Raw genomic sequence first — 130,935 nt, forward strand, 5'->3', positions numbered from 1 at the left:
AATAAATTTGACCACACCCATTTCATCATTAATTCATATGTCTGTACATGTTTATACAGTATATGATAAGTACATTTTATTTAGTTATTTTGAGGTGCTGTGGATTGAACTGAGGGCCTTCTACATACCAGGCCAATACTACTGCCTCAGTTCCAAAAGAACGATTAAAAGAACATTATTGAGTATTTACTATATGATCTATATAGTGTAGACAGATTTAGGTATGTTGTCTTATTTAATTCTAATGATTACTTTATTAGATATGTACAATTATCATGTTAATCTCACACAGATATGAGGTTAAGCAAGTTTCCCTAAATCACAGAAATCTGTGACAGTTCTAGCAGGCTTCAAGTTCCTGCCTCAGCCTGTCCTCAGCATCTTGATTTATATTTCACCACACATCTCTGCTCCACTGCACCCCACATCTGTACTCCACCCACTTTGAGGTCTCACTGGCCTCCTTTCTTTTTCTAGAAAGGAGCCAGACACTTTTTCCACCTCAAACCCCCATTCAGAAAGTTTTCTGTGGTGTTGCATGAGGCCTTTTCCCATCTCGGTTGCCTGTTCTAAATTAATTCTTCCCATCTTACTCTATAATATCACTGTATTTTATTTTCATCTTAGTACTTGTTACATTCCAAAAACTTTAGTATTTTCTGGTCATCCCATCAGATCCTAAGCACATCTGTCGTTACCCCAGTCATCCAATGATGAATGAAAGTGCCAACTCCTTTTGCACCTGCAGTTTAAAGTGGTGGGCCATTGGACCAATGTTGAAATGTTACACATTCTTATTCAGTTGCCTCCGCAGTTTATTAGATAGAGTCTTTCTCAGTTCCAGGAAAGCAGTGACTTAATACTGTGGCCTCTAGGTAACCTCGTCCTGCCTGCTTTACACAATCGGGCCAGCAGGGGCCAGTGTAAGCGGAGGCCTCCCTCTGGGCATGCTGGCGCTCTGGGGTGAACCTAGCCACAGAGATGGGAGCAGTGGAGCAGAGCGTCAGGAACAACCGGAAGGGGCGTGTCCATCCATAAACCCGCCCCTCTAAGCTGGCTCTCCACCCTCGCCCCGCCCCTTTCCCCCGCCCGTGCGGCCATGGCCATTCCCGGCATCCCCTATGAGCGACGGCTTCTCATCATGGCGGACCCTAGAGATAAGGCGCTTCAGGACTACCGCAAGAAGCTGCTGGAACACAAGGAAATCGATGGCCGTCTCAAGGAGTGTGAGTGCACCTTTCTTTCTACACCATCTTCTGCCTGGACTCATTCTGATTCCGAAAAGACGGAGGCCTTCGGCGGAGCCCGTAGCCGAGCCGGGGATGGGACAGGCCTCGGTCGGTGGACAAGGCGCTTTGTCATCCGGCCTGAGCCTGGGGCGCTTGCACCCCGCGGGCGTGGACGTGGCCGGTGCGGGGGGCGCAGGGACCCGGCGGGCGCGGACCTAAGCCCCGTCGGGATGACAGAAAGTTCGCTTCTGAGGTGGAGGTGGAAAAGGACGAGGGGACAAGTGGGGAAGGGGTGGGCTAGTAGGTGTCCCGGATTGGCGTGCAAGGGCGGGGGGCGGTGCGGGGGGGGGGGGGGGGAGGCAGCGTTGGAATCCCGGGACCCGGGAGGGCCAGGCACTGGAGTCCGAGGAGGCTCCAGCCCGAGATGGGACTCGGGGGACGCGGCTTGGTCTGGGCGGTGAAAGCAGGATGGGGAGCTTTGAATGGAGGATCCGGTGATTGTTACCACCTTTCAAGTTTGCCTCACACTCTACGTTCTTTTTCACGGTGCACCTCCATTGAAAAGCCAAGAGTGTTTTATCAAATGAGAACATACCATGTGATTCTGTTGCCTTTATTCAGGACGGACCACCGGAGAGTGGTCCAGGAGGTTAGGAAAAAAACGATGACGAAGGGTCATTATTTGGATTTGTAATTGCAAGGGAAATGTCAGGTGTCAATAGCTTACAAAATGTAACTTGAAGATGTGCTTAAGGAAGTATTGCCAATCCGATAGATAAAAGAGGGTACTTTGTAACATTTCTTTAAAAAAAGAAATATCCCCCATTCATTACAAATGACAAAATTTCTTGGCTTGTTACAGTCGATATGAAACTTACACAAAATGAGTTTAATTTTAATGTACTAAAATTATTGCGTAATTTAAAATGTTCAAATTATATTATTTCAGTAAGGGAACAGTTAAAAGAACTTACCAAGCAGTATGAAAAGTCTGAAAATGATCTGAAGGCCCTACAAAGTGTCGGGCAGGTAGGTGATGAAATCTGGGATGTGGGTGATGGTTAACTTGTGTCATATTTCCATTGTTGGTAAAAAAAATAATACTTTATTTCTTTTTTTAGATTGTAGGTGAAGTGCTTAAGCAGTTAACTGAAGAAAAATGTAAGTGAACTTACTAGTAGAGGGGAAAAAAAGATCCCCAGATTTTAAAATACTTGTTATTTTAATGACAATAATTCAAGGACATGATATTTTTGCATATATTTGAGGTTTTCTTTTTAACTTTTCTGGAAACAAAAACAAAACTAAACCCTCCATCATTGTGGATATATGTTTTCTAAATTTCTTAGTTTTTTTCTTTATGTTTTTCAATTGTTCTTTTTGTTTGTTTTCCTAGTCATTGTTAAAGCTACAAATGGACCAAGATATGTTGTGGGTTGTCGTCGACAGGTAATAATTTATATTTGTGTAATACTTTATAATTAACAAATATGCTTTCTTATAATTATTGAGGTAAGCAAGTTAGACATTGTGTTACTAGCTATCAAGAACAGTTTATTTAGGCAGAAAATCATGACCAACCTGAATACAAATCATGGTGTATGACTCCTGGTATTCCCTACTTCCTACCGAGAAATCAAAGGAAATCTTTTTTATCAGTACAAGCATTTGAACTCAGGACTCATTTGGTTTGCTTGCTTTACCACTCAAAGCTAGTGCTCTAGCACTTGAACCATCATGCTTCCAGTTCTTTTTTTGTTGGTGGTTATTTTGGAGAATGAGTCTCAAGGATTTTTCTTGCCCAGACTACCTTAGAGTCTGGGTCTCTCAGGAGTCAGATTATAGGCATGAGACACCAGACACTGGCACAATTTTTAGTATATTTTTTCTTACCTTTGGCTTATTTCTTGGTACAGAGTTTGAACTCAGAGCTTCAAGTTTGTTCAGCTAGCTGTCTACCATGCATCCAGTCCCATTTGTAAAATGACTTTTTTAATACCCTGTCAGTTGCCTATGTTTTGCATTTAAGCATTAAAAAGTGTTTCTGATAAACTGTACTGTACCTAACTTAATTTTGTATGAAGTCCTTAGAATAGGATAATTGAAATTACAAGAAAAATGCCCTCAAATACCTTATTTTTTAAAAAAATTTTTGGAGGGGGGGAGAGCGCACTTTTATTTTATTTTATTTTATTTATTTATTTATTTTTGCCAGTTCTGGGCTTTAATTCAGGGCCTGAGCACTGTCCCTGGCTTCTTTTTTTTTTTTTTGCTCAAGGCTAGCACTCTGCCACTTGAGCCACAGCGCCACTTCTGGCCTTTTCTATATATGTGGTACTGAAGAATCGAACCCAGGGCTTCATGTATAGGAGGTGATCACTCTTGCCACTAGGCCATATTCCCAGCCACCTTATTTATTTTTAAATTAATGTTAGCAAAAATCTCTTAATAAGAGCCAATACGTTGACTGCCTATGATAATTCATGTACATTCTTTTAAAAATAAATGTATTCTTTTTAAAGTAAATGTAATGGGGCTGGGAATATGGCCTAGTGGTAGAATGCTCGCCTCATATACATGAAGCCCTGGGTTCGATTCCTTAGCACCACATATATAGATAAAAGCCAGAAGTGGTGCTGTGGCTCAAGTGGTAGAGTGCTACCCTTGAGCAAAAAGAAGCCAGGGACAGTGCTCAGGCCCTGAGTCCACACCCCAGGACTGGCAACAAAAACAAAAAACAAATAAGTAAATATAATGGGCATACCTTTAGATTGCCTCTCTTTTATTTCCCCCAAAATATTCACAAAGGAATATTTCTGTTAATGCTTCTGAAAGTTCCAAAGTTACTTTTCTAAGTCAAAACACTGGACAGAATGATATCAAGTAGTAAGCCTTTGAAAGAAAAAATTTCCAAGATCACTCCTTCTTCAAAAACAAGGCCATTTCTAGTTCAGATTTGGTGTATCTGATTTTACATTTTCCCTGGGGTGTTGTTGTTTGTGGTGTGTGCTGGACCTGGGTTTGAATTCAGGGCCTGAGCACTACCCCTGGGCTTTTTTCTTTCTTTTTCTTTTTCCCCTCAAGGCTAGTGTTCTACCACTTGAGCCATAGCTTCACTTTCTGGTTTTTAGGGTTTAATTGGATATAATAATTTCACCTGATTGGGCTAGCTTTGAATCAGGATCCTCAGATCTCAGCCTCCTGAGTAAGGTTATAGGAATGAGCCACCAGCACCCATTCTTTAAGAGGCAAATGGAAAAAATCTTTAGATTATTAGTCCTATTGGCTTGGAGTTTATAATTTGGTGTTTGTGTTGCCTCTTGAAGGGTGAAAGTCTGTATTTCCTTAAGAGTATTATTTCCCTTTTAAACCATTTGAGTAATACTTTTTGTTTTACAAAACCAGCTTGACAAAAGTAAGCTGAAGCCAGGAACAAGAGTTGCTTTGGATATGACTACATTAACTATCATGAGGTGAGTTTCTTAGTCTGCTTAGTTTACCTTTTATTATCACACAAAGTTTATTCACAATACATACTTCTTGAAATCAACGAATATTTTTGCCACTTAATACTTATTACAAATACTACTAATTAAATGTCCTTAAAAGTCTTTTGCATGTGCTTGCATGGACAAGTCATTTATACTCTTATCTACAAACTAAGAGAAAATACATCTTTGGGGAAAAAAAATGCATTCTTACATTCTAGATATTTGCCAAGAGAGGTGGATCCATTGGTTTACAACATGTCTCATGAAGATCCTGGAAATGTTTCTTATTCTGAGATTGGAGGGCTCTCAGAACAGATTCGGGAATTAAGAGAGGTTAGTATCATATACATTGATCTCTGGTGTACTAATAAATAGTACTGGTTTTAGGATGCCTGGAGGGAGAATTGGTTGAAAAGTTACTCTGTGTCCAAGTGCAGTTACTGATTATTATGCAGTACACTGGCTGAGAAAAGAATAGCACTGAGTTTTTTAGGCCATATGCTTTAGTTAATTTGGGGTTATTTGATGTTAGAAAAATACTGTTCTTTTGTGACAAAGAAAGTGGAGGATGAGTGAAGGGCAAGCAAAGGCAGTCATTATATTCAATGTAAATCATATAAAAATTGAACCGTGTAACTTGAGGGTAGAGAGGGGAAGGGGAAAATAGGGGAGACTAATGGAAGGGGTGATATTGATCAAGAAGCATTGATTGTATTCATAACCCGACTTAGGGAATTGTAACCTGCCTTATGAAATTATAATCTTTTTGTACAACTACTTAATAATAGTGAAGAATAGAACAAAGTTAAGAATACTTAATGTAACCTGATGCCCTTGCCATCTATGGTCGCAGTTTTATTAACAGTGTTTCTGGGTCCAAGTGCTATGGATAAAATGTGTTTTGTTGTTTTTCTGTAAACTAATGGTAACTTCTCACTTAAGGTACAAAGTTACCTTTGCTTTAAATGTATTATTTTTGTTATTTTTTATGCCATTTAAGAAAAATACAAGGTGCAATGGTGGCTTAATTTCTTAGTGAAGAATCAAGTTAGGATTGCTAGTGTTGAGGCACAGATGGCTTCTTATCTGTAAAACAAATTATCCTGTTGATTTTGTTCTAATATAAGTGTATATTTAGGGGTAAATGAGAATGATTGGAACATCTTACGTCAGCTCAGCCTCAAATGCAATGCCAGTAGTTCTTAACCTTCAGCACACTAAATTTCCTGAAATAACATATTAAAAACACAGGCTCTTTGAGTAGATCTGGTTCAGTAGACTGGAGGTGTGGGAATTAACCTTTTAAACAAGCATTCCAGGTTATTGTGAAAACAAATTTTTCTTTGACAGTGCATGAGGAAGCCTGTCATCTTTCATCTAATGAAAGGACAACAGGGAAGAGCAGGCATTGGTGGCTGTGAAAGTTTACCTTCTGCAGTGATTTGCTGCATCAGTTATGCACAGAAGCAGAAGGAATCATCTAGTTTCCATCTGTAGACACTTCACTGTTTTTTACCTTGCCCTAATCATAGCTTATATCATAGATAGCTACTCCATAATAGTTCATCTTTTTGTTTGTGTGCTGGTTCTGGTGCTTGAACTCAGGATTTTTTTTTTTTTTTTTTTTTTTGCCAGTCCTGGGTCTTGGACTCAGGGCCTGAGCACTGTCCCTGGCTTCTTTTTGCTCAAGGCTAGCACTCTGCCACTTGAGCCACAGCGTCATTTCTGGCTGTTTTCTGTATATGTGGTGCTGGGGAATTGAACGTAGGGCCTCGTGTATATGAGGCAAGCACTCTTGCCACCAGGCCATATTCCCAGCCCCCGAACTCAGGATTTTTTGCTCAAGGTTAGTGCTCTACCGCTTGAGACACAACTCCACTACCAGTTTGGTGGTTAGTTGGAGATAAGAGTCTCATAGATTTTCCTGCCTGCCCAGGCTGGGTTCAAACCTTGAATAACAAGTGGGAGCCATTGGTGCACAGCTAGTTTATCTTTAAGTAATTCTGAGTAATGTAAGTTAGTCAAATATTCAGTTTTTCTGTTGTCAATTTTATCTTTCTGTGAGACAGTCTTGGGCATTGAGAATAGAACCTATTCTTTTGAAGATGTTATGACACAGAGGCAGGTGAAAATTTTATGTACCTTGTCTCTTAGTGGTAACTACACATCAAATCCATTTCTTACTCATAATTATTTTGTGTTTTCTCACAAGCAAACTGCAACAGAGCTTTTTCTTCAGTTTTTTTTTAGTGTAATTTATCATTGAGGTACAGTTTGCATCTCATAACTGCATAGATTATCAGTGTACATTACAAGCATGTTTTGACAATTTATACATCTGTGTATAATCAAGTGTGTGTTTTGCTCAAATAGCCACTATATAACTTTTTTTTACATTTAAGAGATCTTATATTCATCTGAAGAAAAAATCATAGCATGGAAGTTTAAATATCTTATCAATTATGATACATACAACTAATGTTAATATTAGACTAAAATATTTAGAAAATGTGTTAAAGTCTTTGCTAACTTCTTAAACCTGTAACCTCTTTTCTAGGTTATAGAATTACCTCTTACAAACCCAGAATTATTCCAGCGTGTAGGCATAATACCTCCAAAAGGCTGTTTGTTATATGGACCACCAGGTTGGTATCAAGTTAATTCTAGTTCACAAAGAAGTGAATGGATTAAGGAATGAAAATAGGGCATTTGGTGTGGTCAGTTCCAGCCTCCACTCTGTTCAGAGTAAGAATAGGATAAGAGATGTATGTCTGCTGTTCCATCAGGCATGCTCAGTCCACTTGTGCCTGTGATGTACACATCATTACAGGCCATGTGATTTGAATGCCTTGTGACTCACAGGTACTGGTGTCCCTGAGCTTTTATGGGATCTGCAAGGTCAAAACTACTTTCATGAAAAAGTAGTTGTTGGGGTCTCTAATCATTGACAGCTGTGCTGATGGTACAGAAGCTTAGCGTGAGAATCAGTTGTCAGCGACGTAGGGCAGTGCCAGTAGCTTTGTATTCTGTACCGGCACAGACTGGCAGTGTAAAAATATGCCAGTTTCACTAAAATGAAGAAGTAGAAAAATGTATTAATATTAAATCTTCACCCTTAAATACTGTTTTGTGTTTGTCTGATGAAATGGAAAAATTGTATAAAATGCTCCTCTATGTTGAAAAGTATAGTTGTCTTAGTAAAGCACTCATGTAGTTTGAGTTGCTAGCTAAATGAGATACTTTTTATAGAATACCATTTTTACTTAAATGGACAGTTTAACAGACAGTATATGGTCATGGAGACTGCTTTGCTGCTTAACTAGGGATGAGCTCTTTGTTATTCAGACTTGTTATTTGTTTTTAGCACACATTTTTTTCCAAAATGAGCAAAGTGAACCTATTGTGTTTAAACAAATGACAAACTGGTTGCTTGCTTTGTTTTACTTTGTTTTATGTGGGTACTGGGTTTAAACTCAGGTCTTGGAGTTGTCAGTGCCTGTAATTCTCATTCAGCTTTTTCTACTAGCTGGCACTCTACCATTTGACTCACATCTCCAGATCTAGCTTTTAGCTGGTTACTTATAGATAAGAGTCTCACAGATTTGTCTACCTTAGAGATGACTTTACCTTGACCCCCAGATCTCAGCCACCAGAGCTAGGAGTATAGGTATAAGCCACTGACTCCTGGATAACAATTGAAATTTTGAAAAACTTAAGCCTAGCAGTGTGAACTTAACAGTTTCTCTAATATGTTAATTCTTTTTTTTGCCAGTCCTGGGGCTTGAACTCAGGGCCTGAGCACTGTCCCTGGCTTCTTTTTGCTCAAGGCTAGACTCTGCCACTTGAGCCACAGCGCCTCTTCTGGCCTTTTCTATATATGTGGTGCTGAGGATTCGAACCCAGGGCTTCATGTAGACGAGGCAAGCACTCTTGCCACTAGGCCATATTACCAGCCCCTAATATGTTAATTATTAAACATTGAAATGGAGAGTAATAGCAACACATTTGCTTGTTTAATATCACATAATGAAAAATATTGACATTTGGAAGATTTGCTTAACTCAGTAGGCCAATAATATACATATCCACAATATGCATATATATCAGTGTCATAGTTTTGAAGATACAATTATATGTCAATTAAAAAATAAATTTCAAAAGTATTCTGAGTAAAACTTAAAATTTTAATATTGAGGTAAAAGTGCTTTGGAATTTTAAATTGAAATTTTATTTTGAACTTAGGATCAAGTTTGAAAATTCATTTGCTAACCAATTACATTCTGAAAGGGCTTTTGAAAATGTCTTGTATTTTCCATCTACATAAGACTTTTGTTATTCCTAGGCACAGGAAAAACACTCTTGGCACGAGCTGTTGCCAGCCAGTTGGACTGCAATTTCCTAAAGGTAAAGGAGAGGGTCTTTTGTAGTTGTTTAGAGTTAAATTTTACTTGAATTGTCTTTTATTTACCTTCATGTTTTTCCTTTAATTAGGTTGTATCTAGTTCTATTGTAGACAAGTACATTGGTGAAAGTGCTCGTTTGATTAGAGAAATGTTCAATTATGCCAGAGACCATCAGCCATGCATCATTTTTATGGATGAAATTGATGCTATTGGTAAGAATAACACCTTTTGAATTGAAAAAAGTTTTTTGTTAGAGGAAGTTTTTAAAAATTCTAAAAGAATTTCTTTCTCTTGGGCTGGGAATATGGCCTAGTGGCAAGAGTGCTTGCACGGTATACATGAAGCCCTGTGTTCAATTCTTCAGTACCACATATATAGAAAAGGCCAGAAGTGGCGCTGTGGCTCAAGTGGCAGAGTGCTAGCCTTGAACAAAAAGAAGCCAGGGATAGTGCTCAGGCTCTGAGCCCATGACCCAGGACTGGCCAAAAAAAAAAAAAAAAAAAAAAAAGAATTTCTTTCTCTCTTAACCTGTAATTTTTGACTTGGATGAAATATAGCACAGTAACTTGGATATTATTACAGAAAGTTTAAACAAGTTTAATAAACAATCTTTCACCTTAACAGAATGATAAGTATACAAAAATCATTTCTAACTTGATCAGTATAATTCTTATTTAATTTTTATCTTAATATTTTCCACTCCAGAAACTGTTATGTATCGTATTCTTAAATGATGGATATAGAAAAAAGAAGTAATATTGATCCATTGCCAAATCTGTTATTTTTTTAGGTGGTCGTCGGTTTTCTGAGGGTACTTCAGCTGACAGAGAGATTCAGAGAACTTTAATGGAGGTAAAGATTATGATAAACTTAGTTTAGTAAAGATAATATTTGGTAAAACTAACACTATTAAGTTGAGCACTCAACATTGCATATTTGAAAGTAACTACATAAACACAGTAGTTCAGAAGGGGAATTAAATGTGAGCTTTGAAAATATTCATAGGAATGAATGTTTTCTGTCATAATCCGTAATAAGAAAATGACAGGTAAAAAGGAATAGAGAGAAATGGGAAAAGCTTAAGCAGTGTTCTAAGTTTCAGTTAGATCCAAGCATGTTTTGTTGTGCTATTGCACAGTAAGGTGTTGAGATAATGGTTATGACTGTGTATTTCAAAAAGGTTGAAAAAAGAGCCAGGCGTCCGTGGCTTACACCTGTATTCCTCGCTACTCTGGACCTGAGATCTGAAGATTTAGGGTTCGAAGTCAGTCTGGGCAGGAAAGTCCACGAGATTCTCATCTCCAATAAACTCAAAAACAGTGGGAAGGGGCACTGTGGCTCAAGTGATAGAGCACTAGCCTTGAGCAGAAGAGGCTCAGGGACAGTGCCTAACCCCTGAGTTCAGCCCTAGGACTGGCCAAAAAAGAAAGAAGTAGAAAAAAGAATTCTGTATGGTTTGAGTAAAATAAGAGTGCTTAAATTGTCTGTTGAGCTTCTTATATTTTGAATATGATCTTGTACAAGCTTTTTTTTGAGACGTTTTATAAGTAAATGGATATATAGTGAGGCTGTTGTCAATAAATGAATTATAACTATGTTTGTAGCTGCTCTAAATATTACTCTTTCACTTTATTGCTAAGACTGGGAGGCATTTAAAATAGTTGTGAGAGTTGAAGAAGATAGAATGAGAGAATATAAAATGTTCTTCACATTTCTTTTCCCCCATTCCAAATTCTGTGGAAGTATTAGCAAGATTCCAAATACATTTTTTCCCTTGTGCAAATAGAAACTTATTGCATAGGTAATGCGATGTCACATTCTTTCCCATTGTATTTGGAAATCACTTTTTACAGATTATAGGTATATACAGGTATATATTTTTAAATTATGAAGTATATATTTTTAAATTATGAAGTCTCTTTGGAAAACTTAAATCAAGGTATTTCAGAGTAATATAAATATTGATGTCATCAGCTCTCAGACATTGAGATAGGTATGTTTTGTTTTGTTTGAGGCAGAATCTTGCTATGTAGAACAAGCTGGCCTCAAACTTGCAATCCTGATTTAGCCCCTCAAGTGTTTGGATTGCAGTTGCATACCAGCATTCCTGACCAGGCTACCTATATTTAAAATTTCTAGTTATGACTGGAGTTGTAGTTCAGTAATAGAATGCTTGCCTACTATCTCTAAGCTTCTGGATTTGAGCCCAGTACCATGTGTACATAAAAATAGAGTTTGTTAAATACAGAAAGGTTTTCAGCATTTAGTCAAGAAAGCTTTAGGACTTAAATATTAATGCCTTGCAGTATGTCTATGTACAATAAGTTGTGTGAATACATAATATTAACAGATTTATTACCAACTTTTAAAAAATTGTGTGTGTGTATTGGTCCTGGGGCTGGAACCCAGGGCCTAGGTGCTGTGTTCCTGATCTTTTGTACTCAAGGATAGTAATCTGCTACTTGAGCTCCATTTCCAGCTTTTGGCTCATGAATTGGAAGTAAGATCCTCATGGACTTTTCCTGTTTAGGCTGGCTTCAAACAATGATCCCCAGATGTCTGCCTCCTGAGTACAATTGTAGGCATGAGCCACTGGTGCCTGGCTTATCAAATTGTAGAAAGATCTATGTATGTTAATGTAAATGCTACGTATGACTTACCATAAACAGTTGATAATGTGTGTGTGTATGTGTTGTGTGTGTATGCGTGTGTATGCGTGTGTATGCCTATTGCCTGCTGCCTGCTGGTGCTGAGGCTTGAACTTAGGGCCTGGACACTGGCTTTTTTGCTCAAGGAAGACACTCTTATGACTTGAGCCACAGTTCAATGTCTGGCTTTTTGGTGGTTAATTGACGTTAAGAGTGTCAACAGACTTTCATGCCCAGGCTGGCTTTGAAGTGGGATCCTCAGATCTTGGTCTCTTGAGTAGGTAGGTAGGACTGTAGGTAGATATAAGCCACCAGCACCTGATACGTTTGATTTTTAGTTTCTAGTCTAAGAAAATAAATATTTTTAAAAATGCACATAGGAAATCATATCCATGTGGTTTAGTTCATAATTCTCCCCTGGTTTGAAACTTGAGATTCATTTAAACTTCTTTTTTTTGCCAGTCCTGGGGCTTGGACTCAGGGCCTGAGCACTGTCCCTGGCTTCTCCCCGCTCAAGGCTAGCACTCTGCCACTTGAGCCATAGCGCCGCTTCTGGCCGTTTTCTGTATATGTGGTGCCGGGGAATCGAACCTAGGGCCTCGTGTATCCGAGGCAGGCACTCTTGCCACTAGGCTATATCCCCAGCCCCTCATTTAAACTTCTTGATAGCAATAAAAAGGTGCATAATCTCTCTTGGAAACTTGTGGGAAGCATGTCCTAAGAGGGCCGGGGTATAGCTTAGTGGTAAGGTGCTTGCCTAGCATATGAGAGTCCTGAGTTTGATCCCCAGCACCACACACAAACACAAAAAGGTCACACATTGGCCAATAAGAGTACATGATGCTGTATTAGTTATATAAAGGGTTAATGTATGTGCTTCTAAGTGTAGGATTTTTGATAAAAAAAATCTTTAAAATTTTTAATATTCTTAGTTACTGAATCAAATGGATGGATTTGATACTCTGCATAGAGTTAAAATGATCATGGCTACAAACAGACCAGATACACTGGATCCTGCTTTGCTGCGTCCAGGACGATTAGATAGAAAAATACGTGAGTTGTGGCTCTTTACCTACTGTCCAATTCCTTTATCTGTGTCAATTTTCTTTTTATACCTCCCTTCACTCCTATGTCATTTGTTTATTAAATGCAGTATTAAAGTAATTTCTCATAATTTCTTATTTCAGATATTGATTTACCAAACGAACAAGCAAGATTAGATATATTGAAAATCCATGCAGGTCCTATTACAAAGCATGGTGAAATAGGTAAGAAAGTAGCTTATTTTATAAGTATTTTACATAAGGTAAATAAAGCAAAATACTTGGGTATTACTGACAGCATACTACATCTAGTTTTAAATTTGGCCAACATTTTTAAAAATTTATTAAATATTTATAGAGTTTATGTTTTATGCTGCAAATTAAGTGTTGGGGATGATAAAGCAATGAATGAGACCATTTCTTGCCTTTAGAGAACTGTACATTCTTGTTAGGAAAGACTGTAAGTACACAACATATTAGCTGATGATATATACTAAGAAAAGTGAGATAGGGGATACCATGAGCAAGCCTGGGAATGTACATAAGGGGGCGGCGGTGGTGTGGAAGGGTTAGCCTAACCAAGATAATCTTTTTTTTGCCTGTCCTGGGGCTTGGACTCAGGGCCTGAGCACTGTCCCTGGCTTCTTTTTGCTCAAGGCTAGCACTCTACCACTTGAGCTGCAGTGCCACTTCTGGCTTTTTCTATAATGTAGTGTTGAGGAATCGAATCCAGGGCTTCATGTATGTGAGGCAAGCACTCTACCACTAGGCCATATTCCCAGCCCATAACCAAGATAATCTTAAGCAATATCCTGCATAGATGAAGGAACTAGATTGTGGGTATTGGAGAAGGACCATTTCATTCAGAAAGAGCACCGGGCTAGAACTCCCTGAGGAGGGTGCTGGCATTCAAAGAGAGCTGACAAAGGTCAGGCGTTTGTGGCACAGTGAAGAAAAACCGGAGATAGTAGCTGGTAAAGTCCTACAAATGTTGATAGCAGGTTGTGCAAGTGTGTGATAGAGGTCATAATTTAGGAACTTTGGCTTTTACTTTTTTTTTTTTAAACTTTATTTTGGCTTTTTTAGTAATGTGAATAGTTTTTGCTTATTTTAACTGAAATAAAATTAGAAATAGAAAAAGGTAAACATGAAAATATAATGAACTCCTAGCTCCACTTTATATATTTATGTTAGTTTTTAAAAAATCAAGTAGCCAGAGTGCTATGTTCAGGAGTTATATCATTTTTTCCTTTCTGTTAACAATAAGATATAAACTTAAAGGTTGTATTTTTTTCTGCCTAGCCAATTATGTTCTAATTTTGAATATGTACTTTTTAGAACAAAAATCAGAACAATGTGTGAAATACTCTTATCTGTGATCCACTTCAAATTATTCCTGACCAGTCTGTTTCCTCCTTTGGCCTTCCCTTTGGATTTGATTTTTTTCAAAGTAAATCCTAATTATTCTGTCATTTTATCTGACTGTTTCAGAAGTCATGGAAGATTATTTGGACAAAATGTTGAGCATAACTGTAGAAGGACAGGGATAGAAAGGCAAGGTTCAGTTAGGAGGTTAGTTCAGCAACCCAGGTGGCTTGCCCAAAGGTGGCAGCAAAGTTTTTTCCTCCAGCTTCATTGAAGTGTAATTAACCAGATTTTTGGAAATGATGAAACTGGATGTAGTTTGACAGTAAAATCAACAAGAGTTGCTAATGAATTGGATGTGGTGTATGAGCAAAAGAGTAGAATAAACAAAAATTAGATTTTGGACTAAGCAGCTAGAAATTGGAGATATCATCAGTTAAAATTGAGAACACTGAAAAGGTTAGGTTTTGTTTTTGACAGTACTGGAATTTCAACTCAGGGCCTTCATGCTTAATGGGCAAGGCGCTCTATAGCTTGAGCCTTACACCCAACAAAAAAAAACCTAGATTTTAATGACAGAAAAAGGAATTTGATTCTGATTACAATAAATTTTAGGTACCAATTGGATACATGAATAAATATTTTGAGTTTTGTTTGTTTGTTTTGGGGTTTGGGTTTTTGGTTTTTTTTTTTTTCTGGTCAATCATGGAGCTTGAACTTGGGACCTAGGCGCTGTCCCTGAGTTCTTTCGCTCAAGGCTAGCACTCTACCACTTTTAGCCACAGTGCCACTTCTGGTCTTCTGGTAGAAAGAGATAAGAGTCTCACGGACTTCCTGATCTAGCTAGCTTTGAACTGCAACCTTCAGATCTCAGCCTCCTGAGTAGGTAGGATAACAGGTGTGAGCCACCAGTACCCAGATTTGAGTGTTTTTGTTTTGAATTTAGGGCCTCCCACTCTTGTGTGGATGTTTTTGATCAATGTAGGTACTCTATCGTTTGAGCTACACCTCTAGCCCAGTGTTTTCCTGGTTAATTGGATATGAAGTCTTACGGACTTTGCTATGTAGTCTGGCTTCAAATCTTGACATTCTAAGTCTCCACCTCCTGAGTAGCTGGGATTATGGGTGTGAGCACCTGGCACCTGCTTAATAGTATTAAATGAACAATAGCATAAAAATGACTCTTAAAGTGTCAGTAGTGTGGAGACACAGGCACAGATGTTAAGAGTAAAAAGGATCACTAAGTGATGTTCTGCAAGGTAAATGAAGAAAATGTTTAAGGAGGGCCTAGTCCCCTGTAAAATGCTGACAGTGGATCAGATAGGTACTAAGTCTGAGAGTAGACTTCAGAACTTAACTATGTGGAGGGCAACCCTTTTAAGATGTTCTGCATAAGGGACATTAGAAATAATAGAACTGGAAGAGAAATGGAGATGAGAAACTTTTGCAGTTTTCTTTTAAACTGAAGAATTTACAACAGATGTTTTAAATTCTGCTAGGAATGATCTGTGAGAGAAAGAAACAGATAGTGTACTTTGCTTCAAGAGTTGTTCCTATGTATGACCATACTTTTCATTTTTGAGATAATATATAGAGACAGGTTCTGAGATTAGTAGGGCCGTGTGGGACTTTTCTTTTGAATTCTTCTGTTTTCTGAGAGAAGTGGAATACAAGTTCAGAGGGAAAGTGGGAGCAGATTGTTAGAAATTGGAAGAGAAGAAAAAAATATCAGTTATCTGTTTAAGTTAGGAGGTTGAAAGTAATAAGCTGCGGCTTATAAGCAAATTCTGTCTACTTTGTTTTCTTGAAAATAAACTTTGTCATTGCACAACTGTGTCATTATATATTGTCTATGGCTGTGTTTCCCTGACCACAGCAGGTTAAGTAGCTTTGACATAGATCACACAGCCTGCAAAGCAAAAATACTCATTGTCTGGCCCTTTCCATAAAATGTTTCCTGACCTCTGGACTTGGTACTGTAGTGTAATTGGGAGACAGCTTAAAAAATCCTTTAGAACTTCATGATGGAAAATAACTACAAGTAATTTGGGGTTTTTCCCATCATTTTTCATTGTTCTTATGAGAGATTTGAGCAGGAAAGACTGGTTTGAATAAAAGATGTCAGTTTTTAGGTTTCTTCTGCAAATAATGAGTTCTTGATAGGTGCTAGGTTCTGTGGCACCTTTGAGAATCCTTGCTGTCAGAAATCCTTAAGGTGATTGGAACCTGACTAATGCTTATGTGTGTGATTTCAAATAGAGATTGGTATTGCCCGGCAATTAGCAACTCATCCAAGTTACTCATAGTCTGTATTAATTTCTGTTATTCATCAAATCCACCTCAAACCTACAGTTTTTTGTTTTAAATTGTCATTATAAAAGTAGTATGCAGAGAGGTTAAAGTTATATGTCAGGTAAAGAGTACATTTCTGTGTCACCCTTTCCCTTGTTCTCTCAGTTTTTTCCTGCCTGTCCTCAAGTTGTATAGGTCATTTCAACAGAGTCTAGTGAATACCACTGCTGCATTTGTTTACCCTTTATCTCTCCATTTCTGTGCCCCCCCCTTTGCCTTTCCAAAGATAGATGAATAAACAGGATAAATAGAAAACAAAAACAGCAACAAAGAAAAGAAAACTATTTGTTTCCACTTCCTGGAGTTCATTTTGATAAATATTTTTTATAATCAGCTGCATATAGACATTGTGGCTTTGTGTTGCTCTCCTAAAGGAGAGTATCTCCAAAAGGAGTATCCTCCTTTTGTCTCACTGTGTGTGAATGCCTAGGTTTATGTATAATTTATCATGTACTAGTGTATTTTAGGTCTAGCTTCCTCATTTCCTTCTTCACTTACTATGATTTATTCTAGGTTCATCCATTTCCCTGCAATTGACATACTATTCTTTCTAATGGCTATGTAAAATTTCATTGTGTATAGGTACCACATTTGTTTTATTTTGAATCCACTCATCTACTGTAGGGCATCTGGGCTGTTTCTGTTAATTTGGCTATTGTGAATAGTGCAGCATTGAACACGGACAAATAAGTGTCTATGGTATCCTGGTTTGTGCTGTCTGGGTAAATGCCTAGGAGTGTGGTATGCCTGGGTGGTAGAGAGTTCTATGTTTTGTTTTTGAGGAACCTCCAAACTGCTTTTCAGAGCAGTTGTGCTAGTTTACATCCCACCAAAAGTGCAATAGGGTTCCTTTTCCCCCAGATCCTCTCCGACATTTCTTGCTTAAATTCATGATGTTGGCTAATCAAACTGGGGTGAGATGGAATCTCAGAATTGTTGTGATTTGCATTTCTTTATGTCATTTCCTCATGTGTTTGCCATTTATACCTCTTCTGAGAAGTCTCTCCAAAGCTCCTTTGCCCATTTAGTGATTTATTAGCTTTGGGAGGGGTTTGTTTCTTGAGCTCCTTGTATATTTTGGATATTAGGCATTTGTTGGATGTCTTGCTGGTAAAGATGGTCTCTAGTCATTTAGCTATCTTCCTAGTTTAGTGACTATATCCTTTGCTGTTCAGAAACATTTTGCTTTTTTTTTTTTTTTTTGCCAGTCCTGAGCTTGAACTCGGCCTAAGCACTGTCCCTGGCTTCTTTTTGCTCAAGGCTAGCACTCTACCACTTGAGCCACAGCACCATTTCTGGCTTTTTCTGTTTATGTGGTGCTGAGGAATCAAACCCAGGGCTTCATGCATGCTAGGCAAGCACTCTACAGTTAAGCCACATTCCTAGCCCTTTTTGTGTATTTTGATGTAGTCCCATTTGTCATCTCTTCCTATCTGCTGTGTCCCTGGGACTCTTCAAAAAGTTTCTGCCTGGGGCTAGGGATATAGCCTAGTGGCAAGAGTGCCTGCCTCGGATACACGAGGCCCTAGGTTCGATTCCCCAGCACCACATATACAGAAAACGGCCAGAAGCGGCGCTGTGGCTCAAGTGGCAGAGTGCTAGCCTTGAGCGGGAAGAAGCCAGGGACAGTGCTCAGGCCCTGAGTCCAAGGCCCAGGACTGGCCAAAAAAAAAAAAAAAGTTTCTGCCTGTGCCTGTAAGGTCTAGTGTTTCTTCTACTCTGTCTTGCAGTAATTTCAAAGTTTCAGGTCTGATGTTGGGTCTACTTTGAGTTGATATTAGTGCATAGTGACAAACAGGTATCCTTTTTAGTTTTCTGCATATGGATGCCCAGTTTTCCTAACATCACTTATTAAAGAGGCTTTCTTAGACCATCATGCCTGTCCTGGGCTTGAACTCAGGGCCTGAGCACTGTCCCTGGCTTCTTTGTGCTCAAGGCTAGCATTCTAACACTTGAGCCACAGTGCCTCTTTTGGCTTTTTCTCTGTGTGATGCTGAGAAATCAAACTCAGGGCTTCCTCCATGCTAGATAAGCACTCTATCAGTAGGCCACATTCCCAGCCCTAATGTCTGCTTTTTATATTTTATATTTGGTTTATATTATTAAGTTCCCTTGCTATAATTGAGTTTATTTTATTGTTCTAATAGTGTGGGAGATTAAACCCAGGACCCTGGGCCTTATGAATGTTAGGCAAGCCTTCTACCATAAGTCACACCCTCAGCCCTTATAATTTATTTTAAATGAGCCATGTGCTGGTGGCTCATGCCTGTAACCCTAGATAGAGGCTAAGATCGGAGGGTCACTATCTGTTTTGTTTTTGTTGCCAGTCCTGGGCCATAGTGACTCAGGGCCTGAGCACTGTCCCTGGCTTCTTTTTGCTCAAGGCTAGCACTCTACCACTTGAGCCACAGCGCCACTTCTGGCTTTTATCTATATGTATATGTGGTGCTGAGGAATCGAACCCAGAGCTTCATGTATACGAAGCGAGCACTCTACCACTAGGCCATATTCCCAGCCCCTGAGGGTCACTGTTTAAAGACAATTTGGGCAGAAAAGTCTCCATGATACTCCCCATGAGACTCTTATCTCTAACCACTAGAAAACTGGAAGTGGCACTGTAGTTCAAGTGTAGAGTACCAACCTTGAGCCAAAGAGGTCAGGGACAACACCTGGGCCCCAAGTTTAAGCCCTGTTACCACCAACAAAAAGAAAATGGTCTTAAATGTTATGAATTTGTTCAGGTAAGGTTTGCTTAGGTGTAGCACCAACCTAAGCAAAAATCAGTGTAATCTCACAAAACAAATTGGGCATGGTGGTACATGTTTGTGATCCCAACTACTTGGAAGATGGAAATAGGAATATTGTGGTTCAAAGTCTGCCAGAGCAATGTTAGTAGCCATACCCTATCTGGAAAACTAAAAGACTGGGAATGTGGCTCCAATACCATACTTTCAACTATTGATGATCTTTCCTGACTGTTAACATTTAAGAAGAATGTCTGTTTTTACTTGGTGCTTGTTACTTAATTTATAGTTTTCAGTTGTTAATTATTTACTAATGACCAGTATTTTTTCCTAAACAGATTATGAAGCAATTGTGAAGCTTTCAGATGGCTTTAATGGAGCAGACCTGAGAAATGTTTGTACTGAAGCAGGTAATACATTTTATTACTGACTTTGATTTTTAAAATTTTGCTATAATTGTTTTGAGACTGACTAAAAGCAGAATCTGAGCCTTACAAAACTCCACAGAGTTTTGTTATTATTTTGAGAACTGATTCCAGGAAGTGAGAGAAAGCTTAATATAGAAGAAATAGTGCACCATTGAAATAATGGCTATATCCAACAAACTTGATTTTGAAGAGACCTCAGAGAAACATAAAGGATACCTTTCAGGATTACCTGGCAGAAAGATGGGAGACTGGAACATTACTTATCCAGCACTTCTGTCCTATTGAATGAGATTTGTTCTTAGTAGTGTTAAACTTTGTCATTTCTGGGTGCTTATAGGCAGAATGTAGAAACAGCAGTTAGGACTCTGAACCTGACGTAAGTCTGAGGCTGTACAGAACTGGCTGTCCTACCTGTGGCTAGAATTAGAACTGACCAGCACTGGGCATAAGGCTTGCCAAATGGACAGATGTCTGGCTTATAATTGTAAGTTTTGAAAGACTGATTTGTAACTTCTGAGATTGTTAATGAAGTGATTCTGTTTAAAATCCTTCCTTCCTTGCTTGCTTCCCTCCCTCCCTCCCTCCTTTCCTTCCTTCCTTTCATTTGTGTTTTTGGGTGCTAGATCTGGGGTTTGAACTTAGGAACTACCGTGCTGTCCGGTGCTTTTTTTGCTCAAGGCTAGGAGTCTTATCACTTGAGCTACCAGCTTCACTGCCAGCTTTTTGGTGGTTAATTGGAGATGAGAGTCTCATGGACTTTCTGGCCCAAGCTGGCTTTGAATCATGATGCTCAGATTGCAGCCTGCTGCATAGTGAGGATTATAGTATGAGCCACTGGCACAGGCTAAAATACAATTTTTAAATGCAACTCTCTCTCCATTGTGTGGTGCTATTTTTATATGTAATATCAAGTAAATATGAAAACCTGCCTAGAGTCATTTAATCTGTCCTCCTTTCAGAATCTTAAAACCAAAAAGCAAATTTCTGCAGTTGTTCATTACTAATTTTTGTACAAATGTATATCTTTATGAAATTGTGTTTTTCCAGTCTGCATTAGAACAAATTCTTATTGAGGACTGCTTTCGTGAAATTGGAATGAAAAACAGTGCCAAGGATCTTTGATTTGTTTTTCTTCCACATTTTAAGGCTTTTAAATTAGATACATAAAAAAAAATTGCACATATTGAGTCACATGGGAAGTTGTTTTTTTTTTTTTTTGCCAGTCCTGGGCCTTGAACTCAGGGCCTGAGCACTGTCCCTGGCTTCTTTTTGCTTAAGGCTAGCACTCTGCCACTTGAGCCACAGTGCCACTTCTGGCCGTTTTCGGTATATGTGGTGCTGGGGAATCGAACCCAGGGCCTCATGTATACAAGGCAAGCACTCTTGCCACTAGGCCATATCCCCAGCCCCTCATGGGAGGTTTTAATACTTGAGTACATTATATGATATGTAGATCAGGTTAAGCACATTGGACTCCTAAAACTTCATTTCTTTATTATGATAACATTCAGAACACTTTCTTATGGTTCTTGGAAATGTAAAGTACATAATTGTTGTCTGTAGTCACCTTGTATAACGATAATAGTACACCAGAAGGTTCTTGCTGTAACATAATATTGATCAACTTTTTTTTTTTTTTTTTTTGGCCCATCCTAGGCCGTGAAATCAGGGCCTGAGCACTGTCCCTGGCTTCTTTTTTGCTCAAGGCTAGCACTCTGCCACTTGAGCCACAGCGCCACTTCTGACCGTTTTCTGTATATGTGGTGCTGAGGAACCTAACCCAGGGCCTCATGTATATGAGGCAAGCACTCTTGCCACTAGGCCATATTCCCAGCCCCTTGATCAACTTTTTGCCATCTGTCCCTCTTACTCTTCCCAATCTCTGATAACCGCATTCTATTCTGTGCTCCAGCCTGGCCTGTGATCCTTCTACTCTTTCCCTGTGCCTGGGGATCACATCCCTGCTTGAGATGGCATCTTACAAACTTCTTTTGCCTCTGCTGGCTTCAAACTTTGATTCTCCTATCTCCATCCCCCAAATAGCTAGGATTACAAGTTTTAGGGACCATGCCTGGCTACCACCATTCTATTCTTCTGGGAGATAACTTTTTTGAATTTCACATATAAGTGAGATTGTGTGCAATTTTTATTTCTGTGTCTGGATCATTTCACTTAACACAATGATCTCAAATTCTGTGACAGTATGGGTGAAGGATGAAATGATTTTATTCTTTTTAAGTGGCTGAATAGTATTCTGCTGATTTTAAGTTCCACAATTTCTTGTAGTCATTCAATTAGTGAGCATTTAGATTGCTTGCTATTTCTTGACTATTGTTAATAGTGTTGCAGTTAACATGGGAATAGCTATCTACTGGGTAAACTGGTTTCATTTCCTTTGAGTACATACCCAGTTAATGGGATTGCTGGGTCATGTGGCATTTCTGATGGCAATTTTTTGAGGAGCCTCCATTCTGTTATCTGTAATGATTGTACTAACTCAAGTTCCCACTAACAGTGTACAAGGGTTTCTAAATCCTCAATAGCCCTGTTGTCTTTGTTTTTTTTAGGCCAAATGGTATCTCATTTAATTTGAATATTTTTAGAAAAGTTACCACATTTTCCCCCGTAACGAACTGTAACATTTGTGTTATAGCTTTAGACTGGGTAAGATACTTTTATCTGGAATTATAAGAAAATTCTTTGGATTTCTTTTCCCTAGGCTGCAAGCCTGTTGGGTTAACGTGCTTTTTTTCTCTAAGTTAAAATACATGTGATTCAATTATAGTTGCCTTCCTACTTTAGCAAACCCTAATATTTTCATCCTTTTTGGATTAGAATGTATCTCTTGGAGAGCTACTCATTCATCTGGTTTCCAGGACAATAAAAGAATGGCTTATTTCCAGACTTCTCTTGTAGAAATCTAGAAAGGAAGTATAGGAAGTAACTCCTAACCTCTTTATTTTAAAACCCTCATTTCATGTCAGTGAAAATTCACTACAAACAGCTGCTCCTCAATGGAAATGTTGGTAGAATTTATTTAGTAAGTAGATGATAGCTTGCCAGCTTCAGTTTATCATGGATATAGGATTGTCTTAAAAATCCAGACTTATCTATAATACAACTAATGTTAACAAAAGAAACAAAATGTTTTTATTCCTTTGTCAAGTATTTAATAAGTAACTTCAAAAATTTGGAAGAAGGATAAGGGAATGTAGCTCAGTAATACTTTAGGTAGCAAGTGCAACATCCTGAGTTTGATCTGCTCAGAGAGAGGGAGGGAAGCAAAGTGGAGAGGGGAGGAGAGAGAAAAAGAGAAATAATGAGTTTGGTTTCCTGTTCTTTAGGTTGTTAGCAAGGAAAGAAGAGTGTTGTCAAAATTCTTAGAGGGTTTTTTGTTGTTCATTTGCTTTTGCCCTGCTGAGGTAAAAACCAGGGCCTGAACATGCTAAAAAGTGAGCACTCAGCCACATCTCTAGCCCTAATGTTTTCTTTTTTTACCCCCATAAATACATTTCCCTCTTCTAAGAAATTACTGCTTGTGAATTAAATGTATATTTTGTTGATAAGTTTGGTGATAAGTTTATTATTTTAGGGTGTCTAAATGGTTACTTGTACCATTGGATACAGAGATAATTCAAGCAAGATTTAAAATTTCAGATAATTGTGTCACTTGCTTTTTGGTTTGGAAATAATGCTTACCATAACTGTGAAAATTAATTGAATGAATATAGCAGTTAACGAATGAGAATTACAAATCTAAGCTCTTTTATATTTAGTCTGTTGTGTTACGTTATTTGGTTTTACCATGTTTTAGTTTGAGCAATGCCCTTGTTGTCCAGGCTAGCCTCCCATTCATAATTCTCTTGTCTCAGCATATGACCCTGCTTTGGCTTTGTCTTCTTACAACAGACATATATGATATACTGAAATTATGTTATTTTGTTTTCCACAGGGATGTTTGCGATTCGTGCTGATCATGATTTTGTAGTTCAGGAAGACTTCATGAAAGCAGTCAGAAAAGTGGCTGATTCTAAGAAGCTGGAGTCTAAATTGGACTACAAGCCTGTATAATTTTCTGTAAGGTTTTTGATGGCTGCATGACAGACTGGCTTATTGTAAAAATAAAGTTAAGGAAAATAATGTATGTATTGGCAATGATCTTATTAAAGTCTGTGAATAAAAATATGTATAACAAAAGTTAGTATGTAATTCAGTATTTCAACTTTTAAAATAGGGACAGGAGAAATTTATGCTGTTAATGTTGCATTTGTTGCAACAGAAGTTACAAAAGGATGTGTATTGAAGCTTTTCATATTTGCTGTGTGAGCATTTTATAGAACATTCAGAGTGTTTGAAATAGTCATACAAGAGAACATTTCTTAAGTCTTATTTTATATCATTTGTTTTCTTCATCCTAAAAGTTGAATAAAATCTGTTTAATTTAGTTCTATATACATTCTTGTCTTTTCTAAGAGTACATTTGTTTTGGTACTTTTGGTTCTTTAGGAAGTAAACTGTTTGACAACAAGATAAAGTTGTAATTTAAGATAAGGTCTTTGAAATTTATTTTAAAATCATACCAATACTTGAAGTTCATAAGATCATCTTTATGCAAAGTAGATGTATAGGTACTTCTCTATATATTGTTCCAGAAACTATTATCTTCTTACTATGATTAAGCATTTGACAATTAATTGAAAAACTTACACATACGTATTACTTCTTTAACATTGACTAAAAGTAGTATATATATATGTGGCTTTCTTTCTTAGCTTATATGACATAGTAGTTTCCTTTTGAGAATATTGTGATGTGGACCCTCTTTGGAGAGAAATTCTGTTAGCAATTGTATGATTTTTTAAGAGACTTATTATTTCCCATACCGTATCCATGGACTTTACCTGAGTAAAGGAATCAGCCATGTCAGAAATGTTGAAAACACGGGGCTGGGGATATAGCCTAGTGGCAAGAGTGCTTGCCTCGGATACACGAGGCCCTAGGTTCGATTCCCCAGCACCACATATACAGAAAACGGCCAGAAGCGGCGCTGTGGCTCAAGTGGCAGAGTGCTAGCCTTGAGCGGGAAGAAGCCAGGGACAGTGCTCAGGCCCTGAGTCCAAGGCCCAGGACTGGCCAAAAAAAAAAAAAAAAGAAATGTTGAAAACAAAACTTGTGACTTATACACAATTTTAATTTCATGTGGCCATAAAAGTTGTAACAAGTTACATTAAAGAATCATCATTGGGGGGCTGGGGATATGGCCCAGTGGCAAGAGCACTTGCCTCGTATATATGAAGCCCTTGGTTCGATTTCCCAGCACCACTTATACAGAAAATGGCCAGAAGTAGCACTGTGGCTCAAGTGGCAGAGTGCTAGCCTTGAGCAAAAGGAAGCCAGGGACAGTGCTCAGGCCCTGAGTCCAAGGCCCAGGACTGGCAAAAAAAAAAAAAAAGAATAATCATTGGGAATCAGTTGAGATTATTATAAAAGATGATGTTAGAAAACAAGGGAGTTGTTTCATAAAAAAAACTTTAAAAAGTTATTTGAGCTGGTTTACTATATAATCATTCAAATTAAAACTTGCCAGCAGGGTATTCGGTATCTTCCACAATTTTTAGGGGTGGAGAACATGAAGTTGGCCATCCAATATATCATTATTAACCATTTCTGTATTGACAGCCTATTATATCCCTGTGACAATATAAAAAGTAAAATGTAAAGTCAAACACTGTGACCCTCCCAGTTTTAAGTTGAAATTTGTGTTTAACCTCGCTTTATCACAGTTCTGCTGGTGGTGGATTTTTTGTTTTTCTCTGTCCGTGGGATCTGAATTCAGGGCCTAAGCATTCTCCCTGGCCTCTTCTGCTTTAAGGCCAGCGCTGTACCACTTTGCACCACAGAGCCACTTCCAGTTTTCTGGTAGTTAATTGGAGATAAGAGTCCTGCACAGACTGGCTTTGAACTGCTATCCTCAGATTCCAGCCTCCTAGGATTACTGGAATTGATTCAAGCTAGGATTACTGGTTTGAACCATAGGTGTTGGGCTGATGGGTTTTTAAAAAAATCAGTTGAGGGGCTGGGGATATGGCCTAGTGGCAAGAGCGCTTGCCTCGTATACATGAGGCCCTGGGTTCGATTCCCCAGCACCACATATACAGAAAATGGCCAGAAGTGGCGCTGTGGCTCAAGTGGCAGAGTGCTAGCCTTGAGCAAGAAGAAGCCAGGGACAGTGCTCAGGCCCTAAGTCCAAGGCCCAGGACTGGCAAAAAAAAAAAAAAAATCAGTTGATACAGATCTTAGTGTGTGAATTCTTCCACTTGTTAGCGTGAGTTTCTTTACTTAAAAACAAGATAATTATATATCTTTCTAGGCTGTAAGAAAACCTATGGGTAATTTTTATTAATAATATATTAACAGAACCTCCCTTTAAAAAGATCCCAGACTGTGGCTGGGAGTATGGCCTAGTGGCAAGAGTGCTTGCCTCGTATACATGAAGCCCTGGGTTCGATTCCTCAGCACCACATATATAGAAAACGGCCAGAAGTGGCGCTGTGGCTCAAGTGGCAGAGTGCTAGCCTTGAGCAAAAAGAAGCCAGGGACAGTGCTCAGGCCCTGAGTCCAAGGCCCAGGACTGGCAAAAAAAAGAAAAGAAAAGAAAAAGATCCCAGACCCCGTACTTTATTGTTATGTTAATATTGGCTCAAAGGAAGAAATTTTAAAATACTGTGTGTACAATTTACAGAGTGTGAGATACCAGTTTTTTGGGATGGTCTTTTCTGTCTTTTTTTTTTTTTTTTAAATTTCCATGTAATCTAAACTGAGATATAGTCCCAAGTACTCTTACAAGGCTCAAGCTTCAATTACTAAAGGTGATAGGTGCTTTCTATCGGTGTAGCATAACATACGGTTATAACTTCACAGGATGCGCAGAATTCACGGAGGAGGACCCTGTTTTCCTTTTGGAAGCCCATCTCTGGTGATAGGATGTTTTGCTGGATTTGTTAAGGCACGGGAAGAGGCCTGCCACTGCCTGGAAGAGGCCGAGCTGGGTCTAGCAGCCGTCGGCCCATCCATGGGCGTCTCCGGCTCTCATCCTCCCTCTCCCGCCGCAGCCCCACCCCCTCAGCTCTGCGCGCTCCGGTCCAGGCCCCGCCCTTTGCGTCTGCGCTCTAGAAGAGGGGCGGGGCGCGGCGCGCTGACACCTGGCGGCGGCGGAGGGCGGGACGAACGCGAGCGTGGGCTGCGATTGGCTGGGGTGGCGTGGGGGGGGTACGAAGGAGGAGGGAGGCGGTTGTGGGACTCGTGCCGGCGCGGGATCTCTGGCTGCTTGAGGGTCGAGGAGACTCCAAGAAGGGAGACGGTCGCAGCATGGCGGCCGGGTACGAGCCGCGCAGCCTTCGTCTTCCCCGCTGTCGCCGCCGCCGCCACCGGAGTCGTCGGGATGCTCTGATCTGCCAGTGTTGGTTGTGAGCGCGCTGCCCGCCCGTCGGCCCTCCCCCGACCCCTCCCTCCGCCGGCTCTCCTTCCTTTAGCCGCCTCAACCCGCCCGAGGGTCGGGCCGGCGGGATCGATCCTCACCCCGCCCCGGCCCGCGGGGCCGGACCATGGAGGACGTGAAGCTGGCGTTCCCTTCCCTCCCACAGTGCAAGGAAGACGCCGAGGTGAGTGTGTCCGGCGTCCGCCCCGCACAGGCCTTCCGTTCCCAGTGGCTCCGGCCGTGGGGCGACCCCAGGCCCAACCGTCGCATGGAGCGTCTCGGCCAGGGTCCCTCGCCTCCCGGCGGCGTCCCGGGACGTCTGGGCGGAATCTCCCGGCCGGCCTCCCCGAGTCCCGGACGCCGGAGCTGTTCCCACGCGCTCGCTCAGGGTGGGACGGGAGGGGCGGCCCTGACCCCCTAGTCTCGGCCTCCGGAAGCTCCCTGGCTTTAGGGTCGTTCTTCACCGCCCCGGCCGCACGGAGGCTCGTCTAGTGCTCACCTCGCGTTTAGAGTTCTCCGTGCCTTCGAGTCACTTGTGGGATGCAAGGACCACGTGTGCAATAGACCTGGGGCCTGAACTTGAGAAGTGAGACCTCGACGAGTTCCCCAAAGTTTTTTGTTTGTTTATGGGCAAAAAGCTAGGACAAACTAACAAAATGTCACAAAGGCAACTAGTTCGAATCTTGAAAACTTCAGCAAATCGTTTCTTTTGGAAGAAAGTTAATGTCGAGCCCAAAATTCATTACCCCTTTGTCCCTGCTTTTCTCACTCACAGTTCGTTTTACTTCACCTTGCTGCTGGTTGCCTAATGTTTTGTATTAAGTTTTTTTTTAATCTGTTGCAAATATTTAATGGTATTGGAAACTATTAAGTTGGAATTTGCTGGAGGCTAGGATAGTAACTGGGCTAGGATACTCACTTATGCTTTGTTAGTAAGAGCAAGAAGGTAATAGAGAAAGTAAAGACCTTCTTTTGGGAGGTATTGTGCTTATCCCAAGTAATTACCTTACTGATTATCATCATTTGGGCTTCTTATTTTATTTGAAGGACTTCCTTGCTTGTGTTAGTGATACTTGAGCTTACATATATTTTCAGCGTACAATCATAAATAAGAATAAATTTATATATTTTTCTCTTAGCATACAATAGTGTGAATAAGGAATTGCATCTTCAGGGCTGGGGATGCTGGGGATATGGCCTAGTGGCAAGAGTGCTCGCCTCGTACACATGAAGCCCTGGGTTCAATTCCCCAGCACCACATATACAGAAAATGGCCAGAAGTGGCGCTGTGGCTCAAGTGGCAGAATGCTAGCCTTGGGCAAAAAGAAGCCAGGGACCGTGCTCAGACCCTGAGACCAAGCCCCAGGACTGGCCAAAAAAAAACAGTGATAATGCTCAGCCCCTGAGTTCAAGCCACAGGACTGGCCAAAAAAAACCCAAAACATCTTCAGTAACTTTGGTACTGCAAGCAACCCAGCGTCTACGGAGACAGAGGTCTGAAGATGGAGGTTCAAAGCCAGCCCAGGCAGGAAAGCCCATGCGATTCTTATCTCCAGTTAACCACCAGAACACCGGAAGCAGTGCTGTGGCTCACTGCCCAGAGTTCAAACCTCAGGACCAGGAAAACAAAAAAGGGAGAGAGAGAAAGAAAGAAAAGAAAAGAAGAAAAAGAAATGGTAGTGTAGAATAAGTGTTATTTATATCAAGTTTACACAAGACACAGAGACCCTTGAAAATCCCCATGTGTGATTCATTGTCTTTTTTTGTGTGTCTCAATACTAGGGCTTGCACTCAGGGCCTGAGGCTGTCCCCTGAGCTTCTTTTTTGCTCAAGGCTATTGCAGTACCACTTGAGCCACAGATCTACTTCTGACTGTTGGTAGTTTATTGGTGGCAATAATCTCACCAATTTTCCTGACCAGACTGGCTTCAAACCAAGATCCTGGGCTGGGAATATGGCCTAGTGGCAAGAGTGTTTGCCTCACATACATGAAGTCCGGAGTTCGATTCCCCAGCACCACATATATAGAAAACGGTGGCTCAAGTGGCAGAGTGCTAGCCTTGAGCAAAAAAGAAGCCAGGGACAGTGCTCAGGCCCTGAGTCCAAGGCCCAGGACTGGCAAAAAAAAAAAAAAAAATGGCATTACAAGCTATTTTTTTATCCTCTCAACTGAAAATTTACTGGTATCTTCACACAAGACTCTACTAGGAACATCAATCCACAGTCATGCTGATCTCTAAGGATCTTTTTTTTTGGTTTTTGTTTTTTTGCCTGTCCTGGTGCTTGAACTCAGGGCCTGAGCACTGTCCCTGGCTTCTTTTTGCTCAAGGCTAGCACTCTGCCACTTGAGCCACAGCGCCACTTCTGGCCATTTTCTGTATATGTGGTGTTGGGGAATTGAACCCAGGGCCTCATGTATATGAGGCAAGCACTCTTGCCACTAGGCCATATCCCCAGCCCCCAATTTTTTAAATTTAATTTATATTTGGTGCTGGGAATTGAGTCCAGGGCTTTGCCTATGCTGAACTATATCCCAGCCCTTGGTTGTTGTTGTTTTTTTTTTTTTTTTGCCAGTCCTGGGCCTTGGACTCAGGGCCTGAGCACTGTCCCTGGCTTCTTCCCGCTCAAGGCTAGCACTCTGCCACTTGAGCCACAGCGCCACTTCTGGCCGTTTTCTGTATATGTGGTGCTGGGGAATCGAACCTAGGGCCTGTATCCGAGGCAGGCACTCTTGCCGCTAGGCTATATCCCCAGCCCCCCAGCCCTTGGTTTTTTGAGACAACAGTCGTACTATGTAACCCAAGCTGACTAAGTTTAAATAAATTAGTTTTTTGTTTTGAGTTGTTTTGTGCTGGTCCTGGAGATTGAACTCAGGGCCTATGAATGCTACCCTGAGCTTTTTGCCGAAGTCTAGCCTTCTACCACTCAAACCAGAGCTCCACTTCCAGCTTTTTTTTGGAACTCTTTATTGGTTTTGAGTCTCATAGACTTTCTTATTACCCTGGCTGATTTGGGACCACAATCCTCATAGCTTAGCCTCCTGAGTAGCTAGGGTTACAGGCAGGAGCCACTGGTACCTGGTTTAAACATATTAGTTTTATGTGTAGGTTAATGTTGTAAATCTGGGACTTTACTGCCCTTCCTGCTCTGGAACTGCATTTTGTTCTGTCTCAACCTCCCACATGGCCTGGGATAATGAGTGTACCACCATGGTGTTCAGCAGTTGAGAAAGGGTCATGAGTTTGTGCCTCAGATGACCTTGAACCCGCTATATTCCCAGTTAATATTCCCCAAGCTGTCTTTACCAAAGTGGGTTCCTTGAAAGTTGTAGCAAGTAAAAAGAGGAAAAGAGAACGGGCTTTGGGTGCAGCCTGCCTGCTTTGTGCTTTCATTCCTTTTGCCTGGTGGCATAGCTTTCCACAGAAGTAAACTTTGCTTTATTGAAACAATTCTTTATTTTCATGTTGGTTCTTGAAGAGTATATTTATAACAGGATGACAAGTGACTCTTCACACCTAGGATAGGGATTACCTCCCCTCTTCTTGATTTATAGCATTGCTTTTTAAATATTATACAGTAAAATCACCTAAGGAGCTTTTAAAAATGCACATGCTTAGGAGGACCCAAGCAACACTGATTCTGACTTAATTGGTCAGGCTGGATCCAATCTTCAGCACTGTAGGGGTAAAAAGTATGATATAGGTAAGATTTCATTATTAAAGACATACTCAGACAGATGGATGACTGTAGAGCAAGAATTATAAGCAGGAACAATGCTTAAAATCTTGATCTGATAAGGTAATGGTATTACCATATGCAGACAACTCTGATTTCAAGGTTTATTCTGTAGGCTGTGACCATAATCAAGGTGTCATAGTCCATATTTTGTTGCTAATAACATAAAATGGCACAGATTGGATAAATTTCTTTTTTTTAAATGGGGTTTATATTTGCTCAAGATTTTCTAGGTGCAAGGTCAGAGGCAAGAAACAGGGAATGTTGTGTGTGTGTGTGTGTGTGTGTGTGTGTGTGTGTGTGTGTGTGTCTTTCTTTTAGGGTCTCTCTTCAAGATTCAGTCATTGGGACTTACTGTCATGATCTTAACCTAAACATATAAAGCCCACCTCTAAACCTCATAGATTAAGTTTTACCTTTTTAATACTTAATAATAGGGATAAACTTGGACGTGAACCTTGGGAGTCACACCCAGATGTTATCCAGCCAATAAGCACAGGGTTAGGGCAACAAAGATGCCATTCTTTGAGAGTGGATCTGATTATGGCATGGGAAGAGTTGAAGTGAATTTTTTTTTTTTCTGTGAGAAAGCTTTTTAGGTTACAAAGGATCTATAACAACACCAAAGCCAGATAAGGCTGTGCCTATTGGTCTTGTGAATAGGAATAATATTTAATTTCTTTTCATTCTTAAAATACTTTTGTATAAACATAAAGTTCATGTTCTGTTGCCTATAACCTGTAGGACGTTTAAAATTTCTTTGGAGTCTTCTGGTTTTGCTTTAAAATTTGTATTTTAATAATGTTCATGTTTTCTGTAATATAAAAGTAGTTTGGCTAGGTGCCTGTGGCCCACACTTGTAAATCCTTACTAAGGAGGCTGAGGTCTGATGACCAAGCCAGCTTGTAGTTAAAACCCTGAGACTTTTTATCTCTAGTTAATCATGGAAAAGCCATTCTCTACCCCACCCTACAATTGGTTAACAATAATCTTATTTCTGTCACCATAGGCTGTTTTTACCAGGTTTTGTTGGAGATTTTTTGATGTCAAAGATTAATTCCAGGACTATAGATATAGATATAGATATGATATATTATCATGATATATATCTCTACATATGATATATATACCATATATATCCCTCAGTGTTATACCACTTGCTTAGTGTTCAACTCCTAGGAAGGCAAAAATAAAAGTGTAATGTAATGTAATTATTTTTAATCTATATGCTTGTATGTCATATCTTTGTGACATTTTTCATGTTTTTTACTTTTATTCTCATTTTTCTTTTTTAAGGAGTGGACGTACCCTATGAGAAGAGAGATGCAGGTATAAACTTTTATTTATTTATGCCAACCTATGTTATAAATAACTTAAGCTAATTTTACAGAGCATTTGAAGTCTGCTGATTTGTGATCTATGATTCATCATTATTTTGTAAATTAACTGTTTTAATTATTTAAGGTTTATCTTAGATCTTAAAAAGGCAATAGTTAAGCTGGGTACTGTTGGCTCATGCTTAAAATAATAGCCATTCAGGAGTCTAAGATCTAGGAGAATGAGGTTTCAGGCCAGCCTTGGCAGAAAAGTCCAGGAGACTCCATCTCCAAAATAATCAGCAAAAAGAACACACTAGGGAGGTGTGGTGCAGGTGTTATATCTAGTAGAGTGCTAGCCAAGTAAGTGAGTCCAGGGAACTCCAGCTCCTAACTTCAAACCTGGTACCCAAACAAGCAAACAAAAAAAACACCAAGAAGATATGCTTATATAATTTGAGCATTATATAATGAATACATTACATGGTAGATACTTCATGGATATGTAAATTTTCATGTGTCAATTAAATTTTTTTCTCATTTGAGAAATGAATTGTTTCCTTTGGTTAGATTTAGAAATAATATATGTAATGAGTCACATTTTCCTTTTCTGAAAAATGGCATTCCTATTCCTTTCCCATTTCCCTTCTCCTTCTACCACATGAGTCACACCTCCACTTCTGACTTTTTGCTGGTTAACTGGAGACTAAAGAGTCTTAAGGACTTTTTGTCCAGGCTAGTTATGAACCAAGATTCTTAGATATCAACCTCCTGAGTAGTTAGGATTGCAGGTGTGAGCCACCAGCAGCTGGCTTAATCCTTTCCCTTTGCATTTCCTTCTTTGTGGTAATGAGATTTGAACTCAGGGCTAAATGCTTACTGGATTGCTGCTCTACCACTGAATCATGCCTTTAGCTCTTCTGGCACTAGTTATTTTTGTGCCTGGACTATGATCTGCATATTTACACTTTGCAAGATTTGTGCTACCTTATGCAGTTGTTAGTCAAGAAGGATTCTTTGAAAATTGTTTTTGTCCATGCTGGCCTTGAACCATGATCCTCCCTATCTCAATCTCTCAAATAGGCAAGATCACAGGCATGACACCAGCCTTTTACAATTTTTACTGTTTGTAGTAACTCTAGTAGCAATTTCTCATTTCTAGGGCTTTTTAATTTCTAAAAATTTTGTTAACTTTTGTGTCCATAAAAATTCACATTTTAAATGAGTACCTATGAGGTATTTGGTGCTAGAGAAATGCAAAGATGACTAAAAGCTAATTTCTGCCCTATAAGAAGCTAATGTGGGCTGGGAATGTGGCTTAGTGTTAGAGTGCTACCACTAACAAACAAAGCCCTGAGTTTGATTATAGAAAAAGCTGGAAGTGGCACTGTGGCTCAAGTAGTAGAGTGCCTTGAGCAAAAAGAAGCCAGGGATAGTGTTCAGGCCCTGAGTCCAAGCCCCAGGACTGGCAAAAAAAAGAAAAAAGAAGAAGCAGCAGCTAATGTCAAGTTAATCCAGTGCACAAATAATTTTATCATTGTAATTTTTCTGCTTTCTATAGATAATACTTCTAATCTTGTTGCATTTAGTTTTGGTGGGTCTGTTGTTTTTGTGGCAGAGGCTTCACGGTGGCTCAAACTCATTATTTTATACTAACCTCCTAGGTTTTGAGATTAAAAACATGTGCAACCACATCTAGATCTTGTGCTGCTTCTGATTTGGTTGAAAGGTTCTGTGTAATTCCAAAGGAAGATTTTTTTTTTTTTTTTGTGGTGGTGGGGGGTCAGTCATGGAGCTTGAACTCTGGGCCTGGGCGCTCTTCCTGAGCTCTTCAGCTCAAGACTAGCACTCTACCACTTGAGCCACGGTGCCACTTTCAGTTTCCTGGTGGTTGACTGGAGATAAAAGTCTCATGGACTTTACTGCCCTGGCTGACTTTGAACCATGCTCCTTAGATCTCAGCCTCTTGAGTAGCTAGGATTACAGGCATGAGCCACTGGTGCCTGGCAGGAGATATTTTATTTTTAATGACTGTTTTATTTCTAGACAGTAGCACACAAAGAAGTAAAATTAGATGTTAGTTATCTAAAAAGCAAAAAAGTACTAATTCTATCAAGACTACCTATAAAAGACTAGAAATTTATGTATCTGACTCTTCAGAACTGTATTTAAATTTGGAATATTTCATTTGATATTACAAGGCGTACTAACATTTCTCTTCCCAATCATTGCTCATCGTTGCTAGAAAATGTTCCTTAAATAACATACTCTTAAGCAAATTACTGTAACTGCTACAAAAAAGATATCATAAATCTATTATGTGGTATATATTTGGTCTATTTTTTTTTCTTCCCTAGGAAATTTTACCTGGACTGTTCTTAGGCCCATATTCTTCTGCTATGAAGAGCAAGGTAGGAAATTTGGGTTAAGATCTCTAAGAGTTTTTTCCCCCTAGTTTATTTTATTGTTGTTTTATAAGTTACATACAGCTCCAAGAGAATTTTGTAACCAATTTTTCTCCAGTAGAGTTTTACGCTGGGTTGCATTCACACCAATCGGTTGCATTCAGATAATTGTCACCCTATAGCACCTGTCTCTTTCAATTTCGTGTGTGTGTGTGTGTGTGTGTGTGTGTGTGTATTTGCATTACTAGAGTTTTGAACTTAAGGCCTTCCTTTTTCTTTTATTATTTTTCAAATAAGGTCTCTCCTCTCCGCCCACCCCCCCAACCCCTCAGCTGGCCTGGATGACGGTACTCCTATTTATGCTTTCCACAGATCTGAGATGACTGGCCCCTGTCACTGTACCCAGAATTTTATTGGTTGAGATGGGGTCTTTGGAATATTTTTCTAGCTATTGCTTTGACCTACAATCTTCCCAATGTCAGCATTCCAAGTAAGCTAACTCTTACTTATTTTGGAGCACTAATATTTAAATTTGGCCTTTTGCTTGTTAGGCAGACCACTTTTGAACCATGCTTCTAGTCCTTCTTTGTTTTAATTTGTTTTAGTTAATTTTCAGGTAAGGTCTTACACTTTTTTTTTTTTGCCAGTCTTGGGGCTTGAACTCATGAACTCGGAGCCTGAGCACTGAACCTGGCTTCTTTTTTTTTTGCTCAAGGCTAGCACTCTTACCACTTAAACCACAGTGCCACTTCCAGCTTTTTCTATATATGTGGTGCTGAGGAATTGAACCCAGGGTTTCATGTATGTGAGGTGAGCACTTCACCACTAGGCCATATTCCTAGCCCATGAGGCTTACACATTTTGAGGGGCCAGCCTTGGGCTCGCCAAAAATCTTGCAGAGCTGGGATTACAGTCTGTACCTCCAGAAACGGATTATTTATTCAGTTGGCAGGTGGTCTCACTACTCTGATTGCATCAGAGAACTCTTCTTGATCTCTTCCTCATGAGTGGCTGAAATAAAAGGCATGAGCCACAGCAATTTTCTTTCCCAATTTTGCTAGGCCATTAGTACTCAAGTGTTTTACCAAAAATCATAGGTAAGTTTTTATAATTTATTTTTAGAAACTCATTCTGAACAATATAAGATGACGATAGGGCCAATATTTTACTTAACCTCTTTCAAGGATAAGAATATATATGTCTATTATTGGAAAATGATTTGTTTATTTTTCCAAACTTGAGGTATTATAGTATGTACATTCCATGTAGTCAAACCCTAGTAAACTTATTTTTTTTTATTTTTTTATAATTTACTTATTTAACAAAAATTTTTGACAAGGTGTTGTGCACAAGGGGTACGGGTACAGTTACATAGTAGGACAGTGTGTACATTTCTTTTGATATCTTACACCCTGTTTTTCTTTCCCTTCCCTAGGTCAGGTAGACATAGATATAATACACAGTGTACCAAGAACATATACAATAGCCACGTGGCCTACGCCAAAGGAAATTCGCTAGGGCTTTAAATGTAATGTTGACAGTAGACAATATGTCAACAATAGTCTTATATGAGCGTGCATACATAGCTTTTGAGCTATTGTGATCCACTGAAAGGCCTATTTTTGACCTTTATATGTTGAGTAGTTGTTTGGTTTTGGATACATAATGTAGGGTCGCTGACCTAGACCTGTGGGATATACCATTTAACAAGAAGTTTTTGGTTTCACAGACCTGGTCTCTACTGTCTCCCCCTTCCCCCTCCTTAACAGTCATATATCAAGGAGATCATGCCCCTTTGTTTTCTGTGTTCTAGGCTTGTCTCGCTCAACATTATTTTTTCAAGTTCTGACCATTTCCCTGCGAATACCAGTATTTCACCATTTCTAATCACTATGTAATATTCCATTGTGTATAGGTACCATATTTTTTGGATCCATTCATCTGGGGAGGCATCTGGGTTGTTTCCATATTTTGGCTATTGTGAATTGTGCAGCGGTAAACATAGAAGTGCAGATGTCTTTTTGATATCTTGGGACCTGTTGTTCAGGATAGATGCCTAGGAGTGGTATGGCTGGGTCATAGGGTAGGTCTATGTTGAGCTTTTTGAGAAACCTCCATACTGTTCTCCAAAGTGGTTGTACTAATTTGCACTCCCACCAACAATGGAGAAGGGTTCCTCTTTCCCTGCACCCCCTCCAGCATTTGTTGTTGCCTGAGTTCAGAGTATAGGCCATTCTAACTGGAGTGAGGTAGTATCTCAGGGTTGTTTTTATTTGCATTTCCTTTACTGCCAGGGATGTTGAACATTTCCTCATATGTTTCTTTGCCATTTTTATCTCTTGTCTTGTGAAGTCTCTCTTTAGCTCCTTTGCCCATTTCCTAATTGGTTTACTGGGCTTGGAGGGGCTTAGTGAGTTCTCTGTAGATGACAGATATTAGGCCTTTGTCTGTTGCTGTGCTGGTAAAGATCCTTTCCCATATCATTGGCTGTATTTTGGAGGCTATGTCCTTAGCTGTGCAGAAACTTTTTATTTTGTAGTAGTCCCATTTGTTGAGTCTCTCCCCTAAAACCCTAGTAAACTTCTAAATTACACCGTCAAAATTAAAGAGATCTCATTTCAGTTTATATTGTCACCTCTACTCGTTTAATAGGTCATATTTTCCCATTTTTCATAACAAAATTGAACCTCAGGGCTTATGTCATAGAGCTGGGAGATTTAGCTCAGGCTCTCATGATGCTTAAACCCCTACTTTTTTGTGTGTGTGCTGGCCTGGGGGCTTGAATGTCAGGGTTTGGGTGCTGTCCCTGAACTTTTTGCTCAAAACTAGCACTCTACCAACTTGAGCCATAGCTCCACTTTCAACTTATTATTGGAGATAAGAGTCTCATGTACTTTCCTGCCTGGTCTGATTTCAAGAGCCACTGGCACCTGGCAACCCAGGCTTTTAGCTACTGCTAAAAGGCTCTTCAAGCTCTAGAAATACAGATTTTAAAATAATCTGGGGGCTGGGGATATAGCCTAGTGGCAAGAGTGCCTGCCTCGGATACACGAGGCCCTAGGTTCGATTCCCCAGCACCACATATACAGAAAACGGCCAGAAGCGGCGCTGTGGCTCAAGTGGCAGAGTGCTAGCCTTGAGCGGGAAGAAGCCAGGGACAGTGCTCAGGTCCTGAGTCCAAGGCCCAGGACTGGCCAAAAAAAAAAAAAAAATAATAATAATAATCTGTATTAGCCTTTAGAGTACATTTAATGTATTAATCTCAAATTGTTGAACTATCTTGCTGATTACTTCAGGAAGTTTACCATGAAATTAGTTTTAGTTTTAATCTTATGTACTTAAGGCTAACATGAGTCCTATGTATTGCAGGCATCTGTGTAAGATATTTTATGTTTCAAACTGCCTCTCTCTTCCCCATCCTTCCCATTTTGTTTTGTTTTTTACAGTTACCTATACTACAGAAACATGGAATAACCCATATAATTTGCATACGACAAAATATTGAAGCAAACTTCATTAAACCAAACTTTCAACAATTATTTAGGTAAGAATTTTTGGTATGGTTTATAAAAATCTTTTTTTTTTTTTTTTTTTTTTTGCCAGTCCTGGGCCTTGTACTCAGGGCCTGAGCACTGTCCCTGGCTTCTTTTTGCTCAAGATTAGCACTCTGCCACTTGAGCCACAGCGCCACTTCTGGCCGTTTTCTGTATATGTGGTGCTGGGGAATTGAACCCAGGGCCTCATGTATATGAGGCAAGCAGTCTTGCCACTAGGCCATATCCCCAGCCCCGGTTTATAAAAATCTTAAGGATAGAAAATACGTAATGTAGTTTTATGTTGTTTGGGTTTTTTTTCCGCTTTGTTTTGAGGTACAGCGGATCAAACCCAGGGCCTCATGCATGTTAGTACTCTATTGTTGAGGAATATTCCTGGGACTATAAAGTGACAGGATCACTTAGAACAGTCATCTGATCTTGTGGAGTTGATAGAAACAGAAAAAGAAGGCTAAGAATTACAGGCACATTTTTGTTTCTTTCCTAGGATCCCATGAATAGTTTTTTTTATGGCTTATAGTAACCATTTTAACCATGTGGATTTTTTATACAAAAATATCAGTGTTCATGTACTATTTAAGGATTTACTTACTATGCCCTCAAGCAATACAAACTCTATGACATAGTTCTCAAATTTTCCTTCTTTGAAAATTATTTTGCATTCTTTTCATGGTTACCAAGAAATATTCAGAGTTAATTTTTTATACATAACTATACTTATCATAAATTATTTTATTTTCAGATATTTAGTCTTGGATATTGCAGATAATCCAGTTGAAAATATAATACGCTTTTTCCCTATGGTAGGTATTGATACTTTAATATTTAAAATTAATTGATAATTTGAATCTCTTAATTGTGGTTCTAAAATATTAGTTTTACTTCATTAGTACTGAAAATTGTGGTATTATTTTTATTTTTTTTTATTTTTTATTTTTGGCCAGTCCTGGGCCTTGGACTCAGGGCCTGAGCACTGTCCCTGGCTTCTTCCCGCTCAAGGCTAGCACTCTGCCACTTGAGCCACAGCGCCGCTTCTGGCCGTTTTCTGTATATGTGGTGCTGGGGAATCGAACCTAGGGCCTCGTGTATCCGAGGCAGGCACTCTTGCCACTAGGCTATATCCCCAGCCCCCTATTTTTTAAAGAAAATGGATTGTTTGGAGAAACTTTCAAATTAAATTTTAGTTCCTATAAACTTGGAGTAGTTGTATTTAAGGAATTTTGGCATGTTTTTGTTTTTGGTTCTTTTGTTTGAGATAAGTTTGTGGTATAGCCCTAGCAAACCTTGAATTCATGATTCCCTTGCCCTCATCCTCCCCTCTCAGCACCTGGGATTATAGGCATGGCTCTATAGCCAGTACAGTGTTCCTGAATCAAGACACATCACTTTTCATCTAAATTAGCATTATGTTTTTTTGTTTTTTTTTAGTTTTTATTGTCAAACTGATATACAGAGAGGTTACACTTATGTTACACATATGTTAGGCATTGGATACGTTTCTTGTACTATTTGTTACCTCTTCCCTCATTCCCCCCTCCCCCCCATTAAGTTGTTATTTTTGTGTGTGTGTTTTCTTTTTTGGTACTGGGGATCGAACACAGGACGTTGCACTTGCTAGGCAAGCACTTTGCCACTGAGCTACATCCCAGCCCCCATTAAGTTATTTTTTATAAATTTAATTTTATTTCACTATGACTTATTTTATGTTCATCTATGTACATAGTTTTAATACATTGTCTTTGACCTTCAGACTAAAGAATTTATTGATGGGAGCTTACAGAATGGAGGTGAGTTGTGTTTTTTTGTCAATAATGGAGCTTGAAGTCAAGGTCTAGATGTGGTCCTGGAGCTTGAAGTCTGGGCCTAAGTACTGTTCCAGAGCTTTTCTGCTCAAGGCTGGCAATCTACCATTTTGAACCACAGTACCACTTCCAGTTTTCTGATGGTTAATTGGTGATAAGAGTCTCACAAACTTTCCCACCTGGCTGGCTTTGAACCTTGATCCTCGGATCTCAGCTTCATTTCAGTATGTATATTGTTTTATATACTCACGAAGAGGCACTTGGGTATTGCACCTTTGTGATTCTTTCCTAAGACCATCCTCTTTTGGTCTCACTGTATGGTATCTAGAATCCTATGTAATTTGTCATATCCTAAAGCGTTTTAATTCTAATTTTGCATATCAGAGAGAACATGTACTGTTTTCTCTCTGATCTTGGCTTACCTCACTTAACATGATGTGTTTTAGTTCTATCCATTTCCCTGCAAATGACATTACTTTCTTTCTAGTGATTGTGTAAAATTCCATTGTATGTAGGCACCACATTTTTTGGATCCATTCATCTATTGTGGGGCATCTGGGTTGTTTCTATGTCTTGGCTATTGTGAATAGTGCAACAGTGAACATGGATGTGCAGATGTCCTTTTCATATCCTGGTTCATGATGCTCAGGATAGAGACATAGGAGTGATATAGCTGGGTTGAGGGGAAGATCTGTTTAGTGGTTTTGTTGGTTGTAGGGCTTGAACTAAGGGCCTGGGTGCTATCCCTGAGCCTCTTTGTGCTGAAAGCTAGCACTATACCACTTGAACCACAGTGCCACTTCCAGTTTTGTTGAACCACAATCCTCGGGGCTGGGAATATGGCCTAGTGGCAAGAGTGTTTGCCTCGTATACATGAAGCCCTGGGTTCGATTCCTCAGCAACACATATATAGAAAAGGCCAGAAGTGGCGCTGTGGCTCAAGTGCTAGCCTTGAGCCAGGGACAGTGCTCAGGCCCTGAGTCTAAGCCCCAGGACTGGCAAAGAAAAAACAAAACGAACCCACAATCCTCAGATCTCAGCCTCCTGAGTAGCTAGGATTACAGGTGTGAGCCTGTGAATCCATTTTATGTCCCTTTCTTGCCTTATTGTTTTGGCTAAGAATTCCAGAACTATACTGAAGAGGAGTGGAGACAGTGGGCATCTTCACCTTGTTTCTGATTTTAGTTTAGTTTTTCTCCACTTACTATAATGTTGGCTGTTGGTCTGTCATATAATAATAGCCTTTATTATTTTAAAGAATGTGCCTTCTCTTCCTAGTTTCTCCAAAGCTTTAACATGAATGAGTGTTGTATTTTGTCCAAGGCTCTTTCTGCATTTACTGAGATGGTCATGTGGTTCTTGTCCTTGGCTCTGTTGAAGTGGTGCATTATATATACTATTGATTTGTGTATGTTAAACCAGCCTTGCATCTATGGGATGAAGACTATTTGGTCATAATGTATTTTTTGTACTTGTTTCTGGATTCTGTTGGCTAATAGTTTATATATTTTTTATTTTTGTCAGTCCTTGGGCTTGAACTCAGGGCCTGAGTACTGTCCTTGGCTTTTTGCTCAAGGCTAGTCTGTCGTTCTCTTTTTTTTGTTGGGATCCTTACCTGGTTTGGAGATGAGTATGATATAGAATGAGTTTGGAATTGCTCCCTCTGTTTCTATGTCACAGAAAAGTTTGAGGAGTATTGGTATTCGTTCATCTTTAGAAGTCTTATAGAATTCAGTGGTGTAAATTATTTCTTATTGCAACTTTTTTAGTTGATGTTTATCCCATATGCTGTATATGGAAATTGTAAAGTGAAGTATACTACCCAAATTTGTATTTTCCAAACTTATTGTTTCATTTAATTTCTTTATAAGTCTATGGTTCTCTATACAATTTGAAAAGTATTAAATGACATATATATATATGTATATACATATGTATATACATATATATGATAGGACATGTGTAAGGAAAAGTTTACTGTGGCTGATAATTGATTTTAGTATGTATCAGTTGCTAACTCCTGTGTTTGTCTCTGACAATAACTATTTGTTTTTCTTAGGTAAAGTTCTTGTTCATGGAAATGCAGGGATCTCTAGAAGGTAAGAAGTTAAAAGATAATTTTTGTTTACTTCAAATTTATGAGTGCATTTTCTAAATTTTTTGTCTTGTCTTCAGCGCTGCCTTTGTTATTGCATACATTATGGAAACATTTGGAATGAAATACAGGTAAGAAAGTACATTCAAGCCTAACTACCGTTTAGATTGTCATTAAAATGAACCTTATAGAAATGGGAGTTTAAAGTTAATATTCTTTGTTTTTTCATACAGATGTGTTTCATTAGATAAGTTCTTACATCTCATGGTTAATCTCTTAACCTAATTTATCTTCCTCTTGTATAGATTTCTTTTAGGCTAATATTTTTTAGTGGTTTCTGGAAAGTAGTGTTAACTGTTGGTATTTTAAGAAGTCATGGTAACATGGGTGAAATAACCCATAGGAAACTACTTTCTTTCCACTAGGTAACTGGTAAGTCTCAGTTTAAAACCTCTCGGACACAAATAACAGTGTTCACCTTATTTAAAACTCTTAATTTAGCAAGTCTTTAACTCCTATTTCCTGAATGAGAAGCAGGAAATGTCTACTTGTCGTTTTTCTTAACAGTGTACTCTCTCTGTCTTTCTCTTGTTTCTCTCTCTCTGAAATTCCTTGCTTTGCCACTTTAAAAATAAAAACAAAAAATAAGAGTCTAATTTATGCTGAATATGGTGGTAGTATCTGTAATCTCAGGAGACTGAGGATTTTTTTAGTTGAAGGCTAGCATGGGTACATAATGAGACTGTGTTAGAGGTTAATTTATTGTATTTTCCTTTTCTTATATATTTTATTTATCTATTTTATTATATATTTTTGTTTGTTTGTTTTGTTTTTTTTGCCAGTCCTGGGGCTTGAACTCAGGGCCTGAGCACTGTCCCTAGCTTCTTTTTGCTCAAGGCTAGCACTCTACCAGTTGAGCCACAGAGCCACTTCCAGCTTTTTCTATATATGTGGTGCTGAGGAATCGAACCCAGGGCTTCATGTATACGAGACGAGCACTCTTGCCACTAGGCCATATTCCCAGCCCCTTATTATATATTTTTAAATTATATTTTCCTATTTATAGTTGAGTGGAAAATTACCTAGGAATTGTCTGTTGTACCTATTTACAAGTCAAATTTCTCTCTCTTTTTTTGTTTTTTTGTTTTGTTTTGTTTTGCCAGTCCTGGGCCTTGGACTCAGGGCCTGAGCACTGTCCCTGGCTTCTTTTTGCTCAAGGCTAGCACTCTGCCACTTGAGCCACAGTGCCACTTTTGGCCGTTTTCTATATATGTGGTGCTGGGGAATTGAACCCAGGGCTTCATGTCTATGAGGCAAGAACTCTTGCCACTAGGCCATATCCCCAGCCCCGTCAAATTACTCTTGTCAAAAATCATTGTCTTTAATCATAGTAAACTTATTTTTAGAAAGAACAGAGGACTTATGACCAAAAAAGCCTAGTGTATAGTATTACCTTTCTCTTGTTGTAAAAATTAGGAATCCTGTCATCATTAGCAAATAGAAAAATTGGCTTTAAAATATCAATTATTGGCTAGGAATGTGGCTTAATGGTAGAGTGGCTTGCCTAGCATTCATGAAGCCATGGGTTCGATTCCTCAGTACCATATAAACAGAAAATACCAGAAGTGGTCAGAAGTGTGGTAAAGTGAGAAAAAGAAGCCCAGAGACAGTGCCCAGGCCCTGAGTTCAAACCCAAGAAGTGGCCAAAAAAAAAAAAAAAATCAGTTATTGAGGGAATTAAAGAAATATGTTTTCATTAAGGGGATTTTATATGCACTGCAGTACTTTGCAATATATCTGTATTGATATATTGCATATACATATATTTATACATAATTATATAGACATGTGCACATATACACATGTACATATGTGTATATATATGTGCAGTGTGTATGTGCAGTACATATGTATACATATTCTCTATTCATCTTGTCAGTGATACTAGTAGTAGAAGTAATCTTCAATTGTCTCTTGCTGAGTACTCTTAACTTGTACTGTATAACTGGTATGTTATATGTACAGAGTGATTTTACAATCATTATCTTCCGTCTTCACTGCAATTTTCCAAAGTCAGAAAAATATGAAAATTTAGAGAGGTTGGTCAAGTTCCCTTGAACTCATAGTTGGGATTAGAACATGAAGAGGGATTATAATATTTAATCTTATGTAGGCTTAAGATCAATGATTATTTCCCTATTTTAGGTAAATTTTTAGGTAAGTTCCTACTTTGTATAAATTCTGGAAAACTTGAGATTAATTTGTGAAATTTTGAAATAATTTGGAATAAAAATTAATTTCATCACACCTTTTTTTTTCAGAGATGCTTTTGCTTATGTCCAAGAAAGAAGATTTTGTATTAATCCTAATGCTGGATTTGTCCATCAACTTCAGGTAATTTAACTTTTTTTCCATTTTCTCTTTAAGGCAATCAAAATGTAAGATAGGCCAGGCACAAGTGGCTCATGCCTGTAATTATATACTTACCCAGGAGGAGTAGGAAAGTCCATCAGACTTACCTCCAATTAACTACCAGAAAACCAGAAGTGGCACTGTGGCTCAAAGTGGTAGAGTACTGGCCTTGAGCAAAAGAGCTCAGAGATAGTGCCCAGGCCCAAGTTCAAGCCCCCCACCACTGACAAAAAAAGAAAGTAAGATGGTTAAAATCCTTTGTCCTTGTCACTTAGTATATAATTTACTCTGAACTTAATATTTGAAAATATTAATTTGATGATTTAAGCTTATATTTCAATTTAAAATATTTTTAAAATTGTTATTAGCAAGAAGAGAGAGTACCACCTTCCTAACTGTTTTAGGTGTATTTCCAAACATGTTTTATGCTTGAATTTTGCTATGTTGACCAGTATCAGCATCATTTCTCCAATAGTGTATTTATACCATTTCCATTTACTTTTTTATCTTTCATTTATTTTATATAATTGTTTATATACTTCCTTTTTTAAAAAACCTCACACTATATAATAGAGGGCTTTTTTTTTTCTCCCTATATACTTATTTTTTACAGTGTGGGGATGGAATCCAGGTCCTTAACATATGACAAACATGCACTGAGCTACATCCCGGCTAGTTGTATCTTTAAGTAGATTTAAGTAGTGTTAGCCAATGTAAAATTATTTTATATTACTTCCTATACTTCTCATAGGTGTATGTTTTCTACATGCAATTGTACTTTATTCTAATTCATATTCTCTAGTTGCTCATTAATTCTCATTCAGCTCCCTCAAGTTTCTTGATTACTACTTATAAGAATTCCTGTGAGTGTTATATCTTCTACAAGTCCATGCATATTAGAAAATATTTTTCTATTGCTCCTTTATTTGAAGGTCAGTTGGCTAGATAAAAGCTTTCAGTATTTTCTCCTTTATAGCTTTGTATGTCTACCCTGATATATTCTCTAGAATGCTGTTCCAGAGAACTCTGATGGCAGACTAATTTATAAATTTTTCCTCCATAAAGAACTTGATTATGATAGGGAGAGTGATATTTAGATGTCTGTCAGGGTTTTTGCTGTGGTGGATGTTTTGAATCTTTGTGTTTCTTGTTCCTTGCAGATTCTAGACTTTGCTTATTTCAGAGAAGTCTACTATTATGTATTTGGATTTTTTGGTTTTTGTATTGTACGTGGTCTTTCTCAGGCCTGTAGCATACAATTTTTCTCTTTTCTCTTTCATATATCTGTTTTTCTCTTTATTCTCAACTTGGTTCTTTTCTTTTGTTTTAATGCGCACATTTTGTTTGTCTTCCATATCCTGTGCTGTGTTTGTTTTATGAGATTCATAATTCCAGACTGTTCAAGGAAAAATGGAAAGCAGAATCTTAAGCACATGCAATTTCTTTGCCTTGAAGGGGGAAAACATGAAAAAGTGAGTGACTGGCGAGTTAGGGTTACGATGCAGTTTTGTTTTCTGAGATAGGAGGAACTATAGCATTATCTGTATGCTGTTTTGAACCATCTAGGGCAAAGGGGAAAATGAATACCTTGCTAGAATTGCTTGGTATGGTCTATTTTTTTTTTAATCGTCCATTTCATTGTTGGGCTCGAACATCTGTTGTCATATCTGTTCCTAGGAGTCCTTTTTATATCTTTCTTGAATTTTTAGAAATGCCATTTTCCAAAGTCAACTTGGGCTGTCATAGGAAAATAACATAGGCAGGGTGGCTTGATAAAATACAATTTTATCTCTCAGATCTTGAGGCCAAGAAGTCCAAAATCAAATGTTCTGGTTAAAAATCCTCTTGTAAAGGGCTGGGAACATGGCCTAGTGGCAAGAGTGCTTGCCTAGCATACATGAAGCCCTGAGTTCAATTCCTCAGCACCACATATATAGGAAAAGCCAGAAGGGGCGCTGTGGCTCAAGTGGCAGAGTGCTAGCCTTGAGCAAAAAGAAGCCAGGGACAGTGCTCAGGCCCTGAGTTCAAGCACCAGGACTGGCAAAAAACAAAAACAAAACAGAAAAATCCTCTTTGTCTCATGTATAACTCACTGTAGGAATTACTGTGTTAGACTTTACTTTTTTTTTTTTTTTTGGCTTGGACTCAGGGCCTGAGCACTGTCCCTGGCTTCTTTTTGCTCAAGGCTAGCACTCTGCCATTTGAGCTGCAGCACCCACTTCGGGCCATTTTCTATATATGTGGTGCTGGGGAATTGAACCCAGGGCTTCATGTATGTGAGGCAAGCACTGTTGCCACTAGGACATATCCCCAGCCCTAGCCTTTACTTTTAATAGACCAAGATCAGGTACTTGGCTATCAGCAACTCAGTTTCTCCTCTACCTTAAGGATTGCTTCAAAAAGAAGGCAGGTGTAAGTGTTGACATTTTTCTCCTACAGCTTACTCATACTTTCTTACAGTCTGGTTACATCTATCTTAAGTATGCTATTAACTTCTCTGCCTGTGTTAGCTGTTGAAGCAGGCATCTTCTGTGTGTAGGTGTATTCCAAACTGTCCTGGGACACATAATCCTCCTGCCTTGGGCTCCTCAGTACTGGGATTATAGGTATATACCACAAGGCCAGGCCAGTTTTCAAAAAAATTATTATGAAATACAGTATATATACAGGAAATGAATAAGTAAGCACCCATGTAGCCATTTCCAAGTCAAGAAATGAATTATTCACCTGGGCTTCTGAAGCCCCTTACTGCCCTTTCCATATACAACTCCCTTTTTACCTTTGAAGATATCTGTTATCTTGACCTGTTCTATTAATTGCTTCCCTTTTTCTTCTTCCTATTCATGATTATTTATGTCTCCTAGTTTCCTCAAATGTCCTTGTCTTCATAAAGGGCAAGAGGAGCAGAAATGCCTTTACTCTTCTGGATAAAGGGGATCATTGTTACTCTCCTAGGGCAAGAGTTTTATTGTTTCTGAGGAATTAGAAAACCAAATATATACTTAGATACAGCAAAAGACTTATGATTTTTTAAAGCATCATACTGAGTTTTTATTCTTAGAACCTTTTAATGACATTGCCAGTTTAAGGTTTTTCTGTATATGTGTATATATGTCTGTCTGTCCATGTATCCATACTAGGGCTTGAACTCAGGGCCTGGGCACTGTCTCTTAGCTTTCTCATTCAAGGCTAGCACTCTACCTACCACTAGAGCAATAGCTTCACTCACATATTTTTTTTTTTTTGGCCAGTCCTGGGCCTTGGACTCAGGGCCTGAGCACTGTCCCTGGCTTCTTCCCGCTCAAGGCCAGCACTCTGCCACCTGAGCCACAGCATCCCTTCTGGCCATTTTCCATATATGTGGTGCTGGGGAATCGAACTGAGAGCTTCATGTGTAGGAGGCAAGCACTCTTGCCACTAGGCTATATTCCCAGCCCCCACTCACATATTTTTGGTAGTTAATTGGAGATGAACGCCTCACAGACTTAGGTAAGTCCTAAGTCTAAGCCTAAGTTGGATTCAAACCACAATAGTCAGGTTCCATGATCCTATGTGCTAGGATTTTTGTTGCTCTTAATATCGGAATTAGAAACTTTCTTAGCTAACACCACAGTGGTGGTGGACAGGTACTGACTGGCAGGTAAATGTGTGAACTTGCTTTATATTATCAGCCGATGATTATGAGGTAAGAATTTTTTTAAAGTTTTTATTGTAAAACTGATGTACATAGAGGTTACAGTTTCATACGTTAGGCATTGGATACATTTCTTGTACTGTTTGTTACCTTGTCCCTCATACCCCCCTCCCTCCCCCCTTTCCCTTCCCCTCCCCCCCCCAGGTGTTCAGTTCACTTACACCAAACATTTTTGCAAGTATTGCTTTTGTAGTTGTTTCTCTTTTTTTACCCTGTGTCTCTCAAATTTGGTATTCCCTTTGAATTTCCTACTTCCAATACCCATAAACACTGTTTCCAATATACTCAGATAAGATTACAGCGATAGTGTAGGTACAACCACAGGAAGGTGATACAAGAACATCATCAGTAATAGAAGCTACAGATAAACATAGGACGTTGAAAGTAGTTACAACTGTGATATAACAATTGTTTCCACAACATGGATTTCATTTCTCTTAGCATCATCTTATGTGTTCATAAGGGTATAGCTATTGGGCCTTGTGATGCTCTGTTATGAATTGCCTAAACCTGTACTAATTATTCCCAATAAGGGAGACCATAGAGTCCAAACATCCAGAAGGAAAGGCCTATACAGATACAAGAAGCATTTAGAACCCCAAATCGACCAGACCAGAATAGCACATCCCACTGACACATTGTGATCAAAACAGCTTCAGCAGAGTGCAAGGAAAAAATACTCAAAGCTGTTAGGGCAAAGAAAACAATCACATATAAAGGAAAAGCAATAAGAATTACTCCAGACTTCTCAGCAGAGACCATGAAAGCAAGGAGAGCCTGGAATGAAGTATACCAAACTCTAAATAAAAATAACTACCAACCAAGAATTCTGTACCCAGCCAAACTCTCCTTCATAGCCGAAGGTCAAATAAAAGTCTTCCACAATAAGGAAAAACTGAATCAATATATCTCCACCAAACCAGCCTTACACAAAATCCTTAAAGATGTACTATACAGGGAAAATAATCAAGATCCCAACACAGACAGAGAAATGAACCCTAATTAGTAAACTCTAGATCAAGAAATGGGAAGACACAGCTTTAAACAAGATAGTGATAATGAGGTAAGAATTAAAAACCTGTATTTCTCTTGCAGTGTGGAGGCAGTTTATTATAAACGAAGAATGCTGGCAATATACACATTAATGACTGTTTGGGGTTTTAAGAATGTAAATGTGTCAGTTAATTAAGGTCTTTTTCTAGGAATATGAAGCCATCTACTTAGCAAAGTTAACAATACAGATGATGTCACCACTCCAGATAGAAAGGTCCTTGTCTGTTCATTCTGGTAACACAGGTATGGGTTTTTTATTTTGGGGGTAAAAGTTGGGGAGAGAAAAAAAAAATTAAGTGGAAAAGAAGCATGTATTGCTTATACAAATTATACTAAGCAACTTGTTTAGGACATTTTGTAGTAGCTATTGAATTAAACCAAGATAATTTAAAAGTATTAACTCCATATGTATTAGAGTGAGCTTCTGTGTGAAGATCAGATATGTTTCATTTAGTTTTAAATCTCTTAAATAATTTAACTTGTACCTATTAAAATGAGTCTGAGGGACAAGGCTGCTCTTATTTTTTTTAAAGGTGAAATAAAGGCTTGTTTGGAGTTTAAATAGTAACATGAGCTCCCTTAGTTTTTCTCTGCCTACCAACCAGTATTGATCTCCTCTGTACTATTTAGAAGCACTTACAGTCCCTCATTTTCTTTTCTTTTCTTTTCTTTTTTTTGGCCAGTCCTGGGCCTTGGACTCAGGGGCTGAGCACTGTCCCTGGCTTCTTTTTGCTCAAGGCTAGCACTCTTGCCACTTGAGCCACAGCGCCACTTCTGGCTGTTTTCTCTATATGTGGTGCTGAGGAATCGAACCCAGGGCTTCATGTATGAGAGGCAAGCACTCTTGCCATTAGGCCATATTCCCAGCCCCGGTCCCTCATTTCCTTTCTTTCTTTCTTTCTTTCTTTCTTTCTTTCTTTCTTTTTTTTTTTTTGCCAGTCCTGGGCCTTGGACTCAGGGCCTGAGCACTGTCCCTGGCTTCTTTTCGCTCAAGGCTAGCACTCTGCCACTTGAGCCACAGCGCCACTTCTGGCCGTTTTCTATATATTTGGTGCTGGGGAATTGAACCCAGGGCTTCATGTATATGAGAAAAACACTCTTGCCACTAGGCCCTATTCCCAGCCCCCCTCATTTTCTAAGATAACAATCTAAGCACATTCTATAAAGGACATGCTTCTCCTGATTACCTTCCACTTGAGCCACTATATACCCTGCCTTCCAGACTTATCTTTATAAATGTGTAATGAATGACATTTTTTGCTTTGCCAAGCTTTCGCTGACTTAATTCCTTTCAGAAGGAAACACAGATTACCATGGCAGTAAAGGTCCTGACTTTCCATGTGTCTGTTCTGATTCGCAGTCTAGAAAACTGAACTGCTTAATGGTGCTTATTTTTCTCACCTAAAGTGAAAAGTATGTGTCCAGACTGGGGCTTGAACTCAGGGCCTAGGCACTGAGTTTTCTCACCTAAAAATGGACATAATCAGCCTTTTCTTGGAAATGGCACCTCAGGAAAAAGTGATTCATTCATTCTTCCAATCTTGATTCAGAGTTCCTGGAGAAGTGCAGCAGTTCATCCAAACTCAATCACAGGACCCTCGTGATTTGATGTTGCCTCCCACCTTTCTCCCTTATATTCCTATTTTGCCCTTATTTTATTAATCGTATATAGAGATAGTAGGATCATACTAGAATCTGACATCTGAATGAATGATTACTAGGATTTAGCACAAACCTTAAGCTAAGTCTGACAACTGTACCCTAAACTTTTCTTTTGTCTGGACTCAGATTTTTCATATAGGGATATGTTTATCTGTGGGAAGTTTCTATATGCACAGACTTCAGGTATAAATAGAAGATGAAAGAAAGTCTTATTTGCTACATACATTCTTTGGTTCCCAACTCGAGTTTTTTGTGGTTTGTTTTTTGCCAGTCCTGGCCTTGGACTCAGGACCTGAGCACTGTCCCTGGCTTCTTTTTGCTCAAGGCTAGCACTCTGCCACTTGAGCCACAGTGCCACTTACGGCTTTTTCTATATATGTGGTGCTGGGGAATCGAACCCAGGGTTTCATGTATGCTAGGCAAGCACTCTTGCCACTAGGCCATATTCCTAGCCCCTCTAGAGTTATTAAGACAACACCTTTAGTGAAATATTTCAGCTGTTCTTTGTACTGCATCTGTAAATACAAAGTTATATTTTTAAAAGTCATGTGATTTTTAGTTTTTTATGTTCAAAGTCACATCTTACGTTGCCTAATAAGCCTAATGTTGTTTGGCAACTTCCTAAAGTTCTATTCTGACCCTATTTTTTAAATTATTGTTTATAATGCCTAAAACATTACTTAATTTCCAGGAAGAAACATGTATACTATCATGAAAGCTTTGCCATAAATTCAACCATGGAAGTTATTATGTGTATACATAGTATCACATCTTGAAAAACAGAGTTTTAGTGGTTATGGAATCTGTGTTTGTATAAATTTTCATTTTACATTATATTTACTCAATAACTCTAGGCAGTTTGAAGAGAACACATGAAGAAGATGAAGATTTTGGAAACATGCAAGTGGCAACTGCACAGAACGGCTGACTCAAGGAATATTAGGAGAGAGGGTAATTTCTATTGGGAAAGGCGAAAATACCAGAAAAAAATAATGTAAAAATGGGGAAAACTCAAGTAGTTTCTTTTCAATTATATGTTGCTTCCAGACATGTTTCTCTGCAACTTGTTGAGCAACGTTTTAAGAAGATATTGGACTTCTGCAATAGATAGCACTGAGATGCTGGACTTCTGCAATAGCTAGCACTGATGGTTTTCCTTTTTTAAAAACACTTTACAGTTTTATTATAAACCAAGAATTTTGGACTCGCAAAGAGGTATTATTGCAATAATGCACTTTTCATACTTGAAATTTATTTGTATGATATAAAGTTACTACTTTAAACAAAATGCAAGTTAGGGGGATTTGCTTTGAATTTGGGTAATTTATAACAGTTTCCTAGCATTTGCTAAAAATTCATTTTGTGTTCTATATATTACATTTAAAAATAATTTTACAGTTCAATTTTATGATGAAGCCTCTAACAAACATTAAACTGCAGGAATCTGCCACATGTTTTGGTATAATTCAATAACCTAATTAGCATTGTATTTAAAATTTTTGATCCCTTTTTGATCTGTAAATCATGACAGCCAGCTATCCTTACTTTAATAACTTAATCTAATTAGTGCTTCCATTCTAATTACCTTCCTAATTTGTTTATAGGGAAAAGGTTTAATTGATCAAAAAAATGTTTTGCTTTTATCATACCAATGCTCAGAAAAATGATAGTGTTAGATTTTTCAAATGACTTCCCTTTTAGCTTTTTTTCTTCAAGCCAAATGTTGCATTTATTCTTTTCAGAGTTGCCTAACCCTTTTTAACTTTCTGAAATGGTTCTAAATAGAATATAATAAACTAATGTAGCACTATTTTTTCCTAAACAAACCCCCCCCAAAAAAGTGCCTTTCATCATTTAAAAAAATTAAATGCTCATGTGACCTCTAATTAGTATGTATAACAGTAAAACATTCTTAATATTTTCTGTAATTTTTTTAAACCACAAATTAAACTGAATGTGTAAGGCTTGAAGAAGCACTACTAAATTATTTGAAATATGGGACATTTGGTTTATGTTGTATTAATGATTTTGTGAGGTTGTTTCAGCTCCGACTGGCAAGGTTTTCTTGGAAGATGCATTTATTGGGGAAAGTGACTTGTAAGTCTTGTGTATTTTCAAAAATAATTTTAATCAGTTCTTTACAGTGAGTTAATCCAAATTCCCCCTGTAATTTGCATTAGCAAAGTCACTTTATGGGTCTTTAGTTCTCTGTTTTTATTTATATCGTATAAAAGTTATTCTAAGGAAAACATTTTTGCTGTTTTAGGGGGAGAAAGTTTTTAACTTTTTGTAGTTGATGAATTAGGGTAGCACAAACAAAACTCCTTTGTATCTCACTTTTTCTCAGTCCTCTCTTGAGGTGCTTTACTGATGGGAATGATATTCCCCTCGTACCCAGAGGCACTATGCAGAGTAACTTACTACCTAAGTTACTTGCTTTGTGTTCCTCCTTTTGATGTAAAAATACAAATATCTTTTATCCAGCATAGAATGAAAATTAATTATAGAGTTATTCTGTTAAGAGTTAATTCCTGTTGGCCCTTCTGTATTCCTCTTAACTACCCTGAGAATAGTATATTTTTGATCCCTCTAAGGTCCAGTATTGTACAATTGTACAATTAGGTCATTTGGTGTAGTCATAATGGAGTCAGGTTGCATTAGGTATGCAAAACTTCTTCTTGGTGGAGAACTGGTTACCTTAGCTTTCCTGTACATGTATCACATTGGACAGGTCAGCAAACATCTCTCTTGCAATCAAATCATAATCTGTGATGCTTCATTTAGCAGATGCTCTGCTTAACATAAACATTGTAATAATGTTTCAAAAATGAGGCATCTGAGGTTTTGAAAAATTGGTTTCATAAAAACACAAATCCTTGCTAGTAATCTGACCAAAATGACAGTTTTAGCTGTTGTTAATCATTTTTAGCTGGTAATTTTCCACTCTTTCTAAGTACTATTTATCAAAATACCTGTATCTGAAGACAGGCTCTCTAAAACACTAGGGACTGCCAATCTCATAAAGGGACTAGCATCCACCCATTGAGCACAATGTTAATGTGGACAAAACATAATGTTTACTATTCTTTCATAAAAGAACACTTAAAATTTGTTTTTGTTTGGTTGTTTATCTTTATTGTTCAACTAGGTCTTCTGGTAGCTCTTATTTTTTATTCTATTTGGTTCCATTGTCTGTGATTTTCAGTTATGTTGTGATAGCCACCTGAGAAACTTAACCAATCATGATTTATATTCTAGAGGATCTGAATAATGTATGAATAATCACTCAATTTTAACATTAAATAGTAATCTGGGCACAGTTTAGAGTGAAATTACATCAAAACATAGGAAAAGTGCATTACTGTCCACTTTGAAAGTATGAAAACTATTAAAAATACTCAAGCTAGAATATCAGTATTCTTATCCTCTGATTTCACATAATTGGTTCGTGTTAATTTCTTGAGTTTTTTTTTAAAACAATACTTGCTTACATTTATTTTTATCTACTGTATGGTGGAAATGTTTTTTTTTTAAGTGTAATATATTTTGCTACCAACTCTTAACCACATAACTTTTAGAAAATATCCATTTTGGAGGAAATTTATGCTTAATCTGAGTTTAGAAGAATTATCAGAAAATGTTAAGCATGTCCTTTGTAAAAAGAAAAAAATACATATATAAGGTTCTTAATTGTCTTATTACCATGGTAATTCAAGTGATTTTGAAGTATTTAATGGCAATCTTGAATTGTAAAGTTGAGGTGTGTATATATCAGGATCTCAACCTGATGTAAAGTAAATGAGCAGTTACCTGGCAGGTTTTATTATTTTTTTTAATAACTGGTTTACCATAAACCTGTAACAAACATAGTTTCACTTCAATATTAGTTGTCTTTGTTTATAATGATCCAATAAGGAAATGATAGAAGTAGTTGAGACTTATTAAAGATTTTATTTTTTATTGACTTAGGAAAACTAGTTTCTAGGGTCATTGAGTGCTGGATTTTTTTTTTTTTGTCTTTCCCATCCATGGCAGCTAAAAAAAAAATGTACCACTCAAAATATTCAGGTTTACATGTTAAGCTCTCTTTCACAGGGAGTCACCATACCTCACAGTTCAAAGTGTATTCTATAAATCAGTAACATTGTACTGACATGTAATTGCAATTTACTATGCAGCAAAATGGTTCAAGAAGAAAATAACGTAAAGTGTGTCTATTTACCTTGTATAGGCAATTGCTTACGTTACTCTGCTTTTAACATTGTACTTTGATAAAATGCTCATGTATGTATAGGAATGTAACAGTGCAACATGCTGCTAGCCCAGGCACAAAGTATTAAAATTATTTTGTGAAGATTGGTGGTTGTATTAAAAACTGTTGTGCCATTATACCTCAAAAAGATTGAAAAGCTCATTCATCTGCTATGTCTCAAAACTTGTTTACATCTTCTGGGCAGAAATAATTTGGAATTTACTTCTACAGACTAAAAAAGGTGAATGAATATTCAGTTCTAAGAAACAGTTACGCTTATACTCCAAAATACAAGATTACTGTTTTCCTTACTGACAGAATTGTTAAAAATTAAAATTGGTGTAATTCTGTTTCACCTAAGAAAGATTTAAGAGAGGATTTTAGCAGTCCAACTAAAAGGGTTTTAATGAAGTGACAATCTTTTTTTGGCTTTGATTTATGGCTCTGGAGTGTGAACTAAGTCCCTGAACTTTTTTTTTTTTTTTTTTTTTTTTGCTCAAGGCTAGCACCCTGCCACTTAAGCCACAGCTTTGTTGGGATAGTTGATTGGAGATAAGTCTCATGGGCTTTCCTGCCCAGGCTGGCTTCGAACAATGATTCTTAGATCTTAGCCTCCTGAGTCACTGGCACCTAGCACAAATGTAAGAAGTGACTAATGATGCCACTACTAAAGTTAAAGGATTTCTTCTGGAAAGACAAAAGTAACCTTCACTAGAAAAAAATCAGTCCATCTGTATAGGCTGTCATTAGGTAAGTAGATGACTCAATTGTCAGAGTATTTCAGCTGTTTTGGAAAGATAGCAATTTAAATGGTATGAACAGAAAGATGAGAAATTGGTGCTCCTTACCTTCTAAGATAATTTTACCAAGAACACAAAAATATGTCTGTCGTAATGCATCATGATTTAACCTAATAGAGATCAGTATAAAACTCAAGGAAAATATAGACAGGATTGCAAAAGAATTCTATTCATACAAACAGGTTTAATGTTAGCATGGAATGCAAAAGATTAGAACCATTAATCCTTTGACAAAATAATCATTAAAATAAATAAAATTAACCAAGACAGTGACTAGAATACTACCACAATAATCACATTAAGTAGAAAAGCTTCCATCAACATTTTAAAGATGTTACAGATAAAGTGCCAGATTTCTAAATACCACACTCAATTTTATAATAGTTCATATTTCATAAAAATGTGACTCCAGAAAAAACATCAGATATCCAGGGGGTGAGAAAGGATCTATATGCTGAGTTGTTAATTCACTGTTTAAAAGTGATGCCCTGTAATATTTGCTCTTGGGTAGTTTTAACAATTGTATTTGACAGATAAGCAGTTGTTTACACAGAACCATATAAGTTTTTAGTAAAACATTTAAATTATTCTACCTAGCATCTAGTCACATTTTTTTATGAGATCATTCTCATTTCTTGTGCTTGCTTTTCTTGGCAGTACTTTGTTTAGGGCCTTGAGCTTGCTAGGCAGACACTCTGCCACTTGAGCCACGCCTATTTCTACTTCATTTTAAAAGCTTCCCAGTAAGTATTAAGGTCAAGAATTTCCAGTGTATAAATAATTATAATAGCCAGTTTATCTCATTTCATGTAACATGGTAAACCCTTAATGTCTACAGATTTCTTTGGAAAAAACAACACCTAATTTTAAGAGTATGGTAAGAAACAACCTTAGTAAATGTATTTATTTTTAGTGAGCAGCACATAAAGCAGACATGTAAACTTGCTAAATGTACTTGACCACTAGGAAATGAAGCCAAACTTTAGAAAAATACAATGCAAGAAAAGATTCAAGTTAAAAATATATTCCTTTGGTTAAAAATCACCCCCTTTATAATAATTCATTTGTGATCTAAACTCACAATATGTCCCAGCCCAGAGTAATCTTTTAATGTCATTACACTTGTATTAATGATGCTTTTTATTTCAGTCCAGTCTGTAGGGAGGTCACTGTGTTGTAGCAACAACATGTTGTAACTCTACAAAGAGTAAAGCCTTCAGCATTTTTACTTTAGGAACCTCCGACACATGTAGTTTTCTTCAGATACTGTATACCCAAACTTTTTATAGAAACCAACGTTTTGTGGTAGACATTCAAGAGTAATCTTATAACAGTTCAGTTTCTTGCTTAGCAGAGTAAGAGTTGATAGTAATCTGAAATTTCAAAAAAAGGTAAAGGGAGATAAAACAAATTAATCAAAACATTTTTAACAATATGAATTGTTATATAAAACAGCTTTTTAATGAGAAATAGTTTTAGAACGTGTCCTTTCTAAGAACTTATGTTAACATTAAAAGTCTGTCATCCTTTGTAAAAGTATGGCCAACGTTATTTCATAAAATAATTTATTCCAGCAGCCAAGGATATAGCTCATGGTAAAGCACTTGCCCAACATGTACAGGTCTTGGGTTCATTTCCCAGCACTGTTTTTGTTCTAAGTCTGTTCCAACTCTACATTCTCACATAAAATGGGTACATAACAGCTTTGTTCTTTTTCTTTTCTGCCAGTCCTGGACCTTGAACTCAGGGCCTGAGCACTGTCCCTGGCTTCTTTTTGCTCAAGATTAGCACTCTGGCACTTGAGCCACAGGGCCACTTCTGGCCATTTTCTATATATATGGTGCTGAGGAATCGAACCCAGGGCCTCATGTATTCGAGGCAAGCACTCTCGCCACTAGACCATATTCCCAGCCCTGCTTTGTTCTTAAGTCACTTTTTGTTTTGTTTTTGGTGCCAGTCCTGGGGCTTGAACTTGGGGCATGGGTGCTGTCTCTTATCTTTTTTTGCTCAAGGTTTAGTGCTCTACCACTTGACCCACAGCTCCACTTCTGGCTTTTTAGGTGCTTCAGTGCAGATAAAAGTCTCATGGACTTTCCTGTCCAGGCTGGATTTAAACTGCAGTCCTTAGATCTCCTGAGTAGCTAGGATTACAGGTGTGAGCGAGCCACAGGCAACCAGCCTCAAGTCATTCTTAAAGCTAATTTAATATTTTAGAATACAGATCAAGTTACTCAAGATTTGTCTAATATGATGTGGACACAAAGCAAAATAGTATACGTCTTTGTAAATCCTTAAAGAATCAGAACATCATAAAAGTGTAATTAACTGCCATAAGAGATAAAAAAACAAGGAGTATTCATTTTTTGTAGGGTTTGCTAATGTCTAAACAGACAAATTATTTTCTTCAGTTTTTGGGCTTAAACTTAGGGTCTGGGCACTGTCCCTGAACTTTTTTTGCTCAAGACTAGTTTTCTACCACTTTGAGCCAAAGACCCTCTTCCTTTTCTGGTGGTTAATTCGAGATACAGTCTCAAAGACTCTTGCCCAGGATGATTTTGAACCACAAACCTCAGAGTCTTAGCCTACTTAGTAGCTAGGATTACAGGCCTGAACCACTAGGAAACCTTGATTCAAAAAGTTAAGGCCTGTTAAACGGACTGCAACACTACATAGAAGTTGATCTATTTGGTTGACCAAATACCTAGATTCGTATAGGTGCATGGCTCATGCTTAATGTTTACTAAGTGGACTCCTTAAAATTCAAAAATGATAATAAAATTCTTATAAAATAGTCAATAATGTTTAATAACAGTTAAACATTTCCTTAGGCACATCATCTGACTTGCTCATTGTTTCCTATTAATAAGGGAACACTACTTCTAAAAGTTGACTTCACGATGTTATTCTTGGGAATGCATATACTTTCAGTTTTCAGATTCTGAGATGAAGCTATATTTGTTGACGTTCTAAGCTATAGAAAGAATGAGTTCACAATGAAGCTCAGGAGGCACTTCAGAATAGGACGAATTTTAAGATGAGAATATTGGGTTGGGGATATAACTCAAAGCAGGTACCTTGCAAAAGGAAAGCTCTTGATATAATTCCTAGCATCCCAAGATAAAAAAAGCTTCATATTGGCAAGAAAAATGTAATTGAGTAGTACCTAATTAGCCCGGGGTTACCTTGTTTCTACTTACTTACAATTTGCCAAGCTGTTTTCCTCTGCATTCATCACTAACAACAACGTCTTCCACTCTTCCTCTCTGAAAATATTTAATATATTCAAAGAATTGAATATTAAAACTTGTTTAAAACTAAACCAACAAGTCATTATCAATAGAATTTCTAACTATCATAGAGACAATCATTTCTCAGAATTCTTATCACCAAAGTGTAATTTTCTCATAAACAACATAACCATCATTCTAATCCTTGCTTAACAGCAATTTATTACAGACCTCCAAGTAAAATTTCCTGTTTCTAGCATAGAAACTCCGCTGGTAGGCATGCCAGTAATCCCACTCACAGGAAGTAGAGAAGATTGCTTGGCATAGAAGCTCAGGCTTGCATGTGGCTCGAGTGGTAGAGTACTTGCGTAGCATGCACCTGAATTTAATCCCCAATACCAAAAGTCAAGCCTCCTAAATACATAAATTACAGAATACACTAAGTATTCCACTAAGTATTCCTATCTTTTACTCTGTCATTTAGTGTCTCCCACTTTGGTTTTATTCTTGGATATGAGCTCATGTGAGAAAAGGCACTGTAACTTACATACCAGAAATGTACAAACTGGAACAGATAATGTTCTACAAGCTTTGCCACCTAAAAACTGATGTTGTCTTTGAAAAAAAATCAAAAAACATTGAGTCAAACATACTCCTGAATTCCATGATTCTTGGTTAGAAAAACCAGCTACTGTGCAGGGCTTTTTTCCCCTATGGCTATACCAAATCTATTACAGAAGAAGATTAGCAAATAACTTAAAACACTTGCCTACTTTACTGAGGAGCATTAATGAGAGACATACCTTAGCACAGGAATGGATGAATTTATGTTCTATTATCAGAGTTGCAGTAGCAACAATCTGTCCTAGGGTCACATCTTCTACAACTGTAACATAATAGTCCCCAGATTTCCTCATATGCTCAAAAGATTCTGTGGAAATGACCAGTATTGATTAGACTACGTTTGTACCTTTACATTAATGTGCTAGTAAAATAAGACTGATCCGGCTATTTTTCTTTTTTCTCGGCCCAAAACCATGACTGCCACTTTTGCCCCCTCACCAGCACTCTTACCAACTGCATCACGCCTCCATCCCCCGATCCAGCTATTTTACAATATCTTCGTTACTTATACTGCCTATTTTTTTAACCTTTTTAACTCAACAAAACTCAGAAAAAAACCTTCAAATTTTAACAAGCAGTGGTTATAACCTGTAATTTGTAATCTTGGTTTCAAAATGTTTTGACGAAAGTTTTGTTTTCCTTTTTTGTTGTTGGTTGTAGGACTTGTACTCAGGGCCTGGGTACCATCCTGAGCTTTTTCACTCAAGGACAGTGCTCTACTACTTTGGGCCAGTGCCACTTCCAATTTTCTGGTGGTTAATTGAAGAGTCTCAAGGACTTTCCTGTGGAGGTTGGCTTCGAACCACCAAATAACAGCCTCCTGAGTAGCTAGGATTACAGGCATGAGCTACCAGAGCCCAGCTAAAAAAAGGTTACTTTTGTAAAACAAAACAAATTCCAGCTATATTGGAAAAGCAGTTTACCTATATTACCCACTTACATGAGAAAGTGACTAATCTGTTGATAAATTCCAGCTATATGAACAAACAAAAGCAGGTATCAAAACTCAAATTGTTTGTTTTTTATTTCCATTTTTTTAAAAAGCCATATAGTACTTACTCATAAACTGCTCAGGGTTGACAACTCCAGTCTCTGTCAGCTGGCCCAGTACTTTAAAAAAACCTAGTTTCAGAAAACAGTATGAAAAGAAATATCCAGGTGGGATATAGGGAATTATTTCTTCAAAAAATTTCCCTGGGCAGGCTAATATGGCCTAGCAGAGTGCACGCCCCGCATACATGAAGCCCTGGGTTCAATTCCTCAGCACCACATATAGAAAAAGCCAGAAGTGGTGCTGAGGCTCAAGTGGCAAAGTGCTAGCCTTGAGCAAAAAGAAGCCAGGGACAGTGCTCAGGCCCTGAGTTTAAGCCCCAGAACTGGCAAAAAAAAAAAAAAAATTCCTAGCCGTGTGCAGCTCCATTTCTGGCTTTTGGGTGGTTAATTGGAGATAAAAAGTGTCACGGACTTCAGCTCAGGCTGGCTTTGAACCACAGTCCTCAGATCTCAGCCTAAGGAGTAGCTATGATTACACAAGAGCTAATGATTTCCAACTCCCACATTTTGTTGTTTTAGTCTTTATTGCTGGAGGCTAGCACTCTACTACAAAAGATAAACCTCCACTTCTGGCTTTTTGGTAATCAACTGGAGATAAAAGTCTCAAGAATTTGTCTGCCCTGGCTGGCTCCAAACCTCCATCCTCAGATCTCATCCTGAGTAGCTAGGGTTACAGGCATTAGTCATTGGTTGGCTCCTAGTGATCTTTCAATTATTGTAGTTTTAAGAAAATTAAGTGAACCTGTTGTTCTTTCTATAATATAACAAAGAATGATAGGTTTCACCGTAATGAAGTCACCCCCCACCCCTCCAAAGGGAGGGGATTCCTGGTTCTTCCTAGAGTCCACCATTCAGTCTCCAGCAAAAAGATGATAAAAGGATGGATTTATTGGGGAAGTAAAAAGCGAACCGACTGGCCAGGGTCGCAGCCCTGGCCTGGTTATAAAAGGCAAACATCACATAGTCAAACCTGCCACACGCAGGTGTGTTACAACACTTACAGAGCATGCTAGGTCACATGCAGGTGCCAATGGAGTTATAGTCTCTCATAGTATCTGCTTGAACCAACCTATCATTCTAGTTAGAATTGTTACCATGTATTTGGTGGGGCTCACATAATGCAAGTGGAAACACCTACTCATGGGAGGGCACAGGTTTAACCTTGAACTTCCTTGAACCTTCCACACCTCAGGTGGTCAAACAATTTACACAATCTTATCACAGTGAAGGGGAACTTCCCTGGATAGAGCAAGGGAGATCTTAGTGAAAATGGAGTCGGCTTCTGCTCTCTTTAATTTGAGAGGGAGTCATTCTGACACCCCTCAACAGCCAGTGATGGTGCTGGCCAGATCTGACCTCCATATTACATTCACCAGTGATTTTTGCCTGAACAAAAATTGTGGAATAGTGCTTCCTTTAAAATCCAGTAATTATATAGTTCATTACAGTTAATTATAGTTCAATGTAGTTTGTGTGCCAGTTTTCCCCAAATATGTGATTTGGTTTAAAGCAGAAATTCCTAGTATGACAAAATATATTTGTAAAAATAAAGTATTGATAATATACGTTAAGACTACAGTTTTAAAATTCTTAATTTCATTGTTAATATGAAAAGCAAATTTACAACTTTTGAGTCTTTTATACTCAATAATTAATCTGACCAAAATTAGTTTCTTTATATTTGTACCCAAAAAGAAACAGGAGTAAATGTTGACAGGAAGAGTGGGGACAGGGCAGGTCCTGGGGCTTAAATTCAGAGCCTGGACTGGCTTCAAATTGTGCTCCTCAGATCTCCTGAGTAGCTAAGATTGCAGGCATGAGCCACTGGTACCCAGGAAAATGTTAACTTTTAATTACTAAAGTTTAACGGAATTATTTGGAAATTTAGATGTTAATACATATAAATAAAATTCTATAAACTTATCCAAGAAAAAAGTATTTCTACCCTCATTTCCAAGTTTCTTGAAGACTTCCTTATATATTCTAAATGACAACTTCCCTTTTGCTTATCAAAAATATCCTTTTTAAGGAGCACTGTTAAAGTTCTGTGAATATTCTCAGGGTGAAGAAACTTTCCTGCTAAGGGTCATTTAGATATTTATAAAAATCTACATTTACATAACACGTAATAACTAATAGCAGATTAATAAAGTACAAATAGGTACATATGCATGCATATATATCAGATTTATATGTATGCACACACTTTAATTTCTTGCAGCATTCAAGAAGCATATGCATCTGTCTGGTCATGTTCCAAATGATTTCAGGGTTTCATTTAGCCTGTTGGCCAGATATTTCCCTGTACAGTGGTAGCCATACATATAGATTCATTGGAATTAAGTATCCTAGTCATTTTTGTTTATTGTTTTTGTTAGTCTTAGGACTAGAACTCTGGGCCTAGGCACAGTCCCTGACTCTTCTGCTTAAGGCCAGTGCTCTACCCCTTTGAGCCACAGTGCCACTTCCCATTTTCTGGTTAACTGGAGATAAGAGTTTGAAATCCTGGACTGGCTTTGAACTTCAACCTTCAGATCTCAGCCTCCTGAGTAGCTAGGATTACAGTCATGAGCCACCTGCACCTGGCTATCCCACTCATTTTTTAAACAGTATAAAAAGTAGTCCAAAAGTTTTAACTTGACAAATGAATACATATAAATAAAATCCTGTAAATGTATCCATACCTCTGTTTAAGTCGGCAGTACAAAGAGGCCTCAAAACCAGACCTTCTCCAGGGTGTGTTGGGGAAATAGCTGGAGAAAATGTAGCTGTGTTCTGACTCCAGTCCACTTCTTTGAGTAGACTTGGGTCAAACATAGGAGTGTCATCAGGTTTCATCTTTCCAGTAAGACCTACAGTAAGATTTTAAATATTAAAGCATTATATATTTAATAAAGAAAAATCATGATGCTTGATAGAGAATTTCTTCATTTAAATGACTGGTAAGAATTATACAGGCTATTTTACTTTAACCTATCCATAGTCTAGTTCCACAACCACTGATAGAAAAGACGAGCTTACTCAGATAGAAAATGGATTATTCAACCTTAAAATAATCCTATTTTCTAGTAGGTCTTTTCATGGTATTTTTTTACTTGTGGGTTCTAAGTTTTACACTGACATTTTATGGGCTGTTAAAAGTTTTTAGATTATATTCTTGTGTTTTATTATTGGATTTATAAATCATTTGTTAACCTTGTCACTAAAAACTGAGTATGTAGCATGTTTTAACATGAACCGTGAATAGAAGGTAATTGATGAGCTACTCAAATTACTTGACTATTCTGTGTAGTCACAATTCTGTATGGCCTTGTTGCTACAACAGATGTACTGTTGCTTTTTGTTATCAACATTTTAAACAAAATTTGCAATGTAATTGTCAGCTGTATATAGACAGTTTAAGAAAGGATAGCTAATGTTTAGTTGGACAACAGTGGCTCAGCTTACAATCAGAGCTACTCAAAAGACTGACATTTAGGGGCTGGGAATATGGCCTAGATAGGGTAGGTAGAGTGCTTGCCTCATATACATAAAGCCCTGGGTTTGGTTCCTCAGCACCACATATATAGAAAAAACCAAAAGTGGCGCTGTGGCTCAAGTGGTAGAGCACTAGCCTTGAGCAAAAGAAGCCAGGGACCAATAGTGCTCAGGCCCTGAGTTCAAGCCCCAGGACTGGCAAAAAACAAAAACTAAGATTTGGAGGGTCAGAGTGTACTGCTAAGCTGGGTCAAAAAGGCCTAAGACTCCATCTCCAGCTAAGCAGCAAAAGACATGAAGGTGTGACTCAATGTTAAGGTGCTAGCTCAACAAGTGAACAGGCAAATTCCATTACCACACACATACACAACACACAAAAGTAATGCTTCATGATAATGAAAAAATGACCATTTGTGCTTTCCTCAGACAGAGTAGGAAAAGTTCTCACTAGTAATCTAATAAAACTGAGACTGAATAACAAGCGTAAGAACAGGAGGGCAGAAAGTCTTACAAAGCACTCAGAAGCACAAAGCTTGTTAAAAAAAAAAAAAAGAAAAGAAAAGCAGAGTCTTCCTATAACTATTAGGAGACTACAACAACCCCTGGCTTCCACTTCTTTTCCTATACCCAAGGAGATTTATAGACAGAGCAACTTTAAAAATATATTTTAAAGATAATTTTTCCAATAACCTACATCCCAAGTGTTTCTGTTTTATAATTCACAATGTTTTGAGTATTCTTAACTTTTCCTTAAAGGTGGTTTCCGTTTCTACCTGCATAACTACAGCAGTAAGGATGCAGAAGTGTATAGCCTTTGGGAAAGCAGTGTGGAGTAGTATCATTTTTCTTTTTGTTTGTAGCGAGTTCACACTTGAGACTCTGTGCTTGACAGGTGTTTTACAAGTTGAGGCATGCCCCCAGCCACTTGGATCTCATTTTTCAAATAGGGTCTTTTTCCCCAGCCAGCCTGGACTACAACCCTCCTATGATTCATACTTCCATGTAGCTCCGATTATAGGTACATACTACTACACCCAGCTTTTTATTGGTGTCTAGGGTCTCACAGACCTTTTGCTTGGGCTGGCCAAAAACTGAAATCCTTATCAGAGCCTCCAGCTCCAGTAACTAGGCTTACAGGAATGAGCCACCTAACCCTAATATATGCCAGATTCCTTTTTACTTCAGTGATCCTACAGGTAATTATGGTGTCTGTTTTTAACAGATGAGAAAGCAAAGGTTTCTGACAGTAACTTGCCCAAGGCAACAAAACTGAATGAATTTAAACTCTTGAATGGAAATAACATGAGCCTTTGGAGTCCTGTTACTCAAATGCCAATTGTGCTTGGCCAAAGTATTTAAGTTCTTAGACAAGTTCCTCATTTGTAAAATAGACATGAAACTATTTGAAGGTAAAAAGAATTCTGTCTAGCACAAAGTGGCTGGCACACACACTGCAAATACTCAACATGATCTAGTTTAAATTTGTTGTATAAATCCTTACTAGTTTTCACCTTTATGAATAAGGCAGTGTGCTAAGCACAGTGACTATTAAATAATGACAAGCCAGGCCTAGTGGCTCACACCTATAATCCTAAAGTTGAGATTGGGAAGACCAAAGTTCAAGGACAGCCTGGGCAAAAAGTTTGAGACTCCTCACAGCTGAGGAGAGAGGCTTGAGATTGGGGGGTGGGGGTGGGGAGGGAGGGTTCCAGGCCAGCAGAGACATAAAAGGTTGCTAAACTCCATCTGAATGGAAGAAGCTAGGCATGGTGAAGAATGCCTGTAATACCAGCTACTGCAGAAAGTATAAGAGGATTTCCATCTGGGCAAAAATGGAGACCTTAGCTTAAAAAGAACAAGTGGGTAAAACGCCTGGTGGTGTGGCTCAGGTCTAGAGTGCCTGCCTAGCTCGGAGTTCAGGCCCCAGTGCCATGAAAAGAAAATGATGAAAGTTACCATTCTTAAGACAGGAAAGAGTACAAGTGTAGTTCACTAAACACTAAGTTGATTTTAGGGCATGCATTCCAGTGTTCCTTCCTGATAATTGGACCCCTGAGGTTCTGTGTGTAATCCCACATGAAATATGGATAACATTTTCCAGGCATGCAAATTAAACAGTACTTACCAATAAAGTAAAATCAGAACAATTAGATGCTAAGCAAGAAAATACTAAAATTTTAAGTTCCTCAAGGCAGCATCCTAAACATTTTGATGATGTGTTTTGTAGTAAGCATGAAATATAAAGAAAGCCCAAAAGGAAATAGGTGAACATTAACAAACTTTCAAGTCAATTAGAGCCAGGTGTGGTGGCTCAAGCCTGTAATCCACTACTTGGGAGGTGGAGATCAAGACCATACAAAGTGTAAGAGACTCCATCTCCGTTAGGGAGTACAGTGGTGCATACAGCAACCTGAGCAGTAACACAGCAGGGGGGAGGTGTCATAGCCCTGGACAGCCCAGGTTAGGAGACCCATCCTCAAAATTAATAAAAGCAAAACCAAAAATAGGAGTTGGAGGGGTGGCTCAAGTGGTATAGCACCTGCCTTGTAAGCCTGAGGCCCTGAGTTCAATTCCCAGTACTGAAAAAAAGAAGATAACTAGATTTTACTTTCCATAACGTTTTCAATAAAATGTAGCCTGGGGGCTGGGAATATGGCCCAGTGGCAAGAGTGCTCACCTCACATACATGAAGCCCTGGGTTCGATTCCCCAGCACCACATATATAGAAAAAGCCAGAAGTGGCGCTATAGCTTGAGAGCTAGAGTGCTGGCCTTGACCAGTAAGAAGCCAGGGGCAGTGCTGGCCCTAAGTCCAAGCCCAAGGACTGGAAAAATAAATAATAAAATGTAGCTTGGAAAATACATAAAATAGAGTTAGGTATTCCTGTGAGCAAGAAGGGGAAAGAATTAGGATTATAAAAGCTTTAATTTTTACCAGTAAATATTACTTTTTAACAAAGAGTTCTATGGTGTCATTTTGCATGCTACCACAAATTACACAGCTAGTCCTTCCAAGCAGAATGACTTCAGACTCTGAGCTTATACAGATAATCTCCATTTTATTGTGTACGAGTTTAAAATTTAACCAGAGGGACACTTGGAACTGTGCTTCGGAAATGAAAATTTAAGATGAGGAAAAACCATTCTGGAGAGAAATTACCGTCCAGTATAACCAACCAGCAGGCATACGTTATACCTGCACTCAGCACCCAGCAGGCTGAGGCGCAGATCAGAGCATCAGAGTTGTGGCAAGCCAGGGTTACGTGTGAGCGACATAACAAGGCCTTGTCTAAAAAAAGAAAGATGTTTAAAAGTTGTATGAGCTATTAAAAAAAACATACTTAAGGATCACTTTATCTCACGTCTTCAAATAGGAAATTTCTTCCGGTGCTTAACCAATATGCTGGCAAAGAAAAAGCAAGAGATGATTAGATACCAAATTCCCAAAGGATTTTAGGAAAGAACAAAATAGGGAATGTTATTTGATTTACAAAACAAATATACATCATGAAGTGTATATTGAGATGCTCAAGTACTACGAAACTAGCAGCTTCACTAAATAAAACTGCCTAGTTTGAAGCTAAGTGCCAATGGTTATTATGGTGTTTAAAACAATCTTAAGAAGTCCCAGAAACATCCACGTTGTGTGGAGGCTCCACAGAGGGCATGAGCTGTGTCCTCTATCTGTATCCTCACTGTGTCTAGTAAACGAGTCATGCTGAGGGAGACAGGAATCCCCAAGACACAGCCATTCTCACAGGAAAGGTCAGACGCTCGAGTGGCAGTGAGAAAAAAGCAACTCTAAAAAGCCTCTACTTAAAACCAGCACAGTATCACTTCTGCCCACATTCTACTGGCCGGCTGGCCCACCTTGACCAGGGTTAGTGGGTAGGGAAGCATAGTACCTATAGACACAAGAGAATTGTAAACAAATGACAACTTTCTACCACAACTTTCCAGTAACAAGAGTTAATCATTGGGGCTGGGAATATGGCCTAGTGGCAAGAGTGCTTGCCTCATATACATGAAGCTCTGGGTTCAATTCCTCAGCACACCATATATAGAAAATGGCCAGAAGTGGCGCTGTGGCTCAAGTGGTAGAGTGCTAGCCTTGAGCAACAAGAAGCCAGGGACAGTGCTCAGGCCCTGAGTTCAAGGCCGAGGACTGGCTAAAAAAAAAAAGTTAATCATTCCCCCCCCAACTGATTTTTATATGTTTCTATCACTAGCTGCTAAAGAAACAGATGAAAACATCTCCACTGTAGCCATGATGAATGATTCTGCTAAAGGTAAAAGATCAAAGAACTGCCAGTAAAACAAAAGGTGAATAGCCCTAACTCAGTCATGACGCTGTGAAGATGTCATTTGTGGTTGATAGGACTCAAACCTTATCAAAAACCTAATCATAAATAGCAGAGGAGTGATAAAAGTATTGTATACATAAATGGACTTGTTAAACTCCTACGTACAAGTAACTGATATCAATTTTAAAAAAAAACCCATCTGTCTGATCCAGGTGGCTCATGCTTGTAAATCCTAGCTACTCGGGAGGCTGAGATCCAAGGATCAGGGTTCAAAGCCTGCCCAGGCCGTAAAGTCCATGAGATTTATTTCTAATTAAGCACCAAAAACTGGAAGTGGCGCTGTGGCTCAAAGTAGTAGAGTGCTGAGGAGCTAAGGGACAGCGTCCAGGCCCAAAATCCAAACTCCATGACACACACAAAAAAACAACCCCTAATCATAAGACACACCTGTAATTCCAGCACTAATGAAGGGGCAAGATCTTGAGTTCATAGCCACACTTACACAGAAAAACAAAATCATAGAAAATGTACTAGACATGTAGAGATCAAAAAAAGTTTTGATGGTCACCACTCTTGTACTTAAAGTTTGGTTATATGATCTAATGTTTTTTTTTGTTTGTTTGTTTTATCCTTTTGTCTTAAAGAAAATAAAAGGGAAACACTACTCTTCCCCAAACCCCCCAAGAATGGTTCCTTTCACTACTAAATGTGCATTTCCAAGGCCAATATATTTCCTAGCTCTGGCCTAGCAAATGGATAACCATTACTGGAAAACTTAGGTACAGGTCACATTTCAGAAAATCAAGAGATTTCCACACTGTCACAGTGGATCACAAAAACCATACGCCAAGCCTAGTATACAAACACTAATATTGGACAATAGGCCTTCATTTGACTGATAATTTTTATTTTATTTATTTTTTGGTTGCTTGTGGGGCTTGAACTCAGTCAGGGCCTGGTCACTGTCCCTGGGCTCTTCAACTCAATGCTAGCGCTCTACCACGAGCGCTGCAGTGCTACGTCCGGTTTTCTGGTGATTAATTGGAGATGAGCCTTCTGGACTTTCCTGCCCAGGCTGGTTTTGAACCCTGATCCTCGGATCTCCGCCTCCTTAGTAGCTAGGATTACAGGCATGAGCCACTGGCTCCCGGCTACACTAATAATTCTTAGACACAATTTAAGAAATTTCATTTTTCAGCCTCTATCAGATAGATGCAACTAAGAAGGTGCTAGGAAAAAACAACAAAAAACAAAAAAACGGAAAGCAACATTTGTAGACACCAGAGATTTGAAAACCAGGTACCAGTGCCTCAGGCCTATAATCCTAGCTACTTAGGAGGCTGAGATTTGAGGAATACTGTTCTTAACCAGCCTGGGCAGGAAAGTCCCCGAGACACTTAGCTCCAATTAACTACCAAAAAGCCAGAAATGGAGCTGTGGCCAAAAGCGGTAGAGCCACTAGCCTTGGGCGTAAAAATTTAAGAACAGTGCCCAGGCCCTGAGTTCAAGCTCCAGAACCGGCGCGCGCACACACACACACACACACACAACGTACAGTTGATGCAGAAATCTAGAAAACCCAAATCTAAATGTAAACTGTCATTAGATAAACGGTTGATTAATTGTAGACATTGCTTCAGGGGCATCTTCGGTGCATGGTGGGTGGGGAAGGCGAGGACCTGTCTATATCCATTTAACAATTTAAATCTTTGGACCTAAAGAATATTTCATCTGATGAAATTTCCAACAGATGTTTTTGATGGTATCCTTGATCTTTACCCTCTTGGCACTCCCCCCATTCCCCTGGCGGAGGGAGGCGCAGGGGACTTTCTGGGACTTGCCTCGGGGTAATTCTCAGTGAGTGAACTTGGCGGTGGACTCCACTACTTTCCCGTCCAGAGCTCCGCGGGCGCCAAGCCGGAGTCAGCCCGAGGTATCTAACAGGTAGCGCTGTCTCCCTATCGGGACCATAAAACATCCAAATGATTTCCGAGATGCATTCTCGTCTCCGTGACTGTCCTCACCAGACGCATCCCACAGTGGTCTGCTCGGTTTTATTCGAGAATTCCTCAAGCGCTGGGCTTCCATAGCGTCAGCGCCTACGGCAGGAACCAGACCGCCGGGGTCGCCAGGGTAGAGGCCGGGAGAGAAGACAAAGGACGCCCCTCTCCGCGGAAGGCCCCATCGCGGACTGCGGCCGCGGGTGCTCCGCTGCCCGTACTTGGAGAGGCTCCGCGCGAAGGCGGCCGAGCCCGCCAACAGCCGGGCCGGGCCGCGCGGGCTGAGCTCCCGCCCGGACCCTGCCGCGCTCAGACGCGACTCCGCGCCGCTTCCCCGGAGCCCGGTCTCCACTCCATGCCCCCCGAGACTGCCCAGCCGGGGCCTGGCCCGCCGTGGCGTTCGGTAAACCCCTCGAGGAAGCCCCGCCAGGCCCCGAGAGCACGGCCCGCTCCCGCTTCCCAGCCCCGGCCCGGTCCTCACCCGCCGCTGGGCTCAGCAGTCGGCGCTCCCCTCCAGGCGCGTCGGACTCTCCCTTGCCGGTTTCCTCCGCACTCGATCCGGATCTGGATCCGGCAGCAGCACCAGCTCCACCTCCACCCACACCACAGCCGGGAACCGGTACCCAGACGTGGCAGAGCCCACGCCTCCGCCCCGCCCCTGCCCCGCACGCAGGGCGCGCAGGCGGACGTCGTAGAGGACGCGTGGCCGGGAGGGGCTAGAGGTCGAGGGGCGGAGCTCGGGGCTGATGGGCGGGGCTACAGGCGGAGATACTGGACTGCTCAGCGTGAGGGGCGGGGCTACTGCGCGGCACTGGGGTCTGGGGCGGGGCTATGGCTTAGGGGCGGGGCTATGGCTTAGAGGCGGGGCCTCGTGCTTCTATCCCGCACCCGGACTAAAAACCTGCCCTTGGGAATATGGCCTAGTGATAAAGAGCTCGCCTCGTACATGTGAAGCCCTGGGTTCGATTCCTCAGCACCACATATATAGAAAAAGCCGGAAGTGGCGCTGGCAGAGTGCTAGTTTTGAGCAAAAAGAAGCCAGCACTGTGCTCAGGCCCTGAGTTCAAACCCCAGATCTGGCAACAAAAACTAAACCTGCCCTCCAGGTGAGCCTCCCAGTCTCTTGCTGTCTACCTGGAGGCGTGTGTTATGTTTGAAAGCACTAGAAATCGGCTGTGTAGCAAGGGCTCGCCCTCTTCATTTGTCCCTTGTGGTCCCTTTCCTCCCCACGCAGCCCATCCGTTAGGATTGTGTTACTCACTGGCAGCTCACACCTTTCACTCGCAGATTCCTGAGTCATATTCCCTTCCTCTTGAAGCTGTGACTTGGAACCGCGGTGTTCCCAGGGATGCTTACAGGATGGGCGTGGGGTTGCAACAGTGGGTCTCAACTGCAGTGGTTTGCCTTCCACGGAGATGTGGGCAATGTTGGGAGCATGCTCAACCTCACACCTGGGTAGGAGAGGTTCTGGGTGGGAAGGGCACTGGACTCTGCAGGTGGACTTCACAGGCTGCTACACGGCTTGGAATTTACAGGCCAACAACCCCCTGCAACAGGGCTGAAATGTCAGTTGCCGAGATTGGAAAACCTTGGTTAGGAAAAGAAAGATGACTTTTGTCTGAGGTCTCATTTCCAAAGTATCTTACATAAGTAGCATTATCCACATTTTACAGATAGAGAAGCAGAGGTTCTGAGACCTTAAGTAATTTACAGCCACATAGTAGTAGCTCCTCTTACTAAAATTACAACAGAATCAGTAACCATGTTCAAGCCAGGTGCAGGCAGCTCACACCTCGAATCCTATCTACTCAGGAAGCTGGAAGATAAGAGCTGAGCTAGCAGAAAAGTCCAGTAGACTCCATTCTCCAAAACAACCTGCAAAAAGCCTGGCTGGAGATGTGGCTCAAGGGGCAGAGTATCCGCTGAACAAGTAGGAGGCCCTGAGTTCTATATCTAGTATTGCTCTTCCCCCCCAAAAAATAGTTGCAAGAATTCATATCATAGATCATCAAACAAATTACGTTTTATCTCCTTGGTGCAATTTTTTTGAGGCAGGGTCTCACATTCATCAGTGTTGATGGAATTGGAGAGCTTCTTCTTAACTACTGGTTCTTACATTCTCACTTTCAGTACTAAGGAAGAGGATGGTATCCAGTTTCTGTACTTATCTCTTTTATACAAGTGTATATAATATATACGTATACACACATATAAGAGAATATATAAAGGCTAAAGTCCTTTGTACACCCATGTACAAAGGACTAGTGTTAAACACTAGAGTCCTATTTTCTTACCAAATGCTTTCAAGGAGTTTTCCAAAGCAAAAGAATCCTGTACATTTTAAGAGTTAGCAAAGACTGAACCCTAATTATAAAATCACAAAGCATAAGAGCCTAGAGGTACTGGGAGGGATGGAGCTCTTGGATTCCAGACATACCTGTACTCCTGTTGTGTCTCAGAACCCAGGTTTTCCTTAGTGGTCAACAGCAACCACTGACCAGAACAGTTAATCCCTTCTTTGACATTTGGTTTACTTGAAAATGATAAGCCTATGGGGCTGGGGATATGGCCTAGTGGCAAGAGTGCTTGCGTCGAAAATGATAAGCCTAAGTTAGGTCTCAGTTTCTGGTTTAATGGAACCATCAGTATTTTCTTTGGCGTTTTTTTTTTTAAATTTCTTTTATGGATGTTTATAGAAATGCTGTATAGCCATTATTATCAAATGCACAGATAATAGCATTATGTGGGACAACATGGATATTAATAATTGACTTGAGGAATGATTTAGTTCAGAAATGGACTCAATGAAAAGCGTAAAAATCCCTAAAGCCAGAGGCTAAGGCATGTAGATCAGTTTTAGAGCATGTTTGAACCACAGGTTCAAGCTCCAGAACTAAAACAATTTTTTTTTTTTAAGAATAGCATAACCGGGGGCTGGGGATATGGCCTAGTGGCAAGAATGCTTGCCTCGTATACATGAGGCCCTGGGTTCAATTCCCCAGCACCACATATACAGAAAATGGCCAGAAGTGGCGCTGTGGCTCAAGCGGCAGAGTGCTAGCCTTGAGCAAAATGAAGCCAGGGACAGTGCTCAGGCCCTGAGTCCAAGCCCCAGGACTGGCAAAAAAAAAAAAAAAAAAAAGAAAGAAAGAAAGAAAAAAGAATAGCATAACCGGGGCTGAGGCTATGGCCTAGTGGCAAGAGTGCTTGCCTAGCATACATGAGGCCCTGGGTTCAATTCCCCAGCACCACATATACAGAAAACGGCCAGAAGTGGCGCTGTGGCTCAAGTGGCAGAGTGCTAGCCTTGAGCAAAAAGAAGCCAGGGACAGTGCTCAGGCCCTGAGTCCAAGGCCCAGGACTGGCCAAAAAAAATAATAATAATAATAAGTTAAGAATAGCATAACCAGTCACTGGAGGTGCATGCCTGTAGTCCTAGCTACTCAGGAGGCTGAGATATGAGTGTAGAGGTTCAAAACCAGCTCAGGCAGAAAAATCTGTAAGACTCTTATCTCCAATCAACCACCTGAAAACTGAAAGTGGTGCTGTGGCTCAAAGTGGTAGAGTACTAGCCTTGAACGAAAGAGCTCAGGGATAGCACCCAGGCTCTGAGTTCAAGCCCCATAACTGACAAAAAAAATACCATAAACAAGCTGGGCATGATAGCACATCAGTGCCAACTGAGGCTGAAGACAGGAGAACCTCAAGTTTGACGATAGGCTGAGTCACATAGGGAGACCTTGTCCTTACACACACACACACACACACACACACACACACACACACACCATAATCTTAACCAACATATTCCACTCATATGTCCAACTTAATGTTTGTGTGATTATTAGATATAACAATCCTTGTCCACATACAATAGACCTATAAATATTTGAAGTTCCAAGTGATAAGAAAGTATGTGTTAAGTTTTAAATTGACCACATTGTTTATTTAGTTCTTTTAGTTTATTCATATATTTGTGTTTTCTTCCAGTACTGTGGCTTGAACTCAGAGCCTGTACCTCTCACCAGCTTTTTCCCTGAAGGCTGGCATTCTACAAATTAAACCACGCCTCCAGTTCCTTTTTCTTGGTGGTTTATAAACTAATAATTTCCCATATAATGATTGTGTCTATAGTTAGATGAAATATGGTACATAACAATTATTCTCTAAGGCAAATTTCATAAGACAAAGGAAAGTCAGATTATTTTCCTTATGGGTGGCACTGTTTTGTTTTATAGGATTTTGAACATAAGAGGTTAAAACAGTTATTTTTATAACATTAAGTCACAAATGTAAACATCTTTTTTTATTTAATTTATTTATTAATTGAACACAATTTTTTTGACAAGGTGTTGTGCAAAAAGGGTACAGTTACATAGTAGGGCAGTGTGTACATTTCTTGCGATATCTTACGCCCTGTTTTCCTTTCCCTTCTCTAGGTCAGGTAGACATATATACAATACACAATGTACCAAGAACATATACAGTAGCCACGTGGCCAGGCCCAAGAAAATTCGCCTAGGGCTTTAAATGTAATGTCAATATTAGACAATATGTCGACAGTAGTCTTATATGAACGTACATACATAGCTTTTGAGCTATTGTATTCCACTGAGAGGTCAATTTTTGACCTTTATATGTTGAGTAGTTGTTTGGTTTTAGTTACATATTGTTGGGTCGCTGCCCCAATCCTGTGGGAAATACCATTTAACAAGCAGTTTTTGGTTTCACAGACCTGGTCTCTACTGTCTCTCCGTCTCCCTTTCTTAACAGTCATATATCAGGGAGATCATGCCCCGTTGTTTTCTGCGTTCTAGGCTTGTCTCGCTCAACATTATTTGTTCAAGTTCTGACCATTTCCCTACGAATAACAATATTTCACCATTCCTAATCGCCATGTAGTATTCCATTGTGTATAGGTACCATATTTTTTGGATTCATTCATCTGTGGAGGGGCATCTGGGTTGTTTCCATATTTTGGCTATTGTGAATTGTGCTGCGATAAACATAGAAGTACAAATGTCTTTTTGATATCTTGGGACTTGCTGTTTAGGATAGATGCCTAGGAGTGGTATGGCTGGGTCATAGGGTAGGTCTATGTTGAGCTTTTTGAGAAACCTCCATACTGTTCTCCAAAGTGGTTGTACTAATTTGCACTCCCACCAACAATGGAGAAGGGTTCCTCTTTCCCCGCACCCCCTCCAGCATTTGTTTTTGCCTGAGTTCAGAGTATAGGCCATTCTAACTGGGGTGAGGTGGTATCTCAGGGTTGTTTTTATTTGCATTTCCTTTACTGCCAGGGATGTTGAACATTTCCTCATATGTTTCTTTGCCATTTTTATTTCTTCTCTTGTGAAGTCTCTCTTTAGCTCCTTTGCCCATTTCCTAATTGGTTTATTGGGCTTGGAGGGGCTTAGTTTTTTTAGTTCTCTGTAGATGACAGATATTAGGCCTTTGTCTGTTGCTGTGCTGGTAAAGATCCTTTCCCATATGGTTGGCTTTCTGTTTTGGTGGCTATGTCCTTAGCTGTGCAAAAACTTTTTAATTTGTAGTAGTCCCATTTGTCTCTCCCCTATTTGTTGTGCCCCTGGGACTCTATTCAGGAAGTTCCTTCCTGTGCCTACAAGTTCTAGCGTCTTTTCTACTTTGTCCTTCAGTAGTTTCAAGGATTCAGGTCTGATATTGAGGTCCTTGATCCATTTTGAGTTGATCTTGGTGCATGGTGATAGGCTTGGGTCTACTTTGAGTTTTCTGCATATGGCTGCCCAGTTCTCCCAGCACCAGTAGTTGAAGAGGCTATGTTTATTCCATTGTATGTGTTTAGCTCCTTTGTCGAATATCAGCTGACTGTAAGAATGCGGTTTTATTTCTGGATCTTCAATTCTAATCCATTGGTCTTCCGATCTGTTTTTTACGAATACCAGGCTGTTTTTGTTATGATGGCCCTGTAGTAGAGCTTGAAGTCTGGTATTGTGATACTTCCTGCACTGCTTTTTTTGCCTAGAATTGCTTTGGCTATTCTAGGTCTTGTGCTGTTCCATATGAATTTATGGATTGCTTTCTCTATTTCAGTGAAGAATGTGATTGGAATTTTAATAGGGATTGCATTGAATTTGTATAACAATTTGGGCATTATGGCCGTTTTCACTATATTGATTCTGCCTACCCATGAGCATGGGAGGTCTTTCCATCTCCTTGTGTCTTCTTTGATTTCCCTTATTAGATTTTTATAGTTTTCATTAAATAGGTCCGTCACATCCTTGGTTAAGTTGATCCCTAGGTACTTTATTCTTTTTTTGGCTACTGTAAATGGAATTGTTTCCATAATTTCCTTTTCTGTTTGTATATTGCTGGTGTACAGAAAAGCTGCAGACTTTTGTGGATTGATTTTGTATCCTGCTACTTTGCCAAATTGGTTTATTAGGTGTAGGAGTTTGGGGACTGAGTTTTTTGGGTCCTTCAGATATAATATCATGTTGTCTGTGAATAGGGATAATTTGATTTCTTCCTTGCCGATGTGGATCCCTTTGATGTCCTCCTCTTGCCTTATTGCTATGGCTAGGGATTCCAGCACTATGTTGAAAAGAAGTGAGGAGAGTGGGCATCCTTGTCTTGTTCCTGAGTTTAGGGGGAATGACTTAAGTTTCTCTCCATTTAACATGATATTAGCAGTTGGTCTGTTGTATATGGCTTTTATTGTTTTGAGGAATGTTCCATCTATTCCTGTTCTCTCCAGAGCTTTTAATAAGTATGTTGTATTTTGTCAAAGGCTTTTTGGGCATCGACTGAGATAACAATGTGATTCTTGATTTTAGTTCTGTTTATGTGGTGAATTACGTTGATTGATTTACGGATGTTGAACCATCCTTGTGACTGTGGGATGAAGCCTACTTGGTCATGATGTATAATTTTCTTGATCAGTTTCTGGATCCTGTTAGCTAATATTTTATTGAGGAGCTTTGCGTCTGTGTTCATTAGTGATATTGGTCTGTAGTTCTCTATTTTTGTTGGGTCTTTGCCTGGTTTGGGAATGAGTATGATATTAGATTCATAGAATGAGTTTGGGATTTCTCCCTCTGTTTCTATTTCGTGGAAGAGTTTGAGGAGTATTGGTATTAGCTCCTCACTAAAGGTTTTGTAGAATTCGTTTGTGAATCCATCTGGGCCTGGGCTTTTCTTTGTTGGGAGGTTCTTGATTACCTCCTGTATCTCACCGTAAGTTATTGGTTTATTTAGTTGATTTATTTCTTCTTGGTTCAGTTTGGGCAGTTTATACTTCTCTAAGAATTGATCCATTTCTGTAAAATTATTGTTTTTTACTGAGTAGAGGTTCTGGAAATAGTTCCTTATGATTGTTTGAATATCGTGTGTACTTGTTGTAAATTTTCCGGTGGAGTCCCTGATTTTACGTATATGAGTCTCTTCTCTTCTTTTTTTTGTAAGTCTTGCGAGGGGTCTGTCAATTTTATTTATTTTCTCAAAGAACCAGCTTTTAGTCTTATTTATTTGTTGAATGGTCTTTCTATTTTCAATCAAATTTATCTCTTCTTTAATCTTTGTGATCTCTCTCCTCCTAGTCATTTTAGATTCAGTCATTTCTTGTTTCTCCAGTTGTTTTAGTTTCATCGTGAGGTTATTTATCTGCTCTGCTTCCATTCTTTTAATGTGAGTGCTGAGGGCAATGATCTTGCCCCTCAGTACTGCGTTAGCTGTGTCCCATAGGTTTCTTTGTGATGCATTTTCACTGTCATTGTGGCTTATGCATTCATTGATTTCATCTTTAATTTGGTCTGTGGCCCAAGTGTTGGATAACAGTGTGAGGGTTAGCCTCAAAGAATGTGTATAGCTTCTGTGGTAACCATTGTTATTTAGGGTTACCTTTTTTTTTTTCAGACTAAATTTAATATATGCATCTGAAATAGTGAGGGAAACCTCTGGTACTTTTTAAAAAAATTTGTTTATTAATTGAACACAATTTTTTTGAAAAGGTGTTGTGCAAAAAGGGTACAGTTACATAGTAGGGCAGCATGTACATTTCTTGTGATATCTTATGTCCTGTTTTTCTATCCCTTCTCTAGGTCAGGTAGACATCTATACAATATACAATGTATCAAGAACATACACAGTATTCACAGACTTGGTCTCTACTGTCTCTCCGTCTCCCTTTGTTAACAGTCATATATCAGGGAGATCATGCCCGGTTGTTTTCTGTGTTCTAGGCTTGTCTCGCTCAACATTATTTGTTCGAGTTCTGACCATTTCCCTGTGAATAACAATATTTCACCATTTGAGGGTTACCTTTAATCCACTGTGATCAGATATAATACATGGGATGACGTCAATACTTTTGTATTTGCTGAGGTTCTTTGTGTGGGCTATGACATGGTCTATTTTGGAGTATGATCCATGGGCTGCTGAGAAGAAGGTGTATTGGGTCTCTGTAGGGTAGAAGATTCTGTATAGATCTGTCAGATCCATTTGGGATATGGTGTTACTTAGGTCCTCAGCTCCCTTGCTGATCCTCTGGGTGTTGGATCTGTCTCTTGGAGAGAGTGGGGTATTAAAGTCTCCCAGTATGATTGTGTTTGGGTCTATCTTGTTCTGTAATTCTGTGAGAATTTGCTTGACATATGTAGGGCCTCTTTTGTTCGGTGAGGATACATTTATCACCGTGATGTCTTGATTCTGGATTTTTCCTTGTATTAAAATGTAGTGTCCTTCTTTGTCTTTCTGAGTTGATTTTAATGAAAAGTACAGCTTGTCTGAGATCAGGATGGCTACACCTGCCGTTTTGGTAGGTGCATTTGCTTGGAAGATCTTGCTCCATCCTTTCATTCGGAGCCTGTTTTTGTCCCTTGCTGTAAGGTGGGTCTCTTGTAGACAACAGATGCCAACTTTTTGTTTGCGGATCCATTCTGCCGGTCTGCTTCTCTTTATCGGAGAGTTTATACCATTTATATTCAAAGAGATCAAGGATAAGAGTGTTTTTTCTCCTTCCATTTTCTTGTTGGGATGTTTTTTCCTCTTTTTTTTTTCTTGTCTTTAGTGAGCTGCTCTTTCTGTTGGGCTCTGGCTATTGTAGTTTCTTTCTGTTTCTGTCTGTGTGTCCTGTATGATCTCTGTTGGGTGGGATTCCCCTCTTAGAATTCGCTGTAGGGCTGGTTTTTTATTCACATATTCCTTTAGATCCTCTGCTATGGAAAGATCTGGTTTTCCCTTCGAATGTGAACTCCAATTTTGCTGGATATTTAATCCTAGGTTGCATATTGTTGGCCTGTAGAACTTGGATGGTGTTCTTCCACTCACTTCACACTTGGTAGGTTTGTGTGAAGAGGTCTGCTGTTTTTGGATCCTCTTCCCATTGTAGAAAATTTCTTTCTTTGCTTTGGCTGCATTCAGAATTTGCTATTTATTCTTGAGATCTGAAGTCTTGAATATTATGTGCCTTGGGGTGGCTTTTCTGGGGTCTGGCCTGCCAGGTGTCCTATAGGCTTCGGTTACCTGGATGGGGTCCCTGTGAGATTGGGGAAGTTTTCTGCAATAACTTTATTGAAAATATGATGAAGCCCTCTGCTCTGGTATTCGGCTCCTACTTCTATTCCAATTATGCGCAGATTATATCTCTTCTCTTTGTCCATTAGTTCCTGGATTAGTCTGCCCTGAAGCTTCACCGTTTCTTGGAGTGTGGTAATTTTCTGGTTGTTGTCGGCTGCTTCATCATCCAAGCGAGAGATTCTGGATTCCATATGGTCAATTCTTTGTGCTGTGGATTCAATTGCGGAGTTTATGGATGTCAGAGAGCTATTTATGGTTGTCAAATCAGCTCTGATTGTGGAAATTTCTTCCTTTAAAGAGTCGTATTTTAAATCTATTTTTTCATGCATTTCACTTCTCAGGATGTTAAGGTCTTCTTTATCGGAGGTTTGCATTGTATCCATTTTTGCTTCCATTTCTTTTTTTTTTTTAAAGTTTTTATTATAAAACTGATATACAGAGAGATTACAGTTTCACATGTTAGGCATTGGATACATTTCTTGTACTGTTTGTTACCTTGTCCCTCATACCCCCCTCCCCCCTCCCCCTTGCTTCCATTTCTTTCTTGGCTTCCTGGATGTCCTTCAAGACTTCCACTCTAAATTCCTGGAATTGTTTTCTGATTTTGTTTCTGATGCTTTTCATCATTTCTGTTAACATGGCCTCATTTGCTTTTTTATTCTCCATCTCCTCTTCAGTCATGCTGCTTTTTGGAGCTGGCGAGTTGGCTTACCTCTTGATGAACTGTGTTATATTTCTTTGTGATTTGCGCATCTGGAGATCTGTGGGTGGCTTCCCTGGTTTGGTTTTGTGCTGGTCCGTCAGTGGGAGCCTTGTGTCCTGGTGTCCTGGCTCTGGGTTTGGGTTTGGCTGTTCAACCTTGCTTCCCAATGGGTGAGCATGACCTTCTCAGTTGTTGCTGAGGTGGTCACTCTCCCTGTACTTGGGGGCCGGTAGGTTCTGTGTCTTTCTCTGCGGGACAGTGTCCTGCCGCAGTGCTGTGCTGACCCTAGCGTGCCCCTGGTGGGGGTTTGCTGGTCGCTGATTCAGCGTGGGGTGGAGGCTTATCTCTTCTTTGGTTCTTTTTTTCACTCTGTATCTTGGTCAGAGGAGCTCACCTCTCAGGCAGTTTGCCTTCCTGTGTGGACCGCTCCGGGGCCGGTGTTGTTGAGGGGGTGGCCCACCCACTTGTGCAAAATGCGCCAAACTGAGTGGGCATGAGCTGATGGAGAGCTCTGTCCTCCAGTGCAGGCGCGCCTACCAGAGCGGGCGCTGCCACTGTGGCCCCGCCCACCTGAGCGGGGTACGCCTACCAGAGCCAGCGCTGTCGCCAGGGGCCCTGCCCACCTGTGCGCTGTGTGCCCACTTCAACAGGCACTGTCGCTGTGGCCCTGCCCTCCTGGGCAGGGTACGCCTACCAGAGCGAGCCCCGGGTTGTTGGGTTGTGCTTGCGCCCTCCTGCAAGTCCACTGTGGGGGGCAGTATGTGTGGGGCCCAGTGGGATCAACTGTCCAGGCACGGGTTTGTGCCCTCAGGCTGTGCCTCCGCTGTGAGGGAGGCGCGTGATCATGCCCATGTGTCCCTGCTGTGCTGGTATTACCCACCAGCGCCTGTGATTTTAGTTGTAAAAGTCCGCGAGGTCCAGGCGCCTCGGGTGGGACTTGCACTGCCTGCGGTCCCCAGGCCCCTGTTGGGAAGGGGGCGGGGCCGGTTCAGCCAGCTCAGGCTCCTGGGCTGCCTTGGGGCTGCTCTGCCCTTCCCCTGCTAAACTCCAGTGTCTTCCCAGAGCCTGATGGGAGCTTCCCGCCTGATTTGGGGGTTCTTTGTTCCCTCAGGGTGGGGAGGGTGAGGGAGTTCTAGCTTCTTTGTAGGGTTTGGGTCTCTGATAGCTGGTCTCCCATTGGGGGAGGGGGTAATGGGGGACTCATTGGTCCTGGATTGTTTGTGTGTCCTGCACCGCTGTTGGTCCTTCCGGGGTGGAGTGCTGTGGTGTGGCGAAAGGTTGTGGTGGCGTCCCTGGCTCTCCCCTTCTGCACTGCTGGGTTCCCCAGCCGCTTATGTCCATTCTAGGTGTGGACCCGAACTTCCTGTCGCTGCCGTCGCCGTGTGTCTTGGTCCGCACTCTTCCTGGTGTCCTTGTGTTCCCGCTGTCTGGACTCTGTGCTCCCGGCAGTTGGTCTGCTGATCGCTGGGTCCCCCTTTCCCAGCCTGGCCCTTTTTGGGCCAGGGTCGGCTGGTGGGGGGAGGGTGCCCTGTAGATTCTCCGGCTCCGTGTAGGTTTTTGGCTCTTCTCTTTGGCTTCTTTTTGTTTTCCTGCGTTTCTCCACTGCTTCTGGCTGCTGGTTTTGCTGGGTTCTTGATGGGGTGTTGGGTGCTGGAGTTCCCAGCTCGCTATTCAGTTGGAGTGAGTCAAGGTGCCTCCCTACTGTGGCGGCGCCATCTGCCTCCACCCCCCCCCCCAAAGGTATCACAAATGTAAACATCTTAACTCTTTTTTTTTTTTTTTTAATACTGGTATGGGGCTTTTGTTTATTTATTTTGTTTTTTGTTGCCAGTCCTGGAGCATGGGCTCAGGGCCTGAGCACTGTCCCTGGCTTCTTTTTGCACAAGGCTAGCACTCGGCCACTTGGGCCACAGCGCCACTTCTGGCCATTTTCTATATATGTGGTGCTGGGGAATTGAACCCAGGGCTTCATGTATACGAGGCAAGCACTCTTGCCACTAGGCCATATCCCCAGCCCAACATTTTAACTCTTGAGTGGTGGATTGTGTTACATAATGACACCTTTTTAGAAAATGTGATATTATAAGCAAAAGATGACACGTCATAGGAAGACGTGGAGAGTTAGAGGATATTCAGATGACAGAAATACCTGGGAAGAAAGCAAAATATTAAACCTGGAGAAACCTTAGAGCTAGTCAGAGTGTTTTTGTGATATTTATTATTCAAGTTTTGTTGCTCAGTTGCTTCAAAGGTAGCTTATTTTCTAGTAGATAGTGTGCCTTCAAATAACTATGTATATAGCTGCCAGTAGTTACTGCTTGGGAGTCAAATTTGTACTTCCAGGCAAAAGAAATGGACTCTAGGACAGTTTATGGGGTCAATGAGAAGGTTCAGAAATTGAATGGTAAAGACCAGGAAAGTCTAGAGAACTAAGAACTCAGCCAGCATCGTTATGAGAATAGCTTGATTATCTTTCCACCAGATTCCTTCCATCACAGCCAGGGACTCAGCTGACAGGTGTGCTTCCTGGCTGCCCAGTGTCTAAGACAACCAGGATTTTATCCTTGCTGTTTTCTCCCATCAAGATTCGCACAATATAAATTCCCACAGTTGGGATCCAGAGCTTAGGCTGCCAGAAAAACTGCATATATGTTTATTTTCTGTTTTTGTTATTATGTACAGAGGGGCTACAGTTACATAAGTCAGGTACATTTCTTTTTGTTTTGGCCAGTCCTAGGCCATGAACTCAGGGCCTGAGCACTGTCCCTGGCTTCTTTTTTGCTCAAGGCTAGCACTCTGCCACTTGAGCCACAGCACCACTTCTGGCCATTTTCTGTATATGTGGTGCTGAGGAATCGAACCCAGGGCCTCATGTATACGAGGCAAGCACTCTTGCCACTAGGCCATATTCCCAGCCCTGGTACATTTCTTTTTGGACATGCCATCCTTTCCCTGTCTCTCCCAGTTTTTCCCTCCTGGCCCCACCCACAAGTTGTATAGTTCATATAGTTGTATAGACAGATATTAAATACTGGAAATCTCTAAAACATTTTCCTAACTGCAATATTCATCATGCCATGAGCATATTCATTTTTATTGCTCCTTCCATGGCAAAATCTAAAACTTCTTGGAGTATTTTTGTTTAATTCAAAAAGCAAAAGCAATTTTCTTGTAAAGTTAACATTACTATTGGACACCAGTAATCCTAGCTACTCTGGAGGCTGATATCTGAGGATGGAGGTTCAAAGTCAGCCCAGGCAGGAAAGTCTGTGAGACTCTTATCTCCATTAAACTACTGTGAAGAAGCTAGAAGTGTCATTGCAGCTCAGGTCGAGCACTAGAGAAAGGTTCAGGGACAGAGCCCAGGCCCTGAGTTCAAGCCCTAGGACCAGAAAGAAAAATTACTTATTATAAAGTCAAGTGTGCCTACCAATAGTAGAAAGTCTTCTTTAGAAATTCCTCGAAAACGCCAAGGTCTATTGATCAGTTGAATTCCATCTTTGAATTCCTAAAATATTTAATATATAGATTACTTATTTGTTTGTTTAGTGATTACTTTCACAAAGGTAATATATCATAGTTTAAAAACTTGAAAAAGGACTGGGAATATGGCCTAGTGGTAGAGTGCTTGCCTTGCATACATGAAGCCCTGGGTTCCATTCCCCAGCACCACATATATAGAAAATGGCCAGGAGTGGCACTGTGGCTCAAGTGGTAGAGTGCTAGCCTTGACCAAAAAGAAGCCAGGGTCAGTGCTCAGGCCCTGAGTTCAAACCCCAGGACTAGCAAAAAACAAAACAAAACAAAAAACTTGAAACATTCCAGGCACCTGTAGCTCAGGGCTATAACTTGAGTAGTAGCTAGCTAACTCAGAAGGTTGACACTTAGAAAACTGAAGTTTGAAACCAGCCCAAGAAGAGAAGTTTGTGAAAAAAACATCTTGAAAATAACCAGCAAAAAGCAGGTCTGGAGTCATCAATCCTTTGTACAACTTCTTTAAAATAATAAATAAAATAAAATAAAATTTAAAAAATTAATAGAAGAATGATCAGTCTTCAGAATCCTACATGCCCGGTTAGTATTATATTAACAGCTTGGTAGACATTTCTCCACACAGCTTGGATGTATTCCACATCCAGTGCTCCTCTGTAGCTGGCCGCCTTGGACAAATTTATCCTTCCACTGACTCAGTTTCCTCATCTCAGGGTGATAGTACAGACTCATAGGACACTGTAGGCACATACTAAAATACCTGTGAGGGGCTGGGAATATGGCCTAGTGGCAAGAGTGCTCGCCTCTTATACATGAAGCCCTGGGTTCAATTCCCCAGCACCACATATACAGCCAGAAGTGGCTCTGTGGCTCAAGTGGCAGAGTGCTAGCCTTGAGCAAAAATAAAATAAAATACCTGTGAAAGGTGCAATATAGTGTCTGGCACATAATATGTGCTTTTTAAATGCAAGTTTGTGTACATGTATCTGTGTATGGAAAAGTTAGGCTACATTTGGTTGTGATAACAAACAAACCCCCAAATTTCAAGGGCTCAACCTGACAGAAGTTCATTTCTTGCTAATAGCATGTCCTACAGACTGTCAACGCAGTTTCTCCTCGCAGTCCCTCAGGAGTCTGGCTGCTGGTAGGCTCCACCCTGTAGTAGTCAGACTTAAATACATGACATCTTTGGTAACCATAGCAATAAGAAGAGACAGAAAATGACACCATGCTTTTTACTGCCTTGCCCATCATTGACATGTTCCAATTCCACCCACAACTTGTTGACCATAATTAGGAATTAGGACCCAGCCTAACTGCAAGTAAGTTTGGCAAATAGGAAATATACTTCTTTCAGAATTCTCCCTACCCTCTATTCCCAGCCTGGTATACTCCTATACAAGCCGTGTTACAAGTTGTCTGGTTTGCTTTTTTTTTTTAATGCTGGTCATGGGGCTTGAACTCAGGACCTGGGTACTCTCCTGAGCTTTTATGCTCAAGATTAGTGCTCTACCACTTGAGCCAGAATTCTACTTCAAGTGTTCTGTTTTATAATCATATATATCATAGCCATTTCCTTGTGACAGTCCCCTAGTATTTGCTAAGCCCCTCCCACACAGGGAGGGGCTGGGCTATACCAATGGAGAAAATGTTGGACAATCTTTTTCTTTCTTTTTTTTTTTTTTGGCCAGTCCTGGGCCTTGGACTCAGGGCCTGAGCACTGTCCCTGGCTTCTTTTTGCTCAAGGCTAGCACTCTGCCACTTGAGCCACAGCGCCGCTTTTGGCCGTTTTCTGTATATGTGGTGCTGGGGAATCGAACCCAGGGCCTCGTGTATCTGAGGCAGGCACTCTTACCACTAGGCTATATCCCCAGCCCTGGACAATCTTTTTCTTTGTGTGTTTGGTTAGATTGTAATCAGAGCAGAAAAAAAATACTTTCAAATTTATTTTATGTTAGAAAGTGATAAATGGCATAGTGAAAAATATGAATGGGTAAAGGGAATACTGAGGTGCATATTGATTTATTCCTTTGATGACAGGGTGTCAGTATGCAGCCCAAGCTGTCCTCAAATAGGAGATCCACCTGCCTCAGCGTCCAGATTGTGGGGTGATGGGTGTGCACCACCACACTTGGCTTACAGTTTTAATAAGAATAGTCACAGAAAGCTTCTCTGAGAGGGTCACCGAATTAAATTCTGGTAATTGTCAGGAAGTGAGTACTGTGAATATCTCTAGAGGAAGAATAATCTAAGAAAATGCAAGTGTTTGCTGCATTCTGGGCGCTCATGATTAGAATCCTAGCTACTCACAAGGCTGAGATCTGAAGATCTCTATTTGAGGCCAGCAGACGAAACCAAGCAGCTCTCATCTCCAGCTAACCACCAAAAAGCCAGAAGTGGAAGTGTGGCTCGAGTGGTAGAGCTTCAGCACTGGGCAGGAAAACTAAGCAAGAGCATGAGGCCCTCAGTTCATACCCTAATACTAGTGCATGTGCACACACGCGCGTGCACACACACACAGAGAAGTCAGAAGTAGCACTTGCCTAGTATGACAAACACCCTGAATTCAATCTCTAATATGTAAAAATTAATTTTTTAATGAAAAATAAAAGAAGAAAGCATGGTGTGGTGATGCGCGAAAACCCAAGTTCACATTTTTGTCTGAAAATTCCATTAAAAAATGATAAAGAAAAAGTAGCCCTGACCAGGGGTGGGTGGCTCATGGGTATAATCTTAGCTACTAAAAAGGATCTAAATATCATGGTTCAAAGCCAGTCCAGGCAGGAAAGTCCATGAGACTCTTATCTCCAGAGAACTGTCAAAAAGGCAGAAGTAGAGCTGTGGCTAAAGTGGTAGAGCCCTAGCCTTGCACATTAAACCTCACGGACAGTACCCAGATCCAGTTAATCCCCAGAACAGACACACACATACAAAAACAGCCCTAGTAAAATACTTATAGAACTTCTAGATCTGTAGTTTGGGAGAAAGTCACCATTAAAAGTTAACAGATTTTTCTTTGTTGTCTCAGAAAATGTTTCAACTTGCTTGTTTTTCCACGTCCTCACTAATCTGGCTCCTAAGTTGCTGGATTTCATTAGATAAGTGTCTTTTGGACTTATTAAATTCTTAATTGTATCTAACCTTCCTATTCTTTTCTACCATTCCCTTTAAAATTTTTTTAATACAGTCTTTGTTGTTTTTTTGTTTGTTTGTTTTTGTTTTGTTTTGTTTTGTTTTGTTTTTGCCATTCCTAGGTCTTGAACTCTGGGTCTGTCCCTGAGCTTCTTTGACTCAAGCTAACACTCTACCATTTGAGCCACAGCACCACTTCTGGCTTTTTCTGAGAACTTTATTGGAGATAAGAGTCTCATCTCTTGCCTGGGATGGCTTTGAACCACAACCCTCAGATCTTAGCCTCCTGAGATGTTAGAATTACAGGTGTCAGCTTTTTTGTTTGTTGATGTTGTACCAAAAAATTGAACCAAGGGGCTGGGGATATAGCCTAGTGGCAAGAGTGCCTGCCTCGGATACATGAGGCCCTAGGTTCGATTCCCCAGCACCACATATGCAGAAAACGGCCAGAAGCGGCGCTGTGGCTCAAGTGGCAGAGTGCTAGCCTTGAGCGGGAAGAAGCCAGGGACAGTGCTCAGGCCCTGAGTCCAAGGCCCAGGACTGGCCAAAAAAAAAATTGAACCAAGGGCCTCATGCATGCTAGGCAAGCACTCTACTACTAAGCCACATTCCCAGCCTCTATACAGTCTTTATTAGAAACTATAAATTGAGAAGTAAAGTTTCCTGATGACTTTGTTAAATATATTTCCTGATACTTCTGAGAGCATTTTGCTATGGTGAGAAGGTAAGACAGGAAAAAAGTTGCAGAAAATATTATATCCACAGTATTAAAGATCTGGTTCAAAAATACTTCAGATAAGTTTTTCAAGTAATTGGACAGATGTGAGGTACATGTTAAGAGAATTTAGTCACATGCTTCTGATTTTTATACTCTAAAAATGCTTGTTGTTTACTTTCTGTTGCCATTGAAACCTCTGACAGTACACAAATATTTTGGCAAATTCCATTACTTTTTGGCTCATATGACAAACAGTCTCAACAGTTAGATGATTGTGACTCAAGTAGAAAATGAAATCAGCCGAGTTCTAGTCCAAAAAAGTTTGCTCAACCTCTTTATCTGACTAGCGTGTGAGCTAGTCAGTGAAGCCCACAGGCCTCACTGGGAGTGGCTCGTAAAGTTCACTGCTCAGAACCATCAGGCCCTTAAGGGACACAGTGACAGGCTACTCACTCGGTGAGGGAGACAAATGTGTCGACTTTACTCACACAACTAGAACATAGTGTTTAAACTTGGGGGTGGAGAACTTTTTTCTGCCAAGGGCCATTTGGATATTTACAATATCATTTGTGGGCCACACAAAATGCTCAAAACAAACAGATGGTCTTTGGGAGCTGGAAAGAAGCATATGTGTGTCTGTCTTGTCATGTACCAAATGATTTCAGGGCGTATAGGTCCCATGGCAGACCTGCCCCACCCCATCGAGTTCAGTGGTAGAGTATCTGCTTAGTGTGGATAAGATTCTGGATTTGATCCCCAGCTTCTACAATAAATAAGTAAAAATGAAAGAAGGTGGCACTGGGCATCAGTGGCTCACACCTGTAATCTTTGTTACTCAGGAGGATCTGAGGATCAAGGTTTAAGACCAGCCCAGGCAGGGAAAGTCCATGAAACTCTTATCTCCAATTAAACACCAAAAGGCTGGAAGTGGAGCTGTGGCTCAAAGTGGGAGAGCACTAGCCTTGAGCACAAAACCTCAGGAACAGCACGCAGGCCTTGAATCCATAGCCTAGGACAGGCAAAAAAAATTTTTAAATGTTGGGCTGGGAACATGGCTTAAGTGTTAAAGCATCTGATGAGTAAGCACAAGGCCATGAATTCTATCCTCACTTCGGGCAAAAATAAATAAGAATAATAACTTTTTTAAGAGAAAGAAATCAGTTATGGCCAAAGAAAAGAGAATAAGTCATAAATATAGAAAAACCACACTGTCATGTTATGGGTAACTTGAAAATCTTATATATAAAAAAGTAACTTGAAAATCTTATATATATAAAAAGTTCTAAGTTTTATTTTTATAGTTTAGCTTATCCTAATTATAATCTGTTTTTTTTATCTTTTCCTCTCCCTTCCTCCCCCCTCTCGTGTGTGTGTGTGTGTGTGTGTGTGTGTGTGTGTGTGTGTGTGTGTTACTGAGGATTGAATTCAGGGTTGAACTCAGGGCCTTGAGCTCGGTAGGCAGACACTGTACCATTTGAACCATGCCTCCAGCCCTATAATGAGACAAGAAATCTAAAATCTCTGTATGGAGAACATTGTTACTTTAGGAAGGAACAATTACTACCTTATGCTGACATCCAGTTAGATACATTTTTAGGATTTGGGATGATTAAATTTTCAGTATCAGACTGTGTAGTCATAAGCCTTATCTAGTCATACAAATGGATTTGGACCCATGGACAGACTTCAGTGTCAAATACGATATACACAGGAGATCATGATTCAAAGGTCACCCATACTGCCTTGAGATAGTAAGCAGTAGTTTACATCTCTGAATATCAGTTTTGTAATCTGAAAAATTGAGACAGAGAATATTGTTTTTCTGTGTCTTTCTGGAATGTTTTGAATACAGTATGCCAAAAGCATGAGGTTAGTTGTAGACAGAATGCCAAGCAAAGGGAGAAATGAAGAAGAAAAGAAGCCCTCTGGGAGCTCTCAAACAGGTGCCATGGGCTCACACCTGTAATCCTAGCTACTCAGGAGGTTGAGATCTGAGGACTGCAGTTTGAAGCCAGCCTGGGCAGGAAAGTCCACAAAACTCAAAATGCTGGCTAAGCTTTATGTAAGGAGATGGATGTCAATTCCAAAATACATCAAGCAAAACCTAGGGCAAAAATAGTGTCTTTGTATTTTTGTTAAAAAGGGAAACTATTATCCACTTAAAAATAAATTTGAAAACTTGAAATTTTGACTAAGAAGAAATAAATTTGAAAACTTCAAATTTTGACTAAGAAGAAATTTAAGAGCCTCAATCCTTTCTTCTAAGAGTCATCATGGTATAACAGAGCGCGCTTTGTTTTTGGAGAATAAGAAAACCCTGACTATGAAACCTGGTCTGCTATTTACTGACTTTGTGACCTTGGCCATGTTTCTTAAGTTAGCTGCCTCTTGGTTTGGGTATTGATAAAAATCAGTGTAATGAAATCCTCTGTGAGAATTAGACATTATTTAAAGCTGCCTGTGTTCATTAAATGACAGCTATTATTTGGTGCTCTTCAATCACCTAGCTATTCATTACCACCAATTATGAGTTGGATGGTAAAAGACATGTGAGTTAGGAACAAGGTCTAAGAAAGTATTCATTTCCACACATATCAACTACCTGTAAAGAAAATCTTACCAAAAATATTTATTCAGATGCTTTTTGAGTTTTCAGTTGGAAAATCCCAGCGCTCTTAAAGATTTCTTGTGGTTTTTTTGTTGTTGTTGTTGTTGTTGTTGTTTTGTTTTTGTTTTTGCCAGTCCTGGCGCTTGGACTCAGGACCTGAGCACTGTCCCTGGCTTCTTTTTGCTCAAGGCTAGCACTCTGCCACTTGAGCCACAGCATCTCTTCTGGCCTTTTCTATATATGTGGTGCTGAGGAATCGAACCCAGGGCTTCATGTATACGAGGCAAGCACTCTTGCCACTAGACCATATTCCCAGCCCCTCTTAAAGATTTCTTAAAGTTGATCCCAAGAGTTCAAGTGACGTTAGACAACAGTCAGGTTTACAGTGAGATCCCATCTGGGTTCTCCCATCATTCCCTGATTCCTACTCTTGTCCCTTGGACCTGCTCTCCAGAATAAAGAAAGAGCATATAAGGCTTTTGTCTCAAGCTCATCTTTCTGGAGAAATGCATGACCTGCCTAACCACACTGAAGACAGGTTCAGAGTGTGTGTCTGTGCCACAGGTGCCCTGGGCATCTTACTTGACTCCCAACATTGCAGCAGGGCCTTCCTTGTCATCTTCTGCCACCATTTCCTTCCATTCTATACATTGTCTTCCTTTTTCTTGGTCATGTCCAGGAGTCTTCTCTCTTTTTTTTTTTTTTTTTTGGCCAGTCCTGGGGCTTGGACTCAGGGTCTGAGCACTGTCCCTGGCTTCTTTTTGCTCAAGGCTAGCACCCTGCCACTTGAGCCACAGCGCCACTTCTGGCCATTTTCTGTATATGTGGTGCTGGGGAATCGAACCCAGGGCCTCATGTATATGAGGCAGGCAGTCTTGCCACTAGGCCATATCCCCAGCCCCCAGGAGTCTTCTCTTATTCATGGTTTTGCTTTCCCATGTTTCAATGATGTACAGGTCAACTGTGGTCCAAAAACATTAAATGGAACATTAAATGGAGTTTTAAGTGCCTGCCTGCCCACTTTCTCTCTCTCATTCATTCCTTTCTCGCTTCCATTCCCTTCCCTTCTCGCTGCCCTTCCCTTCTTTGACCCCCTCCCCCCCCCCCTTCAAAATCATCAGCATTCAACTTCAGAAAGTCCTGCTTCCTTCCTGGACCTTCCTAGGCTTGAATGACAGGCGCATCCTGAGTTGGGTCCCAGCCCCGCGTGGGAGAACCCCCAGCCCACACAGGCAGTGTGGGAAGGGAGGCTCCGCTCGGATATGAGCACCTTCACATCCCCAGCCTTGCAGTACGGTCTGCCCCCAGGCTTTACAGGAGAGTCGCTCCATGTTCCTCAGACACCCCGTTTCCCCTGGAATGGGAACTCGTGCACTTTTGTCTTCTCTCCTTCCAGCCCTGGCAGAGCGGCAGATCTCAGTATCAGCACAGCTCGGCAGAATCGAGGGCTTAGGCACGTCCTACTCTGGTAACACCAGGACCCCCTGTGTGCCGCAGAGCTTGGAAGTCGTTCTTTTCTTTGTTTGGTGGTATGAACTGGGTAGGAACTTAGGCCCTGTGCTTGCTAGGCAGGTGCTGTCCCACTGAGGCGCACCTCTGGCGCATGTTTTCATTGGTTACTTTTGAGATAGATTCTTGCTTTCTGCCCAGATGCATGCCTGGGCCATGATCTGCGGCTGTAGGCTCCCCAGGGCTGCCGGGATGACAGGCATGCTCTACCACATCCCATCCAGCTTCCCTCCATGCGGATGGGGTCCCCTGGAACAGGTCGGCTGCCTGGTCTGTCCTGGAACTATGCTCCTCTCAGTCCCGGACTCCCTCGTGGCTTGGGCTGACAGGCATGAACCACCAGCACCTGGGTGAAAAGTCATGCTTAACATCTGTTCAGAAAAAGCCTCTGAACCAGCCCAGAGGGACCCAACTCTCCCTAAAGGTATTTGCTACTTAGCGTTAAGCCTGTTCATTTCCTGAGTATTTATTGTAAACACCCTTCAGTTTTTCTGTAAAGAAACAAAACTGTCCGGTGTGGGCAGTTGGGTTTGAGTAACAGCTAACAGCAGGACCACGTGTGGAAAGACGGAATGTCATTACAAAACAGGCAGCCAGAGAGAGCTGGCTAGGGCCAGGCTTGCTTACCGTCAGAACAGCCAGTCCACTAGAGAGAAATACCAAGCTATCTGAAGACAACGACCTTCATCTCACCCAAGGGCATACCCCTCCTGACCCCTGGGAGCTGATTCTGAAAGGATTACATCATCTCCCAGTGCTACCACTCTAGAGACCAAGCCTTTAACACATGAGCCCTTGGAGAATGCGCTTAAGCCAAACCATAACAACATGTCAATTTGAAAAACTTTTGTTGCTGCTGACTAAACACTACAGCAAGCCAGGCATTGGTAGTTCACACCTGTAATTTCACCTACTCAGGAGGCTGAGAGCTGAGGATCTCATTTGAAACCAGCTCAGGCAGGAAAGTCCATGAGACTCTTACTTCCAATTAACCACCAGAAAGCTGGGAAGTAGAACCGTTGCTCAAGGCACAGCCTTGAGCCTTGAGCCAAGAAGCTAAGGGACTGCATCCAGGTCCTGAGTCCAAGCCCAAGTGCTGTAAGGTTCACCAGAATGGAAACCCTCTACATAGTTCAGGCAGACAGGAGAGAGGGAGAGGAGAGGGGAGAGCAAACTGCCGTCCCACACATGATGGAGGGGCGGGGAGACAGAGAGGAAGAGAGAAAAGGAGAGACAGTAGAGGGAAAAGGAAAGAGAGCAGAGAACGTGTTAAGCCGGATTATATAGGAAAAGGTGGGAGATATGGCCAGATGGATTGGATGTCACCTCAGAGAAGGGGGAGGTAACTGCCTCCAGGTGTGCCAGTTACCTAGGTAACTCAGGTACTGGGCACAGACTTAAACAGGTGTGTGTGGGGGGGGGGTGGTATCTGCATGGAGCCCTCCTGGGGGCAGACCTTACAAGTACCAGCACCAAAAAAAAGTTCCAGAAAGGGTAGTGTTTTAGTGACCATAGCATTGGGTAATAAAAAAAGTATCTGTATAAAACAGGTTAATTTCTCCAAGTCAAACCTCCCCGCAAAGCCTCAGCAAACGCTGACCAACCTGCAAGCATCTGAAACAGCTCACCCCAGGATATTCACTTTTAATTTCCTCAGTGTGTGAAGTGGGATAAATAAATAAAATAAACAAAACCTTCAGTGCTATTCCCCTTTTAACATAAACTGCCGAATACAAACTGTTGCCACAGGAAGTGTGTATTTGGCTAGACCCGGCTGCCTAGAGTACATACTGATAGGAATGCCTTTGAATTCTGGTTTCAATTATTTTCCCTTATAAATAGAACAAAAAAAAATAAGCCAGGTGCAGGTGGCTCATGCCTGTAATCCTAGCTCCTCAGGAGGCTGAGATCAGAGGATCTCAATTTGAAGCCAACCCAGGCAGGAATATCTGTGAGACTCCTATTTCCAATTAGCCACCAGAAACCTGGAAGTGGCTCTGTGGTTTGAAGCTGTAGAGTGTGAGCCTTGAGCGAAAAAGCTCAGGGACAGTACCCAGGTCCTGAGTTCAAGCCCCAAGACCACCACCAACAACAACAAGAATCAAAAGGATATCACAATATGTTATAAACATGTAAGATGAGTGACATCATTGTTCACCTTAACTGCTTTTGGTGACTACAGAGTAAGCCTTGTCTTAAGCAGTCTCCACTTCATTCTGGGCCAGTTTGCTGTGATTTGTGTCATTTATGTGTCATGGGAATTCCAGTCATGGTAAAATCACTATATCAGACATTATTCTCTCCTAAAACAGTTCTTCAACAAATTGTTTCTTAGATTCTCAAGGAGACTAAGAAAAAAAAAATCAAAGGAGATTTTAGCAGTAAGTGACACAAATGACTTATATGACCCACAGAGTACTTACCAGAACATATGGTAAAAGGACTGAAATGGTTACAGTACTGTACACCGTCACCTAACATCACCATAGATCTTCTCAGAGACCACTGTACTGCCTTGTTAAGACTCAAAACCGGGGCTGGGAATATGGCCTAGTGGCAAGAGCGCTTGCCTCCTACACATGAAGCTCTCAGTTCGATTCCCCAGCACCACATATATGGAAAACGGCCAGAAGGGGCGCTGTGGCTCAGGTGGCAGAGTGCTAGCCTTGAGTGGGAAGAAGCCAGGGACAGTGCCCAGGCCCTGAGTCCATAGGCCCAGGACTGGCCAAAAAAAAAAAAAAAAAAAAAGACTCAAAACCCTAGTGCTGCTGTGTAAAGCTCTATCTTTATGTGATTTTGGTTCTCCAAATTCCTTTTCAGCCAGGTGCTGATGGCTCACCACTGTGAATCCTAGCTACTCAGGAGGCAGAGATCTGAGATTGCAGTTCAAAGCCAGCCTGGGCAGGAAAGTCTATGAAATTCCTATCTCCAATTAACCACACACACACAAAAAAAGTTGGAAGTGGAGCTATGGTTCAAATGGTAGAGTGTTAGCCTTGCACACAAAAGCTCAGAAACAGTGCCCAGGCCCAGAGTGCAAGCTCTAGGACTAGCAAAAATAATAAATAAATAAAAACTTTTTAGTGATAAGAATAGTATCTGACAAGTCCTTTAATGTCATTAATTTATTTAATTTTAATTGCAAGTATGTACTAATTTTAGTGGTTTTATTTAAAGTACAACATTTAGATGTCAAAGGAAAATGCTTCATTAGAGTAGAATATTTAGATTTCAACATTTAACTTACCCATACCACTAAAAAAAAGTTTTTTTCTGGAATATACAGAGTTAGAGATGAGGAATAAAATTATATATATAATGTTATCTAATATATTACATATTACATTATACTATATTATATATTATTTTACATATTGTGCTGTATTATATTATACCATAGTATGATGCTATACAATATGTAATATAGCACAATATCATAGATCATACTATAATATACTTATTAGATACTATGCTATAATTTATAGTATTATACTATAGATTATAGATAATTGTATATATTTGGCACATATACATACATACACAAACACATCACATGTATATTTGGCAGTACTAGGGTTTTGAACTTCAGTCCTTTTTCTTACTAGGTAGATGCTCTAACCACTGAGCCAGTCCTTGAGTTCTATTTTCCTTCCTTCCTTCCTTCCTTCTTTCCTTCCTTCCTTCCTTCCTTCCTTCCTTCCTTCCTTCCTTCCTTCCTTCCTTCCTTCCTTCCTTCCTTCTCTCCTTCCTTCCTTCCCTCCTTCCTTTTTTTCTTTCCTTCTGCTAGTCCTGGGTCTTGAACTCAGGACCTGGGCACTGTCCCTGAGCCTCTCTGTGCTCAAGGCTAGAGCTCTACCACTTGAACCTCAGGGCCACTTCCAGCTGGTTCTGAGTAGTTTATTGGAGATAAAAGTCTCATGGACTTTCCTGCCTGGGTTGACTGTGAACCACAATCCTCAGATCTCAGCCTCTGGAGTAGCTAGGATTACAGGCCTGAGCCACTGGTGCCCGGCTTTGAATCCTCTTTTCTACTAGTAACTTTGGAAATGAGGTCTGTCTGTCTGCCATGCTCCACAGCTTCAGTTCACCTATGTTAGATCTCCAGGTATGGAGGACAGCAGACATGTGCCGCTGTGACCAGCTTTTTGTTGAGAAGGGGTCTCTGCAGCGAGGATGACCTTGAATCTGATCCCAGCAATCAGCCTGCCAAGTAGGTAGGATTACAGGCATGAGCCACAGTGTCTAGTTTCAAGATTCTGTGGCCCAAAAGAGAAAAGTCACCATCTGGGTGCTAAACCTGGTATTTGATATTTATCCCTTTATTCAGGGTCCAAGTCTGATACACACTATGACCAAGCCTGAAAAGGTGAAATTCTTCCTTCTTTGGTGCTAAATTAAAAGGCTAGGCTAGGTGCCTGTTCCTCCTGCCTAGAATCCTAGCTACTCAGGAGGTTGAGATCTGAGAACTGAGGTTCAAAGCCAGCCCAGGCAGAAAAGTTCCTGTGAGGCTCTTACCTCAAATTAACCACTCAAAATCCAGAACTGGAGCTGTGGCTCAAAGCATTAGCCTTGAGCAAAAGGAGCTCAGGGTGACAGCACCCAAGCTTGAAGTTCAAGCATCACAACTGACGAAAGGAAAAAAATAACCAGTCAAAATAGTGAAAGAGAAATCCACGGTGGAACGGATGCACGTTGGTATGAATTGTAACTGTCATCCTGCCGCTGCAGGAGGCCAGTGATGGGCAGCTCCAAGTCCCCTCAAGTGCCAGGAGTGCAGGTGCGGCTGCGAGCCCCGAGGAGGCCCCACGGCTCCACAGCTGGGTGTTAGTTCCTGCACAGTGCAACGCCTGCCGGTGCAGTGACTGTAGCCATGAAGAATTCGCAGTATTCACAAGTACTGTCGTTAGTCACCATTGTACATCACAACAAAAATGACCTCCTTGTTTTTTTCTTTTGTTTTCCAGTACTAGGGATGTTGCTCAGGGCTTCGCCTTTGCTCCACAAGTCCTCGATCCCTTGAGCCACACAGTTTTTTTCGGTTTTCTGAGTCCGGCACTTTTGCCCAGGCTGGCCTCAGAAGATGATCCTCCAACCCATGCCACCTGAGTCACTGGGATTACGTGCGGGCAAAACTGCACCCAGCTGTTTTTTGAGATAGGATCTTCGAAACTTTTGCTTGGCCTCATACCAATTCTATGTATGATGTATGTATGTTGCCCTTACTAGGGCTTGAACTCAAGGCCTAGACACTGTTCCTTAGCTTTTCTGCTCCAGGTTAGTGCTCTACCCCTTGAAGTATAGCTTCACTTCTGTCGTCGTCGTCGTCGTCGTCGTCCTCCTCCTCCTCCTCCTCCTCCTCCTCCTCCTCCTCTTCCTCCTCTTCTTCTTCTTCCTCTCCTACTTCTTCTTCTCCTTCTCCTTCTCCTCCTTCTTTTTCCTCCCTCCTCCTCCTTCTCCTCCTCCTCCCCCTCCCCCTCCCCTCCCCCTCCCCTTCCCCCTCCTCCTCCACCTCCTGCTCTTCCTCCTCTTCCTCCTTATCCTCCTTCTCTTTCTTCACAGGTTAATTGAAGAGTCTCATGGGCTTTCCTGCCTAGACTAGCTTCTAACATTGATCCTCAGATCTCAGCTTCCTGAGTGGGATTACAAGCACGGGCCATTGGCACCTAACATCAAGCCATTTCTTGAATAGCTGGAGTTACAGGTGTGAGCCTCTATACCTAGTTTAGATCCAGATCTTTCCAAATCGGACAGTTATAAACATCTGGATTTAAGCTGGGTATTAGCTATTAGGGCATACTTTTTCCTTTTGCTAGGTGTGGCAGTGTCATTATGGTTGTTCTTAAGTGATTCTTGAGGGAATATTTAAGGGCAAAATGATTAGGTGCAACTTACTCTGAGTAGTTCAGAAATAAATGTAGCTGGATTTAAAACAGAATATCAATACTAGTGAAGTGTAAGTGGTAGGTTTAAGAATGCTCATGGTTCTGTTTAACTTGTCTGGATGTTTGAAATTTTTCAGAATAAAAATTTGTGGAAACATTTCAGTTTTTACTTTTTTAGCTTCCCTGTTCAATACAAGTTGTGATTGTGTAATTCCCCAAAGAGAATCCATTCCCAAAATATGAACTAGAAATTGGAAACTATACAAGCAAAAGGAAGTTTGAGAAAGGGTGGATTTTGTTTTGTTTTGCTTTTCTCTTAAATCTAAATTTCATGCCCCAAGGCTAAACGCATATGAGGCAACACTGTCTACAAACTTTGTCACAATAAGTAAATATTTGACTTTCTGAATTGCCAGGGGAATTGTGTCGGCACAGTCACCAGCAAAGTGCTACCCTAGAGTCTGTGGACGTGGCACGGCCAGGGAGTGGGAGGACAGGCCCAAGGCCGTCAGAAGATGAACTTCTACTTGGAGGGTTTGAAATTAAAATTGGAAGGTAGAACATGATGAAATTGAAAGGCACAGAACAATTTAGATACCAAAAAATAATGTAGTTCCAAATGGGGTTACGAAGAGGAAACAGTCAGCATAAGTGTAGACACAAGTCTGTTGTAACAGACACGTGTTGACCACACCTGGGCATCTGCAGGCTTCATGCCACTGCAGAAAGCACACTTGTCACCCAGGTGCTGGTGGCTTATACCTGTAACCTAGCTACTCAGGAGGCAGAGTGCTGAGGATACTGGTTCAAGGCCAGCCCAGGCCATCAGACTCTTATCACTAATGAAGCAGTAGAAAGCCAGAAGTGGATCTGTGGCCCAATTGATAGTGTGCTGGCCTTGAGCACAAAAGCTTACAGACCTGCACCCAAGCTGAGTTCAAGCCTTGGTATCAGCACAAAAAACTATCCAAGTATATTCAGAAGGCCACAACTGTAATTTTCTCTCCCCAATTCAATCTTTAATTTAGGCATATTTTCCAGGAAGTTAGAGCAGGACGCAATATCATATATCTCAACACAGAGGAGTTATTTTTGTAAGTAGCTTAACTTCTGTTCATAAAGCCCTGTAGAGGGCTGGGATGTAGCTCAGTGGCAAAGTGCTTGCCTAGCAAGTGCAACGTCCTGGGTTTGATCCCCAGTACAAAAAAAAAAAAAAAAAGACAACAAAATAAAGTTGTTTTTTTTTTTGTTTTTTTTTGGCCAGTTCTGGGCCTTGGACTCAGGGCCTGAGCACTGTCCCTGGCTTCTTCCGGCTCAAGGCTAGCACTCTGCCACCTGAGCCACAGCGCCCCTTCTGGCCGTTTCCGTATATGTGGTGCTGGGGAATCGAACCGAGAGCTTCAGGTGTAGGAGGCAAGCACTCTTGCCACTAGGCCATATTCCCAGCCTACAAAATAAAGTTTTAAAAAAAAACCAATCATAAAGCCTTGTAGTCAGTGCATTTAGTGAACCCATGTTTAATGCATACATGGCCAATCACAGTATTAGGTAAACAAGACACGTACAGGTCTCACAGTTCTCAGTGTTAGGGTAACATAGTATTACTAATTTTCCTAAAGAATTCCAAAGAAAATAGTTAACTCTTAGAAAGTCACGTCTGAAGATTATGATCTAGATCCATAAGAGAAATAAGAATTATTATAGCTACGATGACAGATTCATTTAAAATGTTTTGCCTTATATTTCAGAGCTATTAAAATTCTGATGTTGCCAGGTACTGGTGGCTCACGCCTCTAATCCTAACTATTCAGGAGGCTGAGATCTTATGACTGTGGTTTGAAGTTAGCCCAGGCAGAAAAGTTTGTGAGACTCTTACTTCCAATAAACTACTAAAAAAAAGCCAAAAGTGGAGCTGTGGCTCAAGTGGTAGTGTACTGGCCTTGAGCAAAAGAAGCTCAGGGACAGCTCCCAGGCCCTGAGTTTAAGCCTCAGCACTGGCTTACACACACAAGAAAATTTATATTTATCCAGGCAATTTTTGAGAGTATGAAACATACTGACTTGATTTGTTTGTTTGTTTTAAGACTGAAGTTAACCAAATGGAATATATAAATACTTCCTTTTACCTCTAGATGGTGCTATGTGCTTTTTTCTAAAATAGCCTGCTGACAACCTACTGAAAATTGTGTTTGGGGTCGGGCATGCTGGTATGGTAGAGGCAAGAGGATTGTGAATTTGAAGTCATTTGGGGATAACTAGAAAGACCTTATCCCCAAAACAAAAAGAAGAAATAGGCTCTGGGAATATGGCCTAGTGGTTAAAGTGCTCGCCTCGTATACATGAAGCCCTAGGTTCGATTCCTCAGCACCTCATACATAGAAAAAGCCAGAAGTGGTGCTTTGGCTCAAGTGGTAGAGTGCTAGCCTTGAGCAAAAATAAGCCAGGGACAGTGCTCAGGCCCTGAGTTCAAGCCCCATGACTAGCAAAAGAAAAAAAAAGAAGAAATAGAGCAAAAAAATTGTAGTTTGGGACAAAAGAATATAAAATATATTATTGAAATATACATTATTTATTTGACAAAAAAATGATCATTCAGTAAGTGTTTATCCCAGACAGCTTTATACAGTTGGGACATATTTAATGGTTTACTTGTCATGACATTTTCTGTAAACAGTTCTAAAAGATAAGTGTGTGTGTGTGTGTGTGTGTGTGTGTGTGTGATTAAAAATTGTCTGCTCAAGCTGGTTTTGAACCTTGATCCTCAGCTTTCCGCCTCTGAGTAGCTCCGATGACAGGTGGGAGCTACCAGCTCCTGGCGAAACCATTCATTATTATACACAGGAATGTCAGTTTATCAAAAATTTCCTTTCTTAATTCATATTGTCTGCTTTTAGTGCTGCCAATAAATAAAAAACATTCCTTGCCTTCTGCCCTGGGTTCTGGTTAAGGACAGTTAGTTAGGAATTAACAGTAGGAAGGACAGTTAGGAATTAACAGTAGGCATTCCCTCTCACACTGAGTACTTTTGTGACACTTGGTAAATGATTTATCCCATTTCTTAGCTGCAAAATTAAAGTGACAGTCCAGACTCATGAGCGACAGATTAGTGAGCACCATACTTGCATTCCAAAATTGGGGACGTATGGCTTGCAAGTATTTAAGCTCTCCTCTGATTCTAAACCGCTTTTACCCAACACCTAAAGGCCCAGTGTCTCTTGCTTGCAGTGTCTGCGGCAGGAAGCCCCTGGACCCTGGGCCCTAAGGCTTGCTCCCGAGGACTTGGTTTCCATTTTCCTGTTGCTGTGTCGGAATGTTCACATTCTCTCCTGATCTGTTGGGATTCTAATCCCCTAGCTGATGGGTCTTAGGAGACTCACCTTCAGGAGATGATTGGACCTCGATGTCAAAGCTCTCCGGAATGGGTTTAGCCCTTATAAGTTGTGGAGAGCTCCTCTGTGTCCTTCCACCGGGGGTGGGGTGTGTGTGTTAGAGTTGGGGTTGGGGAGGGGACGATGACACAGCCAGAGGGGGCCTTCTATGGGCCAATCTGCCGGCACTGTCATCAGAGCTGCCAGCAACTGGGAGAGGTGAGTGTTCATTACTCAGTTTATGGAAATCGTTTATGGGATTCTGTTAGAACAGCCCAGACTAAGCCTCCTAACTCCTCATAGAAAATACTGTGCCCATGTCAGAGCTGGGGGCTTAGGGTCGACTCCGAGATCCCTGAAATAAAGTCTGGCTTTGGTGGCAGGCATAAACAGTTTGGAAAGAGGCAGAGGCCATCTGCCTAACGCGCCTCACAGTTCACAGGCAGCTGCCCACAGGTGTGTTTGAACCTAGCCACGGTGCTTTACCCTAAAGGGCCTGTTAGTTCATCCCACTGCCTGTTACCCCCACGTTATTGTGTTTAACTTTAGCTTTTAAAAGCTACCACAAAATTCCTTATGAAGACATCTTACAAAAAGTGGAAAGAGCTGGATACTGGTGGCTCACATCTGGAATCCTAACTAAGGAGGCTGAGATCTGAGGATCAAAGTTTGAAGCCAGCCCAAGCAGACAAATCCAAGAGATTCCTATCTCCAACTAAGCAGCAATAAGCCAGAAGTAGGTGCTGGGTATATAGCCTAGTAGCAAGAGTGCTTGCCTCGTATACATAAAGCCCTGGGTTCAATTCCTCAGCACCACGTATATAGAAAAAGCCAGAAGTGGTGCACATTGCTTCATGAAACAGCTTGGAAATAAGAGTGCAGATACAGTCTTAAAGAAGCTGGATGAGACAGACGGGCGCGGGCAGCTCATTCCTGTAATCCTAGCTACTCAGGAGGCTGAGATCAGGACTGTGGTTTGACTGGACAGGAAAGTGGTGAGACTCTTATCTCCAATTAACCTCGGGAGAAAACGGAAGTGGAGTTGTGGCTTGAAAGTGGTAGAGAACTAGCCTTGAGCAAAATAGCTCATGGACAGCATCCAGACTCTGAATTCAAGCCCCACAACCAGCAACAAAAGAAGCTGGATAAACAGTATCAGAAGTATAAGTTTATGGAACTTGGCAAAGGAGGCTGAAAGGTCAAATTCCGGAAATCAAACAGACTTTAGAAATTCTAAAATACATGTAAAAGGAAAAGAAAAGAGAGACTGCCAATCCAATGAGAAAACCATGTTTTTAATACTAGATAGCCTATACTGCACAACAGTGGTTCTTCCTGCTGATAAAGGTGTCTGTGGTTGGAGACCAATGTAATGCCTGACGGTAGTGCTCTAGAATGGTTAGATATGATGTTAATGAAGCTCGGACATTTTTTAAAAAGAATTTATCTACGGCCACAGAGAGTCTAGATTCTCTTGAGAAAGACATTGACTTTCTTTGAGATCTTGACTGAGAGAATAAACAAAAGATGATTTTCCCCAGAACACAATATAATGCTGACAACTAAATATATCTTCAATTTTCCCAACATGTAATTTTAAATACCTCAGTGGTTAGCCTTAAAGATTGACATTAATTTTTTAAAGCTAGAATGAGTCAAAAGAAAAAAGAAAACCATATTATTTATAAACATAAATGTGTTTGAAAGGGGCTGGGAATATGGCCTAGTGGTAAAAGTGCTCGCCTCGTATACATGAAGCCCTGGGTTCGATTCCTTAGTACCACATATATAGAAAAAGCCAGAGGTGGCGCTGTGGCTCAAGTGGCAGAGTGCTAGCCTTGAGCAAAAAGAGGCCAAGGACAGTGCTCAGGCCCTGAGTTCAAGCCCCATTACTGGCAAAAAACAAAACAAAACAAACAAATGTGTTTGAAATATTTTAAGAGATGATCTCATCCTTCCCAGCAATATTAATACTGCTTTCATCTTTTTGGTCTGTCATACAACCACTCAGCTGGAGCAAACAACTACCATGATGTCTGCTCTGGAGGCTGAACACCGCTCCAAGAAGCTTGCTTTTTTCTTTTAATTGACTGCTTCTATGCTCAGTTGATTTTGCTAACCTATTTTGGAATTTGGAAATATTAGACAGTTTCAATATTTGTAAACTTTTTGTTTTGATAGGTCATGAGACTTGAACTTATCCTGAGCTCTCTTGCTCAACCATTTTGAGCCACAGAGCCACTTCCAGTTTTCTGGTGATTAAATGGAGATAAGAGACTCAGGGACTTTACTGCCCCAGCTGGCTTTGAACTGTTATCCTCAGATCTCAGCCTTTTGAGTAGCTAGGATTACAGGTGTCAGCCACCTCTCAGGGGTAAACTTGTTTTTCTTTCCTACTTGTAGGACATTGTTGTTTTCTGTTGTCTTCTGTCAGTGAGTTACTGCTTAACCAATCTCTGCTATGATGTTCTGTACTTTTAACCCCAAATAAGTGTGTAATGTCTGCAACACCAATAAAAAAAGAGGCCTTGGCTAATGTGAGGTGGTATTACCCATTCAATACTCTGAGCTAATATGAGTCTGTATTTTTGTAATAGTCCTCCAAAGCAGGTTGAACAGGAATTTTTTTTTTTTTGGCCAGTCCTGGGCCTTGGACTCAGGGCCTGAGCACTGTCCCCGGCTTCTTTTTGCTCAAGGCTAGCACTCTGCCACTTGAGCCACAGCACCACTTCTGGCCATTTTCTGTATATGTGGTGCTGGGGAATTGAACCCAGGGCCTCACGAATACGAGGCAGGCACTCTTGCCACTAGGCCATATCCCCAGCCCTGAACAGGAATATTACAAGTAAATCTGTAATGGTTAAAAAGAATTGAGGGCTTTTGAAATTTATGATACAAGTGACTCGGAATAAAAAAAATAATAATCTCTGTGAAGAGCCACTGATAGTGTGACAAAAGTATGGGGTGACAGGGATTTTGGTAAAAAGGCAAATGTGTCATTCCATCTCCACAGAGACCAAAGGACTGGTGCAATGTTTTGCACTGGTATTTCATGTTGTTAAAAGTGATGTTGAGTGGAAATAAAGAATGAAGAGGAAGAAGTAGATTGGCACTGGTGGCTCCGGCCTGTAATCTTAGCTACTCAGAAGGCTGAGATTTGAAGATCATGGTTTGAAACCAGCCTTGGCTGAAAAGTCCTTGAGACTCTTCTCTAATCAACAGACAAAAAGCAGGAAGTGGAGGTGTGGCTCAAGTGATATAATGCCGAGGAAAAAAGAAGTAAAAGCACGAGGCCCCTAAGTTCAAGCCCTCATTATTAGCACAACATACACACACATACACACACACATACACGTGTGCCCTCACACTCACACATACAAAGAAGTAGATTTCAAAGTAAGTATATATTTGTAAGCCCCTCAATGGAGAGGCTAAGGCAAGACAATTGTGAGTTCAAGGTCAACCTGGGCTACCTAATAAAACTGTGTCTCAAAAAACAAGATGCACCTAAGTCCTCCTCATGCCCAGTCTGTTCATTCCAGTGCTATCCAGCGTAGCATGCCTGAATGGAGCAGTCACAAAGTCATGACTCAGCTACATGTCTGAGCTGCAGTTGAAAAATAGCTTTCAGGTTGAGGTTTACTTGGTGATTATTTTCAAAACCATGAGTCATATTCCATTTTTGGCTATCAGTGTGTTTACAGACAAACTTTTCATGTGTGTCTCTGGGTGCTTTGTTTTAGAAACTCCATTTAAAGGCACTAAAATTGAAAAATCGACTTTTAAGCGTGAGATTGTGCAATGGTATTTAAATATATGGAAAATTTTCTATGCCTGTCTTGTAAAGCTAGGATGAAGGGATTTATTTTCTCTCAAAGTTCTTGGACTTTATAAATATGATGATGTTCTAAACTTATACCTTAACCATTAAACTTAGTTTATGTTAATTGTTCACAAAGACAAGAAAGAGAGCCTGAGAAAACAGAATTCTGAGTACCCTAGGCAGGTATTAAACTGTAATGTTTACTTAGGAATAATGTGCTAGATTTGGTTTGTTAATTTAAAAAAATTCCTCTTCCTTCTATACTTTATTCTCTAAAGTTTTAAATACTTATTCATTTGTCCAATGACAACCTGTTGCACAGCCCTTGCGCTTAAGCTATGAAGGTAAGGAGGAGTCCCGCTTAGTGAGACGGCATTCCTGACGGCCTGCAGATGCTGGGGAAGGCCGGCTCTGGCTCCGGGAGGAGCCCTCACTGAAGGAGGCCTACCTGCGGCCATCAGTTAGACTCTGAAGGAGAAAGGCAGGTTTGCCTTGAGGAGCTTCTGGCTGCTGCAGGGCACTTAGCAGCCTGAGAGGTTCTGGGAGGCAGCTCAGTGGACTCGCCGGGGCTGGAGGGAAGCTGTGGGGTGAGAGGGCTACCCTCCAGGAGGTGGACTGGGTGCCAGGCGCAAAGGTGTTGGCTTCATTTAGGGAAGATGAACAGTTTGCATGCTGACAGGTAAGATTTCTAAGAGGACTCGATGAGAAGAAGTTACAAGAATAGAATTTTGGAAAAGATAGTAGTCATTCCTTTTTTGGGGGTGGGGGGACACGGGGGTTGTGGGGCTTAAACTCAGGTCCTAGGCTCTGTAATATGGAGGTCAGATCTGGCCAGCGCCATCATTGGCTGTTGAGGGGTGTCAGATTGACTTCATCTCAAATTAGTTAAAGAGAGCAGAAGCCGACTCCATCTTCACTAAGATCTCCCCCGCCCTATCCAGGGAAGTTCCCCTTCGCTGTGGTAAGATTGTGTAAACTGCTTGACCACCAGAGTAGTAGAACATTCAAGGTTAAACCTGTGCCCTCTCATGAGTAGGTGTATCTACCTACATCAAGTGAGCCCCGCCAAATCCGTGCACCAATTCTAACTAGAATGATAGGTTGGCTCAAACAGATACTGTGAGAGACTGTAACTCCATTGGCCACCTGCGTGTGACCTAGCATGCTCTGTAAGTGTTGTAACCTCATTGGCCACCTGCATGTGGCAAGCTTGACCATGTGGTGTTTGCCTTTATAACCCGACCTGGAGCAAGGCCCACGGCAGGTGTCCCAGCTTCGAGTCTGGGCTGTGGCCCTGGCCGGTCTGTTGCTTTTTACTTCCCCAATAAACCCATCCTTTTATCATCTTTTTGCTTGAGACTATCTCTGAGTGTTGGACTCTTGGAGGGATGGGGGAATCCTCCCCCCTCCATTACAGGCACTGTCCCTGAGCTCTTCAGCTCAAGGCTAGTGCTCTACCACTTGAGCCACAGCGCCACTTCTGATTTTCAGTGTTTAAATGAAGATAAGAGTCTCATGGACTTTCCTGCTCTGGCTGGCTTTGAACTCTGATCCTCAGATCTCAGCCTCCTGAGTAGCTAGGATTACAGGCATGAGCCACCAGCACCTGGCTCATTGTCTAAACATCTAATCTGTGTCAACTCACCAAATCCTCATGTAACTCTGTGAAGTAGTGACTAGTCTTAACTCTATTCTACATTGTGGTGACATTAAAATACGTCTTCAAATTCTCTGATTCTTTTCTCTCTAAGACCTACACCCTAATTCCTCCTTGCCTGAGTGTGCACTGGATTAAATGATGTTGTTCTTATCAGACACAATGGTCGAAGTGACACTCCTTGATACTAGGTCATAAAAGCATGAAGGCTTTCTTGGCACTCTCTCTCAGAGCCCTCCCTCTGGAGGAAGCCAGCTGCCTCCCCAGGGCACTTGGGAGTTTCCGGAGATAGCCACATTAAGCCTCCTGCCAAGGTCTCCCAGCTTCAGGGAGGACTTCAGAGGATGGTAGCCTTAGTCATGACTCAACCCCAGGCAGATGCTGAGCCAGATGCTGAGCTGCAACTACACAAACAACACACACACAACCTCAGAGGTAATAGGTGTTAGTTATTTTAAGCTGTTGAGATAATCTATTATGCAGTTCTAGATCATCAATACAGGCAATGAGGAATTAACATATTAAGTAACTTTTCTAAAGTCACATGACACATATATTGCAAATCTGAAATGTGAACCCAGATGAAGCCAGTCAGTGCATCTAAACTCTATACTATTCTGCCTAGGAAAGGGGACTCGTGTGTGTGTAATTGCTGTCACCTGTAATCTTAGCCACTTGACAGACAGAGATCAGGAGGGTATGGCTTAAGCCCAGCCTAGGCAAAAAATTGGTAAGACCCCCCTCACCTCTACAGAAAAACTGCTCGTGGTAACGCCTTTAGCTACATAAGGAAGCACAGATAGAAAGATGAAAGTCCAGGCCAAGCCAGGCAAAAAGCAGCTAAAAAAGGACCAGAACACACTGGGCTAAAGGTGTGGCTCAAGTGGTAGAGCACCTGCCTACCCTGAGTATAAAGCCCTGAGTTCAGACTCCAACACACACACACACTGTCCCTGGCTTCCTTTTGCTCAAGGCTAGCACTCTACCACTTGAGCCACAGCACCACTTCTGGCTGCTGGGGAATGAAACCCAGGGCTTCATGTATATGAGGCAAACGCTCTTGCCACTAGGCCATATTCCCAGCCCCATGAGATTTTTAGTTTGCACATTCTTAAGGAGTTGTACATTATTAAGTACAAAGAGTCCATAAGTCAGGTTATGAGCAACTGCAATCATTCTGTTTAATGTGCAATGTGTAAAAATTGAACTTTGTAACTTGAGGGTAGGATGGGAGGTGGAAAAATGGGGGAGATCGATGAAAGGGGTGACTAACCAAGAAGCATTGTACACATAGCATCTTTTATATGCATGTTCAAACTGGATCCAGACTTGGATCAAGAACCCTGGATGGTCACTCCAGTTAGAATGGCCTATACTCTGAACTCAGGCAACAACAAATGCTGGAGGGGATGTGGAGGAAGAGGAACCCTTCTCCATTGTTGGTGGGAGTGCAAACTAGTACAACCACTCTGGAGAACAGTATGGAGGTTCCTCAAAAAGCTCAGCATAGGGCTGGGAATATGGCCTAGTGGCAAGAGTGCTTGACTCGTATACATGAAGCCCTGGGTTCGATTCCCCAGCACCACATATATAGAAAATGGCCAGAAGTGGCGCTGTGGTTCAAGTGGCAGAGTGCTAGCCTTGAGCAAAAAAGAAGCCAGGGACAGTGCTCAGGCCCTGAGTCCAAGGCCAAGGACTGGCAAAAAAAAAAAAAAAAAAAAAGCTCAGCATAGACCTACCCTATGACCCAGCCATACCACTCCTAGGCATCTATCCTAAACAACAGGATCCAGGTTACCATAAAGACATCTGCACACCCATGTTTATCGCTGAACAATTCACAATAGCCAAAACATGGAAACAACCCCGATGCCCCACTACAGATGAATGGATCCAAAAAATGTGGTACCTGTACACAATGGAATACAACATAGTGATTAGCAATGATAAAACAATTGCATTCACAGGGGAATGGTCAAATCAGCATAATGTTGAGCAAGACAAGCCTAGAGCACTGAGAACAAAGGCGCATGGTCTCCCTGATATGTGGTTGTTGGGGGGAGGGGAGGATGAACAGTAGAGATCATGTCTGTAAAACAACAAACTTCTTTTCAAATGTATTTCCACATGTTTTGGTCAGCGACCTTACATCATGTCTCTAAAACCAAACAATTACTGAATAAGCATAAAAAGGTCTAGGACAGACCTATCAGAGGTTCACAAAAGCTCAACAGCTACGTACATATGATTATATAAGATGAGGCTAAGCAAAATGAACTCCAAGAAAAGGAATCAGGAGGACTTTACTGTTGTCGTTATGTTTAATGTTCTAGGTGAATTTCCTGTGGCATACCTCACGTGGTTACTGTATACGATTTTGGTGCACTGGATATTGTACATATGCTTAGCTGAACTAGGAAAGGGAAGGAAAATGAGGGAGGGTGTAGCAAATATGATAAGAAATGTACTCACTACCTTATTATGAAACTGTACCCCCTCTGTACATCACCTTGTCAATAAAATTTAATTAAAAAAAAAAAAGAACCCTGGATGGAGAGGTTCCTTGGCATCCAGGCGTGCTTTTAAGGGTCTGCAACTGGTATGGGAACAGTGTAGTGCTGGGCCCCATTCCTTGGGGATGGAGAAGCCCTGAGCCGAGGCACAGGAGGGAAAGAGGGGAATTAGTTCAAGAAAGCATTACAAGGAAAGGTTAATGTTGCTGATAGGTGCTAGGCTGTGAGAGGAGAACCCCGGGGGGAGAGGGGACTTCCACAAGTGGGCGCAGCATGTCTGTCGTGGGGGTGGGCAGGGGTAGCTGCGATGTCATGGGGGGGGCAGCGAGTTCTGCTTTGGACTGGGTGTTGCTGTGGTGCCTAGGAGAAGTGGGACCCCAGTTCCCTGGGCACCTGAGTGAGACGAGGGGTCTAGAGACCTCCGCTGGTGGCTAGTGGATGACAATGACCTGGACAGCCATGACATCTCCCTGAGGCATTGTGAGAGTTAGAGAAGTTTCTGGAAGGAGGCCTGGGACATATTGTCTTCACTTGGAATGAAGGATTGAGAGAGATACCAGTGAGGAGAGGACTAGAGTAAAAATGGTGTCAGAAGAGCTGAGAGGAAAGAGGAGTTCCAGGACAGTGATATTAAAGTGGCAAATGTGTGGGGCTGGGACTGTGGCTTAGTGGTAGAGTGCTTGCCTAGCATGCATGAAGCCCTGGGTTCAATTCCTCAGCACCACATAAACAGCCGGAAGTGGTTCTGTGGCTCAAGTGGTAGAGTGCTAGCTTTGAGCAAAAAGAAGCTCAGGGATAGTGTCCAGGCCCTGAGTTCAAGCCTTATAACTGGCAAAAAAAAAAAAAAAAAGTGGCAAAAGTAAGTGCAGTACCTGAAAGGTGCCACTATTGTGGCGTTCAGGTGGAGGCTTCGTAACAAGTCCCACCTGCTCAGCGGCTCTCGCGGACCTGCTTATGTTAGTCCTACACATAGTTACAGTTTAGGACCTACTAGGCACATCATACATGATTGTTGAATGAGAAATAATTACTGGGTAGCGCAGGTTTGTGCAGACAAAAGTAACAGGAAGCCTTCTCAATGAATCCTGTGGACTCAGATTAAGTTGCCAAAGGCCTACAATTCTGTTTGTTTGTTTTGTTTTTTGCCAGTCCTGGAGCTTGAACTCAGGGCCTGAGCACTGTCCCTGGCTTCTTTTTGCTCAAGGCTAGCACTCTGCCACTTGAGCCACAGCACCACTTCTGGCTTTTTTCTATATATGTGGTGCTGAGGAGTCAAACCCAGTGCTTCATGTATACGAGGCGAGCACTTTACCGCTAGGCCACATTCCTAGCCCAAAGGCCTACAATTCTAAAACATTTCTTGATATCTCCAGATTTAATTTTTAAAAATACAGTTTAGAAAGGTAAGAATTACACTGAGTTTTAAGAAATGGTTTCTTAACTCTTGGAGAGTCAGGGAAGGGGTGACATTGTCCAAAAAAGAAATGTACTCTTTACCTGACTCATGTAACTGTAACCCCACAGTATACCACAATAACAATATATTTTTTTTAATGGTTTCTTATCTGGGCTCTGGTGATTCACACCTGTAATCCAGCTACTCAGGAAGCTGAGATCTGAGGACTTCCATAAAGTCAGCCTAGGCTGTAAAGTCTGTAACACTCTTATCTCCAGCTAACCACCAAAAAGCTGTGGAGCTGTGGCTCAAGTGGTAGAAAAGGCTGGGGGACAGCACCTAGACTCTAAGTTCAAGCCACATGCACGCGCACGCACGCACACACATACTTTAATGAAATAAGCTGCTTCCAACTCCAGCTACAAAGCAACTTCCTGTCCATCTGGGAGTCATTATTTTTAAAAGTTGTATCTAAGTAGAAGTGAAATAATGTCAGTACTTAGATTTTTGGGGGTAATTAGATCTAGTGATTAGAATCTCTTTTAAAAATCATGCTTGCTTTGTCAATTAAGAAAACCCTGGCAAGCCATAAAATACTAGGTCCATAATAATGTTTTAAACGTCTAAAAACTACTGAGGAAAGAAAAACACTGTTAGAAAATTGAATTATGTAGCACTCACATTAAAGGCAAAGTTTCCCAGCATATTTAAATAATTAAGACAATTAGCCCTAAACCAAGCTTTCAATTCTGTAGCCCTTTAGGGTAAGAAAGCTTGGTTGTAAATCTGCTGGATTTATCAGGGCAGGATGGTTATTTAGCTAGGCATAAAGCCCCACAACTTAATCCTGCTTACTAAGGGTTTACTGTGTCCGGTTAATACTTCCAGACAGGGAAAGAAGAAGACAGAAAAAGCAAAAACAAAAGAAAGGACTAACTTGCTTGGTTCAGGAGCAACTTTTTCCCATCCTCCACAAGAATGGTCCACCTTAAGTCCCGCCCATTCCTTTGTCTCCCAGCCCCGCCTTTTCCGGCCTTCCTCATCTGCTGTGAATCCCTGGGCTCAGCACCTGGGTTTTCCTGGTCACAGTTCTGTAGCTGTGCCTGGGGGTTGGCACAGGCTCATCTCAGGATCGCCCTTTCCTTGAAGACAGGACACACTCCAGGCATGAGCCCTGTGTCTTCTGTCCCTGTTTCAGCATTGTCATGGTTAATTTTCCCTGTCAGCTCAGGGAAAACACAATACTGACTGATGAAACACCAGTCAAGATGTTGCTTTGAAGATATTATGGAGATGTGTCATTGAAATCAGTAGACAATAAATAAAATAAATTATCCTCTACAATAGCTGGGCTTCATCTAACTAGTTGAAAGCCTTGGGATCAAAGACAGATGGAAGGAAGTCTGCTTAAAACTGCAGCACAGAGACTCTGCCTAAGTCACTAGCCTCACACCCTTAGGAGTTTGGACTCTATAGACAGCATCAATTCTTCCCTGAATTCAGCCCATCAGATATCAGACTTTACATCCCCTAGCCCTATCGTGTGAGTCCTCTCCTTAAGACGTGTGTGTGTGTGTGTGTGTGTGTGTGTGTTAACTTTAAAACATGGTGGCATGCACCATGACTCTTTTCTTCCAAATAGACATATTCCTGTATGACGCCAGTCCAGATAGCAACTCAGTCAACTTGAAATGACATAACAAATATGCCCAAAGGACCCATATTCTAGTTGAGTCTGTTGTTCTCATGTTTTCCTTTAAAGCTTTACACAAAATCAAATTTATGACATAGACACCATCCAGTTTGATGTGGTTTCCAGGAATTGCCAGAGTTCACAGAAGCCAGATAAAACAATGGAAGATGTCATTTTCCCAGGAGGTTCAGTAGGATCACACAGAACCCTGGAGGTGAAGACACAGCCTAACTATGCCTGACTGAATAAACTTAAGTTAGACACCCTGTCTTCGTTCTCTAACCAAACCAGTCTTGAGCACAATGGGTAAGAAAGAGGGCCTTTTATCTGAAGGTCTGGGACTAGGGATTACTTCTGAATAAGAACTAGCGTTGGGAATTAGAACCAGATCTGTTTCCAGCAAACTAATTCATAACATAAGAGAAAACGAAGAGCTTGAGATTAACAAGAATTTAATGAGAAGACATTGAAGTCAACTGGGAACAGGCCTTTTCAAAATACATTCTCGTGCTTTAATGTATTTTTTAAAGAGTAATGTAATTAAGCTTAGACTTAGTCTACATCGGTCCCTGTTTTTTTCCCTCCTTACACAGAGGAGAATATTTGATTAAATTGCTATTCATCTGAGAACAATGTTGCATGGAGAAAACCCATGTGCCCACAAAGACACTCAGTGGGAGCTGTTTGCTGGGAATTGGGAGTTGTATGATGTCACAGGCAGCACTGAGGAAGAGAGTTCTACATTTTCAACTTGGTTTTTATGCTCTGTCAAATAGTCTGGTTAAAGTCACTGCCCTGCAACTTTTGGGTCCAAAAATGGAAAGCATATAGTGTGGCCTGTAGCATTTTTGTTCTGGCTGACTCACTGTGTGGGCAGGAGTTTTCCTTACAAATGGTAGAAGGAAAGTTGGTGTCATTTAGGAAAAATGTCTTAGATACAGAAACAGAAAGAACTCAATTCACCAATCTTCTGGAACTATCTGAATTAGCTTTTCCCCCCACAGGGCTTAGATTGAACCCAGGACTTGTACATACTCACATACTCTGCAAGTCCTGTGCTACTGAGCTACTGAATTGGGCATTTGAAAAATACTGAAAGTATCTTATTTGTGACCAGTGACAATGTGTGTGTATGTGTGTGTGTGTGTGTGTGTGTGTGTGTGTGTGTGTTTCTGTTACTGGGTCTACTCATGCTCTTACCTTTTTCATTCATGGCTGGTACTCTACCATTTGAGCAATTCTGCCTTTTTATTTTCTGGTAAATTTCCAGTTTGTCTACTCAGACTAGCTCTGAAGCATGATCCTCAGATCTCAGCCTCCTGCGTAGATAGGATTATAGCATGGGCCAGTGGCAGTGGTACCAGGTACAACTTAATTTCTCTCCCTCATTCTCTTCCTTCTTCCTTCCTTCCTTCCTTCCTTCCTTCCTTCTTTCCTTCCTCCCTTCTTCCCTCCCTCTTTCCCCCTCTCTTCTTTCCTTCCTTTCTTCTTCTTACTCTCTCTTTCCTTTTTTTTTTTAAAGGAAAACAAAATAGGATGAATGTTAAATTAGAGTTTGGCAGCTGGACACCTATAGTCCTAGCTCCTCAGGAGGCCCAGTGGCTTTCCAGCCTGGAAGAAAAGTCTGTGAGACTTTGATCTCCAATTGAGCAGCAAAAAATCTGGAAGTGGAGGCGTGTCTCAAGTAGTAAAGGGCAAGCCTTGAGCAAAAAATCTAAGGGACAGTGGCCAGGCCCTAAGTTTAAGCCTCAATATTGGCAAAAAGAGAGAAAGAAAGAAGAAAGAAAAGAAGGAAAGACGGAAGGGGGAGAGAAAAAAAGAGCGAAAGAAAAAGAAAGAGAGGGAAAGAGTGAAAGAAGAGAAAAGGAAAGAGAAAGAAAGAAAAAGATTTTGATGGTTAGAGGGAATGTATACTGCTTACTAGTCAGAAATTCCCAGACAGCCAATATAATTTCATGAAAATGAAGGTTGTTTTCTGATGTGTGTGCATTACTTAGAAAATCTAATGAATAAAGATAATAGTCACTTAAAAATGAAATGCCATTCTCACTTAGAAGCCTCTAAGCCACGTCCGGAAGTTAGTAACGAAGCCTGTGGAGATGCTCCTGGCTCTGGAAGCCCACAGGGCCCAGGCAGGTCTTCCACGGGCTGGAGGCCCCTCTGGGGAAGCAGGGCTCCCCAGAGGCGTTTCCCAGCCATTCCGTCCTCCAGGGGGCCGGAGGGCAGGGTGACGTCACGCACGCACCCCCTGGGCCACCCAGACATGGCCAAGACAGCCCTTTCTCCTTGTTGGAAGGGACTCCGTTGTTCCCTTTTGTTTAATGAGCCTGCCGTGAGTCCCAGGAGAAATCGTGGCTTTTCTTCCACTTTCTGCCCCTCCATTGAGTAAGGGAATGCAGAGAGGCTGCGGCGCTTCCCGGAGGAGAGAGCTTCCCCTGAGTCACTCGCAAGGCGGCCTGGGTGTGGTCTCTAAGTGCAGAGGGGCTGTGTAGACAGCATCAGCATCCCAGTCACCCACAGTTCCTCAGAGCTGGCTGCAGACACTGCTTGGTGCCCCCCAAACAGCCCAAAGCTTGGGTCTAAGGATCCTAAAGTGGGAGGGAATGAGAACCATGTCTGTTATGTCTCTGTTCTCTCATAAGAGTAGTATATGTGTGCAAATATATCTATATAAATATATAGATACATCTACTCCATCTCTCTATCACCCATCTATCACACAAAGTGTATCATTTCATCTTGAGTCCATTGGCATTAATTGTATTCACATGAACACTAACTCCAGAACTTTTCCGCCATCCCAAACTAAACTGTGTATCCATTAAACACTTCCGTCCTTTCCCTTCCCTCCCCAGCCCCTGGCCACTGCTTTCTCCTTTCTCTCTCTATGAATTTGGTGTTCTAGCAGGGGGATATCTAACCTCCTTTAACTTGCTGATTTCACTGATCATAATAGCAAAATACATTCAAGATTCAGATGATGACTGATGTGGTTAGAATTTCCTTCCCTTTTAAGGCTGAGCAATATTCCACTGTATGCATTTAGCACTGTGTGCTGCTTTATCAGTGAATGCCTGGTACATTACCTTGTGGTTACTGTTACTATGACAGTGGGTATACAGGTATGTTTCAGTCCTTTGCTTTAAATTCTTGAGAGAATATACTTAAGAGGGGAATTGTTGGCCTTTTAAACAATGTGTATTGCTTTGGGCACCTATGCTGTGTGCCACACTATGCTGCATTTCCACCAGCACTTACTGTGAGTTCCCCTCCTCCTAGCTTGCCAACACTTATTTTCTCTAGCCATCCTAGTGGCTGCGAAGTGGTGTTCAGCTGTAACTTAGATTTGTATGTCCCTTGCGATTAGTGAGATTGAACACTTATTTCATGTGCTTAGTGACCACTGTGTATCTTATTTGCAGAAATACCTAGTGAAGTGTGTTGCCTATTCTTGAGCTGAATTGGGTTTCTTTCATAGTTGAATTGTAGGAGTTCTTTCCTTATTCTGCATATATATATATATATTTTTTTTTTTTTGGCCAGTCCTGGGCCTTGGACTCAGGGCCTGAGCACAGTCCCTGGCTTCTTCCCGCTCAAGGCTAGCACTCTGCCACTTGAGCCACAGCGCCGCTTCTGGCCGTTTTCTGTATATGTGGTGCTGGGGAATCGAACCTAGGGCCTCGTGTATCCGAGGCAGGCACTCTTGCCACTAGGCTATATCCCCAGCCCCTTATTCTGCATATTAATCCCCTACCATATAATGTGATGTGCAAATATTTTCTCTTGCTGTATGGGTTGACTTTTCCACACTGTTGAGAATGTTGATATATAAAAGTGATAAGTGCTGATGACATCTAGTTTAGTTACTTTTTTCTTTTGCTGTCTGTGCATTTGAGGGTACGTTAGGGAGTTCATTACCAAACAAATATCACAAAACTTTTGGCCTATGTTTTCTCCTAAGAGTTTTCTCATTTTAGCTTCTACATTTGAGTCGTCCATCTAATTTGAGTTAATTTTGTACACGGTAAAAGAATACAGATTCATACTTTTGCCTGTAGATAGCCAGTTTCCCAGCAGGGTTTGCTGTAGAGATCACCTTCCCCACACCTCCCCGCCCCAAGGTGTTGACACATCGTGACTTTTAGATTAACATTTCACTTTTCAGTAGTTCTAAATAACCACCACCACAGATCTATGCATCTGGCAGTTTTTCTCTAGCCTTTGCTCAGGAGTCAGTGCCTTTACCTTTCTTAGAGGTGATAGGATCTGGTGCTATGGAGGGTTCTGCCAGACCAATCCACTTAGACGGTGCGGTGTGGTGAGCATGGTTTCGGTAAGTCCCGGGTGTTTGTGTGTTGGACTGTGGTCTTCATTGTCATCTACCTTTAAGAAGTGAGCCTTGTGTGAGGGTCTCAAGTCATCAGGGGCCTTCTGTACCTAGAACTTCAGGCAGTTCTGTGGCACCTTGAATTGGTTTTGGTGACAACAGTGATTGATATAAAAGAGCAATCCCCACCCCACCTCCTTGGCTTCCCATAGGCTCACATGACCCCGCAGCCTCAGGGACACTCCCCGCAGACCTCCAGAGCAGGGAGCTGAGCAAACCTCTTTATAAAGTGACCCAGCCTCGGGGGGTTGTTATAGTAGTAGAAAAATGACGAATGCAAATTTCTTCATCAACTACTTTACTCCTAAGGTATACATTCCTGTAGCTTATCAAAATGTTAATTTTGTTAAAATTAAAATGCCCAGGTACATGGAGGAAATAAGAACATCAGTTACTTTTGTGCTAGTCTGAACTTGTGTGCGAGACTCTTCTCCCAGTTGATGAACTGTGAAGAAGAGAATTTTGGCTTTTGTTTTCTCCCTGTTGCCCAGGCTGCTGGTGAACTCATGGGCTCATAGTCTTCCGTTCTCAGCCTCCCATGAACTTCGCCTTCACTGAGTGTGGGTGAGAAGCAAACTGAGCTTTAGGGACAAGACCACATTCCTAGGAAAGCAGGCCTGGGCGAGGAGTCTGTAGCCCACCGAAGGCACGAAGCCCCTCTGTGAACGCAGATGAGAGGACAAGAAGGGGAAGTAGGAGGTGAGATCAGTGCTGCCCGGCCCCCAGCTGCATTGGGGAGAGGCCCGGGAAGCCAGCGTGAATAACCAGACATGTGCGTGCTCAGGACTTGTCCCTTTTGGTGTATCTTTTTAACCCACCCTTCATCAGTGACACTTTCCTAGGCCTGGCAACAGTGCTGTTTGGTATTGACTGGCCAATCTGTCTTTTAAAGGGAACATAAAAAGACTAGAGTTTTGCAAAACCTCTAATTGGAGTATTCTCTTTCTGAGATCCTCATATTACCCTTAGCCTACATACGAACAACTCTCTTATTTGTCATTCCAAACTGAATCACTTGCATTAATTAAATGGCACATATTTAAAATATGGATGGAAACATCAATGCCAGGGTACCCTGTGATTACTGCAAGCTATTTTAGTAGTTCATTTACAGAATTCAGGAACTGGGATGTTTTAAATTACTAAAGGCTGTCGCCTTGTCATCTAAGCTCCTGTTTTTGAGTCATAATCAGCTCAACTACATAGAAAAAAAAGTCATTTTCAATTTTGGTTTGCTTATCTCTAAATCTACTTTCATTCCTCATGGAAAGGGTTTACCTGGATTACACTCACAATTTATCTTTCGTTGATGCATAGTTAGTCACTAATTTGGCCCTATGGTACTTAATTACACCTGGATTTCAGTCTCATATAAACTACCCCAGAAGCCACAAACTACTCCCTTTGTTCCCTAATAAAAGTTGGCTTTGCTGTTGAATGGCAAACCCAGCCTCTCTGGTGTGTCTCCATTTGCACTGTTGTAAGAGCTCACTCCTTATGACATAAGGAGTGTGTCAGAAATCACTTCAGCTAATGCTTTTGTTCTTTAACAATCACATGTTGTTTTGTTCCGTGTGTGTGTGTGTGTGTGTGTGTGCATGTGTGTGTGTGTACGCATGCACGTGCACGCATGTGTGTGCACATGTGTGTCCTAGTTTTGGGGCATTGAACTTTTTTTGCTCAAGGCTGTCCCTCTACACCTTGAGCCACAGCGCCTCTTCCAGCTTTTGGGTGGTTCATTGGAGGTAGGCATCTCACAGACATCCTGGCCTATGCTGGTTTCGAACAGCCATCCTCTGATCTCAGCCTCTTGAGCAGTTAGTATTACAGGAGTGAGCCACGAGTGTGTGGCTTCACATGATAATTTTTAGGAGTTAACATGTAATGATAAAAGAAAGCTTATGCTATCACTAAGAATCCGAGGCATCCATTTCCTGTTGTCTTTCATTAGAATCTACTTGGGCTTTTTGTTTTCTTGTATTGCCTAACCTTTCAGGGCCTCAAATCCTCCCCTCCTCAGACTGTGTGGCTTTCCCTTTAACCTCATGCTTACAAAGTATTACATGCCAGACAAGACCATGTCATAACATAGTATCAGATATCTTACAAGATTAACTCATTTGTGCTTTTTTTATTTATATGTCAAGAATAATTTTGTTTGGTTTTGTTTTTGTTGCCAGTCCTGGGGCTTGAACTCAGGGCCTGAGCACTTTCCCTGGCTTCTTTTTGCTCAAGACTAGCACTCTGCCACTTGAGCCACAGCGCCACTTCGGTTTTTTCTATATATGTGGTGCTGAGGAAGCAAACCCAGGGCTTTATGTGTATGAGGTGAGCACTTTACCACTAGGCCATATTCTCAGCCTGTCAAGAATAATTTTTCTTTCTTTTTTTTTTAAATTTGAGACATTGTTAACTAAAACATCTTATAGTTAATAAGTGTTTGAGTAGGATAGAGTAAAATAAAGAGGACTTTTAACCTTGGAAAATATATTTCTTTTCTTCCTTTTCTTTTTTCCTTTTTTGGGGGAGGGCAATGTGGTAGATTAGGGTTTGACCTTTGACCTCAGGTCCCTGTGCTTGCTTAGGTAAGTGTTCTACCACCTCAGCCAGGCCTCCAGCACTTTTGCTTTAGGTTATTTTTCAGAGAGTCTCATGAATTTTGTCCTAGCTGTCCTTCTACCACATTCCTCCTATCTATTCTCTGTCTATCTAGGATTACAGTCATCCAGCAGCACACCCAGCTTGTTTGAGATGGGATATTGTCCTTTTCTCCTGGACTAGCCTTAAATTTCCATCCTCTCAGTCTCATCTGAGTAAATAGGATTTCAGAAATGAACTACTGTGCAAAGCAATAAGCTCAAGCTTCAATAAATCTCACAATCCCAGCAGTCTTTCTATATTAGTTATGTATTTATTTAACACCAAGAATCTACATATGAGCCAGGTTCTAGTGGGTCATGCCTGTAATTCTGGCTACTCAGGAGGCTGAGATTTGAGGATGGTAGTTCTAAGCTAGCCTGGGCAGGAAAATCCATGAGACTCGTGTCTCCAATTAATCACCAGAAAATCAGAAATGGTGATGTGGCTCAAAGTGGTAGTGTGCTATCCTTGAGTAAAAGAGCTCCAGGACAGCACATAGGCCCTGAGTTCAAGCCCCATGACCTACAATTTTTTTTTCTGTTTATGAAAGAAAACATGCTATTTATTTTTCTCAGTCTGCCTTATTTCACTTAACATGATGATCTCCAGTTCCATCCATGTCCCTGAAAATGATGTAGTTTCATTTTTCTTTACGGTTTCAAATGCCCCATGGATTACCACAATTTCTTTGTCTGTTCCCTGGTTGATGGGCAGCTGGGCTGGTTTCCTAGTCTGGCTAAGTGAGCAGTGATGTAATAAGCCCTATGTCTTCTTACACTAGTTTCCGTTTCCGGGCTTACTCTGAGGTTTTCAATACATACTGAGTTGCTTTTTGTGCTGGGTGATAGATATAGGGGTCATGTTTCAATTTCCCATATATGGACATCTAGGTTTCCCAGCAGCATTTATCAAAGAACCTGTCTGTTCTGTAATGTATATATGGTTTTGACACCTTTGTAGCAAATCACTTGGACAAAGATACAGGGGCCTGCTTCTGGATTCTTTATTCTGTTCCAGTGGTATACATCAGTTGAGATGGTCACATGATTTTTTTAAATCCTTTCTGTTGGTGCAATGGATTATGTTTCTTATAGTCTTAGGATTGAATCAACTGTTTTTATGCCAATACCATGCTATTTTGGTTATTGTAGTTTTGTAGTATACATTGACACTAGGAATTATGATGCCTTCAGCTTTCCCTCCACCTCAAGATTGATTTGGTTATTTGGGGTCTCTAATGTTTCCATATAAATTTTATGACTTAGGAAATAGTTTTGTGGAAAATGTCATCAAGGGGCGTTGCATTAAAATTATAGTTTTGGGTAATGTGGACATTTTTGCAATATTAATTCATCTGATGCCTAAATGTAGGATAGTTTCCCATTTATGTTTGGTATTTTTAAATCAACGTTTTAAAATTTTAATTGTAGTCTCTCACTTCCAGTGTTAAATTTATTCTTAGGTGTTTTTGGTAGCTATTATGGATGACATTGCTTTTATTGTTTCTTTCTCAGCCACTGAGTTGTTGTTGTTGTATTTTGCCAGTCCTGGGGCTTGAACTCAGGGCCTGAGCACTGTCCCTGGCTTCCTTTTGCTCAAGGCTAGCACTCTACCACTTGAGCCACAGTGCCACTTCTGGCTTTTTCTGTATATATTGTGCTGAGGAATCGAACCCAGGGCTTCATGTATGCTAGGCAAGCACTCTACCACTAGGTTGTATTCCCAGCTACAGCCACTAAGTTTTGTATGTTGATTTTATATCTTATTGCAATAAGAAATTAACTTATCAGTTCTAATAAAGGCTTTGGGAAGAGTCTTTAGTTTTCTTTTACACATGGAATCACATCATCTGCAAAGAGTGATGATTTGACTTTCTCTTTTCCTATTTGTTTTAATCTTTGGTAAAATGAATCAGTGAAGCCATTCAATCCTTGGCTTTTTTTGGGGGGAGAGGGTCAGGAGACTTTTTATTGCTGATTCAGTCTCATTTGTTATTGGTCTCTGCACATATTTTATGTTCTTTTCGTTCAATTTTGGTAGGTCATTCATATGCATTCAGAAATTTGTTAAATCTTCCAGGTTTTCTAATTTTTAATGTATAGATTTTTAATATTTATATATTTTGTGGCATCCATTATATTTTTCATTTTGTAATTTTGTTTAAAAATAATAGATAAAAAGACCAAAATAGGGTCATTTCTTGTGGGTTTTTTTTGTTAGCCTACGTCTAGCTAAAGGTTTATTGATTATGCTTATAATTTTAAAGAACCAACTCTTTTATTGTTCTCTTATCTTTATTTTGTCCATTTATGTGAAGATCTTCATTATTTCTTTCCTCCTGACAATTTTTGGCTTGGCTTGTTTTTTTCTAGGTCCTTGAGATATATCTTTAAGTTAGTTGACAAATTGCTGTTACTCTGTTCTTATCTGTTTTTGCTATCAAAGTAATATTCATTTTAAAGAAGGAGTTTGGGCTGGGGATATGGCCTAGTGGCAAGAGTGCTTGCCTCATATACATGAGGCCCTGGGTTCAATTCCCCAGCACCACATATACAGAAAAACGGCCATAAGTGGTGCTGTGGCTCAAGTGGCAGAGTGCTAGCCTTGAGCAAAAAGAAGCCAGGGACAGTGCTTAGGCCCTGAGTCCAAGCCCCAGGACTGGCCAAAAAAACAAAAAAACAAAACAAAAAAAACCAACAAGCCCATAAAGAAGGAGTTTGGTAGTATTCATTCCCTTTCTGCTTTATGGACTAATTTGAGTATCATTAATGTTGATTTGTGGGGTTCAGAAAGTATAAGAGTGGAAATTCACTTGATCAAAGTACATAGCATATATTCATGGAAACATCACAATGAACCCCTTTAATACATTAATTCATGTTAATAAAATTTGTTTTGTGGCCTAACAAATAGCCTATTCTAAAGATAATTCCATGTATGGAAGGAAAGAATGTGTAGTATTCTTTAGCTGTGGGATGGAATGTTCTGAAATGTCTATCTTATCTATAGTATAGATCAAATATTCCTTTGGTATTTTGGGTCTGGGTAATCTGCCCACTGATGTTGAAATCCACCCTATCATTGTTTTGGAGTTAATCTTTCTTTTAGACCTAATAGTGTATTGTTTTGCTGGTCTTGGGGCTTGAAATCAGGGCCTAGGCACTGTCCTTGAGGTTTTGTGCTCAAGGCTAGTGCTCTACCACTTAGAGTCATGGCTCCAATTTTAGTTTTTTTGGTAATTAATTGGAGATAAGAGTCTCATGGATTGGGCTGGCTTCTCAGACCTCAGCCTCCTGAGTAGCTAGGATTACAGGTGTGAGCCACTGGCATCTGACAGAGTATTTGTTTTATAAAATCAGGTACTCTGACACTCAGTATGTATAGATTAGTAATCCTTTTTGGCTGAGAATGACTTGATCATTATGTAGTGACCTTTAGGAGTTCTTATAATTTTTACGTTAAAGTCTGTTTTGTCAGATACAAGCATAGATACTTGAATTTCTTTGGGTTTCCATAGCTTGAAATATCTTTTTGTCACCCATGTACTCATTGTCCGTGTCTTTAATGGTGAAATGAATTTCTCCCCACCCCTTCTCTCTCTTTCCCTATGCCTCCCCCCATACCTCTATAGTACTGGGGCTTGAAGCTAGGGCCACACATCTGCTAGACAAGTGTTCCACTACAGAGCTATAGCACCAGAACTTTTTTTTTTTGTCAGTCATGGGGCTTGAACGCTGGGCCTGGGCACAGTCCCTGCGCTCTTCAGCTCAAGGCTAGCACTCCACCATTGGAGTCACAGTGCCACTTCTGGTTTTCTGATGGTTAATTGGAGATAAGAGTCTCACAGACTTTGCTGCCCAGGTTGGCTTCAAACCACAATCCTTAGATCTCAGTCTCTCCAGTAGCTAGGATTACAAGCGTGGGCCACTGGTGCCCAGCTCAGACCTATTTGTTATCTTGAGACAGTCTTGCTAAGTGGCCCAGGCTAGCCTGAACTTAGGATCTTACTGCTTCGGCTTCTTATGTAACTGGAATCATATGTATGTACCACCATACCCAGCCTGAAATCAATTTCTTGTAGGCAACAGTAGTTTTTCTTTTCCAGCTATTCTGTATCTTTTATTTTGAGAATTTTAGTTCATGAACATTCAAGGCTATAACTGATAGGTAAGCAGGAGAGCCACGCACCAGTGGCTAATGGCGATAATCCTACCTATTCAGAAGGATGAGATTTGAGGATTATAATTTGAAGCCATCTTAAGCAAACAAATTCAAGAGCCTATATCAGCAATTAGCCAGCAAAAAACCAGTTGAGGTGTTGGCTCAAGTGGTAGAGTAACATCCCTGAACTGTTGAAAAATCTGAGCAAGAGCTCAAGTCCCTGAGTTCAAGCCCCAGAAGCAGCACAAAAATAGGTAGGTAGACTGATAAGAACTTATTCCTATCACTTTGTTGGTTTTCTTTCTATTGTTTTGAACATTTTTGTACTTCTCACAGTCATTTTTGTGACTTAATGGGTACTATTCTGATGATGTTTTCCCTTTTTGCTTTTGGTGTACCTAAAAATAGGTGTGATTTATACTTTCACATGACTTCATGATTATAGTTATCTTTCTTTTACTTCTGGGAATAAGATTTCTCCCTTTTACGCATCTTTTGTAAGGGTTTGTCCTGCAAGATCTTTATTTCTCTTTAATTTCTGAAGGATAGCCTTGGTGGGTATTATAATCTTGGTTAGCAGAATATAATGAAGAATTTTTGCTAAGACATTTGCTGTTAGCCTAATAGAGATACCCTTAAATGTACTTTGGAGCTTTTTATCTTGCAGATTTTAGAATCTTTCCTCCTTTCTTTACATTTATTGTTATTATTAAGGTATTCTACAGAGAGGCTACTATTTCAAAACTAAGTCAAGTAATAAGTACATCTCTTTTATTGGACAATGTCACACCTTCCTTTTCTTTCTCCCATTTCCCTTTCCTATCCTTGCCCACAAGTTTTAGAGTTTTTCTTGATCTTGAACTTTCGACAAGTGTAACTATAATATGTTATGACAAAGCCTTTTCTTATATGTCTATTTGGTGTCCCATAAGCCTACAATATATAGATATTCATATCTTTTCCAAGGTTAGGGAAGTGCTTATTTATTATTATTTCATTAAGTAGATTTTTAAAACCTACCTTTATTCTCCTTGCCTTCTGACATTCTGAAAATGCAGATGTTTGTTCACTTAATGGTGTCCCATAGGCCTTGCAGATCCATCTTTTCTTGCTCCCTCCCCCTCCCTTCTTTACCCTTCTCTCTCTTCACTTCAAGAGTGCCATTTTGTAAAGAACTAACTTTAGCTTTTAATGCCTGATCTAGTATATTGCTGAGACTTATATTTTTATTTGGCTTATTGAGCTCTTCATGTCCAAAATTTCTACTTGGTTTTGTTTTTTGGTCAAAATTAGTAATATTTCTATGAATTTCTCACTCATATTGTGTATCATCTTCTCAGTTTTGTTTAACAGTTTATCTGTATTCTAATCACCATTCTTTTAACATTGTTGTCAGTCATTTAAAAAAAATTTTTATTAATTAAATGTTGTTGACAAGGTGTTGTGCAAAAGGGGTACAGTTACATAATAGGGCAGTGAGTACATTTCTTGTGATATCTTACACCCTCGTTTTTCTTTCCCTTCCCTAGATCAGGTAGGCATATATATAATACCCAGTGTACCAAAATCATATACAGTAGCCACGTGGCGTATACCAAAGAAAATTCACCTAGAACTTTAAATATAACGTCAACAATAGAGTTTGCTTATCCTTGTCTTATATGATCATATATACATAGCTGTTGAGCTATTGTGATCCACTGAGAGGTCTATTTTAGACCTTTTTATGTTTAGTAGTTGTTTTGTAAGGTCGCTGACCCAAACCTGTGGGAAATACCATTTGACAAGAAGTTTTTGGTTTCTCAGACCTGGTCTCTACTGTCCGCCCCCGCCCCCCACCTTAACAGTCATATATCAAGGAGACCATGCCCCTTTGTTCTCTGTGTTCTAGGCTTGTCTCGCTCAACATTATTTGTTCAAGTTCTGTGTTAGTCATTTTATCCATCTCAGTGCTCTGCAGTTTGTGCTAGAGTCATTGTGTTTTACACGAGCACTTTGTTTTGTCATAGTGTGCTCTTACACTGAGATTTATGTGCTTGTGGATCACCTATCTCGTCACTTTTGTGGATGGCCTTCTTAGTGAGTGTCTTACTCATAAAGATGGTTCTTGGCATCCCAATTTTGTAATGGGATGCTGATTTCAATCCTAGCTGGCATCACAGTGTAGTCTCCCTGTGGTTTCTTTAGCTGTTATCACTGAGTTTGGAATGTGGAGTTGGAGAGACCTACTGTCCCTTTGGGTCAGGTGAGTGTGTGGACAGCTCTGCAGCGGGGACAGGTGTGGTACAGATAGTGGGGTGTTGGGTGCTTATGGTGGGGCTACTCCTAGAATGGGGGTGTGACCCCTGTTGGGCCACTGTGGATGCCACCTCTACAATTAGCAAGGGCTTCTAGCTCTACTGCCCCAGCACTGACAAGGGGCCTGTGGCTAGCCTATAGAATGTGTCCAGATGCTGCTGCAGAGGTGGGGATGGCTGTGCTCTCTGTGGTGATCACCATAACAGTGCATGATCAGCACTTCTTGGTGGCGGGCACACATAGATGGGGAGGCAGTAGGAATCATGGTATTCCTCTCTGTTACTGGGTCACATGACTATAAAATACGACCGTGACTACAGCTCAGCAAAGTTCCTCCTAGGGCCTCTTGTGGCCCAAGGCCAAGACCACAGCTGGACTTTTTCCCAAGTCCCTAGCCTCTCTCCTTCAGCTCTGTGCTTGCTTGGGAGTGAATAAGAGTGGGCCCAGGCTGGAGCCAAGTTGCTTTCAGTGACCCTAGTTGTTCATAACCGAGGCAGGGGAAGGAAATAGCCATTGAATTGATCAAGGCACGGGGAGCTGGTGGCACATACCTATAATCCTAGCTACTCAGGACACTGAGATCTGAGGATTAAAGCCAACCCCGGCAGGAAAGCCCACGAAATTCTTATATTCAATTAACCACCAGAAAGCCGGGAGTGAAGCTGTGGCTCAAAGTGGTAGAGCGCTGGTCTTGAGAAAGAAAGCTCAAGAACAGTGCCAAAAAAAAAAAAAAAAAGCTGGCCAAAGCCCCCTAGGCATTCCCTGTGGGTGGAGTAGCAGGAACTCCGGTGCCCAAACCTGGCACAGCAGGGAGAAGTGACAGGAAACACAAGGACACCTGCCTTTGGTCCTGACCCTGGCTGAAATCCAGAGGAAGCTGCCTGGTCTCAGAGGGCAAGTGCTCCAGTTTCCTGGCTCCCCATTAGGTCACACACTCACCATGCGCCCCTACAGTGCAGGGCACAGCAGGTGTAGATCACAGTCACACCCTGGACCGACGAAGCAAGGCCGCTGGCCACAATGCATGCTGGGGCACTGTGAAGTGGCTAGCATCCCAGAGACGAGACTAGGCTGAAGCTTCTGGCTCCAGCACCCAGGGCCTTGCTGGGAGATGTGAGATCTTTTTCCAAAGCCAGGCAAATGTGAACATTGCAAGTTCCATATCTGTGGGGACCACAAGCCTGGGAGGGTAGTGAAGCTTTCCTGTATCTACTGGTGTTTGCATTTTCACCCACAGAGTTCACTAGCACTCTGTAACCCTTACCTGCAGAGGAGTTGCCACTCTCTTCCCCTTCTTTGGCTGCAGTACAATGGCAGGTGTTGGACCTGTTGGTTTCTTTTCCTTTACTATGCTTTTCTTTCTCTCACTTTCTCTCTCTCGCTCTTTTTTCTTTCTTTTGTACCAGTACTAGCACTTGAACTCAGGGTCTAGGTACTGTCCCTTAGCTTTTTTGCTCAAAGCTGGAGCTTTACCACTTAAGCTACAACTCCATTTCTAGCTTTTTGCTGGTTAATTGGAAATAAGAGTCTCATAGACTTTCCTGCCAGGACTGGCTTCCAACTGCAATCCTCAGATCTCAACCTCCTGGAGTGGCTAGGATTACAGGTATGAGCAACCAGTGTCTGGTTTTGTTATATGCTTTTGTTCTTGGTCTCTGGATCTCATAAGGTTCCAGACTCTCTGGCTGGCTTCCAGTGTACAAACATAAATGTTCACCTAAAAATGCAGTTAGCCGCTTCCCCCCTCCACCCGCCCCTCCGCCCTGCCCCAGGTTCTTTGGCTCTTCTTGGCAAAGGAGGAAGTGAATTCTCAGCTCTTCTATTCAGCCATCTTGAATCTCTCTCTTTAAAAAAAAAGTGTTCTTAATTGGCTTTGGAAAAATGCTTTTGCTTAATTTGGACATGATTGTGGTACTTGGGGAGCTGGCATGCTAGCTAGGGTCATGTGGAATTCTGGTTGAAATGGAATTAGCAAGAGGACTCTTCTACTTAGCAGTTAATGTAAGAATTCTCAACTTTACCATCATGAGATTGCCTTTTTACCACAAAACACATGAAAGGGTAACACAGCTCGTCCAGAAGTGTTGTTTTTGCTTGTTTGTGTGATTTTGAATTTGCACTTAGCTGTTTTTTTCTTTTGAGAGCACCTGTGACTGAGTTGTTTTGATTGGACCAATATTTAAGTTGGCTCTGTTTCCTGACTTCAAAACAACTAGTAGTAGGGAAAAAGCTAAGATTTTTGGATCTAGAAATAGCAGAAAAAACAATCTGTAACTGGCTAATAATAAAAGCATACAACTCTATTGAGTCTCAGGCCTGGACACATTCAGTTCCCTCTGCGTTTCTTTAACAATCTTTACTCCCTCTGTCCCCAGGGCTGTGATAGAATCAAGGGCCTTGTGCTCACTAGGCAAGTGCTCTACCAATGAGCGACATCCCAGCACAGAGATTCTTTTTATTTTATTTTTGTTTTTTGCTAGGCCTGGAGCTTAAACTCAGGGCCTGGGCTCTGTCCTGAGCCTTTCTGTGCTCAAGGGTAGCGCTACCACTCGAGCCCCACAGCACTACTTCCTGCTTTTTTGGTAGTTCATTGGAGATCAGAGTCTCATGGACTTTCCTGCTTGGTCTAGCTTTGAACTGTGATCCTTGGATCTCAGCCTCCTGAGTAGTTAAGATTATTAGTGTGAACCATGGGTACCTGGCTAGAGATTCTTTTTTTTTTTTTTTGGCTAGTCCTGGGCCTTGGACTCAGGGCCTGAGCACTGTCCCTGGCCTCTTCTTGCTCAAGGCTAGCACTCTGCCACTTGAGCCACAGCGCCCCCTCTGACCGTTTTCCATATATGTGGTGCTGGGGAATTGAACCGAGAGCTTCATGTGTAGGAGGCAAGCACTCTTGCCACTAGGCCATACTCCCAGCCCTGGCCATTTTCTATATACGTGGTGCTGGAGAATTGAACCAAGGGCTTCATGTATACAAGGCAAGTGCTCTGGCCACTAGGCCATATTCCCAGCCCCTAGAGATTCTTTTATAAATATTTTCCACTCTCATGTTGCTTTTTTGTTTGTTTTTGTTGCCAGTCCTGGGGCTTGAACTCAGGGCCTGAGCACTGTCTCTGCCTTCTTTTTGCTCAAGGCTAGCACTCTACCACTTGAGCCACAGCACCACGTCCGACTTTTTCTGTTTATGTGGTGCTGAGGAATTGAACCCAGGGCTTCATGCATGCTAGGCAAGCACTCTACCGCTAAGCCACATTCCCAGCCCTCATATTGCCTCTCGTTGGAGGCTAATCCTTTTCTTCATCACTGCCTCTCTGTGATTCACAGGATTTGATCTGAGTCGTGAGGGGAGTTTGCCCTACAGATCCTGGGCTGAGAGACAGAACTGAGTAAGCGGGAAGCACCGCATGGGCATCTCTTAGAGAAGCTATCAACAAGACCCTCCAATATGCCACAAGCCCAGAGCCTGTCCACTGGGAATGACACTCCTGGCCTCTTTTTTGTACCTTCCATTGTGTTGAGATTGGTGGCATTTTCTTTAGAGGACCTACATGGAATGTTCCAGAAAGACTTGTCTTTGAAGAGTTTTGTTCTTGTGTGTGGCGTGGGGGGAGGGGGGGCAGCACTACAGTTTGACCTCAGTGTCTGGGCACAGGAGCTTTTTCCACTTAAGATGCTGATGCTCTACCACTTAAACAACACCTCTGCTATCAGCGTTTTACAGTTGCCTGGTGATAAAAATCCCACAGACTTTCCTACGTGGGCTGGCTTCAAACTCCCATCCTTGGGTCCCAGCCTCCCAAGTAAGTAGGATTACAGCCATGCCCAATGCTTTGAAGACTCTTTGTTTTAGAATTCAAATAATTGTACAAGGAGGCTTCCACTGAGTAAATTCATTTCTGCCTCTTGCTTCTTGATCAGAGTTCTCCCTTCCCTCTTCCTCCCGCCTTGAAGCCGTATCTGCGGCCGTCTTCTTTCCAGGATCCCTTCACAGAAGCTCGAGTGCCAGCACGGCTTGTTTTAGAACAGCGTGGCTCAGCTGCGGGGTTGAAGGTCCCCTCACACCCGGCTGGGAGGCCGAGTTCCCACACTGGGGCTCTGGCTGAGGGCGCAGCCGTGTCCCGGCCCTCCCCTGAGGCTGGGGCGGGGGGGGGGGGGGCTCCTCACCCATCTTTCTCCTCCTCCTGAATGTAATTTAAAAGTGCAAGCTGGCCTTCCCATGGGTCTTCTCTCTGACCCGGGGGCTTTTGACCCTCGGCTGTGCTCAACTCCTTTATCTTAGACTCTCCCTCCAAACTTCCTGTGTTGCTTTCCCATCTACATTGCTTCACTTCTAAAAATACTTGTATTTCAACGAACTCAGGTGCCCCACAAGTGTGATTCTTCAGATTTCTTCACCATGATTTTGATGGTTTGTTGTCTTCCCATTCTGGTTTCCCTCCAGTCGGCTCAATTTAAACTCATCTGAGGAACCCTGATGTGTCATGTGACCCCCATATTTTAACAGGCTTCTTTTCTTCGAGGTTTTCATAATGTGTGCTGAGGCTCTAAGGCTCTCCTGAGGTGGGGTTTGGATGTTCCCCCTCAGCTGGTCTCTGGCTGGTCCTATCTTCCGGTCCTCCCTTCTGGGCCTCCTTCCTCGCTGTGTCCCGTGGGCAGGCGCTTTTCCCGGTCACAGCCTGGGCCTTGGGAACACTGATCACCTCCATCAGCATGCGACAGCCTCTCCACGGCTTAGCGAGCGAGTACTCTTTCCCTC

The 130,935-nt window shown here is 41.0% G+C and overlaps 3 protein-coding genes across 6 annotated transcripts; 2 read left to right on the forward strand and 1 right to left on the reverse strand.

The window, feature by feature from the left end:
- Window positions 1-1,071: 1,071 nt before the first annotated feature.
- On the forward strand, window positions 1,072-24,147 carry Psmc6 (proteasome 26S subunit, ATPase 6). The gene is made up of 14 exons (XM_048362987.1): window positions 1,072-1,226; window positions 2,179-2,258; window positions 2,351-2,390; window positions 2,626-2,678; window positions 4,635-4,702; window positions 4,939-5,053; window positions 7,278-7,365; window positions 9,063-9,124; window positions 9,212-9,335; window positions 9,914-9,975; window positions 12,704-12,824; window positions 12,959-13,039; window positions 19,614-19,685; window positions 23,656-24,147. Exons 1-14 carry the CDS (start codon window positions 1,100-1,102, stop codon window positions 23,772-23,774), a joined length of 1,212 nt encoding a protein of 403 aa, XP_048218944.1. The 5' UTR covers window positions 1,072-1,099; the 3' UTR covers window positions 23,775-24,147.
- A 2,841-nt stretch (window positions 24,148-26,988) lies between these two features.
- Styx (serine/threonine/tyrosine interacting protein) lies at window positions 26,989-55,308 on the forward strand. The gene is made up of 11 exons (XM_048362988.1): window positions 26,989-27,364; window positions 32,212-32,244; window positions 34,589-34,642; window positions 38,083-38,180; window positions 38,933-38,993; window positions 39,941-39,977; window positions 42,052-42,091; window positions 42,168-42,218; window positions 44,409-44,481; window positions 49,396-49,489; window positions 51,763-55,308. The coding sequence occupies exons 1-11, from the start codon at window positions 27,308-27,310 to the stop codon at window positions 51,834-51,836; spliced, it is 672 nt and encodes a 223-aa protein (XP_048218945.1). The 5' UTR covers window positions 26,989-27,307; the 3' UTR covers window positions 51,837-55,308.
- An 819-nt stretch (window positions 55,309-56,127) lies between these two features.
- Gnpnat1 (glucosamine-phosphate N-acetyltransferase 1) lies at window positions 56,128-71,309 on the reverse strand. Of its 4 annotated transcripts, XM_048362993.1 has the most exons (7): window positions 71,126-71,309; window positions 67,682-67,743; window positions 63,549-63,716; window positions 60,871-60,933; window positions 59,991-60,118; window positions 59,162-59,223; window positions 56,867-57,333 (listed from the first exon to the last, which is right to left on the reverse strand). In XM_048362993.1, the coding sequence occupies exons 3-7, from the start codon at window positions 63,700-63,702 to the stop codon at window positions 57,186-57,188; spliced, it is 555 nt and encodes a 184-aa protein (XP_048218950.1). In that variant the 5' UTR covers window positions 63,703-63,716; window positions 67,682-67,743; window positions 71,126-71,309; the 3' UTR covers window positions 56,867-57,185. The 4 variants fall into 4 exon arrangements, with proteins under 4 accessions (XP_048218948.1, XP_048218950.1, XP_048218949.1 ...); XM_048362992.1 differs by lacking the exon at window positions 67,682-67,743 and having other exon boundaries at window positions 71,126-71,307; XM_048362990.1 differs by lacking the exons at window positions 67,682-67,743; window positions 71,126-71,309 and adding an exon at window positions 70,669-71,046.
- Window positions 71,310-130,935: the final 59,626 nt, after the last annotated feature.

This window comes from Perognathus longimembris, chromosome 14, assembly GCF_023159225.1.
Source record: "Perognathus longimembris pacificus isolate PPM17 chromosome 14, ASM2315922v1, whole genome shotgun sequence".
Taxonomy (NCBI): Eukaryota; Metazoa; Chordata; class Mammalia; order Rodentia; family Heteromyidae; genus Perognathus; species Perognathus longimembris.

Bases quoted from the DNA above. Each gene is read 5' to 3' on its own strand.
- Psmc6 (XM_048362987.1), top strand. From the start codon at position 1,100: ATGGCCATTCCCGGCATCCCCTATGAGCGACGGCTTCTCATCATGGCG. The intron at 1,227-2,178 runs GTGAGTGCACCT...ATATTATTTCAG, and splicing joins CGATGGCCGTCTCAAGGAGT to TAAGGGAACAGTTAAAAGAA. The intron at 2,259-2,350 runs GTAGGTGATGAA...TTCTTTTTTTAG, and splicing joins CCCTACAAAGTGTCGGGCAG to ATTGTAGGTGAAGTGCTTAA.
- Styx (XM_048362988.1), top strand. From the start codon at position 27,308: ATGGAGGACGTGAAGCTGGCGTTCCCTTCCCTCCCACAGTGCAAGGAA. The intron at 27,365-32,211 runs GTGAGTGTGTCC...TTCTTTTTTAAG, and splicing joins AGTGCAAGGAAGACGCCGAG to GAGTGGACGTACCCTATGAG. The intron at 42,219-44,408 runs GTAAGAAAGTAC...TTTTTTTTTCAG, and splicing joins ACATTTGGAATGAAATACAG to AGATGCTTTTGCTTATGTCC.
- Gnpnat1 (XM_048362990.1), bottom strand. From the start codon at position 70,732: ATGGAAGCCCAGCGCTTGAGGAATTCTCGAATAAAACCGAGCAGACCA. The intron at 60,934-63,548 runs GTATGGATACAT...TTCTGAAACTAG, and splicing joins TACTGCCGACTTAAACAGAG to GTTTTTTTAAAGTACTGGGC. The intron at 60,119-60,870 runs GTAAGTACTATA...TCATTTCCACAG, and splicing joins CAACCCTGAGCAGTTTATGA to AATCTTTTGAGCATATGAGG.